The sequence below is a fragment of the Doryrhamphus excisus genome, chromosome 14, assembly GCF_030265055.1.
Source record: "Doryrhamphus excisus isolate RoL2022-K1 chromosome 14, RoL_Dexc_1.0, whole genome shotgun sequence".
Classification (NCBI taxonomy): Eukaryota; Metazoa; Chordata; class Actinopteri; order Syngnathiformes; family Syngnathidae; genus Doryrhamphus; species Doryrhamphus excisus.
Window position 1 is genome coordinate 17,722,227 of NC_080479.1, and position 115,274 is coordinate 17,837,500.

A 115,274-nucleotide genomic window follows, 5' to 3' on the forward strand; every position below is an offset into this window, starting at 1 on the left:
GGAAACCGGAGTACCCGGAAAAGAAAACCCACGCATGCACGGAGAGAACATACAAAATCCATAAAGGAAGATTTAGAAAACTTTCTGTGCTGGTTATTGTGTGTTGCTGCTCTATAGGAGTCCACAAGTCAATACAAAGGGCTTAAAAAGTGAGAATAATAATCATGTGAGACTGAAAAAAATTGCAAAAAAAATTAATCCGAATTGAAAAAAATGCCCACATTATAAAAAACATTTTTGGCATATTTTAATAATATTTTTATAATAATAATAATATTTTAAAAATATTGGTATTTAAAAAAAATAATAAAACACCGGAGGCTTTTGTGGGCCAGCCATCCATCTCTGGAGATGTGCCCCCCCACCACCCCCCCCGGAAAGGAGTGACTGTCAGACTCTTGGCTTTTGTGTTGTCTCATGGGTCCTTTCTGGGGGGGGGGGGGGGCGGGGGTCTGGACAGGCCGAGCCCACCTCCAGAATCCATCTGTCCTTCCTGCCTCGTATGCATGTCAAGCTTTCCCCCGATTCCCTTAGAGGGATTTCATTGTCTTTTGACTACCCCCCCCCAAACCCCCCCCAATCAAATCAGACACCTTCAATGCAACGCTGATCAAGCAACCATAATCAACCGGCCTTTTGTTTTAGCAGCCATTTTGAATGGGAGGAAATCAGCGTATGGAAATGAAGCCTTATCGTTTAGTTCAGATGACGGGTGGGTTGTGATTTGCCTTCCAGTCGTGTGTCATCGTCCCCAACTGGGCCCCGGCCCCCCCCCCACCCCCCCGCTGTGAGGCCTGCAGCCAGCTGACTGCGCTCCAGCGCATTCTTACGCTTAAGCGCTACCGCGGCGCCGCCTTACGCTTTTCCACCTGCTGACAACGAGAACACCGTCACAGACGACGGCGTCTGGTGAGGTGAGGAGGTTCCATTCGTCCCACTCAAATAGGGCGGCACGGTGGACGAGTGGTTAGCGCGCAGATCTCGCAGCTAGGAGACCAGGGTTCAATTCCACCCTCGGAGTTTGCATGTTCTTCTCACATTCCAAAAACATGCTAGGTTAATTAGCATGAATGAATGAAATATGAAGCATAGTGATGCTTTGGTTAATGTCATTAATGTCAGAAGGTCCGACTCAAACCAGAACAGACTCTTAACCAAAGCATGTTCCAATCTGTTCCAGACAACACAAAACACATTATATAGACAATAATTATAATTTTGCATGCCCTAAATGACACGAAAATAATTAACCAGGACTGTTGTGGCTCTACGGCGGTCAAGTGGTTAGCGCGCAGACCTCACAGCTAGGAGGACCAGGGTTCGATTCCACATTTGGCCATCTCTGTGTGGAGTTTGCATGTTCCTCCCACATTCCAAAAACATGCTAGGTTAATTGGCCACTCCAAATTCTCCATAGGTATGAATGTGAGTGTGAATGGTTGTTTGTCTTTGAGTTTTAAGTCACAGTGTGATGAATCGAGTGCTGGAGTGGCCAATTAACCTAGCATGTTTTTGGAATGTGGAAATGAGGAAACCGGAGTACCCGGAGAAAATCCACGCATGCACGGGGAGAACATGCAAACTCCACACAGAGATGGCAGAGGATGGAATTGAACCCTGGTCTCCTAGCTGTGAGGTCTGTGCGCTAACCACACGACCGCCGTGCAACCCAGAGCCACAATTTAATAATTAATTTTGTGTCATTTAGGCATGCAAAACTATTATTATTGTCTATATAATGTGTTTTGTGTTGTCTGGAACAGATTGAAACATGCTTTGGTTAAGAGTCTGTTCTGGTTTGAGACGGACCTTCTGGAACGGATTAATGACATTAACCAAAGCATCACTATGCTTAATATTTCATTCATTCATTCATTTATTTTCTCCGCTTTTTCCTCACGAGGGTCGCGGGGGGTGCTGGAGCCTATCCCAGCTGTCTTAGGGGCGAGAGGCGGGGTACACCCTGGACTGGTGGCCAGCCAATCACAGGGCACATATAGGCAAACAACCATTCACACTCACATTTATACCTATGGACAATTTGGAGTGGCCAATTAACCTAGCATGTTTTTGGGAAAGAACATGCAAACTCCACAATGAGAATCGAACCCACGTCTTCCCGATCTCCTAACTGTGTGGCCTACATGCTAACCATTCGGCATGTTTGGGGCATGTTTGTGTATTTGTTTATACACCTTTTGAGTTTTAAGTCGCAGTGTGATGAATCGAGTGCTGTTAGCAAAGTGTTTGTTCTCAGTAAGACATTCACACTCACATTCATACCTATGGACAATTTGGAGTGGCTAATTAACCTAGCATGTTTTTGGAATGTGGGAGGAAACCGGAGTACCCGGAAAAGAAAACCCACGCATGCACGGGGGGGGGGGGGGGGGGGGGGGGGGGTGAACATGTAAACTCCACACAGAGATAGCCGGGGGTGGAATTGAACTCGGGTTTTCCTAGCTGTGAGAAAAAAAACAAACTTTTCGTAGTTGTGCTGCTCTACTGCCGACTAGATACTCGACAGCTGATGAGCCACTGAGCAAGGCACGACCCCCCCCACCCCCCACCCTCTCCAACTGCTGAGAGTTTCCACAAGGAATGACTTGTATTCATATTTCCTTGTAATACAAAGTCATTATGCATTAGAGAAAGTTGCCTACTGTGTAATATCTGTGTGCAGGAAATGAAAAGAGCAATAAGTCAAAAGCGCGAACCGCAATGAGGCCTGTCAGCCTGATGCAGAATCCCGTCTCCTCGGGAGCCAATCAGGAGGAGGTCTATTTCCAGAGGTTGTGAGCACAGCACATTTGGGGGGGGCGGGGGAGGGGGGGGGGCAGCAGATGGTATTTGAGAAGGAGTGGTGTGCAATTTACAGTAAACAGATTTTTTATTCATGGCAGGTCATGGAGACAAGAGTATAGCCATTTTAATAACGGCGCTCCCAACAAAGTGGCAGCGCACCACTAAAGTGAGACGGAGGAACCTCGGTGCGCCTCGCTTAACAAGCCTGGAAGACATCCACTTGTTTACTTTGGCGAAAAAAAAAAAGGGCGGCTCCCGGGCGCCGTGAAATCAAATAATATAAAAAAACCAGCAAAGTCGTTCAGTCAACAAAAAAAACCAAAAGTAGCTGTACTCACGGTTCCATTAGCTTGGAAAGATTTCTTCTAAATGTGGATTTGGTTAGAGGACGTTTCAGTTAGAGTCCGATGAATGATGCTAACCAAGGTTCCATTGTAACTTGTGATACCATTAGCTTGGAAAGATTTCTTCTAAATGTGGATTTGGTTAGAGGACGTTTCAGTTAGAGTCCGATGAATGATGCTAACCAAGGTTCCATTGTAACTTGTGATACCATTAGCTTGGAAAGATTTCTTCTAAATGTGGATTTGGTTAGAGGACGTTTCAGTTAGAGTCCGATGAATGATGCTAACCAAGGTTCCATTGTAACTTGTGATACCATTAGCTTGGAAAGATTTCTTCTAAATGTGGATTTGGTTAGAGGACGTTTCAGTTAGAGTCCGATGAATGATGCTAACCAAGGTTCCATTGTAACTTGTGATACCATTAGCTTGGAAAGATTTCTTCTAAATGTGGATTTGGTTAGAGGACGTTTCAGTTAGAGTCCGATGAATGATGCTAACCAAGGTTCCACTGTAACTCACATCGTTCTATTGTGATACCATTAGCTTGGAAAGATTTCTTCTTCCGGGAAATGTGGATTTGGTTAGAGGACGTTTCAGTTAAGAGTCCGATGAATGATGCTAACCAAGGTTCCATTGTAATTTGTGATACCATCAGCTTGGAAAGATTTCTTCTTCCGAGAAATGTGGATTTGGTTAATGGACGTTTCAGTTAGAGTCCGATGTATGATGCTAACCAAGGTTCCATTGTAACTTGTGATACCATTAGCTTGGAAAGATTTCTTCTTCCGGGAAATGTGGATTTGGTTAGAGGACGTTACAGTTAAGAGTCCGATGAATGATGCTAACCAAGGTTCCATTGTAACTTGTGATACCATTAGCTTGGAAAGATTTCTTCTTTCGGGAAATGTGGATTTGGTTAGAGGACGTTTCAGTTAGAGTCCGATGAATGATGCTAACCAAGGTTCCATTGTAATTTGTGATACCATTAGCTTGGAAAGATTTCTTCTTCCGAGAAATGTGGATTTGGTTAATGGACGTTTCAGTTAGAGTCCGATGAATGATGCTAACCAAGGTTCCATTGTAACTTGTGATACCATTAGCTTGGAAAGATTTCTTCTTCCGGGAAATGTGGATTTGGTTAGAGGACGTTTCAGTTAGAGTCCGATGAATGATGCTAATCAAGGTTCCATTGTAACTTGTAATACCATTAGCTTGGAAAGATTTCCTCTTTCGGGGAAATGTGGATTTGGTTAGAGGACGTTTCAGTTAGAGTCCGATGAATGATGCTAACCAAGGTTCCACTGTAACTCCCATCGTTCTATTGTGATACCATTAGCTTGGAAAGATTTCCTCTTTCGGGGAAATGTGGATTTGGTTAGAGGATGTTTCAGTTAGAGGACGTTTCAGTTAGAGCCCGATGAATGATGCTAACCAAGGTTCCACTGTAACTCACATCGTTCTATTGTGATACCATTAGCTTGGAAAGATTTCTTCTTCCGGGAAATGTGGATTTGGTTAGAGGATGTTTCAGTTAGAGGACGTTTCAGTTAGAGCCCGATGAATGATGCTAACCAAGGTTCCACCGTAACTCACATCGTTCTATTGTGATACCATTAGCTTGGAAAGATTTCTTCTTCCGGGGAAATGTGGATTTGGTTCAAGGACGTTTCAGTTAGAGTCCGATGAATGATGCTAACCAAGGTTCCATTGTAATTTGTGATACCATTAGCTTGGAAAGATTTCTTCTTCCGGGAAATGTGGATTTGGTTAGAGGACGTTTCAGTTAGAGTCGGATGAATGATGCTAACCGAGGTTCCGCTGTAACGCACAGCATCACGGTAGTAAATATTAGGGCGGTCAGTTGCTTAAAATACTTAATTGTGATTAGTGTCATGTTTTCTGGAGTTAACTCATATTTAATCACAATTAATCACAGATAGAAAGACGTCTACAATAAGTAGAGCTGTCAAAAAGTAGGTATCACTATCAAAATTACAATTCCTAATATATACATTTATATATATAACAAAACAAAGTGGCAAAAGATTACTGTAATTGGATTTAGATGATTTCTTCCGGGAAATGTGGATTCGGTTAGAGGACGTTTCAGTTAGAGTCCGATGAATGATGCTAACCGAGGTTCCACTGTAAATCACAGCATCACGGTAGTAAATATTAGGGCGGTCAGTTGATCAAAATATTTGTGATTAGTTTCCAGAGTTAACTCATATTTCATCGCAATTAATCGCAGATAGGAAGACGTCTATAATAAGTAGAGCTGTCAAAGAGTAAGTATCACTGTATATATTACAATAAAAAAAAATACCCGCAGTACATTTGAGTCCATGAAGTGTGCCAGTAAGTCCTCCTAACTGGACTTGGGGGGGGGGGGGGGGGGGGGGGGGGGGCGCTTTACCAATAACAGAGAAACCATTGAGGGAAAAAGGTGGTAGGTGTCCTTGGTGGAGGTTGCCATGTTGTCTTTTGCGGATGTTTTACGAGCGACGGGGTTGTGCGTTGTCAACAAGATGGAAGTTGCGTCACCAAAAAAACTGCCCACCCAGCAACAGATAACAGGAACTGCATTCTCCCGTGATTCCGCGTCATCATATCCACTCCTGGAAGAGCTCTTTTACCGCTTGGAATATTTCAGAGGTCCCGATTAGGGTCCAATAGTAGGTGATGTTCGTATGAATGACATTTTCCATAAAGTCGTAATAGAAGGGCCAATCAGCAGCTTGTATCTGTAAAGCCGTGCAGGGTACTTACCTTTTTTATGGGGGTGGAATTTTGACATCTGTCAAGGACAAGCTTTTTTTTTCCACGGATATCTTTTCCTTTTGGTACCAGCTCCGAGAAGCACTCAACGAGTGACGAGGGATACAGGGAATCAAACCCGGCAATGTTTACGCCACCGAATACATTGTAGTTATTACTATGGAAATATTAGGCTAATCTCTCATTTGTTGTGGTTAATTGGTTTTAGTCCCGACTGTGATAAATGAATTCCTTATTTATAAATGGAATATTTTCATAGCATGGAAAACCAGTTTATCAAATACACATTTGAATTCTATTAGAGTCATTGAAACATGAAATAACACCCCTATAGTCAACTTTTTTCACATAATACAGACTCATAAGTATTGATTTATTCATACCGTAAATATTGATGTATTTATTTTCTATGATCATGACTACTATATTGGATAAACCAAATGTTAAGTTGACTGTAGGGGTGTTATGTCACATCTTGAGGTCTCTAATAATATTTAAAAAAACGTACACAGAATATCATAAACAGGTTTTTTTATACTGATCATGACTACTATATTGGGTAAACCAAATGTCAAAGTGACTATAGGGGTGCTATGTCACATTTTGAGGGCTCTAATAATGTTAAAAACCGTACATAGGGTTGTAGGGTTGTTATTTCAGATTTTGAAGGCTCTAATAATATTAAAAACTGTATATAGTAGATCATAAACAGGTTTTTTATGCTGATCATGACTACTATATTGGGTAAACCGATTGTTAAGTTGACTGTAGGGGTGTTATGTCACCTCTTGAGGGCTCTAATAATATTAAAACCATACATAGAAGATCATAAACAGGTTTTCTATGCTGATCATGACTACTATATTGGGTAAACCAAATGTCAAAGTGACTATAGGGGTGTTATGTCACCTCTTGAGGGCTCTAATAATATTAAAACCATACATAGAAGATCATAAACAGGTTTTCTATGCTGATCATGACTACTATATTGGGTAAACCAAATGTCAAAGTGACTATAGGGGTGTTATGTCACCTCTTGAGGGCTCTAATAATATTAAAAACCGTACATAGAAGATCTTTAACAGGTTTTCTATGCTGATCATGACTACTATATTGGGTAAACCAAATGTTAAGGTGACTGTAGGGGTGTTATGTCATATCTTGAGGTCTCTAATAATATTAAAAACCATACATAGAAGATCATAAACACGTTTTTTATGCTGATCATGACTACTATATTGGGTAAACCAAATGTTAAGTTGACTATAGGGGTGTTATTTCACATTTTGAGGGCTCTTAATAATGTTAAAAAACGTACATAGGGTTGTAGGGTTGTTATTTCAGATTTTGAAGGCTCTAATAATATTGAAAACTGTATATAGAAGATCATAAACAGGTTTTTTATGCTGATCATGACTACTATATTGGGTAAACCAAATGTCAAGGTGACTATAGGGGTGTTATTTCAGTCTTGAGGGCTCTAATAATATTAAAAATCGTATATACAAGATCCTAAAGAGGTTTTTTATACTGATCATGACTACTATATTGGGTAAACCAAATGTCAAGGTGACTATAGGGGTGTTATTTCACATTTTGAGGGCTCTAATAATGTTAAAAAACCATACATCGAGTTGTAGGGTTGTTATTTCAGATTTTGAAGGCTCTAATAATATTAAAAAATGTACATAGAATATCATAAACAGGTTTTTATGCTGATTGTGACTACGATATTGGGTAAACAAAATGTCAAGGTGACTGTAGGGGTGTTATGTCATATCTTGAGGTCTCTAATAATATTAAAACCCGTACATAGAAGTTCATAAACACGTTTTTTATGCTGATCATGACTACTATATTGGGTAAACCAAATGTCAAGGTGACTATAGGGGTGTTATGTTACATTTTGAGGGCTCTAGTCATGTTAAAAACCATACATAGAAGATCATATAGAGAATTCTACGCTCTAGCTAAGAAATAATCGATTTCTTCATATGGAATCCTACTTTTGGTTTCCCGGGAGAGAGTCTGACACCAGTTAACTGTTCTAAACGAAGGACTGTGTTCGGATCCCGAACAGGGCCGAGGAAGAAAGAAGCCCTCGATATAGTTTTTCCCAGTTCCAGCGTACGCTGATGATCATAGAGTTGTGCCTTCAAGTGCGTTAGTCACATCTTCCTGTTTTCCATCAGCAGTCAGACCCAGGACGTCAACGCTCCCGCATTGTGACATTAAGGCATGGAGGGGTGTAATGACGATTTGTTTCAGAGGAACTATTAATTTGCCCATTTCAGGGCCAGGCAGGAGGGGAAGCCCTGTAAGATTGTTGGACCATGAAAGACATTATCTCCACGCGTGTGTTTTTTTTTGGCTGAGAAGACATGAAGGATTGATGGCGGGAGGGAGGCGTCTTCTTCCGCCTTGGTTGGAGGCTCCCTACAGTCGAGCTCCGAGCGTGCCATCTGAGAGCGATGTCATTAGGCGCGTGATAACAGCGACGGGCACGTTAATGACAAAGTGCCCCCGCTCTTCCACCCGGTGCCCCACCGGTCTCCCGCTCACACCAGCGGAATATTAAAAAGCTCCCCAACTGATGATTCCGTGCGGCGCGGGAAGCAAGAACAATACCGCCGTATAAGTATTTGATCCCCCGCCGAGTTTGCGGCTTACGACCGTCCGTCATTTTTATCATACTTTTATTTGAACAGACGCACTCGGTGTAAGTAATAACGGGAAATAAAGACGACCGATTCGTTACAATTAGACCAAAAGTGTCAAAAGTGTCTAAAAATAGAATTTAACAAGAAAACAAAAAAATAAAAAATTCTATAAGAATAAAGTCAAAATATAAAAAAATATTTATTATATATTTTTATTACAAAATGTGACATAACACCCCTATAGTCATCTTGATATTTGGTTTTTGTCATGATCAGCATAGAAAACCTGTTAAGGATCTTCAATGTATGGTTTTCAACATTATTAGAGCCCTCAAAATGTGACATAACACCCCTATAGTCACCTTGACATTTGGTTTACCTAATATAGCAGTCATGATCAGTATAAAAAACCTGTTTATGATCTTCTATGTATGGTTTTTAGCATCATTAGAGCCCTCAAAATGTGACATAACACCCCTATAGTCAACTTAACATTTGGTTTACATCATATAGTAGTCATGATCAGCATAAAAAACCTGTTTATGATCTTCTATGTACGGTTTTTAACATTATTAGAGCCCTCAAGATCTGAAATAACACCCCTATAGTCACCTCGACATTTGGTTTAGATAATATAGTAGTCATGATCAGTATAAAAAACCTGTTTATGATCTTCTATGTACGGTTTTTAGCATCATTAGAGCCCTCAAAATGTGACATAACACCCCTATAGTCACCTCGACATTTGGTTTACATAATATAGTAGTCATGATCAGCATAGAAAACCTGTTTATGATCTATGTACGTTTTTTAATATTATTAGAGCCCTCAAAATGTGACATAACACCCCTATAGTCAACTTAACATTCGGTTTACATAATATAGTAGTCATGATCAGCATAAAAAACCTGTTTATGATCATCAATGTACAGTTTTTAACATTATTATATTATATTTTCATTACAAATAAAAATATCATTAAAAATTATATTTACAAAAATATTTACAATATAGTGTTTCATTATATTTTAATTTTTACTTATAAAATATCATATTTTATAATAATAATAATAATATATAATATAATAATAATATATATTATTATTATATAATATATATATATATATATATTATATAATATAAATATATATATATTATATAATATATATAATATATCATTTTTTTATATATATATATATAAATATATATATATATATATATATATATAGTCCTAATTTTTCCATAATATGACAATAATAATCTGACAGCCAGAATACTTTATTAATCCCTTTGGGATTCCCTCAAGGAAAATGGGATATGTCACGTTATTATAAGGAAATTTTACGGATATAAAAGTTTGTAATATTGTGAGACACAAAGCAAATAAAGCTGGAAAATTTGGTTGGGGAAAAAGTTGCAATATTCCGTAAATAAAGTTCCTAATAAGGAACTGATGAGTCCAGTAGTTACTGAGCTAAGGTACACATTTGAAGTCGTTGCTGGGAAACTACGGCATCGAACTGAGGGAGAAAAAACACAGGGAAACAAGCAAAAAGTTTGGAAGAAACAGGCGTGTGACATGCGTCAACTCCTGCTGCCACAGGTGGGCTTAAATGGGGGAGACGGTGATGGAAAACACCTGTGGCCACCCGGGTGGCTCCTCCCATCAGGGCGGAGCCAAGGTCAGAGAGAGAGAGAGAGAGAGAGAGAGAGAGAGAGAGCAAGAGCAGGGATGAAGGATCATTCATTCATTCATTTTCTACCGCTTTTCCTCACGAGGGTCGCGGGGGGTGCTGGAGCCTATCCCAGCTGTCTTCGGGCGTAAGGCGGGGTACACCCTGGACTGGTCGCCAGCCAATCACAGGGCACATATAGACAAACAACCATTCACACTCACATTCATACCTATGGACAATTTGGAGTGGCCAATTAACCTAGCATGTTTTTGGAATGTGGGAGGAAACCGGAGTACCCGGAGAAAACCCACGCATGCACGGGGAGAACATGCAAACTCCACACAGAGATGGCCGAGGGTGGGATTGAACCCTGGTCTGATGAAGGATCAATCAGAGAGAAAGTAGTATCATGGTAGGACGGGATAGAACTAAGGCATATACACTATACACTATACGTATATTCATTTACTGTGCTTACTGATGACCTCATGGGAGGATGATGAGTAGTTACTGGGGGAACTAAGGCATGTAGTAACCATAGAGTGGTTACTGATTACCTACTTATAGAGCACAGTACTCATAGAGTAGTGTAGAGTAGTAGTAGAGTAGTAGTAAAGTAGTGCAGAGTAGAAGTAGTGTAGAGTAGCAGTAGAGTTGTGTAGAGTAGTAGTAGTATAGAGTAGCAGTAGAGTAGTGTAGAGTAGTAGTAGTAGTAGTAGTAGTAGTAGTAGTAGTAGTAGTAGTAGTAGTAGTAGAGTAGTGTAGAGTAGTAGTAGTAGTAGTAGTAGTAGAGTAGTAGTAGTGTAGAGTAGTAGTAGTAGTAGTAGTAGTAGTAGTAGTAGTAGTAGTAGTAGTAGAGTAGTGTAGAGTAGTAGTAGTAGTAGTAGAGTAGTGTAGAGTAGTAGTAGTAGTAGTAGAGTAGTAGTAGTGTAGAGTAGTAGTAGTAGTAGTAGTAGTAGTAGTAGTAGTAGTAGAGTAGTGTAGAGTAGTAGTAGTGTAGAGTAGAGTAGTGTAGAGTAGTAGTAGAGTAGTGTAGAGTAGTAGTAGTGTAGAGTAGTAGTACAGTAGTAGTAGAGTAGAGTAGTGTAGAGTAGTAGAAGTGTAGAGTAGAGTATAGTAGTAGTAGTAGTAGTAGTAGAGTAGTAGTAGTGTAGAGTAGAGCAGAGTAGAGTAGTAGTAGTAGTAGTAGTAGTAGTAGTAGAGTAGTAGTAGTGTAGAGTAGTAGTACAGTAGTAATAGAGTAGAGTAGTAGTAGTAGTAGTAGTAGTAGTAGAGTAGTAGTCGAGTACTGTTGACTAGTAGTAGTAGAGTAGTAGTAGAGTAGTGTAGAATAGTAGTAGAGTAGAGTACTAGTAGAGTAGAGTAGTAGTAAGTAGTAGTAGAGTAGTAGTAGAGTAGAGTAGAGTAGAGTAGTAGTAGTAGAGTAGTGTAGAGTAGTAGTAGAGTAGAGTAGAGTCGTAGTAGAGTAGTAGTAGTAGAGTAGAGTAGTGTAGTGTAGAGTGGTGTAGAGTAAAGTAGTAGTAGTGTAGAGTAGTGGTAGAGTAGAGTAGAGTAGTAGTAGTAGTAGAAGTAGAGTAGTGTAGAGTAGTAGTAGTGTAGAGTAGTAGTAGAGTCGTAGTAGAGTCATAGTAGAGTAGTGTTGAGTAGCAGTACAGTAAAGTAGTGTAGAGTAGTAGTAGAGTAGTGTAAAGTAGTAGAGTAGAGTAGTAGTAGGGTAGAGTAGTAGTAGAGTAGAGTAGAGTAGTGTAGAGTGGTGTAGAGTAAAGTAGTAGTAGTGTAGAGTAGTGGTAGAGTAGAGTAGAGTAGTAGTAGTAGTAGAAGTAGAGTAGTGTAGAGTAGTAGTAGAGTCGTAGTAGAGTCGTAGTAGAGTAGTGTTGAGTAGCAGTAGAGTAAAGTAGTGTAGAGTAGTAGTAGAGTAGTGTAAAGTAGTAGTAGGGTAGAGTAGTAGTAGGGTAGAGTAGAGTAGTAGTAGAGTAGTAGTGTACAGAAGTAGTAGAGTAGAGGAGAGTAGAGTAGTATATGCCGGGTACACACTGTACCCACTAACACATTTACAACTCATCATTTAACAGTAGTTCAAAAGTAGTAGTAGGATGAATTGTGTTATTTCCTACATTCCCTGAAGGCACCACCATAGCCTTCCTCCAGGATCCAAAGTGGATGCCCGTCCAAGAAAGCTTTAACCATCCAAGTTTTCCGTTGTGTTTATTTGGTTGGTTGGCCTATCATCTGACTAGTAACATAAAGTCCCGCAAGCAGTAATCCTACACAAGGTAAGTACTGCAAATATAATCTTTAGTGGAACATGGTGTACTTCCTGGCGTATTCACAGAAAAAAATATACTATGTAATTAAAGATACATACAATCAAAAGAAGTCGAGTATATATATATATATATATATATGTATATATATATAGATATATATGGAATCATAAGATGACCTAATATGAGCATCACTGATAGCCGAGATGACAAGCCCCGCCTCTCAGTGGCGCCCTTTTTCAATTTAGAAAAATAATAATAATAATAATAATAACAATAATTTTGCCGCCATTTTGGAAAAAGGATCAAAGTTTCTTTTTTGCGTAATAATTAATATCACTGATACTCGACAGATGGGCGATGATATATTGGGATCGAAAATCGTTTTTTTTTTTTTTTTCGATTTTCGCCTAGGCCGTTAGGATGTGGGCGGGGCATAGCGACAAACTTTGAGCAGTCAGTCAGCCAATTGTATCCGTACACGATCATCGCCATCTTCACCCTGAAACTACGTGAAAAAGGTCACTTCCTGATTTCTTCACAGCATCGTGGAGCGGGTCGAGAGTAAATCCATACGTACGTTATTCCACTTTTTCGTACTAGCACGTACGCGTCAATCATTCTCGGAATACGACATTACATTAGCGTGGTTAGAATAGGAAAATATTTCTCACGGAAAAAAAAAAAACGCGTGCCGCAATCTACGCCGTGTGTGTCGTTGATGTTAAGAAATCTGAAATACTGCAATCGATACTGCATACACCAGATGTGGTGTGAAAGCTACTGTCCTGGTTCCGTGAATGCAACCTTTGGGAAGCTAGTAAAATGTGCTTTTTTTTTTTGTTTTTTTTGTTATTTTCATTTGGGAATTTCCTTATCTGTTATTTCCTCTTGAACCGATTCCTCGCCGTCCAGTTGCTCCTCCTCTTCCTGGAAACACATGAAGGCATCATTGAAAATCATTGAAATAAACACATTAGCAACAAAGAGAGGGGGGGGTCCTGTTTTATCCTCCAGTGACACATTCTAATAATACAACTTAACAATAAAAAACAACAAAAGAGTCAAAATATTAAAATAAAAAAGTTGCAATGTAACAAAAAAATATTGTTGAGGCTGGTATACAATAAAAAATGCAGTTAGTATTAGTACAAGAATGTGTGGTACTTCATTCCGTGCTTCAGTACGGACAAAATTTGGGTCAACATTTTCGTTAAATTCAAAATCATACAAAAACGTATGTGTATGGAAACTACGTTTGACTATATCATAGGCAAATTTACATACATTCAAAGTTGGGATGTCTGACGATTATCGGTACCGATAAGTATCGGCATAAAATATAGTCATGATGTGCTATATATATCACTATATTGACACTTACTATGGTACCCATTATGTCATTGGATGCTCATATCACCTCCTACTTTGGTACGTGGCAAAAAAAATAATAATAATAAAATAAACAACAAATTAAAAAAAACTTAAAATTATATTAGGAAAGCAGGAAGTGAACAAATGTAACAGTTACTGATGTAAAAAAGGCATTGTTTTATTATTATGGTATTATTATGGTATTACTATGGTACCCATTATGTCACTGTATGGTCATATCACCTCGTACTTCGGTACATGACAAAAAAAAAAAAATTAAAAAATTAAAAAAAAAACAACGTAATTTTTTTAGGATAAAAATTAAAAACTAAAAAAAAAAAACTGTTCAAATGAAATTAAAGCATTACCATTACCAATTAACATAACATGTTTTTGGATTGTGGGAGGAAACCGGAGTACAAATTAAAATAAATAAAAATAAAAAATTAATACAATTAAAAAATTAAAAAATAAAACAAAATAAACCAATAAGCAAAAAAAAAATAAATTAAAAACAAAAAACAAAAAAAAACCAAACAAAAAACAACTTAAACTATATTAGGAAAGCAGGAAGTGAACAAATGTAACAGTTAAACCAGGGTACAAATGAAAATAAATAAAAATAAAAATAGTAGTAAAAATAGAAATAAAATGTAAAAATTTAAACATTTAAAAATAAAAAAACAAACAAACAAAACACACAACTTACACTATCTTATGAAAGCAGGAAGTGAACAAATGTAACAGTTACTGATTGTAAAAGTACCAGATGGAGGGGTAGGATTTAATAAGCTTTGCTTCTTCCTACTCCTTTTGGACATGTGGAACTGGGAACTGATTATGGGATGCATTCAATTGTAATCTGATGCATGTTCAAATGAAATTAAACCATTACCATTACCATAACTTGTAAATTAAAATTAAAATTAAAATTAAAATTAAAATTAAAATTAAAATTAAAATTAAAATTAAAATTAAAATTAAAATTAAAATTAAAATTAAAATTAAAAAATAGACATTACACCTCATTTTACTTCACACTTCGTACACGTGACAAAATTAAAATTAAAATTAAAATTAAAATTAAAATTAAAATTAAAATTAAAATTAAAATTAAAATTAAAATTAAAATTAAAATTTTTTAGGATTAAAAATTCAAATTAAAAAAAATTTAAAACAAAAAATACTTTTATTTTAGGAAAGCAGGAAGTGAACAAATGTAACAGTTACTGATTGTAAAAGTACCAGATGGAGGAGTAGGATTTAATAGGCTTTGCTTCTTGAACTGTGAACTGATTATGGGATGCATTCAATTGTAATCTGATGAATGTTCAAATGAAATTAAACCATTACCAAAATTTTGATATCATATATGCGATGTTAGATATAGCGGCATCGGCTGATATCGGTATCAGACATTAATATCGACATATTGGACATCGCGAATGAGACCAAAAAGTATCCTAACAGGAAGCCTGGAAATAAATCCCAGGCTTATTTAGTCTGAAGCCGCAGCTCCCCTTGAAATGTGTGCAGCGGCGTAAATGAAGGTTGGGAATAATGCAAAGGACGTAACATACATCATCTTTACTAACAGGATCCTTGAACGAGGGCTTGGCTGGATACGCAGGGAAAAAAAAAAAAAACATCCTCTACTTTCCTGATACTTTCCAACACTGTCCCTTATGGTGGCGATAAATCTATATAATATGGAGTGACACCTCCTGAACTTTGTCCTCGCATACAGAAGTGCTATCCACCAAATCTCTCTGACAAGTCTGCCAATTTTCCAATTACCTGCGCTGCCATTTGTTATCAGAGGGCCAGGCAGCTCTTAAATGGGAAACAGGAAGAAGGGAAGAGCCAGTGAATGCAAACTATGTCATAAAGCCAGAGATGTGCTACACCATGCCCACCTCAACCCCTCCCCGGCCCGCTCACTGATTTAGTGTCTGTCCCTGGGGACTGGGGGGACGCCAGACCTGGTGGACTTGGGTTTTGGCGCCGCAACACGATCAGTCTGCGTTGTCCTGCTGTCTGTGTGGCACGGAAACAACATCTATTTTAATCTTACGACGAATTTCGATCAGACGTTGAATTTGTTCACTTCCTGCTTTCCTAATATAATTTAAGTTGTTTTTTTTTTGTTTTTTAATTTAATTTAATTTAATTTAATTTAATTTAATTTAATTTAATTTAATTTAATTTAATTTAATTTAATTTAATTTAATTTAATTTAATTTAATTTAATTTAATTTAATTTTTACGACTATTTTTATTTTTATTTATTTTAATTTGTACTCCGGTTTCCTCCCACATTCCAAAAACATGCTATGTTAATTGGTAATGGTAATGGTTTAATTTCATTTGAACATGCATCAGATTACAATTGAATGCATCCCATAATCAGTTCACAGTTCCACATGTCCAAAAGGAGTAGGAAGAAGCAAAGCTTATTAAATCCTACCCCTCCATCTGGTACTTTTAAAATCAGTAACTGTTACATTTGTTCACTTCCTGCTTTCATAATATAATTTAATTTTTTTTGTGTTTTTTTAACTTTATTTTCTAAATTTTTATTTTTTAATCAATCTTTATTTTTTTTAATTTTATTTAAGATTTTTTTAATTTTGTAAAAAAAAAAATATATATATATTTTTTAGCACTGTCTCCCAGGAAGTGTTTCTTCGGTGTAAGGGAAAAGCTACATTTGTTTACAATTCCAAACAAGGAAAACGTCAGAACGTCAGGCAGAAGTGGTTGGAGTTGCTGATTCCCTACCAGCAAAACAGCATTTTACAGTACACTATATTAGAAATAAGTCATTATTCATCTGTTATTGGGGATGCATATTGTCATCTAAATAAGGTATCGGTGTCCAGAGTTTATGCGAGTGTGATTCCCAAAAAGGCTGCATCCACAGTTTTCTGCGAGAGGCTTATTAGACATAAGCTAGGACCAAAGAAATGGACCCCGAGAGGCAGCGGGGGACACCAACAGTAATCACAGACTCCTGTTTGCTCCACAAATTGGCTCCTGAGAGGCGAATGGTTGTCTGAGGCGCCTAGTTAAAGTGATTGAAGGGACTCCCGCCCATTGATTTTCCCTTCATCGTCAGCGTTGCGCCCGGCCGCACTTGACCATGTTCCGCAGTCCCAGCGTGCTCGTTTAAGCTGCCCTGGCCGGCCGTTAAATCACATTAAACTGTGTTTAAACTTGGTCTAAAAGACAACCATCATTGATGAGGTCATCATGCTTAAAAGGGGCTCGCGGGGCTCCGTTAAAAGCCGCACTGTTGGGATTATCCATCAAAAATCCCTCATGGCATTGAAACGTAGATAACGGAATTCCAAACATAATTCCATATTAGACACTAACGTAGAAAGACTGTTAAGGTAAAGGTAAGGTAAGGTAAAGGTAAGGTAAACATTCATTCATTTTCTACCGCTTATCCTCACAAGGATAACAGATGTTTTGGTTAAGAGTCTGTTCTCTGGAACAGATGTTTTGGTTAAGAGTCTGTTCTGGTTTGAGTCCGACCTTCTGGAACAGATGTTTTGGTTAAGAGTCTGTTCTCTGGAACAGATGTTTTGGTTAAGAGTCTGTTCTGGTTTGAGTCGGACTTTCTGGGACAGATGTTTTGGTTAAGAGTCTGCTCTGGTTTGAGTCGGACCTTCTGGAACAGATGTTTTGGTTAAGAGTCTGTTCTGGTTTGAGTCGGACCGTCTGGAACAGATGTTTTGGTCAAGAGTCTGTGTTCTGGAACAGATGTTTTGGTCAAGAGTCTGTTCTGGTTTGAGTCGGACCTTCTGGAACAGATGTTTTGGTTAAGAGTCTGTTCTGGTTTGAGTCCGACCTTCTGGAACAGATGTTTTGGTTAAGAGTCTGTTCTCTGGAACAGATGTTTTGGTTAAGAGTCTGTTCTGGTTTGAGTCGGACTTTCTGGGACAGATGTTTTGGTTAAGAGTCTGCTCTGGTTTGAGTCGGACCTTCTGGAACAGATGTTTTGGTTAAGAGTCTGTTCTGGTTTGAGTCGGACCGTCTGGAACAGATGTTTTGGTCAAGAGTCTGTGTTCTGGAACAGATGTTTTGGTCAAGAGTCTGTTCTGGTTTGAGTCGGACCTTCTGGAACAGATGTTTTGGTTAAGAGTCTGTTCTGGTTTGAGTCGGACCGTCTGGAACAGATGTTTTGGTCAAGAGTCTGTGTTCTGGAACAGATGTTTTGGTCAAGAGTCTGTTCTGGTTTGAGTCGGACCTTCTGGAACAGATGTTTTGGTTAAGAGTCTGTTCTGGTTTGAGTCGGACCTTCTGGAACAGATGTTTTGGTTAAGAGTCTGTTCTCTGGAACAGATGTTTTGGTTAAGAGTCTGTTCTGGTTTGAGTCCGACCTTCTGGAACAGATGTTTTGGTTAAGAGTCTGTTCGGGTTTGAGTCCGACCTTCTGAAACAGATGTTTTGGTAAAGAGTCTGTTCTGGTTTGAGTCGGACCTTCTGGAACAGATGTTTTGGTTAAGAGTCTGTTCTCTGGAACAGATGTTTTGGTTAAGAGTCTGTTCTGGTTTGAGTCTGACCTTCTGGAACAGATGTTTTGGTTAAGAGTCTGTTCTGGTTTGAGTCGGACCGTCTGGAACAGATGTTTTGGTTAAGAGTCTGTTCTGGTTTGAGTCGGACCTTCTGGAACAGATGTTTTGGTTAAGAGTCTGTTCTCTGGAACAGATGTTTTGGTTAAGAGTCTGTTCTGGTTTGAGTCTGACCTTGTGGAACAGATGTTTTGGTTAAGAGTCTGTTCTGGTTTGAGTCGGACCGTCTGGAACAGATGTTTTGGTTAAGAGTCTGTTCCGGTTTGAGTCGGACCTTCTGGAACAGATGTTTTGGTTAAGAGTCTGTTCTGGTTTGAGTCGGACCTTCTGGAACAGATGTTTTGGTTAAGAGTCTGTTCTGGTTTGAGTCGGACCTTCTGGAATAGATGTTTTGGTTAAGAGTCTGGTCTGGTTTGAGTCTGACTTTCTGGAACAGATGTTTTGGTTAAGAGTCTGTTCTGGTTTGAGTCGGACCTTCTGGAACAGATGTTTTGGTTAAGAGTCTGTTCTCTGGAACAGATGTTTTGGTTAAGAGTCTGTTCTGGTTTGAGTCTGACCTTCTGGAACAGATGTTTTGGTTAAGAGTCTGTTCTGGTTTGAGTCGGACCGTCTGGAACAGATGTTTTGGTTAAGAGTCTGTTCCGGTTTGAGTCGGACCTTCTGGAACAGATGTTTTGGTTAAGAGTCTGTTCTGGTTTAAGTCGGACCTTCTGGAACAGATGTTTTGGTTAAGAGTCTGTTCTGGTTTGAGTCGGACCTTCTGGAACAGATGTTTTGGTTAAGAGTCTGTTCTGGTTTGAGTCGGACCTTGTGGAACAGATGTTTTGGTTAAGAGTCGGTTATGGTTTGAGTCGGACCTTGTGGAACAGATGTTTTGGTCAAGAGTCTGTTATGGTTCGAGTCGGACCTTGTGGAACACATGTTTTGGTTGAGAGTGTGTTCTGGTTTGAGTCGGACCTTCTGTTTTTCCACTGGTCTTAATATTTTAATCAGGTTTGTACCCGATTAACATAACAAGCCAGCGACTTCACCGAGCTCCCGATCTCATTTCACATCACTTTATCAACAGAATCAGTCTATAGCGCTGTCAATGCGTCATATTCACAAGTTAGTTTCGGAATCTACCGCCATCTTAGCACTGCGCTCTAAAACTAACAAACAAAATAAACAAATGCGCCTTGAGTTTGAAGTTTAGCAGTAAAGTACCCAACTCCCAAGTGTTTACTCAGTAGAAGAGAGCCTATGGCTGTGAAGGAACGGATGTTGTTTTTTTTTTCCAGGACCGGCATTCCAACAGCAATCCTTTTCATGATAACAAGCAGCGCATCCCACACAAGAAGTTCACAGACGAACACTTTAAACATCGCCTGAACGACATTAAGAGCTTTTGGCAAATTCAAACCTTTTATCCACGTCCTGTGGTGGTCGTGGTGGTGGTGTGATTCACCATGGCGCCCGGCCCGCCAGGCAGTGCAGCAAGAGTGTAAATAAAGCCTTAAAACAAGCGCACCCTTGGCACTGTAACAGTCGCAAATTAAAGGCCACCCGTATATTCCGGCAAGATTGTCACTTTATTACTGAAATCAATTCAGCAGAGGGCCCCCCCCCCCCCGGGGGCGACGTAGAGGGGATGTAGACTTGGACAGAGCAAGGTTTATCTTAGCGACGCAGGCACAGAGAGAAACACTGTCTCTGTAATGAACTCAAGCATTTCCGATTAAAGCTTTTATTACCCCGTATGCACGCTAACAAACTCCTCCACGGTATGCAAAGTAACCGCTTCTTGTGTACCAGCAAAGGCAGTACGACGCCTTAACGATACGAGAAAGAGGCGCAGATTATCATCAAAAGTCTATTTTGTTATCAATCACGAGCTGGTAGACAATTCAATTTACTGTGACCTTTTTTGCAAAAGAGAAATACCAACGGCTGCAAAAAAAAAAGAGGCTCATCGTCTCTGACTCGTGTACAGTGTAGTAAAGTCGTAAACCATTACCATTACAATATATTACATATGTTGTTATCTGGCACTATGTAGAAATGCAATTTAATTAATTACTTGCTGGTAAAACACGGGAATTGGTGCTGTAGCAATAAAATAGCAAAAAATTAAAATTAAAATTAAAATTAAAATTAAAATTAAAATTAAAATTAAAATTAAAATTAAAATTAAAATTAAAAAATATAAAAATAAAAATAAAATATATTAAGATAAAAATATGTTTTTTATTTTTTATTTTTCCAAATAATTCAAGTATCTTCTTGCAAAACTTCTTCTTGTAATTTTTTTAAAATGACAACTTTGTTTTTTCTCATGAAATTACAACCTAAAAAATAAAATAAAATTAATAAAAATAAAATTAAAATATTTTTCTATTTTTCTATTATGACATTTTTCCCATAAAATTCCATCTTTTTGGTCATAATATTTTTCAAATTAAAATTAAAATTAAAATTAAAATTAAAATTAAAATTAAAATTAAAATTAAAATTAAAATTAAAATTAAAATTAAAATTAAAATTAAAATTAAAATTAAAATTAAAATTAAAATTAAAAGTCGTTATACTTCAGTACTGCAGTATGCGTTCTTTGATATGGAACCATTCGGTTTTTCAGTTTTCCCAAATTGGTATACACACCGAGTTATTACAGTGTCGATATTCGCTCCCATAGACGTATTCGTGTCGTATTCGAGAGGCATGAAGAGGAACATGTTTGATGCAGTTTTAAGCCGAGAAATCGAACACAGGGTGACAGAAGTGTATTTTATACGAACCCGGTCAACCAGGAGGTGGAAAAAGTATCTCACTGTGATGAGTGAAGGAGGCTACGTAGTTTTTACGAAATTGTACGCGTGTTACACCTGCAAACGTAATGGATTGAGTAAGGACCTTAAAATTAAAATTAAAATTAAAATTAAAATTAAAATTAAAATTAAAATTAAAATTAAAATTAAAATTAAAATTAAAATTAAAATTAAAATTAAAATTAAAATTAAAATTAAAATTAAAATTAAAATTAAAATTAAAATTAAAATTAAAATTAAAAATATTAAGATAAAAATATGTTTTTTTTATTTTATTTTTTTATTTTTCCAAATAATTCAAGTATCTTCTTGCAAATCTTCTTCTTGTAATTTTTTTTAAAATGACAACTTAATTTTGTTTGTTTTTTCTCATGAAATTACAACCTAAAAAATAAAATAAAATTAATAAAAATAAAATAAAAATATTTTTCTATTTTTCTATTATGACATTTTTCTCATAAAATACCATTTTTTTGCTCATAATATTTTTCAAATTAAAATTAAAATTAAAATTAAAAAATATATAAAAAATAAATATTAAAATAAAAATAAAATATATTATTAAGATAAAAATAAAAAAATCAAAATTTAAAAAAACAAACAAAAAAAACCAAAAATTATGTTAGGAAAGCAGGAAGTGAACAAATGTAACAGTTACTGATTGTAAAAGTACCAGGGTAGGATTTAATAAGCTTTGCTTCTTCCTACTCCTTTTGGACATGTGGAACTGTGAACTGATTATGGGATGCATTCAATTGTCCAAATGAAATTAAACCATTACCATTACAATATATTACGTATGTTGTTATCTGGCACTATATAGAAATACAATTAAATGACCTGCTGGTAAAACATTGGAATTGGTGCCGTAGCAATAAAATAGCAACATGTAAAATTAAAATTAAAATTAAAATTAAAATTAAAATTAAAATTAAAATTAAAATTAAAATTAAAATTAAAATTAAAATTAAAATTAAAATTAAAATTAAAATTAAAATTAAAATTAAAATTAAAATTAAAAAAAACTTAAATTATTTTAGGAAAGCAGGAAGTGAAGAAATATAACAGTTAATGATTGTAAAAGTACCAGATGGAGGTGTAGGATTTAATAAGCTTTGCTTCTTCCTACTCCTTTTGGACATGTGGAACTGGGAACTGATTATTGGATGCATTCAATTGTAATCTGATGCATGTTCAAATGAAATAAATCCATTACCATTACAATATATTACATATGTTGTTAACTGGCACTATGTAGAAATGCAATTTAATTAATTACTTGCTGGTAAAACACGGGAATTGGTGCCGTAGCAATAAAATAGCAAAAAATTAAAATTAAAATTAAAATTAAAATTAAAATTAAAATTAAAATTAAAATTAAAATTAAAATTAAAATTAAAATTAAAATTAAAATTAAAATTAAAATTAAAATTAAAATTAAAATTAAAATTAAAATTAAAATTAAAATTAAAATTAAAAAAAAACTTAAATTATATTAGGAAAGCAGGACGTGAACAAATGTAACAGTTAAATTAAAATTAAAATTAAAAAATCAAACTTAAATTATATTAGGAAAAAAAACAGAAATAAAAAAATAAAAAAACAAACTTAAATTATATTTGGAAAAAAATAGAAATTAAAAAATATTTTTTTTAAAATTATATTAGGAAAGCAGGAAGTGAACAAATGTAACAGTTCCTGATTGTAAAAGTACCAGATGGAGGGGTAGAATTTAATAAGCTTTGCTTCTTCCTACTCCTTTCGGACATGAACTGATTATGGGATGCATTCAATTGTAATCTGATGCATGTTCAAATGAAATGAAACCATTACCATTACAATATATTACATATGTAATGCAATTAAATGACCTGCTGGTAAAACACTGGAATTGGTGCGGTAGCAATAAAATATCAACATGTTATACATCATCATATTGTGTAAGATCACCCATGCCGATTATTGCATAGCTCTCCCCCCCCCCCCTTGATGCCAGTCATCCTTCTTCCCAGATAAGAGAGGTTGGGGCGCTGTGACAAATGGCTTCCTATACAATTATTTGCAAGCGACTGTCAGGTGGAGCGTTTCACTGGCTGCTATCTTGGCCGGCAGCCGCATCTCTTTTCCCAATGATCAGGCAATATTGTGCACTTAACGTGTGGCATTTAAGAAATCAGTCTCCCCTTGGCAGGTAAAGGTGGCATATGGCTTGCCATTTAAGATGGATAATAAAAGTTTTTCTTAAATACAGCTCTCGTCTCAGAGTGCTTTTTAGACACCCTTAGTGGAGTCCATTATCTCCCTCCGCTCGCTATTATGGAGACACTCGGAACACACATTGTGTCTCGGAAAAGGTCTTTTACATCACGTGTTCTCAAAAATGTCAAATTCTCAACACGAGCGTCGATGTCTTCCTTACCGTGTACATGTACACAAACAACTTGTAGAGTACTGAGTTGTTGAAGTAGGCTTAGTTGCTAAGATTTATTATTCAATGAGTTTTATTTAAAAATTGTCCCAAAACAGTTCCTAGGAAAGAATCCGACCATAATACTACGTACTTTTATAAAGGGAAGAATGTGGTCATGGTGCGGTCAAAAACCTACACCCTAGTTTTACCTTGTTTTTTGTTTTTTTTTACCTCGTACAACATAGTCCCTCGTTTATCACTGTTAATCATTTCCACACCCGACCGCAATAAGTGAATTTCCCCAAAGTAGGATTTATAAATGGAATATTTTTATAGTTCAAGCACTGGTTTACTATATTCTAAGTACAGGTTTTAACATCCAGACATGAAATGATTAATAAAACACTTATATGCTATGCTAGGACTATGTTAAAAAGCCATAGCATTTCAGTATGTGGAATCAAACTATGGAATGGATTGAGTAAGGAAATCAAACAATGCACAACGATGAGCCAATTCAAGAAACAATACAAGCAGTTGATGTTTGCTAAATACAAGGATGAAGAGTCTTGAACCAGTCATGATGTGCTATATATATCACTATATTGACACTTACTATGGTACCCATTATGGCATTGGATGATCATATCACTTTGTACTTTGGTACGTGGGAAAAAAAATAATTTTTTTTTTTTTTACAAAATTAAAAAATATTAAATAAAATTAGAAAAAATAAAAAATAATTAAAAAAAATTAAAAAAAATAAAAATAAATAAAATAAAGTAAAAAAAAAAAACTTAAATTATATTAGGAAAGCAGGAAGTGAACAAATGTAACAGTTACTGATTGTAAAAGTACCAGATAGAGGGGTAGGATTTAATAAGCCTTGCTTCTTCCTACTCCTTTTGGACATGTGGAACTGGGAACTGATTATGGGATGCATTCAATTGTAATCTGATGCATATTCAAATGAAATTAAAACATTACCAATTAACATAGCATGTTTTTAGAATGTGGGAGGAAACCGGAGTACAAATAAAAAAAATAAAAATAGTAGTAAAAATATATATATATTTTTTTTAATTAAAAAAAATAAAAATTTAAAACAAAAACAAAAAAACAAACAAAAAACAACTAAACTATATTAGGAAAGCAGGAAGTGATGCATTCAATTGTAATCTGATGAAATGAAATTAAACCATTACCATTACCATAAGAAAGTCATATGCAGTAAGTTGTTTGTCTATATGTGCCCTGTGATTGGCTGGCCACCAGTCCAGGGTGTACCCCGCCTCTTGCCCAAAGACAGCTGGGATAGGCTCCAGCACCCCCCGCGACCCTCGTGAGGAAAAAGCGGTAGAAAATGAATGAATGAATGAACATAAATAAGACATCCTGTTCTGTGCAGTACTTTGTGCAGTGGCTATTGTTTCATTAATGTAACATTACTGACACCTAGTGACCAGTGTAGAATACTACAGACCCAAGACAACGTCTTTGAATGCACGTTTTAAATGGATTGTATTTGTATTTTAGTATATTTAGCCCTTTTATCAATAGAAATGCTTAATTTTTGCAAATAAATTGCATATTATTGACTGATAGCAACAGAATTTAATTCAAGCCCGCATCAATTATCTTTTTTTTTTTTCCATTTCCTGCAAGTCAAACTATAAAATGTACTTTTTGGACATATTTTTGTATGTCTGGAACGGTATTAGGTTGCCTTGGATTTCATATGTTTCGAATTTTGTATGACCTTTTGGAACTAATTAATGACAAAAACTCAGGTTCCACTGTAAGGCTGAATGAGAAAAGTTCCCGTGCCCGGGAAAAAAAAGAGAAATTTAGAGTACAAGTTGTCTTTACTGTTAAAAAGGTCATATGAAGGTCATATGATGTTATATGACAATTTCAACCTGGAACCTGGACTCGCTTGATGATCAAAGACGTGGTAGAAACTGACTTAGTCTGAACCCAATTAACAGTGATAAACGAGGGATTACTCGATTACAGGGGGGGGGGGGGGGGGGGGGGGGCAAGGAATCTGAGTCCTGAGAGCTCTACACATAGCGTATGAAAGACCGGGAGCAGGTCCAAGTCTGGACAAAGAAGCATGCGACGTATTGTTCTACTGTCACGCACCTTGGAAGAGGAGCTGTCACATTCCTGGCAGATCCATCCGTATCCCGTCTGTTTGGGAGATTTCTTCAGCGGAGGGTCGAGGCAACCCAAGTGGTAGCAAAGCTGACACTCGTCACACCTGAGACGCACACAGAGAGAGAGAGAATGGCATTGTTTTCAATCATGGCCGCAGTGATGATGGATGATGACAAGAGTGGCAGCTGTCAGTCATATATGACAATGTGCCTGCCGTGAATCGTTGACATCGACTCACCGACTGATGCTTTGTCCGGTTTGGATATTTGAATAAATACATTTAGAAATAAAAGTTGTTTATTATGCTAAAATGGTTCCAAACAAAAACAGTGATAAGTGAATTTCAGCAAAGTAGGATTCAATATTGACTCATTCAAGATCCCTATTTGGGGCGGCACGGCGGTCGTGTGGCTTAGCGCGCAGACCTCACAGCTAGGAGACCAGGGTTCAATTCCATTTGTTTTGTTTTTTTAATTTTTAATTTTTATCTTAAAAATATTTTATTTTTTTAATTTTAATTTTAATGATTGACCATCCATCCGGGTACTCCCGTTTCCTCCCACATTCCAAAAACATGCTAGCTTAATTAGCAACTCCAAATTGTCCATAGGTATGAATGTGAGTGTGAATGGTTGTTTGTGTATATGTGCCCTGTGATTGGCTGGCCACCAGTCAGACAGCTGGGATAGGCTCCAGCACCCCCGCGACCCTTGTGAGGAAAAAGCGGTAGAAAATGAATGAATGAATGAATAATTAACCTAGCATATTTTTGGGGAGAACATGCAAACTCCACAATGAGAATCGAACCCACGTCTTCCCGATCTCCTAACTATGTGGCCTACATGCTAACCATTCGGCATGTTTGGTGCATGTTTGTGTATTTGTTTATACACTTTTTGAGTTTTAAGTTGCAGTGTGATGAATCGAGTGCTGTTAGGAAAGTCACATTCACATTCATACCTATGGACAATTTGGAGTGGCTAACTAACCTAGCATGTTTTTGGGAAGAACATGCAAACTCAACAATGAGAATCGAACCCACGTCTTCCTGATCTCCTAACTGTGTGGCCTACATGCTAACCATTCTGCATGTTTGGGGCATGTTTGTGTATTTGTTTATAGACTTTTTGAATTTTAAGTTGCAGTGTGATGAATCGAGTGCTGTTAGCAAAGTCACATTCACATTCATACCTATGGACAATTTGGAGTGGCTAATTAACCTAGCATGTTAGCACGGGGAGAACATGCAAACTCCACACAGAGATAGCCCGAGGGTGGACTCGAACTCGGGTTTCCTAGCTGCGAGGCCTATGCGCTAACCACTAATTCATATTTGCTGGAACAAAGATAGAACAAAATATTCTGTGTGCCTTGAAAAATAAGTCAAAAATAAGTCAAAATTGTGTAAAATGACCAGAATTTTGAAAAACCGAGTGAGTTATTAAAGGAATATTTTCATAGTTACAGTTTTTAAGACCTCATAGATATGGGGGAAGTGGTCCAAATCTGTTTAATTATCAGGTGTGGTAGACTCCATACAAGACAATATACGTATAAACAATAATGAATAAAGTTAGCTAAGAATGCCTTTAAAAACAGGAAACAAAAACAAGCTATTGTCAAATTTAATTAGCACAAATACAAATTAGCATCTAAGTCCATAAACTGTCATATTAGCATGAATATGCAAATGATTGTGTCATTTTTTTTAATCACACAATCCTCACACACAAAAGAATCGTCAATCTTGTGTTTGGGTGGAGAAGACATAACCGCCTAAGAAACTCGAGGACTAGAAATTGCCCTGCGGCCACCCGGGGGAACGCATGACAAATGAGCAATATGTACGTGTTCCACTAATGAACACTCTCCCACGGTGGCCCACAGACCGCCGATTGATTTCACTTGAATCTCCGACTCAGGGAAAAATGAAAGAGAAATGATTCAAGTTAGCTGCTTGAGGATACCCAGCAATCATATCAAGGCATGTTTGCAGTATTTTGCAGTATGTTTCCGCTAAGCCAGGGGTCTCAAATACGCGGCCCGCGGGCCAAATGTGGCCCGCAGGACACTAGTTTGAGGCCCCCGCCTTGATATGAAAGTTTAATGTTAAAGTTTGATATGGATGCTGTATGGTATCATGTACCCAGAAAAAATAATTACGTTTGATTAATGTTCATGTTAAAGGTTAAATAACTGTTAATAGTTATCCTCCCTATCCGTGTGGAAGTGGTAAGTTTTTGGCTATTTAGCTACAAAATGAAAGGATGCAAGGTTTTATTTCTCATAATATTCTTCATAACATTTTTTTAATACATTTTTTTCTATAATATTTCTACTCAATGCTACTGAATTTTCATTATTTTTCCTCCTAATATTAAGAGGTTAGTCTTGAAAAATTGTGACATTTTTCTCAACTTTTTGTCTCTGAATATTTTGACTTTATTCTTATAATAAAATGTAAAATAACGTTAATTTATCCAAATAATTCAACTATCTTCTTCTTGCAAATCTTCTTGTAATAGTGTGTTTTTCTGCACACTATTTTTTTTAAATGACAACTTAATTTTGTTCGTTTTTTTTCTCATGAAATTACAACATAAAAAAAGAAAATTCAATTAATAAAAATTAAATATTTTTCTTCATAACATCACATTATTCTCAAAAAATTCCATCTTTTTGCTCGTAATATTTTGACTTTATTCTTGTAAAATAACAATAATTTTTCAAAAATAATTCAAATATCTTCTTGCAAATCTTCTTTTTGTAATAGTATGATTTTTTCTGCTCACAATTTTTTTTTAAAATGACAACTTAATTTTGTTTGTTTTTTTCTCATGAAATTACAACCTAAAAACAATTACAATAAAATTTTAATATTTTTCTTCATAATATTACAAAATTATTCTCATAAAATTTCATCTTTTTGCTCGTAATATTTTGACTTTATTCTTGTAAGATAACGATTTTTTTTCTTTTTCTTCTTTTTATGCACACTATTTTTTCAAAAATGACAACTTCATTTTGTTTGTTTTTTCCCCTTCATGAAATTATAACCTAAAAACAATAACATTACAATTTAAATATTTTCCTTCATAATATTACAACATTATTCTCATAAAATTACATCTTTTTGCTCGTAATATTTTGACTTTATTCTTGTAAAGTTACTGCCAATTTGCCAAGTTGTTGTACGTTTTTTTTTATTTTAATCCTAATATAATAAAAAAATAAAATAATACATTAATCATTAATAATAATTACAAATAAATATTTAATTTTATTTTTTTTTCACTTCCTGCTTTCCTAATATAATTTAAGTTTTTTGTTTTTTTAATTTTAGTCCTAATATAATAAAAAATAAAATAATAAATTAATAATTAATAATAATTAAAAATAAATATTTAATTTTATTTTTTTCACTTCCTGCTTTCCTAATATAATTTAAGTTTTTTTTGTTTTTTTAATTTTAGTCCTAATATAATAAAAAATAAAATAATAAATTAATAATTAATAATAATTAAAAATAAATATTTAATTTTATTTTTTTCACTTCCTGCTTTCCTAATATAATTTAAGTTTTTTTTTTTAATCCTAATGTAATAAAAAAAAAATAATAAATAAATAATTAATAATAATTAAAAATAAATATCTTCTTTTTTAATTTTAATTTTTGTCGCGTACCGAAGTATGAGATGATATGATCATCCAATGCCATAATGGGTACCATAGTAAGTGTCAATATAGTGATTATATATAGCACATCATGACTGGTTCAAGACTCTTCATCCTTGTATTTAAGCAAACATCAACTGCTTGTATCGGAACAAATTGAGAAAAAATAAGTCAGCTACCAAGCGTGGGATGGGATGGACATCTTTATAATACCTTATAACGCCTTTTGGAGTTTGTGTTTTTTTTTGTGTTTTGTTTGGCAACACGGCTTCATTCACCTGCTAGTGCCAACCTCTATCTGCTCCAAACACTGCCCTTCCACACCGAGGCACGGCAAGGTCCTTGATGCTATCTAAGCAATTTGGCTTGCTTTAATCATTGGGAAAATTGAGTACCCCCACAACCCCCCCCACACACACACACGTCCCTTGTATACTGGAAGCAGACCAAATCCAATCACTCATAAGAGCGGTTATTGATTGATGTAATCTTATTAGAGTTAAGGTGGTTGAGGGGACATGATTGACTGCCTTTGTCGGCTACATGTGTTGCTCTTGGCTGATGATTCGTGTCTACTTTCATCTGCTGTTTAATCTCTCCGTGAAGTTCTCACATCACCCCCCCCCCCCCCCCCCCCCCCCACACACACACATACACACACACCCCCACCCCGGAATCACCAGGGAGATATATCCACTCAGCTGGAGGTTTATTGACTCGCATCCAGCGCTTAAAAAAAATGCTGTCACATTGCTGACCCCGTTGTCTACTCCACCTAGCGTACAGTCAATCCTTTGTTTTTTTTTAATACACATTTCGTTATTTTGTAGTGTGACTTATATATATTTTTTCTACCTAATTATGTATTTTTGGCCTTGTGCGACTTATACTCCAGTGTGACTTATGTATGTTTTTTTTAACCTAATTATGCATTTTTGGTCTTGTGCGACTTATACTCCAGTGTGACTTATGTATGTTTTTTTTCTACCTCATTCTCTCGCCTGGCATCGGGGAGAAGGCTCTGCAGCATCCGCTGTAGGACGACCAGGTTCAGAGACAGCTACTTCCCCCTGGCCATCAGACTGCTGAATGCCAAATAAGCCCCTCTATCTTACTTACATTATTATTATTTATTTTAATTATTTAAATTATTTGGGCAATTTACTGTTCACGCTGCACTTTACATTATGTTGTTCATATTTGGTGTCTATTTATTCTCCACATTATTATTATTGTTATTATTTATTATTACTTATCTTCTTTTGTGTCTGTTATATGGGAGCCAGGCAACGACATTTCGTTGGCAATTTCACTACTGTGTTTTTGTGCAATGACAATAAAGGAAGTCTATCTATCTATCTATCTATTTTTGGCCTTGTGCTACTTATACTTCAGTGTGACTTATGTATGGTTTTTTAAACCTAATTATGCATATTTGGCCTTGTGCTACTTATACTCCAGTGTGACTTATGTATGTTTTTTTTTTACCTAATTATGCATTTTTTTTGCCTTGTGCGACTTATACTCCAGTGTGACTTATGTATGTTATTTTTCTATCTAATTATGCATTTTTGGCATTGTACTTACACTCCAGTGCGACTTATGTTTTTTTTTTTTTACCTAATTATGCATTTTTGGCCTTGTGTTACTTACATTCCAGTGCGACTTAGGTATGTTTTTTTTTAACCTAATTATGCATTTTTGGCCTTGTGCTACTTATACTCCAGTGCGACTTATGTATGTTTTTTTCCTACCCAATTATGCATTTTTGGCCTTGTGCTACTTATACTCCAGTGTGACTTATGTATGTTTTTTTTCTACCTAATTATACATTTTTGGCCTTGTGCGACTTATACTCCAGTGCGACTTATGTATGTTTTTTTTTACCTAATTATGCATTTTTGGCCTTGTGTTACTTATACTTCAGTGTGACTTATGTATGTTTTTTTTAACAAATTATGCATTTTTGGCCTTGTGCGACTTACACTCCAGTGTGACTTATGTATGTTTTTTCATACCTAATTATGCATTTTTGGCCATGTGCGACTTATACTCCAGTGTGACTTATGTATGTTTTTTTCTACCTAATTATGCATTTTTGGCCTTGTGCGACTAATACTCTAGTGTGACTTATGTATGTTTTTTTTTCTACCTAATTATACATTTTTGGCCTTGTGCGACTTATACTCCAGTGTGACTTATGTATGTTTTTTTCTACCTATTTATGCATTTTTGGCCTTGTGCGACTTATACTCCAGTGTGACTTATGTATGTTTTTTTTTACCTAATTATGCATTTTTGGCCTTGTGTTACTTATACTTCAGTGTGACTTATGTATGTTTTTTTTAACTAATTATGCATTTTTGGCCTTGTGCGACTTATACTCCAGTGTGACTTATGTATGTTTTTTTTGTCCCTAATTAGGCATTTTTGGCCTTGTGCTACTTATACTCCAGTGTGACTTATGTATGTTTATTTTGACCTAATTATGCATTTTTGGCCTTGTACTACTTATACTCCAGTGTGACTTATGTATGTTTTTTTTCTACCTAATTATACATTTTTGGCCTTGTGCGACTTGTACTCCAGTGTGACTTATGTATGTTTTGTTAAACCTAATTATGCATTTTTGGCCTTGTGCCACTTATACTCCAGTGTGACTTATGTATGTTGTTTTTTTACCTAATTATGCATTTTTGGCCTTGTGCGACTAATACTCCAGTGTGACTTATGTATGTTTTGTTAAACCTAATTATGCATTTTTGGCCATGTGCGACTTATACTCCAGTGTGACTTATGTATGTTTTTTTCTACCTAATTATGCATTTTTGGCCTTGTGCGACTAATACTCTAGTGTGACTTATGTATGTTTTTTTTTCTACCTAATTATACATTTTTGGCCTTGTGCGACTTATACTCCAGTGTGACTTATGTATGTTTTTTTCTACCTATTTATGCATTTTTGGCCTTGTGCGACTTATACTCCAGTGTGACTTATGTATGTTTTTTTTTACCTAATTATGCATTTTTGGCCTTGTGTTACTTATACTTCAGTGTGACTTATGTATGTTTTTTTTTAACTAATTATGCATTTTTGGCCTTGTGCGACTTATACTCCAGTGTGACTTATGTATGTTTTTTTTGTCCCTAATTAGGCATTTTTGGCCTTGTGCTACTTATACTCCAGTGTGACTTATGTATGTTTATTTTGACCTAATTATGCATTTTTGGCCTTGTACTACTTATACTCCAGTGTGACTTATGTATGTTTTTTTTCTACCTAATTATACATTTTTGGCCTTGTGCGACTTGTACTCCAGTGTGACTTATGTATGTTTTGTTAAACCTAATTATGCATTTTTGGCCTTGTGCCACTTATACTCCAGTGTGACTTATGTATGTTGTTTTTTTACCTAATTATGCATTTTTGGCCTTGTGCGACTTATACTCCAGTGTGACTTATGTATGTGGTTTTCTTTTTTTACCTAATTATGAGTTTTTGGCCTTGTGGGACTTATACTCTAGTGTTACTTATGTATGTTATTTTGTTTACCTAATTATGCATTTTTGGCCTTGTGCGACTTATACTCTAGTGCGACTTATGTATGTTTTTTTCTACCTAATTATACATTTTTGGCCTTGTGCGACTTATACTCCAGTGTGACTTATGTATGTTTTTTTTTGTTTTTTTACATAATTAGGCATTTTTGACCTTGTGCGACTTATACTCCAGTGTGACTTATGTATGTTTTTTCTACCTAATTATGCATTTTTGGCCGTGTACTACTGTTGTAGTACTGTTGTACTACTTGTTCCTTTTTTTAAACTTCCTGTTTCTGTTCAAAACTACTTGCGATGGCTAGTACATATCACCATTATGTCTTTCAATGTGTCTTCTGAATGCCTTACATTTGTATATATGAATATGAATATATATAAAACACTTTCTTTACTTTTAAGGTACCCCCCCCCCCCCCCCCCCCGCGCCTTAATAAACAAAGTGCAGCGGTCTGTGAGGTCTCCAATCCGCTGCTTTGCTCATGAATCCATGTATTGACAGTGGGACTGGTGGTCTAAAAAAACCTCTATCCTCTCCTTCAGTCCCGGTTTCTAAACCCAAAAGGCTGAAACAAGGCAGTGGATTTATCACAAGTGGGCAATGCAATTACCTGGGGAGTACCCGCATGACAGAAATCAATATGACACAAAGCGCTCAGCCGCTCATTGGCGTCGGTGACAAAGTGCACTGGTGTCTTTTCATTGTGAGAAGATCCTATTGAAGTTTGCAAAGCAGCTACTTTTTTGATTTAGTGTGGAATCGCGGGGCCTGCAAAGGAGCCATTGTTTTACAAGGGAAGGATGGAATGAATGGACTTTTCAAGCCACACCTAAAGAGAAAGAAGCCCAGTCAGAATCTTTATGAGCTCGTCTGAATAAAATTCATTCATTGCTGCCACAGGAAGAACTCAACAAGTGAAGGTGTGGAAGTACTCCAATGCTGTGCTTGCGATCTATCGGTCTGGATAAGGTTATAAAGCCATTCCTAATCCGTTGAGGACTCCAGCAAACCACATAGAGAGACACTATCCACAAACGGTTTTGAACCTGAACGACGATTCATCCAAGAGGTCACAAAAGACCCCACAACAACATCTAAAACACTGCAGGCCTCATTTGCCTCAGTTAAGGTCAATGTTCATGACTTCATCGTAAGAAAGACACTAAGTAAAAACGGCCTGCATGACAGAGTTCCAAGACCAAAATAATTGCAATTTTGCCAGAAAACATCTTGATGATCCCCAAGACTTTTGGGGAAAATATTCTGTGTTCTGACGAGACATCGGTGTAAAAGAACATCATAGTAACAGTAAAATATGGTGGTGGTAGTGTAACGTCTCGGGCTGTTTTGCTGTTTCAGGACCTGGAAGACTTGCTGTGATAAATAGAGCCATGAATTCTGCTGTCTACCAAAAATATCCCACAACATCATAGTAACAGTAAAATATGGCGGTGGTAGTGTGATGGTTTGGGGATATTTTTGCTGATTCAGGACCTGGAAGACTTGCTGTGATAAATAGAACAATGAATTCTGCTGTCTACCAAAAATATCCTACAAGCAACAGTAAAATATGGTGGTGGTAGTGTGATGGTCTGGGTATGTTTTGCTGTTTCAGGACCTGGAAGACGTGCTAGTGATAAATAGAACCATTGATTCTCCTGTCTACCAAAAACATCCCACAGCATCATAGTAACAGTAAAATATGGTGGTGGTAGTGTGATGGTCTGGGGATTTTTTTTTTTTGCTGATTCAGGACCTGGAAGACTTGCTGTGATAAATGGAACCATGAATTCTGCTGTCTACCAAAAATATCCTACAAGCAACAGTAAAATATGGTGGTGGTAGTGTGATGGTCTGGGGATTTATTTTTGATGATTCAGGACCTGGAAGACTTGTTAGTGATAAATAGAACCATGAATTCTGCTGTCTACCAAAAATATCCCACAACATCATAGCAACAGTAAAATATGGTGGTGGTAGTGTGATGGTCTGGGGATTTTTTTTTGCTGATTCAGGACCTGGAAAACTTGCTAGTGATAAATGGAACCATTAATTCTTCATCTACCAAAAATATCCCACAACAGCGTAGCAACAGTAAAATATGGCGGTGGTAGTGTGATGGTCTGGGGATGTTTTACTGATTCAGGACCTGGAAGATTTGCTAGTGATAAATAGAACCATGAATTCTGCTGTCTACCAAAAACATCCCACAACATCATAGTAACAGTAAAATATGGCGGTGGTAGTGTGATGGTCTGGGGCTGTTTTTTCTGATTGATGTGATAAATTGAACCATTAATTCTGCTGTCTACCAAAAACATCCCACAACATCATAGTAACAGTAAAATATGGCGGTGGTAGTGTGATGGTCTGGGCTTGTTTTGCTGATTCAGGATGTGGAAAACTTGCTAGTGATACATGGAACCATGAATTTTGCTGTCTACCAAAAATATCCCACAACATCATAGCAACAGTAAAATATGGCGGTGGTAGTGTGACGGTCTGGGGCTGTTTTTTCTAATTGCTGTGATAAATTGAACCATGAATTCTGCCATGGGAACTAAAAGAGTCGAGACAGAAGTTCATACTAATAGTCAATAGCTCAGACCGCACAAAGTTCACCAGCAATATTGATGATAATTCATAAGCGTGAGCATAAATCATACCGCAATGCTGCAGACTTGCAAAACCTATAGAACGACCCCCCCCCGGATGCTGTTGGCGTGACCTTCTTAGATCTGAAAAGATGTGTACTTTACACGCTGATGGCGATCACGGATAAGACCACCCGGCAGATGGTTCTAAGATGCACGGTCTCTCGGGGCAACAGCTTGTCTCAGCCGCTAGACACCCCCCCCACACACACACCCCCTACCCCCCCAACAATGCCACTTCCCAGGTGATAAATCACAGATGACAGAGGGCATTACACGCACAAACGGACCGCCGCCGCTGCACCTTAAGAGCTATTAATTAGCTGGCTGACACTCATTTATCACCGCACCAATAAGATGAAAAAAAAAGTCAGGAGTTTATTAAAAGGTCCGCTTCATTTTCCACAGCTATAAGCCGACACACACACACACACACACACACACACATTGTGTGACATTCTTACTAGAAACCCTACCGTACAAATACAGTAATGAGTACACAAGAAATGCTAAATACTACCATATCCATTGATACAACCAAATCAATTGTATATGTGCACAAATTATGCTATTATGATGCTCATTTTTCGGCCCTTTGTATTGAGTAGTGAACTCAGCAGCTACACCGCCACAGAAAGCTTTCTGGCTCTTCCAGAATCTGCACCTATTCAGCTGTATTTCTATGTATTTCTTGCTTGCATTTTTGCTCGCTTCCTGGCTTCTTTTAAAATAATTAAAAACAATTAAATAATATAAAATAATACAATGATATAATAATAATTTTATATAATATAATAATGAAAATTTAAATTAATTAAATAATATAACATTATACAATGATATAATAATAATATAATATAATAATAAAAATGTAAATAATACAATGATATAATAATAATAATAATAATAATAATAATAATAATAATAATCAGGACATCAGGAAGTAAAAATGAAAAGACTGAATGTGTTCTCCTGGCTTCTTTTAAAATAATTAAAAATGATTTAATAATATAAAATAATACAATGATATAATAATAATAAAAATAATTAAATAATATAAAATAATACAATGATATAATAATAATAATTAAAATAATTAAATAATATAAAATAATACAATGATATAATGATAATAATTAAAATAATTAAATAATATAATAATAATACAATGATATAATAATAATAATTAAAATAATTACGGTGGTCTAGGGGTTAGCGCACAGACCTCACAGCTAGGAGACCAGGGTTCAAATCCACCCTCGGGCATCTCTGTGTGGAGTTTGCATGTTCTCCCCGTGCATGCGTGGGTTTTCTCCGGGTACTCCGGTTTCCTCCCACATTCCAAAAACATGCTAGGTTAATTGGCGACTCCAAATTGTCCATAGGTATGAATGTGAGTGTGAATGGTTGTTTGTCTATATGTGCCCTGTGATTGGCTGGCCACCAGTCCAGGGTGTACCCCGCCTTTCGCCCGAAGACAGCTGGGATAGGCTCCAGCACCCCCGCGACCCTCGTGAGGAAAAAGCGGTAGAAAATGAATGAATGAAATAATATAAAATAATACAATGATATAATAATAATTTAATACAATATAATAATAATTAAAATAATTAAATAATATAAAATAATAAAATGATATCATAATAATAATATAATATAATATCATATAATAATTAGATTAAAATAATGTATGCAGTGTAGCTGGGTTCATCGATATGGCCATGCATGAAAACCCAATCCTGCAAGAACAACGACAAAGCGTTGTTCATGGTTCAACAAACTGCTGAGATCCAATATTCCATCTCCAAAGACCAATAGAGTTCGTTGTTGGCAACACAGTGAAGACCAAAGGTCTCGCTCCCCTCCAACCCCCCCCAAAAGCTTCCATCCGAGGCCCGACATAGGTCACGTGGTGACATTCCGGGTCACAATTTGACACGTGTCATGAGACCCCCCCGGCACAGCAAAAGCAGCTGTTTTGACAGCCATGACTGAGGACCACAAGGGACGTGGAAGCGAGACAAAGGGAGTCAAATGTCAACTTGTGGACATCGCGACGGACGAGAGGAAGACCGGTTAATACTGTAAGACATCCACGTTTGTCTAAAAGTGCAATTAATACTCAATTCCTATACACAGAATAATGGAATAAACTAAATATGTCATGGCAAAATATATTCATCATTGTGACTGACACGGTTCCAATGGTCATACCTGATCTGAGTGGGATTCAAACATGCCGAGCTGATACCGACAAAAGAAACGATGAAAAACACACAGGCAGTGTCCACTCAGCCAATATGCACATGCTAAAAATGATACCCAATACCGTCCAGCTAGCATTGTCAACACCCCCAGAACGTTTTTGCGTCTATGAAAAAACACAAAGGTTTCACACAAGGGTGTCCAAAGTGCATCCCGGGGACCATTTGTGGCCCGCGGGTGTTGACTTTTGGCACATTCTAAAATTTTAACTTAAAAACAATTTTTTTTTTACAAGAATAAAGTCATAATATTAAGAGAAAATACTTTTAAAATCAGGATTTTATGAGGTTTATGCTGTACATTGTTCATATTTGTTGTCATCTTATTATTATTTATTATTATACGGGAGCCAGGCAATGACATTTCGTTGGCAATTTCACTGCTGTATTATTGTGCAATGACAGTAAAAAAAGTCTATCTATCTATCTATTAATATAAAATTATAAAAAACCATAAACAATTTTTTTTCTACATAAAATTAAAATATAGCCAAAAAAAGGAACGACAAACACAACAACGAATAAAGTTGACATTTTTGAAAAATTAGGTTGCTTTTTTTTTTTTTTACAAAATATTTTTGTGAAAAAAATTCATAATCACGTACAAAACCATAATGTTTAAAAGTTTTATGGCTTGAATATTAGTAAATAATTATGTAAAAAGGTAAAAAAAAAATTAATAAACTTTTAATATTATGACGAAAAATAATTTTAGTTGGATGGATTTGAAATGTTAAATTTTTTTTAAAATTATATATATTATGAGAAACAATCAAAATTAAATTATATTGTTACATTGCATTATATTATAAACAATATATTATATACATTATATGGATTTATATTCCTACTGTATATACCCCTGTGACCGTAATGAGGATAAGCGGCATAGAAAATGTGACACCACTAACACACTTTATTTGTATGTGACTTATAGACTTAAAGATAATAATATTTTCCTAATATTACTTCATGGAAATATTTGGAAAATTAACAAAATTATACTACAAACATGAACATCCACTTTATTTATTTTTATTTAATTTAGCCAAATTATTTCACATCCGATCCGATCCCAATACTTGAATTTGGACATCTGCCTACACCGATACCGGCGGAAATTTACGTTAATATTAACATTATTGTAGCGTATGGCGCTATAAGAATGATGAGAAGCTAATCGATCAACAATCGCTTTATTGAACAAAATATGAGCCAACGTACAGTAGCTGTGTCCACACATGATGTCCTACTGTTTTTTTTGAGTGGCCCTGAATGCGTCAGACGGAGTGCTTGGGCGAGTTAGGAAGACGGCTGAAACGCATTGTGTGGTGACAAGATGGCTGATATCCTTTTAGCTACGTTTGCTGACAAACAAGCTGACACCAATCAAGCACAGACGTGGCTCATGGATGGTGGTATCGTGGTATCGACACTATCGTCGGTATCGGAAATGTCCCATATGTAAATGGCAGGGATTGGTCCCTTCCCAAGTGCATAATCACTAAATAGGAAGGAAGGAAGGAAGGTCGGCAAGGAAGGAAGAAAGGTAGGTAAGGAAGGAAGGAAGGGCGTAAGGAAGGAGGTAAGTAAGGAAGCAAGTAAGGAAGGAAGTAAGGAAGGAAGGAAAGGAAGAAAGGTAGGAAGTAAGGAAGGAAGGAAGGTAGGTAAGGTAGGAAGTAAGGAAGGTAAGGTAGGAAGTAAGGAAGGAGGTAAGGAAGGAAGGAAGGAAGGAAGGAAGGGAAGGAAGGGAAGGAAAGGTAGGAAGTAAGGTAGGAGGTAAGTAAGGAAGGAAGTAAGGAAGGAAGGAAGGAAAGGAAGGAAGGTAGGTAGGTAGGTAGGTAGGGAAGTAAGGAAGGAAGGAAAGGTAGGTAGGAAGTAAGTTAGGAAGGTAAGTAAGGAAGGTAAGGAAGGAAGGAAAGGAAGGAAGGTAGGAATGCAGGAAGGAGGGAAGGAAGGAAGGAAGGGTAGGTCGGAAGTAAGTTAGGAGTAAGGAAGTCAGGAAGGTAAGGACGGAAGGTAGGAATGCAGGAAGGAGGGAAGGAAGGAAGGGTAGGTAGGAAGTAAGTTAGGAGTAAGGAAGTAAGGAAGGTAAGGAAAGAAGGAAAGGAAGGTAGGTAAAGAAGGAAGGTAGGTAAGGAAGGAAGGTAGGTAAGGAAGGAAAGAAGGTAAAGAAGGTAGGAAGGTAAGGAAGGAAGGTGGGTGAGGTAGGTAAGGTAGGTAGGAAGTAAGTAAGGAAGGTAAGTAAAGAAGGAAGGAAGGTAGGTAAGGAAGGAAGAAGGGTAAGGAAGGAAGGTAGGGAAGGTAAGTCAGGAAGGTAAGGAAGGTAGGTAAGGATGGAAGGTAAGGAAGGAAGGAAGGACAAGTGTGTGATGACAAGATGGCTGATATCCTTTTAGCTACGTTTGCTGACAAACAAGCTGACACCAATCAAGCACAGACGTGGCTCATGGATGGTGGTATCGTGGTATCGACAGTATCGTTGGTATCATTGGTATCGGAAATGTCCCATATGTGAATGTCAGGAATTGGCCCCTTCCCAAGTGCATAATAAGTAAATAGTATAAAACATCATGAAGAACGTTCCAATTGACGTGTTGCCCCGAGGCCCCACCCCCAAAGAGAACCATGACATTTGGCTAATCACCATACAAACTAACATCTCATAGACACCAAAGTATTTACCAGTCAGTCCCAGTCTCAGTAGTTCTACTTAGTGGTATTGACAACATGCAAACCAAGAAAAAAAACATATCAGAGCCACAATAAAAAAAAGGAGTAAACTCTGAACCAGGATGGAGTTCCATGTCAACAAACGACAAATGTGACACTTCCACAGTTTGGACCGACATCGGCTGTTGGTCCAGTTTTGGATGAGACATGGTTGCTGGGCAGCAGGTGGTGTTCTTCATCCTGACTCAACAGCCGGTCCTCAAATGTCTCAATTTGTGTCTCTCGCTCTCTCTCGCTAAGCCAACGGTCATCGGTCCCCACATCGGTTTTTATGCCAGGTGAGGGTGGCTGCCCCCGGCTCTCACAACCTGTGCAATGCAAAGATAGAAAGAGTCAGGGGCAGCACACCTCAAAGCCCGACCCGTACGCCTCTCCACTTCACGCCCACGAAAAACCACTCTAGAACCGCTAAACATATTTCATAAGTGTATACAGGTAAGAGGCATGCCCAGACAAGAACGGTTTCTCTCTTTCGTTAAAGGTAGACAATAGTATGGGGGGGGGGGGGGCTCTGCCTGCCAACGACAGTCATTTGGGTGGACTCCCCCTGGTCGTGGGGTGGTCATGGATACGCCCAAAGAACGACTGTGGTCGGCTGGGAGATGCCCCCCCCCCCCACCCCACTGTATTTTAACGACTGTCGTTTTGGACCACAACAGTGTGAAACCTAGACCTGTCCTATCTAGTCTAGTCTAGTCTTAGTCCTAAACCCTAAAGTTGGACTGATTAAAGGCCCTGAGAATTCAAGGACCTGGATGGCTGGCAATAGTCATAGTCTGCACTTTTTTTTTGTTAACATTATAAGAGTCTTCCACACATGAAATAGCACCCCTATAGTCACCTTTACACTCCTGTTACCCGATATAGTACACACAATAAGAGCAAATAAGACATAAAGATGAAAAATATACAATATAGACTCACACATGTTAGCATTGGGAGAGTTCCTGGTTGTGGTTCCGTTTTAATGTGTACATTAGTGTGTACAATACTTGCTTTGTCTCATCAATGTAATATTACTGACACCTAGTGACCAGTGGAGAATACAACGTATCAAAAACATATTTGAACGTGTCATCTGAATGACTTAGATTTGCTTGTATGCTTAAAAATGCTTAATTTGGGACAAAATACAGAACTCAGAATTTTGTTAACTCATTCAATGACAGACATTTTTAAAAATGTTTTGTTCGGGATTATAAAAATATATAAATATGTCTTTGGTACTGAATGAGGTGAGGTAAGGTAAGGTAAGGTAGGTAAGGTAAGGTAAGGTAAGGTAAGGTAAGGTAAGGTAAGGTAAGGTAAGGTAGGTAAGGAAGGAAGGAAGAAAGGTAAGGAAGGAAGGAAGAAAGAAAGGTAAGAAAGGTAGGTAAGTAAGTAAGGAAGGTAAGTAAGGAAGGAAAGGAAGGTAGATAAGGAAGGAAGGAAAGGAAGGTAGGTAAGGAAGGAAGGAGGGTAAGGAAGGAACGAAGGTATGGAAGGAAGGAAGGAAGGAAGGAAGGAAGGAAGGTAAGGAACGAAGGAAGGTAGGAAGATAAGTAAGGAAGGAAGAAAGATAGGTAAGGTAAGTAAGTTAGGTCGGAAGTAAGGAAGGTAAGTAAGGAAGGAAGGTAGGTAAGGAAGGAAGAAAAAGAAGGTAGGTAGGTAAGGAAGGAAGGAAAGGAAGGTAGGTAAGGAAGGAAGGTAGGTAAGGAAGGAAGGAAGGAAGGTAGGTAAGGAAGGAAGGAAAGGAAGGAAGGAAGAAAAGGAAGGAAGGTAGGTTAGGAAGGTAGGAAAGGAAGGATGGAAAGGAAGGAAGGTAGGAAAGGAAGGAAAAAAGGAAAGGAAAGGAAAGGAAGGAAGGTAGGTAGGTAGGTAGGCAAGGAAGGAAGGTAGGCAAGGAAGGAAGGTAGGCAAGGAAGGTAAGTAGGCAAGGAAGGTAGGTCGGAAAGGTTGGTAGGAAGTAAGGTAGGTAGGAAAGGTAGGTAGGAAGGAAGGAAGGAAAGGAAGGATAGATTGATGGATGGATGGATGGATGATGGATGGATGATGGATGGATGGGTGGATAGATGGATGGATGATTGGTGGATGGATGGGTGGGTGGATGGATGGATAGATGGATGGATGGATGGATGGAAGGAGGGATGGATGGATGGAAGGAGGGATGGATGGATGGTTGGATGGGTGGAAGGATGGATGGAAGGATGGGTGGAGGGATGGATGGATGGGTGGAAGTATGGTAGGATGTATGGATGGATAGATACTTTATTCCTCTCCAAGAGAAATCCCTAACAGACCGCATTCAAGCAGGAAACAGCAATGCTTTATTAATGAATATAGTTTACAAAACCGTGGTTATGAGTAAAGCCGTGAAATTTGGAAGCGCTGCTCATTCCTGATGAATACTGACATTTCCCAAATACCACAAGAGAGAACTTTTTCTCTGTCTGGTCTGAATGATTCATCAACACAAAAAGGGTAGACAAGGAGACGAGAAGGAACGACATGAACGATGCCATTGTTATCCATTCCTTCCTACGGCCATATTACATTCTTAACGCATGCATACGTTTGATGACAATGACGACCATGTGATGTCAAATGTGTGAAAATGTGCTGACAAGGTATTTTGTCCAGTTGCCCTGCTTGTTAATTCCACACCCCCCCAACTCCTCCAAAGCCCCGAGCGTAAAATTGCAATATCAAAGTACAATCGGCTTTATTATGTCTTGCACCTGGAATCCCCAGAAAGCAGCAGACTAAATTGTGCTATTCATTCTCCCTTAATGAAGTGTGCAAATGTATGTGGCAGGTCAATACAGAGGACCTGGAGAAGAGATAGGGGCCAGACGCATATTTCTGTTGAGCCCAGGCGCTAGAAACCTAATGAAGATTGAACTTTAATCATCAAGACGATATGCCTGTGACGCGCACGCGCACACACGCACACGCGTGTCGAAGAAAAAAAAAAACACACACACACACATGTCCAGGCGTACGCCCATCTTTGACCCACATACACTCACCTCACAAGATTCTCATTGTCACCCGATCCTTTACAGGTTGTGCACTCGGTCCTGGTGTCGTCTGCTTTGGGTTTTTTCAGCACGGCCGACTGCCGCTGCCTTCGCTCCCTTGGCACTGGTTCCTATGGAAACACAGCTGATGAGAATCAAGTCCTGGCTGCTTCTAATTGGAAATGGAAAAGAAGTACTCCGTAGGTACTGAGTACTCCATAGTCATGGGTTCTGTATGTACCTCGGTTTTAAAGTGACAGTTTGGTTCATTTTGGCTATAGTAGGGGAACATTGCTTAGCTATGGCAATATTTAAAATGGAACCCTTTTAGTGGGTAATACTTGCATAAACATTATTATTATTATTATGTAAAAAAAATTGTTGGTATGGAAACTTTACAATCTTAATATAAATGTATACCTGACCGAAAAACAGGCTGCACAGCGTCCGAGTAGTTAGCAAGCAGGCCACACAGCAAGGAGACCAGGGTTCAATTCCACCCTCGGTCATCTCTGTGTTGAATTTGCATGTTCTCCCCGTGCATGTGTGGGTTTTCTCCGGGTACTGCGGTTTTCTCCCACATTCCAAAAACATGCTAGGTTAATTGGCCACTCCCAAATTGTCCATAGGTATGAATGTGAGTGTGAGTGTCTTACTGAGAACAAACACTTTGCTAACAGCACTCGATTCATCACACTGCAACTTAATATTCAAAAGGTGTATAAACAAATACACAAACATGGCCCAAACATGCCGAATGGTTACCATGTAGGCCACACAGTTAGGACATCGGGAAGATGCGGGTTCGATTCTCATTGTGGAGTTTGCATGTTCTCCTCGTGCATGCGTGGGTTTTCTCCGGATATTCCGGTTTCCTCCCTTATTCCAAAAATATGCTAGGTTAATTGGTGACTTCCAAATTGTCCATTGGTATTAATGTGAATGTCTTACTGAGAACAAACACTTTGCTAACAGCACTCGATTCATCACACTGCAACTTAATATTCAAAAGGTGTATAAACAAATACACAAACATGCCCCAAACATGCTGAATGGTTAGCATGTAGGCCACACAGTTCGGATCGGGATCAGGAAGACGTGGGTTCGATTCTCATTGTGGAGTTTGCATGTTCTTCCCAAAAATATGCGTGCTAGGTTAATTAGTGACTCCAAATTGTCCATAGGTATGAATGTGAGTGTGAATGGTTGTTTGTCTATATGTGCCCTGTGATTGGCTGGCCACCAGTCTAGGGTGTACCCGGCCCCTTGCCTGAAGACAGCTGGGATAGGCTCCAGCTAGAAAATGAATGAATGAATGGACCAAGGTGACGCAGGCTTTGTTTTCATCATATTTATGGTTTTCACATGACCGTTTTTTGCTTGAATCTCCAAAATATTAGCCACAAATACTAAGTACAAAGTGTGTATGCGTCCTCTGACAGACCTCCCGCATCCCAAGGGAGGCGCGGGATATGCAGCCCACACACTCACCCACAATTAATCACAATTTAGATTGATGCAAGACTGTCAAGGCTGACAACACTTTTCAACATTACATAAAAGTCAGGGAAGGAAGACTGGGTGGATTGGTCAATCAGTCCCCGGTTGGGGCAATTTGCATTGTTGGGGAGGAAGTCAAACCCGTTCATGGTAAACAATGGCCTCCGCCGAGCTGCTTTGTCTGTTCATTACATTCATGGACAGAATTTGTAGGTGCAGCCAATAGATAAAGAGTACAGGGATTTTTTTTTTTCCTTGCCCTGCCTTCAGACTACTTTGGAGAGATAAATAAATTCCAGAGCTTATGACATATCAATAAGTCATCCTATTTTCTATGCATCGTTTGGTTGAATGTCTATATATGTTTGTGTGTGTGTGTGTGAGAGACAAACCTCAATTTTGTCGTCTCCGTCTTCACTGATAGGGATTATCTTTCTTTTCTGCCCTCTGGTTCTCTGTGAAACACAACAATTTTAACATTTAAATGCCGCATGTAGAAGGAAATTATCAGCCCAGATTGTGTTGGGTAATCTTCATCAGCAAGAATGCGCGGTTCTCCACGGTTCGACTTCTTGCTATTGTTCTGCTACTGTCTTCAGGAATTGAAAGATGGACTTTGTTAATTATTTTTTGAGAAATTAAATGTGGGTGATTTTTACACTGATTATTCGACAAGACCCCCCCCCCCCCCACACGCACATACACACATACACAAGCGCTAATAAACGTATAGAACACATTGTCAAAACAATTCCATCTGTCGCCTTTGGCTCACTGTCATGTGGCAGATGGCAGGATACTTAACATCAAGATTGCTATCCCTAAACATCCTCCATGCTTGCAAACACTTGTGGTTTTATTTCATAGTGGGTCACTTATGCAATGTGGGGGTGGGGTATGGGGGGGTACGCTTCATTAGACACTAAGTAACTATTCATTCATTCATTCATTCATTTTCTACCGCTTATCCTCACGAGGGTCGCAGGGGATGCTGGAGCCTGTCCCTGCTGTCTTTGGGGGAGAGGCGGGGTACACCCTGGACTGGTGGCCAGCCAATCGCAGGGCACATATAGACAAACAACCATTCACACTCACATTCATACCTATGGACAATTTGGAGATGCCAGAGGGTGGAATCAAACCACTAGGTTTGCCGTGCAGCGCCTGCCTATGAAAATGGCAAAAATGCTACAATGCTAACATGCTAATGTTAACATGTTAACACCTACCATGATAGTGCTAAGTGTTCATATCAAGTGTCTGCCCATGAAAACAGATAAAAATGCTACAGGTACTTCCTGGACTGGTGGCCAGCCAATCACAGGGCACATATAGACAAACAACCATTCACACTCACATTCATACCTATGGACAATTTGGAGATGCCAGAAGGTGGAATCAAACTCAGTTCTCCTAGCTGTGAGGTCTGCGTGCTAACCACTAGATTGCCGTGCAGCGCCTGCCTATGAAAATGGCAAAAATGCTACAATGCTACATGCTAATGTTAACATGTTAGTGCTACCATGATAGTTTTAAGTGTTCATATCAAGTGTCTACCCATAAAAACAGATAAAAATGCTACAGGTACTTCCTGGACTGGTGGCCAGCCAATCACAGGGCACATATAGACAAACAACCATTTACACTCACATTCATACCTATGGACAATAGGGAGTCGCCAATTAACCTAGCGGGCTGCATGGTGGTCGAGTAGTTAGCGCTCAGACCTCACAGCTAGGAGACCAGGATTCAATTCCACCATCGGCTATCTCTGTGTGGCGTTTGCATGTTCTCCCCATGCATGCGTGGGTTTTCTCCGGGTACTCCGGTTTCCTCCCACATTCCAAAAACATGCTAGGTTAATTAGCCACTCCAAATTGTCCAAAGGTATGAATGTGAGTGTGAATGTCTTACTGAGAACAAACACTTTGCTAACAGCACTCGATTCATCACACTGCAACTTAATACTCAAAAGGTGTATAAACAAATACACAAACACGTCGCAAACATGCCGAATGGTTAGCATGTAGGCCACACAGTTAGGAGATCGGGAAGATGACAAAAACATGCTAGGCTAATTGGCCACAGGTATGAATGTGAGTGTGAATGGTTGTTTGTCTGTATGTGCCCTGTGATTGGCTGGCCACCAGTCCAGGGTGTACCCCGCCTCTCGCCCTGAAGACAGCTGGGATAGGCTCCAGCTCCCCTTGCGACCCTCGTGAGGATATGTGGTAGAAAATGAATGAATTAATGAATATTTTTTATTTTGGAGTCATATCGGGACACGTTCGTATATTTGTATATACACCTTTAGAGTGTTAAGCTGCTGTGTGAGGAATTTAGCGCTGCCAGTGAAGTGCTCTGACTTCATTGGCGCCTCCAAATAGTCCATAGGTATGAATGTGAGTGTGAATGGTTGTTTGTCTATATGTGCCCTGTGATTGGCTGGCCACCAGTCCAGGGTGTACCCCGCCTCTCACCCGATATAGGCTCCAGCACCCTTGCGACCCTTGTGAGGAAAAGCGGCAGAAAATGAACGAATGAATGAACAATTAACCTAGCATGTTTTTGGAATGTGGGAGGAAACCGGAGTACCCGGAGAAAACCCACGCATGCACGGGGAGAACATGCAAACTCCATACAGAGATGGCCGAGGGTGGAATTGAACTTGTGATGATGATGATGATCGGATGATAGCGCCATCTTAAATACGGATAAATGCCATTTGATGACATGTTTTTCAACTGATGCCCACACGTTTTTAAGGACGCGATGGAAGGTTTACAGGAGCAGAGCCGTAATTGCAGAGGTTGCGTCGGTAAAAAACTGCACCCAATTCAACCGTTGACTTAACTTTATTGCTGCAGGACAATCGACGACGGCGGACGGTGTTAACCGTAAAAAGAAGTCAGCGCCGCTTAGATTACAGATGCTTCCTGACTAAATTCACCTCGGCTTTTTACACCGCTACTTGTACGCGTCCCACTGACAAGAATACACGCCGTTGTAACATTTAACAGTAGAAAAGTTTCCTCTCGTCCCAGAGGAGTGGGAGAAGGTCAAATATTGACAGTCGTGGAAAAAAAACAAAAAAAAAAAAACAAAAGGAAGGTGAAAGATTACCCTGCCACTGCCACCAAAGCTGTCAGATAGCAATCTGGAGTGTCTCTTGAGGAAGTGGGAGGGAAGCTCTATATCACTGAATCAAAGCATGGTAGGCTACGATAAGTAGGATCCAGGGAGGGGGTGGGTAAGGGGTTTTCTACTTTGCAGTAAACACAAAGTATAGCGGCGTGGGCCAGACACGGTACAGAAATATAGTAGTCTTTGGACACAACTTGACTGAAAATCACACCATCATGGCTTATAAGCGATGCATCACATGACTTTGTTCACATAATTCTTTTATGAAACAAACTACTTCATAAACGGTCATTTATCGTATTTGCGTAACAGAATATTATTTCTCAATAGCTCACTGAAACGAGCAGGCTGGTGACTTAACCTTCCTTTACGATTATTACAGTTTTCTCATTAAGAGGCTAACAAGGAAACAAAAACACCCATGTTAAAAAGATTGTTTTAAAATACGTTTCAGTCCACTGTATTACTTTATTATTAACTTACCCTTTATTTGAATATGGAGTACTTGCACCCTAGCATTCTCCTAAAAGTTCTGATACTTTGTTGTAAAAGTTTGATCACCGCCCGGTGAGCTTGGATGTTATGTAATCGGCCATCTTGGCAGTCAAATTCATTCATTCATTAATCAGAGTGTAAAAATAAAAAATATCTTGAATGCATTCTCTAACATATTTGAAGGCAGCACGGTGGACGAGTGGTTAGCGCGCAGACCTCACAGCTAGGAGATCCGAGTTCAATTCCACCCTCGGCCATCTCTGTGTAGGAGTTTTCATGTTCTCACGGTGCATGCGTGGGTTTTCTCCGGGTACTCCCACATTCCAAAAACATGCTAGGTTAATTAGCGACTCCAAATTGATTGTCCATAGGTATGAATGCTAACAGCACTCGATTCATCACACTGCAACTTAATACTCAAAAGGTGTATAAATAAATACACAAACATGCCGAATGCTTAGCATGTAGGCCACACAGTTAGGAGTTCGGGAAGACGCGGGTTCGATTCTCATTGTGGAGTTTGCATGTTCTCCCCCAAAACATGCACGTTAGGTTAATTAGTGACTCCAAATTGATTGTCCATAGGTATGAATGTTAGTGTGAATGTCTTACTGAGAACAAACACTTTGCTAACAGCACTCGATTCATCACACTGCAACTTAATACTCAAACGGTGTATAAACAAATACACGGACATGCCCCAAACATGCCAAATGCTTAGCATGTAGGCCACACAGTTAGGAGATCGGGAAGACGCGGGTTCGATTCTCATTGTGGAGTTTGCATGTTCTCCTCAAAAACATGCATGTTAGGTTAATTAGCCACTCCAAATTGTCCATAGGTATGAATGTGATTGTGAATGTCTTACTGAGAACAAACACTCGATTCATCACACTGCAACTTAATACTCAAAAGGTGTATAAAGAAATACACAAACATGCCCAAACAAATACACAAACATGCCCCAAACATGGAGAATGGTTAGCATGTAGGCCACACGGTTAGGACATCGGGAAGACGTGGGTTCGATTCTCATTGTGGAGTTTGCATGTTCTCCCCAAAAACATGCATGTTTGGTTAATTAGTGACTCCAAATTGTCCATAGGTATGAATGTGAGTGTGAATGGTTGTTTGTCTATATGTGGCCTGTGATTGGCTGGCCACCAGTCCAGGGTGTACCCCGCCTCTCGCCCCAAAAGACAGCTGGGATAGGCTCCAGCACCCCCGTGACCCTCGTGAGGAAAAAGCGGTCGGAAATGAATAAATGAATGTGAGTGTGAATGTCTTACTGAGAACAAACACTTTGCTAACAGCACTCGATTCATCACACTGCAACTTAATACTCAAAAGATATTAAGTCCAGGGTGACGAAGACAGCTGGGATAGGATCCAGCACCCCCTACGACCCTTGTGAGGATAAGCGGTAGAAAACGAATGAATAAATGAACATATTTGAAGTTCACATAAGATAAGTACGTACTGAGCCTCTCACTTGAGACTTCTTGGGCTCTGGCGACATCTCTTGCGGGATGAATTTGATGGGCCCTTTAATCTGCCTCCTGGACCTCTTGGTACCATCGGGTAATGTCTCCATAGCAATGTCAGCCTCATCGCTGCTGGCCTGGTCACACTCTGAGCATTGCCTGATGACATAGAACGGATGTTAATATCAGTCAAACGGTCAAATATCGCAGAACCACTCGAGGATACGTCATTCCTGTGATTAAATGACATTTTTTTTCCTGAATGAAACTATGAATATGAGAAAATTCCAGCCTCAGTCATGATCTATTGGGGTGTTCGAACATTTTCCAGCCAGGGCCACATAGTGAAAAATGAAAGGATGCACAGTCATTGAGAATAACTCTCAATTTGTAAGCACATATCCATCCATTCACTCCACAATTAGCCAAATGTTTTCACATCTTCTAAGTCGTTGGCAACCATCTTATATTAATGAGTGAAAGCAAAAAGCCAAATTAGTATTTTTTTTTTTCCTCCAGACATCAAATAGCAGCAACCACAAATCACCCAGCAACAATTTGTCCAAACAAGAGGCTCTTCCTGACATTTGCGGCGTCCATCAACTGTTATTCCTACTCCCACTAAATGTCAGAGCTATTATTGAAAAACAAACCGCGGCTATAATCATACTTTTTCTTTGTGTTATTACAACGACTGAAATCCACAGAACAAGAAGTAGTATAAATTATTCTAGCATACATTACCCAAGTAGCGGCTTTTTAAACTACTGTAACTATGTAAAATTTGGCCTGTTGGGCATTGTTTGAATTTGAAAGATTTAATAATAATAATAATAAATAATTTAATATTTAATATATAATTTAATATTTAATAAATAATTTAATATTTAATAAATAATTTAATATTTAATAAATAATTTATTATTTAATATATAATTTAATTTAATAATTTAAATCACACTTTACATTAAATGAATGATTTCAAAGTGCAATTTTTAGGATTTAAGATTTAGGTTCCGATTCCTTCTTTCGACTCCGGTTCCTAACAATTCTCCATTTCGGTGTTTTTAAGAGGTTGGTCATAAAAGTTTACAGACTTAAACTTTGAATTTTATACAAGAGCTATTTTTAGTATTTAAGTATATAAATATCAAACCATTAAATGTGATGACGTTTCTTTTCACATGAGTACACTTTCACAATAGATGTTTAGTACTTTTGAAAAGTAGTATACCATAATACCATAATTCCAGATGTAGAAGCCGCTACATTTTTCTTAAATTTTAAATTCTGCGGCTAAATTCGTGAACTTTCCTTTAATTCACGACTACGGTCTGCGTAGCTAAGCTTATCGACCCACTGGAAATCGTAGGAACTAATTATTCAATATAACAGTCTTAGTGTCATCTTACAAAGAACGCAAAACTCACACCCCAAAGCTAGCTAAGATATATACAAAACAAATACCAACACAAGTTTAAAAGAAAACAACAAAATAACAAAAAAATTTGGTCCCAGTAAAGCATTTTTTGGTTATGGCTGCCTCCCACCAGAGCCAGCCAGAGAAGACCAGAGAGAGGCTGACGTCATTGCAGCACCCCGACACCCTTATTTTGTTAACTTAACTAAACAGGATATAGGCCAAATCACTTTTATTGTGAAGGCTAGCATCCTGAAGATCGTAACGTGCACATTAGATGAGTGAATTTACTCCCGTCACAATTGTTAGATCATGCGTCAAAACTGGGAGAAAAAAAACTCTAGCACCTAAAGCAGGGGTCTCAAACTCAATTTACTTGGGGGGCCACTGGAGCTAGGGTCTGGGGCGAGACTGGGCCGCATCAGGTTTCCCCCCCCCCCCCCCAAAAAAACAAAAAAAAAACGCATTTATTAAAAACAGAAAAATTAATAAACTTTGCTTTGGTTTCGATTTTCTACAAGAAAAGCTCTGATAAAACATTCCACTTTTTATTTTTCTACACAAAATAAGATGAAAAATAAATAACAAAATCAAGAATAAAGAAAATCAATCAATCAGTAATAAATAAACAAATATAATAATAATAATAACAAAACGGCAAATAATAAAAACTTAAGAAACGACATATAGTTGGTGGGTAGACACATTATTTTTTCTGATTAAAATAAACAAAGCATTATTAGTCACATTAGTCACATTTATACTCTTTTTTTTATTTACAACATATTGTGCAACTGCAGGGTCTTGAGACACATGCTAACTCGCAAACTAGAGAGCTAGCGACCTAAACGGTAAGCCCTCAAGTTATTTCCCTTCAACTTAAATAGCCAAAAACTTACCACTTCCACACGGATAGGGAGGATAACTATTAACAGTTATTTAACCTTTAACATGAACATTAATCAAACGTAATAATTTTTTCTGGGTACATGATACCATACAGCATCCATATCAAACTTTAACATTAAACTTTCATATCAAGGCGGGGGGGGGCCTCAAACTAGTGTCCTGCGGGCCACATTCGGCCCGCGGGCCGCGTGTTTGAGACCCCTGACCTAAAAGGTTAAGAGGTTATCGTTTGGCACCATGCTATTTTTATGATCGAGATCTCACCAGTAGCTGTTCTTGGTCTTCTTGGGCATGCGTGTCAGTGGAGGTTCCAGGCAACCTAAATGATAGTAGAGTTTGCAGGTATCACACAGCACCAGTAGATGTTGGTCTTGGTTCTTTTTACAGATGCCGCAGCTGCCAAAACATAATGTGTGTGAGCAACATCATTCAATTTTATTGGCAAAGTTTGGAAGGTATATCCACATGGAGGGAAATGGACTATAAAACATATCAGACATTAGCCCCTTTTCCACCAACGTTTCATCACTACATGCAGTTGCATGATTCCTTATCATTTGTGTGGTTTGCATTTCAACCATGCGTCATCTTTTTGGGTGTGAATTTGGAAAAATAATAAAGATAAGGATAAAGATAAAAAATACAAATTTCATTCATTCATTCATTTTCTACCGCTTATCCTCACGAGGGTCGCGGGGGTGCTGGAGCCTATCCCAGCTGTCTTCGGGCGAGAGGCGGGGTACACCCTGGACTGGTGGCCAGCCAATCACAGGGCACATATAGACAAACAACCATTCACACTCACATTCATACCTATGGACAATATGGAGTCGCCAATTAAGTCAGAGCACTTCACTGGCAGCGCTAAATTCCTCACACAGCAGCTTAATACTCCAAAGGTGTATATACAAATATACGAACATGTCCCGATACGACTCCAAAATAAAAAAATAAAACAAAAAAAAAACCACACAGAGATGGCCGAGGGTGGAATTGAACCCTGGTCTCCTAGCTGTGAGGTCTGCGTGCTAACCACTCGACCACCGTGCCGCCCAATACAAATGTAATAGTTAAGAGTACCAGGGCCTGACAAAATTAAAAACCGTAGCACTGAACGAAATTGTCCAAGACTCGTCTGGTGCCTGACTGGACGACCAAAGGAACCACGTTTGTAATCTCCCCCAAAAATTTCTTCCAAATAACATGCTAGGTTAATTAGCCACTCCAAATTGTCCATAGGTATGAATGTGAGTGTGAATGTCTTACTGAGAACAAACACTTTGCCAACAGCACTCGATTCATCACACTGCAACTTAATACTCAAAAGGTGTATAAACAATACTAATACTAATTTATACTGATACTAAAATACTAATACTAAAATACTAATTTCCCAAGGGGGCGGCACAGCTAGGAGCCCAGGGTTCAATTCCACCCTCGGCCGTCTCTGTGTGGAGTTTGCATGTTCTCCCCGTGCATGCGTGGGTTTTTTTTTTTCCGGGTACTCCGGTTTCCTCCCACATTCCAAAAACATGCTAGGTTAATTGGCATCTCCAAATTGTCCATAGGTATGAATGTGAGTGTGAATGGTTGTTTGTCTATATGTGCCCTGTGATTGGCTGGCCACCAGTCCAGGGTGTACCCCGCCTCTCGCCCGAAGACAGCTGGGATAGGCTCCAGCACCCCCGCGACCCCCGTGAGGAAAAAGCGGCAGAAAACGAATGAATGAATGAATATTTTTGCTGTCAGCGCAAGAGGGCACACAGCTAGGAGACCCGAGTTTGATTCCACCCTCTGTGTGTATTTTACATGTTCTCCGGGTACTCCGGTTTCCTCCCACATTCCAAAAAAACATGCTAGGTTAATTGGCGACTCCCAAATTGTCCATAGGTATGAATGTGAGTGTGAATGTCTTACTGAGAACAAACACTTAGCTAACAGCGCTCGATTCATCACACTGCAACTTAATACTCAATGAATGTGAGTGTGAATGGTTGTTTGTCTATATGTGCCCTGTGATTGGCTGGCCACCAGTCCAGGGTGTACCCTGCCTCTCGACTGAAGACAGCTGGGATAGGCTCCAGCATCCCCGTACGACCCTTGTGAGGATAAGTGGTAGAAAATGAATGAATGTACGGAATACATACTAAGAATATCGCCTCCATCATGTTTAAGAGAAGACTGATGCGGCTAAGTCACATGACCACCTACCAAAATGACTATTATATATTGAACTGACCACTTGAGGCACAAGATAAGATACAAGGACATCTCCAAAAGAGATCAGACAGACTGCAATCGGGACCGGCTGACAAAAGACAGAACAAGATGAGAATCAACGGTAGGAACAGAACACGTGTGTCGCAGTTCCAGGAAGTCAATGCAAAAAAAAAAAAAAAAGGAAAGGAACGCCGCATTGTCATATCACCAATCAACAGTGACCAACGTATGCTAATTTCGGAACAGGATATGGAAATCAAACATCATCAGAATCAGAAAGACGCTCCAAGACTAAATGTTGCCGGACCGTTTGTCCAGACGATAGGAGATACGGTGCTATTATTAGTCTGGTATCTGGTGTGACCACCATTTGCCATTTGGATTCCTCCTCCTCCTCCGAACAAGACTGCACTTTTACAATTGAAGGGGTTGAAGGTGAGATGCTGTGTGAATCCACGTCAGGCGGTAACGTGATGTTACGGTTACAATTATCAGTAAAACAGTAAAGAAAAATAGCATAATGGAGGATTAGTGACTGGGAGGTAGGTCTTTAGCTCCACAGAAAAAACAAAACATTTCCTATTTTTGCCTTATTTTAGTGTAAATACACGATTTTTACATCCAAAAAACACTTTCTTGAGTGGAACGCATCATATTTAAAAAAAAATCCCATGTATATGTGGTGGAAAAGGGGCTAGTTATCCTAATTTCACCAACAAACAAATCAAATTCAGCGTGTAAAATACATATGACATACGCACTTTAAAGGAATAGTTCATATTTTCTTTCCATTCATTTGTAAATTCCCCATCAGCAGTGTAGTGCATCAGCAGTGATGACCCCCCCCCCACCACAACCACTTTGTTCCGTGAGCAGACTTCTGGTTGTTTTATGGTGTTGAAGAAAGTGGTTCCACTTTTTTTTTGACAAAAAACGTAAGGGGTTAGTATGTCGTTTTTTTCAGTTTTTTTCAACTTCTAATGCACTTTTTTGGTAAAAAAAAAAAACAAGGTAAAACTCACACTTACTCAACAGGAGCCCCAGAAGCACCCAAAAACGTCATAAAATGGTGATGTTAGAGGACGCTGATTTTTGACAAAAAATCATAAGGGTATGACGTTTTTTTCATTTTTTTTCAATTTGCTTCTAATGCACTTTTTTGGTAAAAAAACAAAAACAAAACAAGGCAAACCTCACACTTACTCAACAGGGGGTCCAGAAGCACCCAAAAACGTAATAAAATGGCGACGTTAGAGGATGTTGATTTTTGACAAAAATCATAAGGTATGTCGTTTTTTTCATTTTTTTTCAATTTGCTTCTAATGCACTTTTTTGGTCAAAAAAAAAAAAAACGGAAACCTCACACTTACTCAACAGGGGCCCCAGAAGCACCCAAAAATGGCATGAAATGGCGGTGTTATCATCAAATCATGTCGTTTTTTCAGTTTTTTTTTCAACTTGCTTCTAATGCATTTTTTTGGTAAAAAAAAAAAAAAAAACAAGGGAAAACTCACACACGCTCAACAGGGCTCCAGTAGTACCCAAAAACGGCATAAAATGGCGGTGTTTTAGGACGCTGATTTTTGACAAAAATCACAAGTCGTATGTCGTTTTTTCAGTTTTTTTCAACTTGCTTCTAATGCAGTTTTTTGGTAAAACAAAAACAAAAAAACAAGGGAAACCTCACACTTACTCAACAGGGGCCCCAGAAGCACCCAAAAACGTCATAAAATGGCGACGTTAGAGGATGCTGATTTTTGACAAAAATCATAAGGTATGTCGTCTTTTTCATTTTTTTTCAACTTGCTTCTAATGCACTTTTTTGGTCAAAAAAAAAAAAAAAGGAAACCTCACACTTACTCAACAGGGGCCCCAGAAGCACCCAAAAATGGCATAAAATGGCGGTGTTGGACGACGGCGATTTTTGACCAAAATCATAAGTTTTTTTTTCAATTTGCTTCTAATGCAGTTTTTTGGTAAAAAAAAAAAAAAAACGGAAACCTCACACTTACTCAACAGGGGCCCCAGAAGCACCCAAAAACGGCATAAAATGGTGGTGTTGGATGGCGCCGATTTTTGACAAAAATCATAAGTATGTATGTTGTTTTTTTCAGATTTTTTCAACTTGCTTCTAATGCACTTTTTTGGTTAAAAAAAAAAAAGGCAAATCTCACACTTACTCAACAGGGGGCCCAGAAGTACCCAAAAACGGCATAAAATGGTGATGTTGGACGGCGCCAATTTTTGACAAAAATCATAAGGGATGCAGTTGCAGTATGCAGTTTTTTAAAAAATTTTTCCAAATTTTTTTTCAGTTTTTTTTCTACTTGCTTCTAATGCATTTTTTTGGAAAAAAAAAAAAACAAGGGAAAACTCACACACGCTCAACAGGGCTCCAGTAGTACCCAAAAATGGCATAAAATGGCAGTGTTTTAGGACGCTGATTTTTGACAAAAATCACAAGTCGTATGTTGTTTTTTTCTGTTTTTTTTCCAGTTTTTTTGAATAAATAAACTGAATAAAATGGCGGTGTTGCTGGGGACATTTAAGTACGCCAAAAAAGTCAGAAGAACTCCGGTCATGTGACGAAGTCGGGGGGAAAAATCAACGGTGATGCACTACACTACTGACAGTCTAACTTGCATGAGCAAACGATGCTTTCTTTACAGTTGGTGTACATCAAATTAGCATTCACAGAAATAAAATGGCAGGACCTCCTGCTGTTTGTGCCCCCGGTGTTTGATATTTACAAAGTCAGATTTCATGGTGTGCCGTTTCCCAATGAGTGGAATCTACCTGTAGAGAATTGCCGGCAGGCTGGATGGCTTCCCTTGAGTCCCCCCCTCTTTCTTGCTGGACTTCCTCTCTTTGGGGGCTTTTAAAACAGCTGGTGTGTTCAGTTTCTAGGAAAACGATGGAGGAAATCACGCTTTATGGTCATGTTACATATGCTATGGAATTGCTGTATTTTCCGGACTATAAGTCACACTTTTTTTCATAGGTTGGCTGTTCCTGCGACTTATACTCCAGAGCGACTTATAAATGAAAAAAATGAAATTTTGGTGATGGATGGAGGATAGAAGTGGTCCACTTTGATGGGAGTTTGGAAAAAAATTGGCATTTTTGGCATTGTGCGACTTATACTCCAGTGTGACTTATGTATGTTTTTTTAACATAATTATGCATTTTTGGCCTTGTGCTACTTATATTATACTCCAGTGTGACTTATGTATGTTTTTTTTTTTAACATAATTATGCATTTTTGGCCTTGTGCGACTTATACTGCAGTGCGACTTATGTATGTTTTTTTCTACCTAATTATGCATTTTTGGCTTTGTGCGACTTATACTACAGTGCGACTTATGTATGTTTTTTTCGACCCAATTATGCATTTTTTGCATTTTGCGACTTACACTCCAATGTGACTTATGTATGTTTTTTTTGTACCTAATTATGCATCTTTGGCCTTGTGCGACTTATACTCCAATGCGACTTATGTATGTTTTTTTCGACCTAATTATGCATTTTTTGCATTGTGCGACTTATACTCCAGTGTGACTTATGTATGTTTTTTTTAACATAATTATGCATTTTTGGCCCTGTGTTACTTATACTCCAGTATGACTTATGTATGTTTTTTTTAACATAATTATGCATTTTTGGCCTTGTGCTACTTATACTCCAATGTGACTTATGTATTTTTTAAACATAATTATGCATTTTTGGCCTTGTGCGACTTATACTCCAGTGTGACTTATGTATGTTTTTTTAACATAATTATGCATTTTTGGCCTTGTGCTACTTATACTACAGTGCGACTTATGTATGTTTTTTTCGACCCAATTATGCATTTTTTGCATTTTGCGACTTACACTCCAATGTGACTTATGTATGTTTTTTTTGTACCTAATTATGCATCTTTGGCCTTGTGCGACTTATACTCCAATGCGACTTATGTATGTTTTTTTCGACCTAATTATGCTTTTTTTGCATTGTGCGACTTATACTCCAGTGTGACTTATGTATGTTTTTTTTAACATAATTATGCATTTTTGGCCCTGTGCTACTTATACTCCAGTGTGACTTATGTATGTTTTTGTCTACCTAATTATGCATTTTTGGCCTTGTGCTACTTATACTCCAGTGTGACTTATGTATGTTTTTTTCTACCTGATGATGTATTTTTGGCATTTTGCGACTTATACTCCAACGTGACTTATGTATGTTTTTTTTTTTTAACCTAATTATGCATTTTTGGCCTTGTGCTACTTATACTCCAGTGCGACTTATGTATGTTTTTTTTAACATAATTATGCATTTTTGGCCTTGTGCGACTTATACTCCGGAGCAACTTATAGTCCAGAAAATACGGTATTCGGAAAACCCAAATAAATCAGGACATAGTTTCGCGCCTCGTTTTGGGAAGGTTCAAGTTTATCGTCTTTGTTGGCTGTCAAGTTAATTGATGACATGCAGGTTAATTAGAAAACTTCAGTCCGGAGTTGTTCTACTAAAAAATGTCATTTCACTGTTGTGCTGTCTGCGGATCATCGGAGGTTCCCCCAAAGGGAGACCTGATAGGAGTGGGTGGTATCTCCACTGAGAGGCTGGTCATGGTGGTCACATTTATTTATTTATTTTCTCTGATTATATCTATATTGGTACCTATTATGCCGTTTCACAGTTTAAGAAGTCAATTATTACAAAAATTAATTTCGTGTCTCAATTAAGTATTTTCAATCAAAAAAATAGCTACATAAACTACAATACAAATATAAGGTATTACATGCATTGTAGTATTGATTGATGATGATATGTAGTTGTCAGTATTGGTACACAGGGGAGACTAGCTACCGCAGGAAGTACTGTACAGAAAAGGAAGAAAAAAACAACAACAAATGAAACTACCTGATGCTAACATGTAATGCTAACATGTCTAGATGGCTCTTAATAATGTTAAAAAGTGTATTTGTCCATGCCATAACTACTAAAATATTCAATTTATATATAAGGAATACTACTTTGTGAAAATTCCCTAATCATGGTAAGGTCTTGGACCAATTAACCACCATAAACGAGAATTACTTAATATGATAAATAGCACAGAAAATGGTATAAACAGTGGAAAATGGCGTTCCCTATGGGGGGGGGGGGGGTGCATGAAGTTTTTTTTGGGGCGGATGAATGTTTTGAGGTACTTTTTGGCATCTGGATGACACTGAACGTATGATTATTATTCTATAATTCTATTTATTTGGTAGCTAGCATAGTTGTATTTACACTAGCATCGTTCCTGTGCTTTCTCTGCTACAGGATGTAAGATGGCGTGGATGAAAACGACAACGTAAGAAAAGGTGGTAGCGGTACCTGGCCCAAGATGTCCCCAAGCAGACTCCACATGGCCTGGCCTTCACCGCGTAGATCACCGTTGACATTTAGCAGGTCTTCCAGAGACTCGCACAGCTACAGTATGACACAGGACAAAAATATTACACGATACAGCTCATTGTAACACATACAGTTGTTGGCCTCCATTGTACTGATCAACAGGAAATGGAAGCCACAATGAATGTTTGCAAATTATTATTCAGCTTTGGTATATTAGAAGTCATCTGATCTATTTCATCAATGATTAATATTATTTCTTTCAATTTTAATATGGCAGGGTGAAAAAGCATATTTTTTTTTCCTTCCAATTTTAGATTTTTTTTTAATTTTCCAAATATTTTAATTTTCTTCTTAAATAATATTTGTAAATGTTCTTGTCTGTAAATTTCACATTATGACTTTATTCCCATAATATATGGACTTAATTCCCTTTTGTATTAGTTTTTCCCCGAACCTAATTTTCCAAAAATTCCAACTTTATTTGTTTTGTTTCTCATATTACAGCTTTAAAAAATGTGTTAATATATCAATTCAATGCTACAAAACCTACATTATTTTTCCTCAATATTTTTTATATTATTATTTTATACTATTTTATATAAATTGTGACTTTTTCCTCTCAATATTTTGAATTTAGTCTTGGAAAATTACTGTTTTTATTTTCCAGCTATTTCAACTTTTTTCTTGTAAATGTTCTTCTCGTATTTATGATTTTATTCCAATAATATTTTGACTTTATTCTTGTAACATAAATATTTTTAAATCACATCTTTATTTTGATTTTAAATTTTTTTTAATTCCCTTTTATATTTGTTTTTCCCTGAACCTAATTTTCCAAAAATTCCCAACTTCATTTGGTTTGTTTCTCATAATATCAATTCAATGCTACTAAACATACATTATTTTCCCTCAATATTTTATATTATTATTTTATATTATTTTATATAAATTGTGACTTTTTCCTCTTAATATTTAGAATTTAGTCTTCTAAATCACACCTTTATTTAGATTTTTTATTTTTTGGCTATTACGTTTGTGCTTTGTTGGTTGTTAAATATATTATATTATAAATATAAAAAAATTAAATATAATATATTATATTTTATATTATATAAAATATATTTATATTATATATTTTATATTATATTTTACATATATATTCTGATATTATTTCTTATATTTTCTCTCTATGTGGGCCAATAAAGAAATCGTCATGGACCACAGTTTTGACCCACCGTGTTGTACTCCACGTGCAGCTTGTCTTGCTCGTTCTCCAGCTTGTCTTTTAAACACTTCTGCTCGGAGATGTTGTCCTGGATTTGGATCATGCGCATGTTCCGCTCTGCATATCAATGGGACAAAAATCAATAGCGCCATCCCGATCAATAGGAAAGAAACTCACACATGAGCGTACTGATGGCAGATAGGCCGTCTGATGCGGGCCCGGCGATGGGACGCCTTCAAGGTCGCCCGTGTCTTATCGTCAACGTTCACGCAATCGGAAATACTTTCATTCAAGCAGTCAAAGTAGCTCGGCATTTCAAAATAAAAGCACGTGGTTTCCTTACCTAAGTAGTAGTTGACAAAGTCTGCTGTCAGGGCGGGCTGCTTGTGTTTCCGACGTCCATCCATGGTGGCGCTGGTGTCGGACGGGTCCACGGGGAAAATATCCGTGCTGATGCCCATTAGCTCCGCTTTTCTCATCAACTTCCTGATGGCTGAGGCACTAGAGGTGAGAGGTCGCGGCAGCTTCTCCCGCGGCACCCACGCTTGGGGGCGGGTGTTCCTGGACAGTTCTGCCTTTGTGCGGTATTGTTGCAGGCGGGTCGTGATGCGGGCCTAGAGGTAGAAAAATAGATTTCATACGCATATAATAAAATAATAAAATAATAAAATAATAAAATAATAAAATAATAAAATAATAAAATAAAATAATAAAATAATAAAATAATAAAATAATAAAATAATAAAATAATAAAATAATAAAATAATAAAATAAAATAAAGTGTCTGAGTATTTTGAAAAGCGCTATACAATTAAATGTATTATTATTATATTATTAATAATGCTTAAAGAATAATGAGTACTGGATCAGGTTAGAGGAGGAGTGTCCAAAGTGTGGTCGGGGGCCCATTTGTGGCCCCGGCTGTTTTTTTTTTTTTTTTTTTTTTTTTTTTTTTTTTTTAAATTGGACCAAGGTATATTCTAAAAATATTAATTAAGATATAATAACTAAAAAATAAAATAAAATACAATTAAAAGGTAAAAAAATATATAATGATAATAAAATATAATGATAATATAATATATAATATAATATATAAATATAATAAACAAAAACTTTTAGTAGCATAAATATGCAATAGTAAAAAAAATGTGTTTTTTTTAGGCAAACAAAAATAAAGTTGTTATTTCAGAAATTAATTTCTACATTTCTACACAAAAAAAAACCTTAATCCCTCACCACATTGCGTTTCAAATTTAATGGTGGTCACTAGACACACAAGCACCAGACTTGCTCACATGAACAACATGTTTTTATTATATAATTATCATATGAACACATACAGCTGTGCCGTGAGGCACTAAAAAAAAAAACTAAAAAAAAAAACTAAAAAAAAAATTCCAATTAAAAAATTGAAATATTGTCCTAAATTTGCAATCGTAAAAAAAAAAGATGTGATTTTTTAAGCAAACAAACAAAACAAATAAAGTTGTCATTTTAGAAATTAATTTCTACATTTACTCACAATTTTTCTCTGACAAAAAAAAACCTTAATCCCTCACCACATTGCGTTTCAAATTTAAATGCTTGACACACAAGCACCAGACTTGCTCACATGAACAACATTTTTTTAGTGCATGTTTGAATTATCTCACAAAAAGGCGCTGTAATCCCGAATAAAAAGACATAATGTTGTTAAAATTCAACTCTGAACCCCAGATGTCACAACCTGACCACTACCCACTCTGCTCCACGAGGGAACACATTTATTGCAACACGCATGAGAAAGTCAAGTTGTCTTAAACGGCTTATTCACTCTATCTATATCAACTATATTTAGTAATTCGAGTGTAAATGTGACTATAGGGGTGTTATACAATGTCTAGAGGTCTCTAATGATGTTGAAAAATGAATTTAGAAGGTCATAAAAAGGTTTTCTATACTCAGACTATTATGTTGTAACGATGTACGCTAACAAAATACATACAATTTATACTTATAAAAGGTTAATTACACTATAGTCTCACTTCATAAATCAATATACATAATAATGTAGCGCACCATCATCGTAACAACCAACATTTTGCATCTCTCACCTGAGCTTCAGGAGTGAGTTGTTTCTCTCTCTCCTGCAGCGAGACCTTACAGTACGACTGTAAAGCCAAGTAGTTTTTTCGTTTCCACTTCCTGTCAAAGCGGTCGGCGTGCTGCTTGCAGTAGGCAAAAAACGGATCGGCAATGTCCTGCAGAATGATCAAATATTCATACGTGGATTTCAGTCTTGTGATACGGACGTGATGTTGCATACTGAAACGTCCGCTAGTAAAGCATCCATCAAGCGCTATGTTGCGGGAGAATAATTTAAAATAAAATAAACGTGTACAAATGCAAGTTGAACTGCACAAATGTCATCAATCGTTTGTGTACTATACATTCTTCTCACATCGAGTTGCACTCATATAAATAAGAGACAATGTTGTTTGTTTTGGGGGTTTAGGGACCCCCCATAAGGAGTGCCCTAATACAAAAGTTTCACCTCTAATCCGATACCAATATTGCACACTTGAATATCAGCTGATACATATATTGATCTGATATCAGCACAAATAGTCAACACAATATTACTCGCCATCGACAATGGCAGGCTATTTTATGCTATTGCTAATTACTTTTTGCCATCCTGTTCAAGTCTCCTTCATGAAAAAATGTAAAAAAAAAAAAAAAATGACATATTGCAAGCGGCGGTCGAGGGGTTAGCATGCAGACCTCACAGCTAGAAGACTAGAGTTCAATTCCACCCTCGGCCATCTCTGTGTGGAGTTTGCATGTTCTCCCCGTGCATGCGTGGGTTTTCTTTTCCGGGTACTCCGGTTTTTCCTCCCACATTCCAAAAACATGCTAGGTTAATTAGCCACTCCAAATTGTCCATAGGTATGAATGTGAGTGTGAATGGTTGTTTGTCTATATGTGCCCTGTGATTGGCTGGCGACCAGTCCAGGGTGTGCCCCGCCTCTCGCCCGAAGTCGGCTGGGATAGGCTCCAGCATATCCCGGTGAGACTAGTCATTTTGCAACAAAAACTAAATATATAATATAAATAAAATATATAATATATAAAATATATAAAAATATATTATTATTATATATTATTATTATTTAAAAAATATAAAAAATATAATATAAATTTAAAAAATCCCATAAAATAGTCATTTTAGTAGAATAAAGTTGAAATATTAAAGTCAAGTCAAGTCTTTTGAAGTCAACATTTACATTTTTGGAACGTTAGGTTGCAGAAAACAATGCTATGAGAATATAATAAAAAATATTAAGTCATAATTATGGTAAAAGGCTGCACAGTGGACCAGTGGTTAGCGCGCAGAGTGCTAACCATGCTAGATTGGCCACTCCAAATTCATCCATAGGTATGAATGTGAGTGTGAATAGTTGTTTGTCTATATGTGCCCTGTGATTGGCTGGCCACCAGTCCAGGGTGTGTCCCGCCTCTCGCCCGAAGTCGGCTGGGATAGGCTCCAGCATATCCCGGTGAGACTAGTCATTTTGCAACAAAAACTAAATATATAACATAAATAAAATATATAATATAAAATATAATATATAAAATAATATATAAAAAATATTAAATATTATTATATATTATTATTAAAAATATATAATATAAATAAAAGAAGAAATGCCATAAAATAGTCATTTTAGTCGAATAAAGTTGAAATATTAAAGTCAAGTCAAGTCTTTCGAAGTCAACATTTACATTTTTGGAACGTTAGGTTGCGGAAAACAACGCTATGAGAATATAATAAAAAATATTAAGTCATAATTATGGTAAAAGGCCGCACAGCGGACCAGTGGTTAGCGCGCAGAGTGCTAACCATGCTAGATTGGCCACTCCAAATTCATGTGAGTGTGAATGGTTGTTTGTCTATATGTGCCCTGTGATTGGCTCGCCCGAAGACAGCTGGGATAGGCTCCAGCATCCCTCGTGAAGATAAGCGGTAGAAAATGAATGAATGAATGCTGTTTGAACCCCACCTCCTCTGCAGCAGCTTCAGACAGGAGCCCCTCTCTCTGTGCACACGTGACATGGAAGTAGGATCGGCACATCCCTGCATCACAGCTGATGCACACACCAGTCCTGGCAAAGCGGTTATCCTCGCAGAAACTGCACTCCTATCAACAAATGAATACATTAAAAAAAAAAAAAAAAAGTCCAGCCGACTTTACTGTGTTGTGTGAATTAACAAGAAACTCAGATTCTACATTTAACATTTTGTTTTACTTTATTTGCCTTTTATTTAACCTACAAATGTGTCATCATCATTTTGATCATTCTACATACATATGAGACGTATGTAGAGTTATGTTTATGTAATAAAAATAAATAAAACTAAAAAAAAAAAGAAAGAAACAAAATATTCATTCATTCATTCATTTTCTACCACTTTTCCTCACAAGGGTTGCGAAGGTGCTGGAGCCTATCCCAGCTGTCTTCGGAGCGAGAGGCGGGGTACACCCTGGACTGGTGGCCAGCCAATTCACAGGGCACATATAGACAAACAACCATTCACACTCACATTCATACCTATGGACAATTTGGAGTCGCTAATTAACCTAGCATGTTTTTGGAATGTGGGAGGAAACCGGAGTACCCGGAGAAAAAAAACCCACGCATGCACGGGGAGAACATGCAAACTCCACGCAGAGATTGCCGATTGAAGAATCAAACTTGGGTCATATAGCTGTGAGGTCTGCGTGCTAACCACTCGACCGCCGTGCCGCCTTGAAACAAAATATAATAAAAATAAATAAAACTAAAAAAAAAAAAAAATAAAGAAAACAGGGTTGCACGGCGGGCGTGTGGTTAGCGCGCAGACCTCACAGTTAGGAGAGCCAAGTTCAATTCCACCCTCGGCCATCTCTGTGTGGAGTTTGCATGTTCTCCCCGTGCATGCGTGGGTTTTCTCCGGGTACTCCGGTTTCCTCCCACATTCCAAAAACATGCTAGGTTAATTAGCGACTCCAAATTGTCCATAGGTATGAATGTGAGTGTGAATGGTTGTTTGTCTATATGTGCCCTGTGATTGGCTGGCAACCAATCTCGCCCAAAGACAGCTGGGATAGGCTCCAGCACCCCCCGCGACCCTCGTGAGGATAAGCGGTAGAAAATGAATGTATATATATATGTATGAATGTATATAAAGTACATGACAAAGACAAACCGAGTACTTGCCTTGGCCCCGTATTTGGAATAATTCATCTCGGTGAGCGTCACTGGTCGTAGTTTATCGATATCTCCAAAGGCCACCCCGGGAACGTAAAGGGCGCACACCACATGGACCCATCTGAAAATATGGAAGAATTAACAAAATTAAAATGGCAGAATGTAGCCATAATAAGGTTATTTATTCACAAATATTTATTCAACTTTTATCTTAAATAATCTACGGAAATTTTGTTCTGGTAATATTATGAATTTATTCACATAATAGTCTGACTTTATTCTGACAATATTATAACTTTTTCCCCTCAACATAATTTCTAAAAATAAGGTTAATTCATAATATTACAACTTCTAAAAAAAATTCAATTTTTCTCTTTAATATTTTAAATTACATATTTTTTTTAAATATAGCATAATAAGGTTATTTATTCACAAATATGTCAACTTTTATCTTAAATAATCGACGGAAATTTTGTTCTGGTAATGTTATGAATTTATTCACATAATAGTCTGACTTTATTCTGACAATATTATAACTTTTTTTCCCTCAACATAATTTCCAAAAATAAGGTTAATTCATAATATTACAACTTCTAAAAAAAATGCATTATTCTCTTTAATATTTTAAATTATATATATATTTTAAAATATATCATAATAAGGTTATTTATTCACAAATATGTCAACTTTTTTTCTTAAATAAATCGACGGAAATTTGGTTCAGGTAATATTATGAATTTATTCACATAATAGTCTGACTTTATTCTGTCAATATTATAACTTTTTTCCCTCAACATAATTTCCAAAAATAAGGTTAATTCATAATATTACAACTTCCAAAAATTTTTATTATTCTCTTTAATATTTTAAATTATATATTTATATTTATATATTTATTCACAAATATGTCAACTTTTTTCTTAAATGAACTACGGAAATTTTGTTCTGGTAATATTATGAATTTATTCACATCATAGTCTGACTTTATTCTGACAATATTATAACTTTTTTTCCCTCAATATAATTTCCAAAAATAAGGTTAATTCATAATATTACAACTTCTAAAAACAAATTGCATTATTCTCTTTAATATTTTAAAATATAGCATAACAACGTTATTTATTCACAAATATGTCAACTTTTTTCTTAAATGATCTATGGAAATTTTGTTCTGGTAATGTTATGAATTTATTCACATAATAGTCTGACTTTATTCTGACAATATTATAATTTCCAAAATTGTAATTTCCAAAAATACGGTAAATTCATAATATTACAACTTCTAAAAAAATTGCATTATTCTCTTTAATATTTTAAATTATATGTATATATTTTAAAAAATATACTCTTCCTACAAAAATGTCAACATTTTTCCTTATAATTTTATTTGTTTGTTCTTGTAAAAAAATTTTTTTTTTTTTTTTTAGATTTTTGCTGTTTTTTTTTTTCCCTATTATCATCATCATAAAAATCCTTGTACATTTTCTTGTCATAATTATGACCTCTAATAATTATCATGGGTGAAACAAAATGTTGAGGACCAGTGGGCGAGAAAGTATGCTGAACTTATACGATAAAACTTGCAGCACCGACTTCTTAAAACATACAAAAAAAAAAAAAAAGATTGCTAGATTTCGGTTGGCCCAGACAGACGGGCGGCGGCGGCGGCGGTTTGGTGCGCCACAATTTGAAATGCAAGCTGCAAGGGAAGAGAATCCAAAGTCCAATATAAAGATATCCATCTCCGGCAAGCAAGCGCTTCACTGTTTAATTTGCTGTGTTTTTCATGCTCTAGTGAAGTAGTAAATTCGGGTGCAGCCCGGCTAAGGAGCATTATCGGCGATAACGTGGTTCAAGTCTCCACGCTTCACATAACGCACTCTTTTTCTCCGACTATCTCTCCTCTCTTCCTTCTCTCTCTCTCTCTCTCTCCGTCGTCCACCGGATTTGCTCTCTTTTTTTACGACGTCCACGTTCTCTCCCTACCGACTACTCGACTCGGAAACGCAATTCAGAAGATAAACCGTTTTTGGGGCGGACTGTACCATTTTGTGGTTCCATTACCTCCCCGCGTCCGTCTCTTTAAAGATGCCGTCCTGGTTGGGGCAAAGCTCGCAGTTTGGCATCACTCCGTTCTTACAGGCGTCACAAAACCAAGGCTCGGTTGAGTTCTCCGATGCGGAGCTCATGATGGAGTCGCTCTCTCCATCGACGCCGTAACACCCTGAAAACAACATATTTATATTAGTTTCCCTACCATATTACCCAATATTATCAACATAATAAGATAATAATATACACTCACGTTATCATTATTTTATTCCCTTTTTTATAGTACTTCCTGGTGTTACACATCAATGTAACATTACTGACACCTAGTGGACAATCAAGAATACTACATACCATTGCTACATCTTTGAGTGTGTCTTTTGAATGCCTTATATTTGTATTTTACCTCATTTAGCAATTTTTATGCTTGAAATGTTTTATAAAAATATGTACAATTTGATTTTTTTGACTAATAAGTTGTATTCAACCACGTTTTATACAGTTGTGGCTACAAAAATGGCAAAAAAAATGGAGATTAAAAATGGTCAGACTTAAAAATTTAACCTTTGACTGGTCGTACTGAGAAAGCCTATTATTAGTGATAGTTTTTTTTTTTTTTTTACATTTTCCAAATATGTCAACTTTTTTCTTAAGTAATCTACAGAAATTTTTGTATGGTAATATTATGAATATATTCACATAATAGTATGACTTTATTCTGACAATATTATAACTTTTTCCCCCCAACATTATTTTCCAAAAATAAGGTTCATTCATAATATTACAACTTCTAAAAAAAATTGCATTATTCTCTCTAATATTTTAACACTTCCTACTAAAATGTCAACATTTTTCCTCATAATTTTACTAGTTTTGTCTCGTAAAATTACAGCTTTTTTTTTAGATTTCTGCTGGTTTTTTTCCTATTATCATCATAAAATCCTTGTACATTTTCTTGTCATAATTATGGCCTCTAATAATTATGACTGATATTTTTATTAACATTGTAACTCTGTTGCCAACCACTTTTTTTTAAAAATGCCAACTTTATGAACCACATTTATTTTTTGTACATTTTTCAAATATGTAAACTTTTTTCTTAAATAATCTACGGAAATTTTGTTCTGTTAATATTATAAATTTATTCACATAATAGTCTGACTTTATTCTGACAATATTATAACTTTTTCCCCCCAACATAATTTTCCAAAAATAAGGTTAATTCATAATATTACAACTTCTAAAAAAATTGCATTATTCTCTTTAATATTTTAACTTTTCCTACTAAAATGTCAACATTTTTCCTCATAATTTTACTTTAATTTTTTGTTTTCGTAAAATTACAGCTTTTTTTTTAGATTTCTGCTGTTGTTTTTTCCTATTATCATCATAAAATCCTTGTACATTTTGTTGTCATAATTATGACTTTGATATTTTTTCACAACATTGTTGCCAACCACTTTTTCTAAAAATGCCAACTTTATTTGTTGTTTTATTTGGTTTTCATAATATTACAGTTATGTATTTATATGACATATGTATTTCTGCTAAGATACACATTAATGTCACACTCTTGTCTCAAATCCTCCACAGGTTTATAACCTGACTCAAATACTTTTGGGTGTCTGGGCATGCAAGTCTGCCCTCCGTCGTCTCCTAGCATACAATATGTGGTTTCCAGGCATTTTTTCCATATGCTATATATACAAACCTGCTGCATGAGCTGCTATAAGGTACGTAAAAGAGAACATACTTCATGTTATTTTCCTCTCTAGTTGGTGTCGTATTTGATCCCATTTTCATATTTCAGTGTAGCAACCAGGCGGAATGAACTGCAGCATACCTTCATGCACAGTAACGCCGCAGTTGTCGCACTGAATGATCTCATCAGCATCCCCGCTGCTGTCTCCCAGGCAAACGCAGCAGATGAGAATGTGCCGAGCGCTCCAGGTCTGGGATCGATCCAGCAAGGCTTCCTGAGAAATAAAAAAAAAAGACAAGAGGGGGGGGGGGGGGGGTCTATGGAGTCAGGGTGTCATTTTCATCTACGGGCCAGTTACAGGCGGCGGGCGTCGACCCAGTACAAACGGGTGTGTGCAAAAGGACAATTGAAAAAGCCACTGGGTAAATGGAATGATTAATGGGCGCCTCAACAATGGGAATATGTGCTTCATCACTCAAAAAATATTATTATCGGCGAATATTGGCATAAAAGTGAAATATGTCTGTGTCATTTTTTTCTGCCAATAGTAAGGCATCCTCCTTTAATACTCATATTTGCATATTACCCGCTCTCGCCCCCCAGTTTGTTCTCTCTGGTGATGGGGGTCTGGCTTTGTGGGGCGGGGTTTACTGAGTGGTCGGAGGCAGTCCATCTCCTTTCATCCATTCTCAGTGACAATTACACTTTTTTTTCTTCTTTTCTATCCCCTCCTGCTCCGGTCCGGCAACTCAAAATTTGCATGACAACAAAACTAATAAATAAAAACAAATAATACTAATAAGAAAATGGATGGATAGAAGTTGGAGATGCTAACATGTTAGCTTGCTAGATTCCACGTTAAACAGTACTTTTCATTTTTATTGGCCCACTTCAAGTTTCTATTAGCAAATCCGTGAAATCATAGAGTTGCATATTGCCGTGCTCGTCGTTCTCTCTGGTGACGGGGGTTCGGCCTTCGGCCTGTGTGGGGCGGGGTTTACTGGGTGGTCGGAGGCAGTCCCTCTCCTTTCATCCATTCTCAGTGACAATTACACATTTTTCTTCTTTTCTATCCCCTCCTGCTCCGCTCCGGCAACTCAAAATTTGCATGACAACAAAACTAATAAATAAAAACAAATAATACTAATAAGAAAAAGGATGGATAGAAGTTGGAGATGCTAACGTGTTAGCTCGCTAGATTCCACGTTAAACAGCACATTTCGTTTTATCGGCCCACTTCAAGATTCTATTAGCAAATCCGTGAAATCATAGGGTTGCATATTGCCGTGCTCGTCGTTCTCTCTGGTGATGGGGGTTCGGCCTGGCTGTGTGGGGCGGGGTTTACTGAGTGGTCGGAGGCAGTCCATCTCCTTTCATCCATTCTCAGTGACAATTACACTTTTTTTCTTCTTTTCTATCCCCTCCTGCTCCGGTCCCGCAACTCAAAATTTGCATGACAACAAAACAAATAAATAAAAACAAATAATACTAATAAGAAATTGGATGGATAGAAATTGGAGATGCTAACATGTTAGCTTGCTAGATTCCACGTTAAACAGTACTTTTCATTTTTATTGGCCCACTTCAAGTTTCTATTAGCAAATCCGTGAAATCATAGGGTTGCATATTGCCGTGCTCGTCGTTCTCTCTGGTGATGGGGGTTCGGCCTGTGTGGGGCGGGGTTTACTGGGTGGTCGGAGGCAGTCCCTCTCCTTTCATCCATTCTCAGTGACAATTACACTTTTTTCTTCTTTTCTATCCCCTCCTGCTCTGGTCCGGCAACTCAAAATTTGCATGACAACAAAACTAATAAATAAAAACAAATAATACTAATAAGAAAAAGGATGGATAGAAGTTGGAGATGCTAACGTGTTAGCTCGCTAGATTCCACGTTAAACAGCACATTTCGTTTTATCGGCCCACTTCAAGATTCTATTAGCAAATCCGTGAAATCATAGGGTTGCATATTGCCGTGCTCGTCGTTCTCTCTGGTGATGGGGGTTCGGCCTGGCTGTGTGGGGCGGGGTTTACTGAGTGGTCGGAGGCAGTCCATCTCCTTTCATCCATTCTCAGTGACAATTACACTTTTTTTCTTCTTTTCTATCCCCTCCTGCTCCGGTCCCGCAACTCAAAATTTGCATGACAACAAAACAAATAAATAAAAACAAATAATACTAATAAGAAATTGGATGGATAGAAATTGGAGATGCTAACATGTTAGCTTGCTAGATTCCACGTTAAACAGTACTTTTCATTTTTATTGGCCCACTTCAAGTTTCTATTAGCAAATCCGTGAAATCATAGGGTTGCATATTGCCGTGCTCGTCGTTCTCTCTGGTGATGGGGGTTCGGCCTGTGTGAGGCGGGGTTTACTGAGTGGTCGGAGGCAGTCCATCTCCTTTCATCCATTCTCAGTGACAATTACACTTTTTTTCTTCTTTTCTATCCCCTCCTGCTCCGGTCCCGCAACTCAAAATTTGCATGACAACAAAACTAATAAATATAACCAAATAATACTAATAAGAAAATGGATGGATAGAAGTTGGAGATGCTAACATGTTAGCTTGCTAGATTCCACGTTAAACAGTACTTTTTATTTTTATTGGCCCACTTCAAGTTTCTATTAGCAAATCCGTGAAATCATAGGGTTGCATATTGCCGTGCTCGTCGTTCTCTCTGGTGATGGGGGTTCGGCCTTCGGCCTGTGTGGGGCGGGGTTTACTGGGTGGTCGGAGGCAGTCCCTCTCCTTTCATCCATTCTCAGTGACAATTACACTTTTTTCTTCTTTTCTATCCCCTCCTGCTCTGGTCCGGCAACTCAAAATTTGCATGACAACAAAACTAATAAATAAAAACAAATAATACTAATAAGAAAATGGATGGATAGAAGTTGGAGATGCTAACGTGTTAGCTCGCTAGATTCCACGTTAAGCAGTACATTTCGTTTTTATCGGCCCACTCCATGATTCTATTAGCAAATCCGTGGAATCATATGTTTCTTTAAGTGATCTGTACAACTATTTGATATTTTGTTGCTACAATGTGCCGTTCAAAAGCCTACAAAAATGTGGTCCAAAAACGGCCCTCAAGCCGCACTTTGGACAACCCAATTTACATATTTCACAAGGAGCGAAGGGAGTGTTAAATGAGTGTGACCATGCTGTGTTTTCGTAGCACTATCCCTCAACGACCCCCACTAAAAGCAATTAAATGCACTAAATGCAAGCTTCCACAGTGGTGCGCACAAACTGAATTGAGGAGGTGAGATCTGGTGATTGTCTTTCCTGTTAGCAAGTTAGCGAAGTCAGTTAGCAGTTAGCAAAAAAATGTTGTATGACAAAATGAATATGACCGGTGAATGTGCGGGTTATTTACGCAATGTCTGTGAATGCACCTCGGGTTCTTGTCCTAGCAAAAACCGACTTACCTCGTGTCCTTTCCCCTGGGACATGCTGTCATTCGTTAGTTCTTCGTCAAAAGCGTGGGTGCTCTTCGCTTTTTTCCCGGCCTTCTTCGCCTCCTTGTCGCTCTCGCTGCTGCTGTTGTTTTCATCCTCGCCATCTTCCTTGTCGTCGTCGTCTTCATCATCGTCGTCATCGTCCTCCTCATCATTATCGTCATCATCATCATCGTCGTCGTCATCGTCGTCACTTGCGCTACCCCCGCCCTCGTCCTCCGTGCCCGCTTTCTGGACACCCGCCTTGCCTTTCTTCTTGCCCGCCGTCGGTCTCCAGTCGTTGTCATCCTCGCTGTCGTAGTCGTCCATCTCGTTCAGCTCTTCCATGCTCGTAAAGTCAAGCATGGGACGGTTCCGGCGAAAGTTCCATTTCTTGGGCTCCGCCTGTAATTCCTCCGCGTTATCGCTGCCGGGCCCAGACGCCGAGGCGCCGCTGCCGCCAAGCTCTGAATTGGACTCGGGCTCCGAGGCCTTCTTGCTCTTTCGTCTGCTTTTAGGTGGACTGGCGGCGGGAGCGTCTTTGGTGGAGCCGTCTGAGGAGTTCTGCTGTTTGGACTTCTCCTCGTCTTCAGTGAAGTTGTCCTCAGCGGCCAAGTCTTTGGACTCGTCTTCATCAACGCCGTCATCCGCAGAGCCCGCCTGGTCGGAGTCGCTTTCAGAAGCCGCGTCGCTGGCTTTGGAACCTTCTTCGTCACTGCCGTTTCCTGTGCCGTCTGATCCTAGCAGAACACAAAAGAATGGGAATAACAGATTTTTTATTTCATGGAAAATCATTTAACAAGACATTTAAATAAAAAATCAACAGAAGAAAAAAAAGAAAAAAATCTGAAGTAATTTTGAAAAATAAAGTAAAAATATTTAAAGAAAAAAGTTGCAATTTAATAAGAAAAAGTCACAATTTTACCAGATTAGCAACATAATATTAGGAGGATAAATTACATTTTAGTAGTATGGAGTTGAAATATCTAAACCATTGTTTTTCCAAAGTCATAATCCATTATTATGCATTTTTTTTATTTTTAAATTGAAAAAATTTGGGTGGGGAAATATTTGAATTTTTTTTAGAAAGCAGCTTTAACTTTACAAGAATACATTCAAAATATTAAGAGAAAAAAAATCATATTCTAAGGAGGAAAAAAGTCACAATGTTATGAGAATAAACTCATAATATTGAAAGAAAAAAATAATGTCATTTAAGTAGCATAGAGTTGAAATATTAAAGAATACATTTGTTGAAAAAAGTGTTTAAAAATAGCAATATTATTAGAAACAAGCTAAACAAAATAAAGTTATCATTTTAGGGTGGGGAAATATTGGAAAATTTTTAATTCATAATATTGAAAGAAAAAAATAATATCATTTTAGTAGCATAGAGTTGAAATTTTAAAGAATACATTTGTTGAAAAAAATGTTTAAAAATAGCAATATTATTAGAAACAAGCTAAACAAAATAAAGTTGTCATTTTAGGGTGGGGAAATATTTGAAAATTTTTAAAAGCCAGCTTTAACTTTACAAGAATACATTCAAAATAGTAAGAAAAAAAACATATTCTAAGGAGGAAAAAAGTCACAATGTTATGAGAATAAACTCATAATATTGAAAGAAAAAAATAATGCCATTTAAGTAGCAGAGAGTTCAAATATTAAAGACTACATTTGTTGAAAAAATTGTTTAAAAATAGCAATATTATGAGAAACAAGCTAACCAAAATAAAGTTGTCATTTTTGCTAAATTAGGTTGGTGGAAAGATATAATACTATGAGATTGTGAATACAACAAGAATAGAGTTTATGATGTTCATATCATTTGAAAAGTTTAAAAAGAAAACAGCAGCAAAAATGGGGAAAAAAGACCAAAAAGAGCCTTCATCATAGAAACCAAGAAAAAGACTCAAAAATAGGGTGACCCCCAAAATGATAGCGAGGAACCACCGTGTATAGAACCCACCATACCTGAGGCATCTCCAACTTCAAAGTCGCTGTCGTCGGAGCTGTCGTAATCCAAGGCGTCCAGGAGAGAAGCAGCAAGAGGCTTCACCTGCCTGCGTTTTAACCCACGGTCCACTGGACGCACAAAAACACAACACAAGCTATAAACTGAGTTAAGAACTTATATATATTTCAAAAAAGAAAAAACACTATTAGTTATTATTAGTACTATTATCAAGGTGGGTGTTTGTTCCGGTTTTCACCATTTTTTTAAATAATCTTTGATTTACTGCAATAATAGTTTCCACAAAATATTTTTTCCTAAAGTTACAATTGAAATTACATATTTTTTCTTTACTATTTCAACTGTATGCTTCAAAAAATACATTATTTTTCATTTTTATTTTCTTCCTATATTACACAAAAAAAAAGCCATGGACTACAAATGGCCCCTAGGCTGCACTTTGGACACCCCTGCCACACGTATTTCTTACTGTCGGTAGTCACGTGATACATTCAGTGAGAACCATGTAAACATACGTTGTTATTTAAGTATTTAGGTAGCCATAATGCGTGATAAATGCGTCATAAACTACAGCGTACAACCAGTAGCATAATGCCATTGAGCTCAGCTAGCACATTGTGTCTTTTATTATCTAAATTTACACAGAATTAACACCCTTAGTCCTTCAATGCTGCTAGCTACTAGCATGTGGTTAGCAAGCTAACCGCATCGTAGCTAGCGTTAGCAACGCTCGTTCGTTCCAACTACGTACTCGTACAAATGTCCACCTTTATGTACTGGTTGTAATGTACACGTATATGTGTATATATAATGTATGTGATTTACACAATAAGTAACAACATATTAAACCGCAAATGATGCTAAATGCTAATCAAAGTTGATAGCCGTGCTGCGTTAGCCTGCTAGCTGCTAACTGAACCCGATGGTGTTCGGGGCTGGTAATGACGTCATTAAACGACGCGTTGCAGCGCTGAACTCAAGACCAAGATTAATAAGTACTGGTAATAACAATGGAGGAATAAAGGACTCACTTTGTAGCAGGTATTTCTACAAGGTAGCTCTCCGGGTAGCAGCAAGAGGCATGGGGACAATGGCGAGCACGGCGGTGGTGACGTACTAGCAACGTGATGTTGTTGCCATGGAGATGGAGAACCGGCATCCTTCCATGTTAGAAGGCGCTAGTATAAATAAAGGATGACACAAAATATAATTTCACAAAATGAAAAAAAATCATAATGGAGCCATTTACTCCAATATTGCTCCCAAGAGAAAAATAAAGGTCACATTAATCACAATTAATTAATCGCATTCATCAAAGCTAACACACATATACACAGTATCCCATTAAAACATGTATGTGATGTTCAGAAATACACACAATGACTTCATATATCAATTAATACTAATAAAACAACATTTACAAATAATCAATATTTACTAATACAGCAAAATTGACTAATAATTCAATACTTACAAATAAATCAACAACAAAAGTAGCTATTCGCCATCTTCCTCTACGCCGACATCACATTCCAGGAAGAAAACCCAAATTTCCCTCTCCTCGGATACTTTATCCAACTCCTCCAGGGCGGATCCCGAGGCATTCCCAGGCTAGTTTAAGAGAACGCCTCCAACATGTCTTGAGATTCCCCTCTGGCCTCTTCGGATATGCACTGCATTTGAACATGCATCAGATTACAATTGAATGCATCATAATCAGTTCCCAGTTCCACATGTCCAAAAGGAGTAGGAAGAAGCAAAGCTTATTAAATCCTACCCCCTCCATCTGGTACTTTTTACAATCAGTAACTGTTACATTTGTTCACTTCCTGCTTTCATAATATAATTTAGTTTTTTGTTTGTTTTTTTTATTTGATTTTTATCCTAATATAATTTCAGTTTGTTTTTTTAAATTAAAAAATAAAAAAAATAAAAAAATAAAAAAATAAAAAAATAAAAAATAAAAAATAAAAAATAAAAAATAAAAAAATAAAAAAATAAAAAATTAAAATTAAAATTAAAATTAAAATTAAAATTAAAATTAAAATTAAAATTAAAATTAAAATTAAAATTAAAATTAAAATTAAAATTAAAATTAAAATTAAAATTAAAATTAAAATTAAAATTCATCCTTCATGTTTTTATTCTAGACCCCTCATTTAAGAATGAATGTCTAAATTGAGAAGAAAAAGCGATAATATGAGGGGAAAAGAGACTTATGGATCAGAAAAGGTTGCAATTTAGAACATTTAAATGGTATTTAAATTTACATTTTAGCCTTTTTTCAAGCCTTATGCATTATTTTCGCTACTATATCAGCAAGTTTAAGTATTTGTGATTTTAGTGGTTTTTGTTGTTGTTTTTTTTAAATATTTTTATCCTAATATAATTTAAGTTTTTTAAATTTAAATTTAATTAAAATTTTATAGTAAATTAAAATTAAAATTAAATTAAAATTAAAATTAAAATTAAAATTAAAATTAAAATTAAAATTAAAATTAAAATTAAAATTAAAATTAAAATTAAAATTAAAATTAAAATTAAAATTAAAATTAAAATTAAAATTAAAATTTAGAATGTGTAATTATTATTATTATTTTCGCTTCTATATCAGCAAGTTTAAGTATTTGTGATTTTAGTGTTTTTTTTTGTTGGTGTTTTTTAAATATTTTTATCCTAATGTAATTTAAGTTTTTTTTTAATTTAAATGTAATTTAAATTTTATAGTAAATTAAAATAAAAAAATTATAGTAAATAAAAATAAAAATAAAAATAAAAATAAAAATAAAAATAAAAATAAAAATAAAAATAAAAATAAAAATAAAAATAAAAATAAAAATAAACATTAACTATACTATTTAATCATGCTGGCTAAGAGAAGGTATACTACAGGCAAGGGTTGCTAAGTGATAATCCCAGACACCAACAGTATCTATAACTGCCAGAATTGAAACGCCAGTAGGACACGGCTTTGAGGTGTTAAGTGTTTAGGTGTTACTCTGCTAGACCCTTGTGAACCTACCCCCTTTCCAACTATGAAACCGCAGTCAAAAAGCTGTGTTTTCATGGCTAAACACACCCCAAGGGACTAAAATCCTCCCTATCTTCCCAATCCTGGTGATGTCCCTGCTTTATTCCCGTATCACCGATTGTCATCTCTTCTTTTCAGTGTGCTGGTATATGTGAGAACGAAGGCAGAATTCATACTCACACACATATGTCTTCATTCGGAAACAGACAGAAAGAGAAATAGCCACTGCGTGCGGGAGGCTGTGATTGGTCGAACGCATCCCGCCATACGTATCAGTCAGGGGTCTAGAATAAAATAAAAACATTAAGGATGAACCATAGCGTGTGTGCTTTAAAAGCTCAGGTGTAATTGAATTCCATGTTATTTATGAGTCCTCGCCGAAAATATACTGAAATATTTCTGTTGACATATGGACCCCCCCACCCCCCCCTAAACACGTCTGGATTTAGCATTTAAATTGGAATATTTATCAGTTTATACGGTGTTATTCATGTGGCAATGTGTTCTGTATTAATCTTTCGCAAGACTGCTTCGACTTTATGTTTCATTTTTTTCAGAAGTGCAAAAAAAAATGATGGACTTTGCCGGTAGGGGCGGGACATGTCTTCATGGAATGTCGATGATATTAAAGGTATTGCTACAAAAATCCGAGATGACATGATGTTTATTTTTTTGTTTTGGTAAGATCATTTATTGTGCTTATTTTCCAAAATGGAAGGACAATACAGGAAGTCCTCAGTCTATAGTATATGGATTTGATGCTAACATGTTAACTGTTAGCATGGTAAGTGTCTATGTAAGTTAGTATATGGATTTGATGCTAAAATGTTAACTGTTAGCATGGTAAGTGTCTATGTAAGTTAGTATATGGATTTGATGCTAACATGTTAACTGTTAGCATGCTAAGTGTCTATGTAAGTTAGTATATGGATTTGATGCTAACATGTTAACTGTTAGCATGGTAAGTGTCTATGTAAGTTAGTATATGGATTTGATGCTAACATGTTAACTGTTAGCATGGTAAGCGTCTATGTAAGTTAGTATATGGATTTGATGCTAACATGTTAACTGTTAGCATGGTAAGTGTCTATGTAAGTTAGTATATGGATTTGATGCTAACATGTTAACTGTTAGCATGCTAAGTGTCTATGTAAGTTAGTATATGGATTTGATGCTAACATGTTAACTGTTAGCATGGTAAGTGTCTATGTAAGTTAGGATATGGATTTGATGCTAACATGTTAACTGTTAGCATGGTAAGTGTCTATGTAAGTTAGTATACAGTATGGATTTGATGCTAACATGTTAACTGTTAGCATGGTAAGTGTCTATGTAAGTTAGTATACGGATTTGATGCTAACATGTTAACTGTTAGCATGGTAAGTGTCTATGTAAGTTAGTATATGGATTTGATGATAACATGTTAACTGTTAGCATGGTAAGTGTCTATGTAAGTTTATACTAATGTTTAAAAATGCTAACAACGTTGGCATGCTGGCGATGTCAACGTACTCATGTTAGCAGGATTAGCATTGCAACAACACATCATCAGTAGGATAAAACTAACCTGTCTCACGAAGGGCTAACCTAGCATGATAGCGCTAAGTGTCTATATAAGCTTAAACCTGAGGAAATGGCTAAAATGCAAACATGTTGACATTCGGCTGCTAACAAGACTAGCAATTCTAGCATGCTAACTGTTAAGGTACTAACACCTAACATATAGCGCTAAGTATTTATATATGTTAGAGTTGCAAAAATCGCTAAAATGCTAACATTCTAATTTTAGCATTAGGCACCTAACATGAGAACGATAAGTTTCCATGTACTAATATGCTGATGTTAGCATGCTAACACCTAGCATGATGATGCCCAGTGTTGATGTACTGTAAGTTTATACCTATCAAAATGGCTAAACAGTGAACAAGTTAATTTTACCATAGTAACAGTGATAATATGCTGATGTTAGCATGCTAAAACCTAGCATGATAATGCTAAGTGTCTATGTACTGTAAGTTTATACCTATCAAAATGGCTAAACAGGTTATTGTCAGCATCGTAACAGTGATAACACGCTGATGTTAGCATGCTAACACCTAGCATGATAATGCTAAGTGTCTATGTACCGTAAGTTTATACCTATCAAAATGGCTAAACAGGTTAATGTCAGCATCGTAACAGTGATAACACACTGATGTTAGCATGCTAACACTTAGCATGATAATGCTAAGTATGTGTGCTATGTACAGTATGTGTTTACTCTTAAAAAATAGCTTTGCTTTTATATTGGCCCGCGGCACATTATAAAAATATAATTTATCAAGAAAACTGGGAATTTTTTATTTTATAATAATAAAGCCAAAATTTTAATAATACATTTTAAAATAGAAAACTAGAAAAAGGAATAATTTTAGAATAATAGAATAATAATATCCTCATGGTACCATAAAGTTTAATTATAAAAATAAAAAAAATATTTTAAATATATTATTAAATATATAATAATATAATAAATAATATATAAATATTCAAATATTTAAAATATTAAATATAATATTTAATATTATTATTTAATATTAGTTTTTATAGGTGCATTGCATTTATTCATATGTTATTATTATATTATTTATATATACATATTTATATATATTTATAAATAAACCAAGCAAATACACCACAATACATTTTAAAATAGAAAACTAGAAAAATGAATAATTTTAGAAAAATAATATCCTCATGGTACCATAAAGTTTAATTATAAAAATAAAAAAATATTGTAAATATATTATTAAATATATAATATAATAAATAAATAATACATAAATATTTAAAATATTAAATATAATATTAAACATTATTATTTAATATTAGTTTTTATAGGTGAATTGCATTTATTCATATATTATTATTATATTATTTATATATACATATTTATATGTATTTATAAATAAACCAAGCAAATAAACCATAATACATTTTAAAATAGAAAACTAGAAAAAGGAATAATTTTAGAATAATAGAATAATAATATCCTCATGGTACCATAAAGTTTAATTATAAAAATAAAATAATATTTTAAATATATTAAACATATAATAATATAATAAATAAATAATATATAAATATTTAAAATATTAAATATAATATTTAATATTATGAGGAACAAATGTTTTGACAGCATCGCACTCGACTATTGCACTATTGATTCCATATTATTTTTTATTGGTGAATTGCATTTATTTATATATTATTATTATTATTATTATTATTATAGATATATAATAATATAATAAATAAATAATATATACATATTTAAAATATTAAATATAATACTTAACATTATTATTTAATATTAGTTTTTATAGGTGAATTGCATTTATTCATATATTATTATTATTATTATTATTTATATATACATATTTATATGTATTTATGAATAAACCAAGCAAATAAACCATAATACATTTTAAAATAGAAAACTAGAAAAAGGAATAATTTTAGAAAAATAATATCCTCATGGTACCATAAAGTTTAATTATAAAATAAAAAAATATTTTAAATATATTATAAAATATATAATAATAAATAAATAATATATAAATATTCAAATATTCAAATATAATATTTAATATTATGGAACAAATGTTTTGACAGCATCACACTCGACTATTGCACTATTGATTCCATATTATTTTTTATTGGTGAATTGCATTTATTTATATATTATTATTATATTATTTATATATACATATTTATATGTATTTATAATAAATAAACCAAGCAAGATGATGGTGTATGGTTTGGTTATGATCATGTGAGCCAAATCTAAGTTGCTCGTTCGAGTGTACACTCCATCATCTTATCTTCTTCTCATGTGAACCCGACCCTACTTGAAAGCTAATTGAAAATAATTTAATGATTCCCTGGCAGGCCTTTTATTGTTTGGCGTTCCCTTGCAAGCGTGACATCATTAAGTCTTACGATGGCGACGGAGGTCGGCTGTCAATCATTCACTCCTTAAACAGCCTTTTCCTCCCCAAGCACGTATTCCAAGGCAGGTGTGCCATATTTGTATCAAACACCTTTTCCACACAAATGTCCAATGGCGATGCACAGATTCATTTCCTGGTGATTATGTCTTTGTGGTGTCTGTGATTACGCCAAGACGACGTCCCCCCCCCCCACGCCGCTCGTTTTCACAAGACATCAACAATTTACACGCCATTAGTTTTGTTTGGCTCGTATTTGTTTGAAATGTCTCCCGGCGTTGGTGAGAAGCCACGGGCGTACCAGGAAGTAGCGTTGTGTTTGCGTCGTGTGTGCAGTAAAACATCACAACTATAAAGTCGAAGTATATGTAGAAGTACTAAGTATAAGTAATCCCGCTTTATCACGGTTAAGTCGTTTCAGACCTGACCACAAAGTATGATTCCTTATTTAGAAATGTAATATTTTCATATTTAGAGAACTTCCAAGTACGGGTTTTAACATTATTAGAGCCCTCCAGAAATGAAATAACACCCCTATAGTCACTTTTACACTCTGCTCAACTTTGGGGCGAGGTGGGCTGCCTGGCACCACTTGCCTCGGTTGGGGGAACGGCTGTGCCTGTTGGTTACTCTCTGGGAAGGGGGGTACTGTTGTGATCCCTCCGTCCATTTTCCATCATCCATTAAGTAAAAATAATAAATAATAAATAATAAATAATAAATAATAAATAATAAATAATAAATAATAAATAATAAATAATAAATAATAAATAATAAATAATAAATAAAATAAACAATAAAAAAAATAATAAAAAAATAAAAAATTAAAAACAAAAAAAATAAAATAAATAATAAAATAAATAATAAATAAAATATATAAATAAATAAATAATAAATAAAATAAATACATTGTTAATACATACTAACAATAAATAAATAATAATATAAATAAATAATAAATACTAACTAAATACCAAATAAATACTAAATTAATACTAAATAAATACTAAATAAATAAAATAATAAACAATAAATAAATACTAAATAACTTATATAAATAATAAATAAATAATAAAAGAAATAAATAATAAATAAATAATAATATAAATAAATAATAAATACTAACTAAATACCAAATAAATACTAAATTAATACTAAATAAATACTAAATAAATAAAATAATAAACAATAAATACTAAATAACTTATATAAATAATAAATAAATAATAAAAGAAAGAAATAATAAATAAATAAATAAAAGAAATAAATAATAAATAAAAGAGATAAAAATTAAATAATGATAATAAAAATAATTATAATAAAATAATAAAGAATAATATAAAGAAAATGGATGGATGCATGTGGAGAAAAAAATGTAAAAACTCAAAGTAGAATAGGATTGTGGTATCACAGCATTTTGACTTTAGCAGTTACTCCTTTAATCCCGAGAGCATTTCCTCACACAATCTCAGACTTGCTGAGTGTAAGCAGGACCTGTGCACTGTTTACACTCATAAAATCCCAGATTTATCTACGGGGGGGGTCAGACGGATCTAATAGAGGCCGCGTGTTGACATGGTATCCAGCATGTCCTGTGCTTATGCTCGCTAAATGCCAGCCTCGCACTGTCCCTTTTTTTGCTGAAATAAGCAGCACCGTGGCTCCTCCGGGTGGGACAGCCATCAGCGCATTGTGTCGGGATCATCCATAACCGCAGCACCGTGGTGCTGATAAACGTTCCCGGTGTCATGCAGGAAACATTCATTCAATCAGCCTTGTCACGAGCGCTGCCGCTACAGGATGGGCGGCCATTTGATTTGTCGACGTGAAAGGGGAACGGCGCCGCTGAGATTTCAAAACAAGTCATGCAATGGTTGCACCGATCGCCATTTTATCCTATACCTCATGTCAGGGGTGTCCTGACATGCTAGATATGCTAAGAACTTAAATATATATTTCAACTGCATATTTCAACTGCATTGCCTTTTCAAGGTTTCCAAATATTTCAACTTTTTAAATAGTTTTTGTAACTTTTATGAATTTGTAATATTGTGACTGCATTACCATAATAGTTGGACTTTATTCCGATAATATTAGAATTAATATTATCATTATTTTTATGAAACAATAGTTATTTATTTATTGTTATTTTAATACTATTATATCTTTTTATATAATTTTAAAAAACTTAAAATATATATAACATAAAATAACTATATATGATATATTTATACTTTTTATTATTTATTATTTTAGATTGAAAAACATGTATTTTTATATATTCATTTTTTTACACTTATTTGAATACATTTATATTATATTAAGTAAAAATGATTACAAAATAACTAAATTAAACTAATTTCATTTTTAAAAACTTAAAATATATATAATATAAAATAACTATAGATAATATATTTATACTTTTTATTATTATTTTTTTAAAAACATGTATTTTTATATGTTTGAAACAATAGTTATTTATTTATTGTTATTTTAATACTATTATATCTTTTTTATATAATTTTAAAAAACTTAAAATATATATAACATAAAATAACTATATATGATATATTTATACTTTTTATTATTTATTATTTTAGATTGAAAAACATGTATTTTTATATATTCATTTTTTTACACTTATTTGAATACATTTATGTTATATACTGTAAAAATGATTACAAAATAACTAAATTAAACTAATTTTATTTTTAAAAACTTAAAATATATATAATATAAAATAACTATATATAATATATTCATACTTTTTATTAATTATTTTTAATATTGAAAAACATGTATTTTTTTATATTCACTTTTATACTTCTTTGAATACATTTCTATTATATTAAGTAAAAATGATTACAAAATAACTAAATTAAACAAATTTCATTTTTAAAAACTTAAAATATATATAATATAAAATAACTACATATAATATATTTAGACTTTTTATTATTATTTTTATATTAAAACATGTATTTTTATATATTTGAATATTTTATTTGAATACATTTCTATTATATTAAGTAAAAATGATTACAAAATAACTAAATAATTTTTTTTTTCCAACTATCTTCATAATGTGGTTGCTATCAAATCCAATAAAAAATGATCATGAATAACCAACATAATAATTACTGATTATTTATTATGAATACATTTTCATAATATAGTATAATAAATAATAATTATACTATGGATGTATACACCAAGGCTGCATGGTGGGAGAGATAGTTAGCGTGTAGGCCACATAGCTAGGAGACACGGGTTCGATTCCCCTGCTGGGGCATCTGTGTGTGGAGTTTGTGGAGACCCACAGTGAAAACGAGTTTGACGCCCCTGCGTAAAGGCAACACACTAGCTTAGCTAATGTCATTATTCATTGAGATGCATTTAGCCTTTGACATAATTAAAGCATTTGTGTTGATAGCAAACTAGCTATTCATAATCTTAGCCCCCCCAAGCCCCCCCCAAGTCTTCCCTCACGTATCACATTTCCAAATCAATGAAAAGCATAGAATTCTTATTATCATTATTTTTTTAATTTAACAATAGTTATTTATTTATTGTTATTTTAATACTATTATATATTATTATTTAAATTAATGAAACTAATTTAATTTTAAAAAACGTAATATATAATATAAAATAACTATATATGATATATTTAGACTTTTTATTATTTTTATATTGAAAAACATGTATTTTTATATATTCATTTTTATACTTATTTGAATACATTAATATTATATTAAGTAAAAATGATTACAAAATAACTAAATTAAACTAATTTCATTTTTAAAAACTTAAAATATATATAATATAAAATAACTATATATAATATGACTTTTTATTATTTTTTTATATTAAAAACATGTATTTTTATATATTTGAATATTTTATTTGAATACATTTATATGATATTAAGTAAAAATGATTACAAAATAACTGAATTTCAATTGGACAGAGCAGTTGCTATCAAATCCAATAATATTTATTATTAATACATTTTCATAATATAGTATAATAAATAAGAGAAAACGAGTTTGACACCCCTGCGTAAAGGCAACACACTAGCTTAGCTAATTTCATTATTCATTGAGATGCATTTAGCCTTTGACATAATTAAAGCATTTGTGTTGATAGCAAACTAGCTATTCATAATCTTAGCCCCCCCCCCCCCCCCCCCCCCCAAGTCTTCCCTCACGTATCACATTTCCCAATCAATAAAAAGCATTGACAAATTTCTCAGGTGTGAAGCGAAGACATGTTCCAATTTAGCCGGCAGGGAATCGTGCGTGCAACTTGTCAAGAGGCCATTTTTAATTAAGATTCATCCCGGTTAGAAAGCGGGACGCAAAGCGTAACAATGCTAACGCTGATAGCTTTGCAGGATGGACCAGATCGGAGCGGGAGATTGTCCTGCAGCAGCAGCGGCGGCGGCGGCCCAAACGGAAAGGCAAGAGGAAGTTATCATCACGGCGTCGTCGCCATATCTACAAAGCTCTCTCTCTCTCCCTGCACACCACAGATTTCCCTCTTTAATCTGACACACAGCAGCCTCGTGCTCGCTAAAAGCCTGCGAGGCGGCGTGGAGCTCAGCATCCTGAACAGAACACGGCAGCCAAGAGGCGAGTGGCACAGGGATAGACAGACGAGAGGAGAGGAAAAAAAAAAAAAAAGGCGAATAACCGCCGCGTGAGAGAGAGAGAGAGAGAGAGCACGGCAGAGGAAGAAAGTGGGGGGAAAAAAATTCCGATTTTATTTGTTCCTTATGAAGGCATCTTCATTTGTGGAGGTTAATTGAAAAACGGCGGAAACAAAGCAAAGATGTGAGCTGGCGGGCCACGCCGTGTAACCATGATAAAAAAAAAATAAAAACGCTCTTATTGTCTGTCATTTTTTTTTTTTTACTACAACGAGATAACGACGCAAGGAAGTTGTATTGACATACTGTCAATCTGCGGAAACACGCCTGAAACGCGCTCTGATTTGGATTGTCATTTTTTTTTTTTTTTTTTTTTACATCAGGGGTCTCAAACACGCGGCCCGCGGGCCAAATGTGGCCCGCAGGACACTACTTTGAGGCCCCCGCCTTGATATGAAAGTTTAATGTTATGTTGTTTTGATATGGATGCTGTATGTAAAAAATATTACGTTTAATTAATGTTCATGTTAAAGGTTAAATAACTGTTAATAGTTATCCTCCCTATACGTGTGGAAGTGGTAAGTTTTTGGCTATTTAAGGAAATAACTTGGAGGCTGCCATTTAAGTCGCAAGCTGTCTAGTTTGCGAGTTAGCATGTGTCTCAAGACCCTGCAGTTGCGCAATATGTTAAATATTGTAAATATTGTTATATATGTAAATAAAAAGAGTATGTTTTTATTTGTATTATTTTTTTATTATTATTATTGTAGCACATTATGTCATCACTTTTTCATGCTAAAATTGCATTGTAAATGTTTGCAGTACGTTTCCACTAAGTCAGGGGTCTCAAACACGCGGCCCGCGGGCCAAATGTGGCCCGCAGGACACTACTTTGAGGCCCCCGCCTTGATATGAAAGTTTAATGTTTGATATGGATGCTGTATGGTATCATGTACCCAGAAAAAAATATTCGTTTGATTAATGTTCATGATAAAAGGTTAAATAACTGTTCATAGTTATCCTCCCTGTACGTGTGGAAGTGGTAAGTTTTTGGCTATTTAAGTTTAAAGGAAATAAATTGAAGGCTTACCGTTTAGGTCGCTAGCGCTCTAGTTTGCGAGTTAGCATGTGTCTCAAGACCCTGCAGTTGCGCAATATGTTAAATATTGTAAATATTGTTATATATGTAAATAAAAAGAGTATATTTTTATTTGTATTATTTTTTATTATTATTATAGCACATTATGTCATCACTTTTTCACGCTAAAATTGCATTGTAAAAGTTTGCAGTATTTTGCAGTACGTTTCCACTAAGCCAGGGGTCTCAAACACGCGGCCCACGGGCCAAATGTGGCCCGCAGGACACTACTTTGAGGCCCCCGCCTTGATATGAAAGTTTAATGTTTGATATGGATGCTGTATGATATCATGTACCCAGAAAAAAATATTACGTTTGATTCATGTTCATGATAAAAGTTTAAATAACTGTTTATAGTTATCCCCCCTGTACGTGTGGAAGTGGTAAGTTTTTGGCTATTTAAGTTTAAAGGAAATAAATTGAAGGCTTACCGTTTAGGTCGCTAGCGCTCTAGTTTGCGAGTTAGCATGTGTCTCAAGACCCTGCAGTTGCGCAATATGTTAAATATTGTAAATATTGTTATATATGTAAATAAAAAGAGTATATTTTTATTTGTATTATTTTTTATTATTATTATAGCACATTATGTCATCACTTTTTCACGCTAAAATTGCATTGTAAAAGTTTGCAGTATTTTGCAGTACGTTTCCGCAAAGCCAGGGGCCTCAAACACGCAGCCCGCGGGCCAAATGTGGCCCGCAGGACACTACTTTGAGGCCCCCGCCTTGATATGAAAGTTTAATGTTATGTTGTTTTGATATGGATGCTGTATGTAAAAATTATTACGTTTAATTAATGTTCATGATAAAAGGTTAAATAACTGTTAATAGTTATCCTCCCTATACGTGTGGAAGTGGTAAGTTTTTGGCTATTTAAGGAAATAACTTGGAGGCTACCATTTAAGTCGCAAGCTGTCTAGTTTGCGAGTTAGCATGTGTCTCAAGACCCTGCAGTTGCGCAATTTGTTAAATATTGTATATTGTAAATATTGTTATATATGTAAATAGAGTATATTTTTATTTTTATTATTATTATTGAAGTACATTATGTCATCACTTTTTCACGCTAAAATTGCATTGTAAAAGTTTGCAGTATTTTGCAGTACGTTTCCGCTAAGTCAGGGGTCTCAAACACGCGGCCCGCGGGCCAAATGTGGCCCGCAGGACACTACTTTGAGGCCCCCGCCTTGATATGAAAGTTTAATGTTATGTTGTTTTGATATGGATGCTGTATGTAAAAAATATTACGTTTAATTAATGTTCATGATAAAAGGTTAAATAACTGTTAATAGTTATCCTCCCTATACGTGTGGAAGTGGTAAGTTTTTGGCTATTTAAGGAAATAACTTGGAGGCTGCCATTTAAGTCGCAAGCTGTCTAGTTTGCGAGTTAGCATGTGTCTCAAGACCCTGCAGTTGCGCAATATGTTAAATATTGTAAATATTGTTATATATGTAAATAAAAAGAGTATATTTTTATTTGTATTATTTTTTATTATTATTATTGTAGCACATTATGTCATCACTTTTTCACGCTAAAATTGCATTGTAAATGTTTGCAGTACGTTTCCACTAAGCCAGGGGTCTCAAACACGCGGCCCGCGGGCCAAATGTGGCCCGCAGGACACTACTTTGAGGCCCCCGCCTTGATATGAAAGTTTAATGTTTGATATGGATGCTGTATGGTATCCTGTACCCAGAAAAAAATATTACGTTTGATTAATGTTCATGATAAAAGGTTAAATAACTGTTTTTAGTTATCCTCCCTGTACGTGTGGAAGTGGTAAGTTTTTGGCTATTTAAGTTTAAAGGAAATAAATTGAAGGCTTACCGTTTAGGTCGCTAGCGCTCTAGTTTGCGAGTTAGCATGTGTCTCAAGACCCTGCAGTTGCGCAATATGTTAAATATTGTAAATATTGTTATATATGTAAATAAAAAGAGTATATTTTTATTTGTATTATTTTTTATTATTATTATTGTAGCACATTATGTCATCACTTTTTCACGCTAAAATTGCATTGTAAAAGTTTGCAGTATTTTGCAGTACGTTTCCGCTAAGCCAGGGGTCTCAAACACGCGGCCCGCGGGCCAAATGTGGCCCGCAGGACACTACTTTGAGGCCCCCGCCTTGATATGAAAGTTTAATGTTTGATATGGATGCTGTATGATATCATGTACCCAGAAAAAAATTAATTACGTTTGATTAATGTTCATGTTAAAGGTTAAATAACTGTTAATAGTTATCCTCCCTATATGTGTGGAAGTGGTAAGTTTTTGGCTATTTAAGTTTAAAGGAAATAACTTGGAGGCTGCCATTTAAGTCGCTAGCTGTCTAGTTTGCGAGTTAGCATGTGTCTCAAGACCCTGCAGTTGCGCAATATGTTATAAATAAAAAGAGTATAAATTATTATTATTATTATTATTATATTTATTTATTACTGATTGATTGATTTTCTTTATTCTTGATTTGTTTATTTATTTTTCATCTTATTTTGTGTAGAAAAATAAAAATTAAGATATTTGAGAACAGTGGAATGTTTTATCAGAGCTTTCCTCTAATCGGAACCAAAGCAAAGTTTATTCATTTTTCTGTTTTTAATAAATGCGTTTTTTTTTTTCGCTTTTTTTGGAAACCCTGATGCGGCCCAGTCTCACCCAGATCCTAGCTCCAGTGGCCCCCAGGTAAATTGAGTTTGAGACCCCTGTTTTACATTGTCAAAAAGACAAAGCTGGTTTTAGCTAGCTAACGCGCTAACAATCTTTGGTTAGATCAAGGATTTTTTTTAGAGGTAAACATTTCGGGGGAATGATTTGGGTGCATACCTGGAGACTTGAGTAAGGGCGTAACCAGGGGTCCTGTTGGTTACTCTCTAGAAAGGGGGGGTGGGGGGGTACTGTTGTGATCCATCAATTTTCTTACATTTATCCGGGTCCAGGTTGCAGGTCCAGGTTGTAGACTGGAATCGGGGCGTAATCAGGGGTCAAAAAGCGTGCCTGTTGGTCACTCTCTTGGAAGGGGGGTGCTGTTGTGATCCATCCATCCATTTTCTGACATTTATCCGGGTCCAGGTTGCAGGGGCAGCAGTCTCAGGAGGGACGTCCTAGTCTCCAGCCACCTCTTCCAGGTCAACCGGAAGGACACCAGCATGTCTGCCCTGGGGTCTCATACTTGAGGTGGGGATAATGGGGGCAACTGCTGTTTTTTGTGGTCTGGTGGTGTCTTCTTGTTATTGGTTCGGCTCGGCGTCCCATCGTTTTGGGGGCAAGTGCGGGGTGTGGCAGTCTTCTGTCCTGGATGGGTCTTTTTTTGGGTTTCCATTATTTCTTATTTCTGAGATTGGAATCAGGGCGTAATCATGTCTGTTGGTCACTCTCTAGAAAGGGGGGGGGGGGGTACTGTTGTGATCCATCCATCCATTTTCTGACATTTATCCGGGTCCAAGTTGCAGGTCCAGGTTGTAGACTGGAATTGGGGCATACTCAGGGGTCAAAAAGCGTGCCTGTTGGTCACTCTCTTGGAAGGGGGGTACTGTTGTGATCCATCTATCCATTTTCTGACATTTATCCGGGTCCAGGTTGCAGGTCCAGGTTGTAGACTGGAATCGGGGCGTAATCAGGGTCAAAAAGAATGCCTGTTGGTCACTCTCTACAAAGAGGGGGTACTGTTGTGATCCATCCATTTTCTTACACTTGTGGCAGTCTTTGGTTTTGCATTATTTCTTATTTTTTAGACTGGAATCGGGGCATAACCAGGGGTCAAAAAGCGTGCCTGTTGTGCCTGTTGGTCACTCTTCAGAAAGAGGGGGGTACTGTTGTGATCTGTCAATTTTCTGACATCTATCCGGGTCCAGGTTGCAGGTCCAGGTTGTAGACTGGAATCGGGGCGTAATCAGGAGTCAAAAAGCGTGCCTGTTGGTCACTCTCCAGAAAGAGGGGGGTACTGTTGTGACCCATCCATTTTCTTACACTTGTGGCAGTCTTTGGTTTCCCATTATTTCTTATTTTTTAGACTGGAGTCGGGGCATAATAAGGGGTCAAAAAGTGTGCCTGTTGGTCACTCTCTAAGAAGGGGGGGGGGGTACTGTTGTGATCCATCAATTTTCTTACACTTATCCGGGGGTCCAGGGGCAGCAGTCTCAGTAGGGACGTCCTAGTCTCCAGCCACCTCTTCCAGGTCAACCGGAAGGACACCAGCATGTCTGCCCTGGGGTCTCATCCCGGCTGGGTGTGGCATTCCAACCTTTTCCAGTTTTCCATTTCCTGTTTTGTCCATTTCTGCTGTTGTTGCTTAAAATATTTTCCTTAGTTTTTCCCATTTTCTCAGTATGGATAATGTTGGATTTCAGAAGGAAAATATGTATGAGTTTCAACTCCTTTAGTGATTGATAATTTCCTCCGGAATAAAAAAAAAAGGCTCCGGCATGGCAGCGACAACGTTCTTACATCCATCTTTACGGTAGAACATGGAAAATGAAGCCGTCCTTTGGCTCAAAAGACCTCTTTTGGAGATAAGGAGCAAATTGAAATGTCAAAGCACTTTAAGATAAGTGAATATGACCTGGGAGATCACGCTAAGGAATTTTCTGCATGGATTATCAGTAAGCAAATCTGTCTATGGCATTTCAATCCTCGGAATGTTTCATTTCAATTCATAAACAATCATTCTGATGTGCCGAGAAATGCGTACCGGTTGGCTGGTTTTCAGTCATCCTTCCACAGCTCCATAGTTCTATAATAGAAAGCAATAAAAGGAAATACAGATATTAATATTTGTTATTATTGAACCTTAACCTAACCAAACTTGTTTTACGGCCATCTAAATAAAGTTTTTAACATGATAAGAGTCATCAAGACATGAAATAACACCCCTATAGTCACTTTTACACTCCTAGTCCCCAATATAAAACACATAATAACATTTTTTTAAATAAATAGATAAAAATAAAAATAAAAATTTGACAGCGAACTTCCTGTGTGGAACCAGTGTGGATTATTACACACAGAGATGACTGAGGGTGGAATTGAACCCTTGTCTCCTCGCTGTGAGGTCTGTGCGCTAACCACTCGACCACCGTGCAGTCCACATACTAATATATTAGCTTTTTTTTTTTGACAGCGAACTTCCTGCGGTGGCTATTGTCTCATCAACATAATATTACTTACATATGTGACCAGTGTGGAATATTACATATAATCACAATGTCTTTGAATGCATCTCCTCAATGCCTTATATTTGTATAAATGAGCAAATTCTGAAATATTTACCATAATAATAATAATGTGAAAACGCATTTAGAATACAGTTCAATGGACACATATTAATATTTATTTATTATACAGATATTAATATTTGTTATTATTGAACCTTAACCTAACCAAACTTGTTTACGGCCATCTAAATACAGTTTTTAACATTATTAGAGTCATCAAGACATGAAATAACACCCCTATAGTCACCTTTACACTCCTAGACCCCGATATAAAACACATAATAACATATTAATATTTGTTTTTTGTACAATATGTCACTTTACACATTTTCCCATTTTTGAACCTTAACCCTCCAAACTTAACCAAACTTGTTTACGGCCATCTAAATAAAGTTTTTAACATTATAAGAGTCATCAAGACATGAAATAACACCCCTATAGTCACTTTTACACTCGTAGACCCCAATATAAAACACATAATAACATTTTTTTTAAATAAATAAATAAAAATAAATAAAAATTTTGACAGCGAACTTCCTGTGTGGAACCAGTGTGGAATATTACACACAGAGATGACTGAGGGTGGAATTGAACCCTTGTCTCCTCGCTGTGAGGTCTGTGCGCTAACCACTCGACTACTGTGCCGCCCACATAATAACATATTAGCATTTTTTTTTGACAGCGAACTTCCTGCGGTGGCTATTGTCTCATCAACATAATATTACTGACATATGTGACCAGTGTGGAATATTACACACAGAGATGGCCGAGCGTGGAATTGAACCCCGGTCTCATCGCTGTGAGGTCTGCGTACTAACCACTTGCTCACCGTGCCGCCCACATAATAACATATTAGCATTTTTTTTGACAGCGAACTTCCTGCGGTGGCTATTGTCTCATCAATATAATATTACTGACACATGTCACCAGTGTGGAATATTACATATAATCACAATGTCTTTGAATGCATCTCCTCCATGCTTTATATTTGTATAAATTAGCAAATTCTGAAATATTTACCATAATAATAATAATGTGAAAACGCATTTAGAATACAGTTCAATGGACACATATTAATATTTATTTATTATACAGATATTAATATTTGTTATTATTGAACCTTAACCTAACCAAACTTGTTTACGGCCATCTAAATACAGTTTTTAACATTATAAGAGTCATCAAGACATGAAATAACACCCCTATAGTCACCTTTACACTCCTAGACCCCAATATAAAACACATAATAACATATTAATATTTGTTTTTTGTACAATATGTCACTTTACACATTTTCCCATTATTGAACCTTAACCCTCCAAACCTAACCAGACTTGTTTACGGCCATCAAAATACAGTTTTTAACATTATAAGAGTCATCAAGACATGAAATAACACCCCTATAGTCACTTTTACACTCCTGGACCCCAATATAAAACACATAATAACATTTTTTAAAAAATAAATAAATAAAAATAAATAAAAAATTTGACAGCGAACTTCCTGTGTGGAACCAGTGTGGATTATTACACACAGAGATGGCCGAGGGTGGAATTGAACCCTGTTCTCCTAGTTGTGAGGTCTGCGTGCTAACCACTTGACCACCGTGCAGCCCACATAATAATATAGTAGCATTTTTTTGTTTGACAGCGAACTTCCTGCGGTGGCTATTGTCTCATCAACATAATATTACTTACATATGTGACCAGTGTGGAATATTACACACAGAGATGGCAGAGTGTGGAATTGAACCCCGGTCTCATCGCTGTGAGGTCTGCGTACTAACCACTTGCTCACCGTGCCGCCCACATAATAACATATTAGCATTTTTTTTGACAGCGAACTTCCTGCGGTGGCTATTGTCTCATCAATATAATATTACTGACACATGTCACCAGTGTGGAATATTACACACAGAGATGACCGAGGGTGGAATTGAACCCCGGTCTCCTCGCTGTGAGGTCTGCGCGCTAACCACTCGACCACCGTGACGCCCACATAATAACATATTAGCTTTTTTTTGTTTGACAGCGAACTTCCTGCGGTGGCAGTCATCAAGACATGAAAGTCATCAAGACATGAAATAACACCCCTATAGTCACCTTTACACTCCTAGCCCCCAATATAAAACACATAATAACATATTAGCATTTTTTTTTTTGACAGCGAACTTCCTGCGGTGGCTATTGTCTCATCAATATAATATTGTGACCAGTGTGTCTTTGAATACATCTCAATGCCTTATATTTGTATAAATTAGCAAATTCTGAAACATTTACCATAATAATAATAATAATAATAATGTGTAAACACATTTAGAATACAGTTCAATGGACACATATTAATATTTATTTTATGTTATCGTTATTCCAGAGCCCGACTGCACGTCACTGATTACACTCATTTGCTTTGTCAGCTTTACCACAAAGCTAAGTTATGGATGTTTTGTTTTGGTATAGAAGAATAAAATATCTTTATTATTTATGGTACTTGTGGCTGACTTTGAAGAGGAAAAAGTGTCTCGGACACCGAGACGTGATTAGCATATGTTTCCAGCGTAGCGAATGAATGAGGTTGGGGAGGGGGATGGGGGGGGGGGTATACATACATTAGCAGAAGTCCCATTAGTGGGACCGACAGAATGGCTGATTTATGTTTTCTCTTGGCGTCAAGCGACAGGGACATTAGTGTTACAGATGGGGACAGGTGACGTTGTCGGGACCATCAGTCTCCAGGTGATGCAGTGCCAAAAGCATCTGAGAGGAGCAGGCGTGAAGATTAGGAGGAAGAGGAGAGAGCTTCACTTCCCTTCTTGGAGATTACCTCCACGGCGACGTGACAGCCAAAGCGGCACAAATTACAACTTCGAAATAATCAGTCGGCAATTTTTGTACGAAAAAAAAAATTATGAATAAAAATAGTGTTTGAATGCTAACGTCAAAATGTAGAATTGTAGAATTACAGTAAAAGTCAAAATATTTGGGATGTAGGAAATTATTATCCTGAATGTTTTGATGCCGGAATGGAAAAATGATACTGGTTTCAATGGGAATGTTTGGGTCAAATCATGAGAAATTCCATGAAAATGAGAAAAACAAACAAAATATTCTGAATGAACTGAATGTTTTGGATTTGGGTTGAAACATTTGGATGTACAGCGGAACCTTGGTTAGCATGTTTTTTGGTTAAGGTCCAAATTTCACATCAAAATTTTACTTCGGTTTAAGTACAATTTGACAATTCATTCATTCATTGGGGTTGCAGGGGTGCTGGAGCCTATCCCAGCTGTCTTGGGGCGAGAGGCGGGGTACACCCTGGACTGTTGGCCAGCCAATCACAGGGCACATATAGACAAACAACCATTCACACTCACATTCATACCTATGGACAACTTGGAGTGGCTAATTAACCTAGCATGTTTTTGGGGAGAACATGCAAACTCCACAATGAGAATCAAACCCACGTCTTCCCGATCTCCTAACTGTGTGGCCTACATGCTAACCATTTGGCATGTTTGTGTATTTGGTTATACGCCTTTTGAGTATTAGGTTGCAGTGTGATGAATCGAGTGCTGTTAGCAAAGTGTTTGTTCTCAGTAAGACATTCACACTCACATTCATACCTATGGACAATTTGGAGTGGCGAATTAACCTAGCATGTTTTTTGGAATGTGGGAGGAAACCGGATTACCCGGAAAAGAAAACCCACGCATGCACAGGGGGAACATGCAAACTCCACACAGACGGCGGAATTGAACTCGGGTCTCCTAGCTGTGAGGCCTGCGCACTAACCACTTTCTATGCCGCATGTCCTCCAATGAACTGCTTTGCTCAGACACAATGCAGAATGGGAAACTTCAAAACTCATATTGGTACTTCTTTGTATATTTTTGGACAATTTGGAATGGCTAATTAACCTAGCATGTTTTTGGGTAGAACATGCAAACTCCACAATGAGAATCGAACCCACGTCTTCCCGATCTTCTAACTGTGTGGCCTACATGCTAACCATTCGGCATGTTTGGGGCATGTTTGTGTATTTGATTATACACCTTTTGAGTATTAAGTTGCAGTGTGATGAATCGAGTGCTGTTTGTTCTCAGTAGGACATTCACACTCACATTCATACCTATGGACAATTTGGAGTCGCTAATTAACCTAGCATGTTTTTTGGAATGTGGGAGGAAACCGGAGTACCCGGAAAAGAAAACCCACGATGCACGGGGAGAACATGCAAACTGAGGGTGGAATTTGAACTCTGGTCTCTTAGCTGTGAGACCTGCGTACTAACCACTTTCTATGCCGCATGTCCTGCAACGGACTGCTTTGCTCAGACACAGTGCAGAATGGGAAACTCATATTGGTACTTCTTTGTATATTTTTAGGTACACCTCTGGAGTGTTAAGTTACTGTGTGATGAGTTTAGTGTGTTTTTTTTAAAACTCGGGTCTCCTAGCTGTGAGGCTAATTACTTGCCAGCCGTGCAACCGCATTTACATTTAGACTTAAGTAAAATAGTTAAAATGATAGCATGCTAACAGTTAGCATGCTATAGTAATTCCGGTATGATCTTCCAACATTCACACATGAATAAAAACGCAAGCAAAAAAAAAAAAAAAAATTTGACAGCGGAGCAAAGAAAGACGCGGACAATAAAGGCTTTGAGCGAATCCACGAGGAGTTGTTTGTTTTGTCCGCTCATACATGTAAGAGCAAAGAGAATGAGGTGTGTGTGTGTGCGGACAATGTGTGCGAGTGAAGGGTGTGTGTGGAGGGGGGGGGGGGGGGGGGGGGTGGAGACAGAAAGGGAGAATCAAACGGCTCAATTGGGTCCAAATATCCAAGGTTAATTTTGTGAGAAAGCTGCAGTGGCCAGATAAGAGCATCCCTGCAAATGAGTTCTGCCTGCCTGGATTACAGCTAAATTTATGCAGCTTTCCTTATCCTTTCACAAGCTCCTCTGAAGTGGCATAATTAACTTGCACACATAAAATGTGCATATTTTCTGCTTGCTGGTAACATTTCTTATTTTTACTGCTTTGATTTTTTTTTTTTTTTTTTGCCTTGTTCATTATAATACTTTTTTAGCGAAAAAGATTTTCCATTGTAACATCCGAGGATGAGTTGAGTCCGCTAACTGTTTCATCATTCCAATTATGCAATTTGTAGTTTTTTTTTTCATAGATATGGCGAATAAATAAACACGTTTTACAATTTTACTACCGGCAATGCAAACCGGAGTCCTGACCCGTTTGTTACAAAGAACGGATAGCACGTAGTAGCGTGCAACCGATCCGGTACTACCGGAGCACCCCCCCCCCCAAAGGACGAACGAATGCCTCTTACTGGTTGGGTAAACTCCCATGAACCCTCAGGCACCTTCATGAGGGTCTAGAGGTGGTCCAGTGTTCCACGACCAGAACGAAAACCACATTGGAACTCTTGTAGCAAAGGTTCGACCAACCTTCTCTCCAGCACCCTGGAGAGAGTCAGTTGAGGTGGCTCGGGCATCTAGTCCGGATGCCTTCCGGACGCCAGCGATCCAGTTCATATCACTTATGATACAAAATGTGATTAATCGTGATCAATATTTTAATCAATGGACAGCTCTAAAAATATATATATTTTGTATATATTTAAAGATATATCTATGTGTTTATTAGTTATTATTATATTTATCTTATATATATTATATTATATATATTCTGCACTTATGATACAAAATGTGATTAATCGTAATTAATATTTTAATCAATGGACAGCTCTAAAAAAAATATATATATTGTATATAGTTAAAGACATACCTTTTGTTTATTACTTATTATTATATTTATCTAATATTATTATATATATTATTATGTTGTATATATTCTGCACTTATGATACAAAATGTGATTAATCGTGATTAATATTTTAATCAATGGACAGCTCTAAAAATATATATATTTTGTATATATTTAAAGATATATCTATGTGTTTATTAGTTATTATTATATTTATCTTATATATATTATATTATATATATTCTGCACTTATGATACAAAATGTGATTAATCGTAATTAATATTTTAATCAATGGACAGCTCTAAAAAAATATATATATATTGTATATAGTTAAAGACATACCTTTTGTTTATTACTTATTATTATATTTATCTAATATTATTATATATATTATTATGTTGTATATATTCTGCACTTATGATACAAAATGTGATTAATCGTGATTAATATTTTAATCAATGGACAGATCTAAAAATATATATATTTTGTATATATTTAAAGATATATCTATGTGTTTATTAGTTATTATTATATTTATCTTATATATATTATATTATATATATTCTGCACTTATGATACAAAATGTGATTAATCGTAATTAATATTTTAATCAATGGACAGCTCTAAAAAAAAATATATATATTGTATATAGTTAAAGACATACCTTTTGTTTATTACTTATTATTATATTTATCTAATATTATTATATATATTATTATGTTGTATATATTCTGCACTTATGATACAAAATGTGATTAATCGTGATTAATATTTTAATCAGCTAAAAATATATATATTTTGTATATATTTAAAGACATATTTATATTTATCTTATATTATTATATATATTATATGTATTATTATATTATATATATTCTGCACTTATGATACAAAATGTGATTAATCATGATTAATATTTTAATCAATGACAGCTCTAAAAAGTATATATATTTTGTATATATTTAAAGACAAATCTATGTGTTTATTAGTTATTATTATATTTATCTTATATATATTATATTATATATATTCTGCACTTATGATACAAAATGTGATTAATCGTGATCAATATTTTAATCAATGGACAGCTCTAAAAATATATATATTTTGTATATATTTAAAGATATATCTATGTGTTTATTAGTTATTATTATATTTATCTTATATTATTATATTATATATATTCTGCACTTATGATACAAAATGTGATTAATCATAATTAATATTTTAATCAATGGACAGCTCTAAAAATATATATATTTTGTATATATCTAAAGACATATCTGTGTGTTTATTACTTATTATTATATTTATTTTATATTATTATATACATTATTATATTATATATATTCTGCACTTATGATACAACATGTGATTAATCGTAATTCATATTTTAATCAATGGACAGCTCTAAAAATATATATATATTTTGTATATATTTAAAGACATATCTATGTGTTTATTACTTATTATTATATTTATCTTATATTATATATATAATATATATTATATATATTCTGCACTTATGATACAAAATGTGATTAATCGTGATTAATATTTTAAACAATGGACAGCTCAAAAAATATATATTTTTTGTATATATTTAAAGACAAATCTATGTGTTTATTAATTATTAGTTATTATTATATTTATCTTATATTATTATATATATTCTAATATATATTATTATATATTAGAATAATAATATATATATTAGATATATAATTATATATTATATATTTTATAAAAACAGGCAACACTGATGATTTATGAATGAATGTATGTATTATTTAATGTATTTATCTTCTATGTGCCATATGTAATTAATTGGCTTGAAATGGAATTGATCCTTATAGGTTTACATGGTACAAATGAATACTTCCATACAACATCAGACATCAATGGCGAATAGAAAAAAAAACCATCATATGTACCATGAAGCTTGGTCCGTGATGATCTCCATGGCAACAAAGTCATCAGTAAATGTCTCCCGTCACCGACAGGAAGATCGGACAGAAATTAATTTCCCAAAATGAGTTGATGAGGCTGCGACGGAATGAATGAGTTTGGTTTTTTCGTAGATAAAAGAAGCCCTGATAACGGATGATTTGGCTTCCATGCTTGGCGATACGGCAAGAATGGCCAACGTGTCTCGTAAGCAGAACTCCGTGTTGTTCACGTGGAAACACCAGGCAGATTTCATCAAAACGTTCCATTGTAAATCGTTTCAATCACGCTAACCTTGGAAATTGGATGGAGTTTTTTTACACAAGCTCGTACAATGGAATCATTGAAAATTCCCAAAGCCTGATTTACATGTGCCATATCTGATTAGATGATCCGTCGGTGCTTTGTTCCGGTTGTTGGGATTTTCGCAATCATTCCCACATTTGGGTGATCGTCTCTTTGTATGAACACAAAGGTCAAATTTCATTTAGGAATAATCACTTTGCCAACACAAAGAATAAGTCATAAGTACAAACTTATTTAAACAGGACTGTTATGCTACAGGTGTTAGCATCTTAGCATGCTAATTTTAGCATAGTAGCCTTGTTTGCTTTTTGTAAGTACAGACTTACAGAAACACTTAGTGCTATCATGCCAAGTGGTAGGATGTAATGTTAGCATCACTAGCATGCTAATATAAACACTGTGGTTTTTTTAGTTATTTTTTATCAATTTTAACGTAGGCAGACACTTAGCGCTATCATGTGAAGTATAACATGTTATACTTGCTACTATTACTACTATTAGCATGTAGCATTTTAACTGTTTACATCAGTCGATGTTTTTGGAATGTGGGTGGCCCCTTAGTTAGCATGTGGCCAATAATACAATGTTGCGAAACCAATGAAAGTGCCACCATTTGGTGGTTAGGATTAGAGATTTTAGCATTGCTAGCATGCTATCATTAGCACAGTCGCCATTTCCATAAGTAAAAACTAATATAAACAGGACCGTAGCATCTTAGCATGCTAATTTTAGCATAGTAGCCATTTTCGTAGCCAAGTACATATTTGCAGAAACACTTAGTGCTATCATGCTAAGTGGTAGGATGTAATGTTAGCATCACTAGCATGCTAATATCAACATAGCGATTTTCATTACTTTTAACTTTGGCAGACACTTTGCGCTATCATGCAAGGTATAGCATGTTAATGTTAGCATTGTGAGCATGCTAACATTAGCATGTAGCATTTTAACTGTTTACATCAGTAGATGTTTTTGGAATGGGAGGAAACCGGAGCACCCGGAGCAAAACTCCACGCAGATATGCGCAACAGAGATTTGAACCCAGATCTTATGCTGCAGGTGTTAGCATCTTAGCATGCTAATTTTAGCATAGTAGCCTTGTTCACTGTTTTGTAAGTGCAGACTTACAGAAACACTTAGTGTTATCATGCTAAGTGGTAGGATGTAATGTTAGCATCACTAGCATGCTAATATTAACATCATAGTTTTTTTAGTTATTTTCATTAATTTTAACTTAGGCAGACACTTAGTGCTATCATGCTAAGTGTAGCGTGTTAATGTTAGCATCACTAGCATGCTAATATTAACATAGCAGAATTTTTAACTATTTTCATTAAGTTTAACTTAGACAGACACTTGGCGCTATCATGTTAACTGTAGCGTGTTAATGTTAGCATTGTTAACAGTAGCACTAAGGGTAGCACTTCGCCAACCCGATCTTCCCGATCTCCTGACTGTGTGGCCAACATGCTAACCACTTGTCCACCGTGCAGCTGATAAGTAACACATAGTAAATATTAATATTTGTCCATTGGTCTGGAGTGTAATTGTATTTTACGAGAGTTGTAGTGGTTTAAAAAATGGAATGTACTCACCGGTAGTTGATCAGACTTTTACAACAAAGTATCAGTTTTCCTGGAGAAGGATAGTGTGCATGTACTTCATATACAGCTAAAAAGGTAAGAACACAAATGTTTTTAGTAGATATACTGTATAGAAAATATAGTTTGACTTTCTTAGTGAAATATGAAAACGGACATAGACAAGTTTTTTGACTACTCACATGGAAGAACATCGGTACAAATCTCTGGTCCAGGTAATCCCAAAAGGGTTTGATTTTGGCAACTCCATCCCTAATTGGAACAAATTAGTTGAATGATACAGGTGTTAGCATCTTGGCGTGCTAATTTTAGCATAGTAGCTTTGTTCGCTGTTTTGTAAGTACACTTACAGAAACACTTAGTGCATTTTTATAAGTAGAAAGTTTAGAAAGTTATATAAACAGAACTGTTATGCTACAGGTGTTAGCATCTTAGCATGTTAATTTTAGCATAGTAGCCTTGTTCGCTGTTTTGTAAGTACTGACTTACAGAGACACTTAGTGCATTTTTGTAAGTAGAAAGTTATATAAACAGGACTGTTATGCTACAGGTGTTAGCATCTTAGCATGCTAATTTTAGCATAGTAGCCTTGTTTGCTTTTTGTCAGTACAGACTTACAGAAACGCTTAGTGCATTTTTGTAAGTAGAAAGTTTAGAAAGTTATATAAACAGGACTGTTATGATACAGGTGTTAGCATCTTAGCATGCTAATTTTAGCATAGTAGCCTTGTTCGCTGTTTTGTAAGTACACTTACAGAAACAGTGCATTTTTATAAGTAGAAAGTTTAGAAAGTTATATAAACAGGACTGTTATGCTACAGGTGTTAGCATCTTAGCATGCTAATTTTAGCATAGTAGCCTTGTTCGCTGTTTTGTAAGTACAGGCTTACAGAAGCACTTAGTGCATTTTTGTAAGTAGAAAGTTTAGAGTTATATAAACAGGACTGTTATGCTACAGGTGTTAGCATCTTAGCATGCTAATTTTAGCATAGTAGCCTTGTTCGCTGTTTTGTAAGTACACTTACAGAAACACTATGCTACAGGTGTTAGCATCTTAGCATGATAATTTTGCAATAGTAGCTTTGTTTGCTATTTGTAAGTACAGACTTACAGAAACACAGTGTGATCATGCTAAGTGGTAGGATGTAATGTTAGCATCACTAGCATGCTAATATTAACGTAGTAGGATTTTTAGCTATTTTCATTAAGTTTAACTTAGGCAGACACTTAGTGCTATCATGCTAAGTGTAGCGTGTTAATGTTAGCACCACTAGCATGCTAATATTAACATAGTAGGATTTTTAGCTATTTTCATTAAGTTTAACTTGGGCAGACACTTAGCGCTATCATGTTAAGTGTAGCATGTTAATGTTAGCATTGCTAACATGCTAACAGTAGCACTTTGCCAACCCAAAAAATAAGTCAACATATGGAAAGATGTTAATATCTCCTGACTGTGTGGCCAACATGCTAGCCACTTAACCACCGTGCAGCTGATAAGTAACACAATTATTAATATTTGTCCGTTACGAGAGTTTTAGTGGTTTAAAAAATGGAATGTACTCACCGGTAGTTGATCAGACTTTTACAACAAAGTATCAGAACTTTTCCTGGAGAAGGATAGTGTGCATGTACTTCATATACAGCTAAAAAGGTAAGAACACAAATGTTTTTAGTTAATAAAAATATATATCAGTAGATATAGTTTGACTTATATGTAAACGGATATAGACAAGTTTTTTGACTACTCACATGGAAGAACATCGGTACAAATCTCTGGTCCAGGTAATCCCAAAGGGGTTTGATGGCGGCAACTCCATCCCTAATTGGAACAAATTAGTTGAATCTCGGTCTTTTTCCGACGCAGTACCTCATACCCCCGACCCTCACTTGACAGTTCAGCAAGTACGCGTTCGCAAATATCCTTACAGCGTTAGCATTGCAACGTGTTAGCGACCGTGATCATCAAGAGATTACAGCCTTGGCGATTGCAAGGTTTCAAGATCCCCCTTGATGAATAGTGCTTCATTATCAAAGCCCTGGGCTGCAATCAAGGCATTGATTGGAGGGCAATTGATGTGTTTCAGACATAATCAAACTTTGCTTTGTCATTTGCCTTCAAAGGGAAATCAGCACATCTGTGAAATTGTTGTCCAAGACAAGTTTTCAAAGAGTACAAACCTTGGATTAAGTTTTTTTTCATTACCCTGCTATTGTTCACTCCTGGATGTATAAGCATTATGATAAGTATTATTTTTCACCTTTCTTATTCATTCACCTGCCTTTATACGCATATGAACTCAGGTGGCATCCCATTCATAATCAATAGGGTTTAATACTAAAGATCGACCGATACATCGGCTGGTTCGGAGTGGAGGTGGTGGGGTGTGTGTGTGTGTGTGTGGGGGGGGGGGGGGGGTAGTCATCACATCGATGCTAGATAAACTTAAACTATGACAGAAATGTTTTACACAAGGTTGAATATTGGGGCGGCACGGCGGTCGAGTGGTTAGCGCGCAGACCTCACAGCTAGGAGACCAGGGTTCAATTCCACTTTCGGCCATCTCTGTGTGTAATATTCCACACTGGTGACATGTGTCAGTAATATTATATTGATGAGACAATAGCCACCGCAGGAAGTTCGCTGTCAAACAAAAAAATGCTAGTATATTATTATGTGGGCGGCACGGCGGATGAGTGGTTAGCATGCAGACCTCACAGCTAGGAGACCAGGGTTCAATTCCACTCTCGGCCATCTCTGTGTGTAATATTCCACACTGGTGACATGTGTCAGTAATATTATATTGATGAGACAATAGCCACCGCAGGAAGTTCGCTGTCAAACAAAAAAATGCTAGTATATTATTATGTGGGCGGCACGGCGGTCGAGTGGTTAGCGTGCAGACCTCACAGTGAGGACACCAGGGTTCAATTCCACCCTTGGCCATCTCTGAGTGGAGTTTGCAAGTGTGGGTTTTCTCCGGGTACTCCGGTTTCCTCCCACGTTCCAAAAACATGTCTATGTCTAGTAGTTTATTTCGCCATGTTTATGCTTGCAAAAAAACACTAAACTCATCACACAGTAACTTAGCACTCCAAATGTGTACCTAAAAATATACAAAGAACTACCAATATTAGTTTTGAAGTTTCCCATTCTGCATTGTGTCTGAGCAAAGCAGTTCATTGCAGGACATGCGGCATAGAAAGTGGTTAGTGCGCAGGCCTCACAGCTAAGAGACCCCAGTTCAATTCCACCCTCGACCACTCCAAATTGTCCATAGGTATGAATGTGAGTGTGAATGTCTTACTGAGAACAAACACTTTGTGAACAGCACTCGATTCATCACACTGCAACTTAATACTCAAAAGGTGTATAAACAAATACACAAACATGCCGAATGGTTAGCATGTAGGCCACACAGTTAGGAGATCGGGACGACGTGGGTTCGATTCTCATTGTGGAGTTAGCATGTTCTCCCCCAAAACATGCTAGGTTATTTAGCCACTCCAAATTGTCCATAGGTATGAATGTGAGTGTGAATGTCTTACTGAGAACAAACACTTTGCTAACAGCACTCGATTCATCACACTGCAACTTAATGCTCAAAAGGTGTATAAACAAATACACAAACATGCCCCAAACATGCCGAATGGTTAGCATGTTGGCCACACAGTTAGGAGATCGGGAAGACGTGGGTTCGATTCTCATTGTGGAGTTAGCATGTTCTTTCCAAAAACATGCTAGGTTAATTAGCCACTCCCAAATTGTCCATAGGTATGAATGTGAGTGTGAATGGTTGTTTGTCTATATGTGTCCTGTGATTGGCTGGCCACCAGTCCAGGGTGTACCCTGCCTCTCGCCCAAAGTGGGCTGGGATAGGCTCCAGCACCCCCCGCAACCCTCGTGAGGATAAGCTGTAGTATCTGATGAGGGAAGGTCACATTGCAGGTATTGTGTTTCGGCACGAGAAGACTCCCTACGGACTTTTCTATCACTGCCCCCCCCCAAGCGCTCTCTCGGACCACCAAAATCCAGCAACGGCTTGTAGGTAATTGATCAGGCAAGTCAAGTGTAAAATATTCATTTCTACTTGAAGATAAATCTCCAGGGAGGGTTTGAGGAGGATGTCGGTGGAAAATATTGCTTATGCACCAGCAGGTCGCTGCCCCACCACGTGATGCTGGAAGATAAGAAGAGGTCGCGGCAGCCACTCGTGCAATTCCCTGCTTGGCTTTAGACCAACAAGCCAAATCCGTCTCTGCAGCCCTGGATTTTATTGTACTTGGCCGAGGGGGGGGGGGGCTTGGAACCTCCATGGCTGGCAGGCTAAACAGCTGATCCTGCCTTAGCATGCTTTGTTTTGTGTATTGTAGCATCAAACACATGTAAATAAGAAATATTAAAAAAATAAAATAAATTTATATATAGGTTTATTCTGATATATAGGTTTATTCTGATTTTTATAACACCCCTATAGTCACCTCTACGCTTCTATTACGCAATATAGTACACATAATAAGAGAAAATAAGACATAAAAAGAGAGAGTGTACATCACAGTAACATTACTGACACCTAGTGACCAATGTACAATACTACATCGTCACTTTGAATGTGTCTTCCGAATGCCTTATATTTGTATTTTACTCAAATTAGACATTTGTATGCTTGATAATACTTCATTTAGGGAAAGAATACATCAAATCTGCATAAATTAAGACTAAATTTGAACTAAATAATGAACGAAATAATAGTCCATATTCAAAATAAGACATAAAAAGAGAGAGTGTACATCACAGTAACATTACTGACACCTAGTGACCAATGTACAATACTACATCGTCACTTTGAATGTGTCTTCCGAATGCTTTATATTTGTATTTTACTCAAATTAGACATTTGTATATCAAATCTGCATAAATTAAGACTAAATTTGAACTAAATAATAGCCCATATTCAACCACAAAACAGTGATAATTTGTTAATATATTTTTGAATTTTTTGTTTTAAAAAAAAAAAGGGATTCCTTTATGGATTTTTTAAATGTTCTAGATGCAATTTTTGACTGATGAAAGTTATACTCCGGAGCAACCTGTCGTGCAAAAAATATATGTTTTTTTTAATTTATGTTCTTTCAGCCGACGTGGGGGAGAACATGCAAACTCCACACAGAGATGGCCGAGGGTGGAATTGAACACTGGTCTCCTAGCTGAGCCGCCCCCTTGCGAAATTAGTATTTTAGTATTAGTATTTTAGTGTCAGAATAAATTAGTATTAGTATTGTTTATACACCTTTTGAGTATTAAGTTGCAGTGTGATGAATCGAGTGCTGTTAGCAAAGTGTTTGTTCTCAGTAAGACATTCACATTCACATTCATACCTATGGACAATTTGGAGTGGCTAATTAACCTAGCATGTTTTTGGGGAGAACATGCAAAACTCCACAATGAGAATCAAACCCACGTCTTCCCGATCTTCTAACTGTATGGCCTACATGCTAACCATTCAACATGTTCGGGGCATGTTTGTGTATTTATTTATACACCTTTTGAGTTTTAAGTTGCAGTGTGATGAATCGAGTGCTGTTAGCAAAGACATTCACACTCACATTCATACCTATGGACAATTTGGAGTCGCTAATTAACCTAGCGTGTTTTTGGAATGTGGGAGGAAAAACCGGAGTACCCGGAGAAAACCCACGCATGCACGGGGAGAACATGCAAACTCCACACAGAGATGGCCGAGGGTGGAATTGAACCCTGGTCTCCTAGCTGAGCCGCCTCCTTGCGAAATTTGTATTTTAGTATTAGTATTTTAGTATCAGTATAAATTAGTATTAAAATTGTTTATAAACCTTTTGAGTATTAAGTTGCAGTGTGATGAATCGAGTGCTGTTAGCAAAGTGTTTGTTCTCAGTAAGACATTCACACTCACATTCATACCTATGGACAATTTGGAGTGGCTAATTAACCTAGCATGGTTTTGGAATGTGGGAGGAAACCGGAGTACCCGGAAAAAAAAACTACGCATGCACGGGTAGAACATGTAAACTCCACACAGAGATGGCCGAGGGTGGAATTGAACCCTGGTCTCCTAGCTGTGCCGCCCCCTTGCGAAATTAGTATTTTAGTATTAGTATTTTAGTATCAGTAGAAATTAGTATTAGTATTGTTTATACACCTTTTGAGTATTAAGTTGCAGTGTGATGAATCGAGAAATGCTGTTAGCAAAGTGTTTGTTCTCAGTAAGACATTCACACCCGGAGAAAAACCACGCATGCACGGACGGGGATTTGAACTCTGGTCTCCTAGCTGTGAGGTCTGCGTGCTAACCACTTGACCACCGTGCAGCTCTGTTTTCTTGATTTTTTAGTTGTATTTATTTTTATTATATTTTGTTTCTTTATTTAGACTATTTATTCTCAAAACTATGAATGAATAGAAAAATATTGGGAATACAGTGGAACATCAGGTAGCTGCCCCCCCCCCCCCCCACATCCTTTCAATATTCAATATGAGCACTCGCTTGAAAAAGTTAGGACACCCCTGAATTCCTGCATACACAGTTGGGAATATTCCCTATTGTTTTCCCGTTAATGGGTAATGGAATTAATGAATGTTAACATTTACGCCACATAGGAATACATAGGAATACATATAGGAATACATATTACATGTGTACTCGGCATGTACCGCATGCGTGTGCTGTGCTTTAGTGGTCTGCATAATTTCAAATATAATAATCCGCAATCATTTTGCGCTTGTCTCATCCGAGCACAGCACAGCAAACAATGACAAGATTATATTCCCGATATAATCCCGGGATTAATAAAGTTTACATGACGGACTACAAAATAACTAGGAATGTACTTTCAGAGTTTATGAGTATTTTATTCGTGTGGCATAATCGATTCTAAAAGTGCTCCTGAGAATATTAAAGACAATATAAATAAATATATATATATATTTTTTTGCGACGCTTAATTATGTGTCTAAATGCTTCAGTGAGGTTTTCAAGAGCAGCAATCTAATGTGTAATATTTCATATTTATGAAGCATCTGCATTGAAAAGATAAGCTTTTCAATTAAATGGCCTATAAAAAAAAAGTCCCTAGTATGAAATATTAATCATTCAGCATATTGCTTAGAATTGAGCAAGTATATTTCAAAGACTCTTACTACTGTGTGTGTGTGTGTGTGTGTGTGTGTGTGTGTGTGGTTTCTTGTTTTGGATGAGTGGGAAGCACGGCACCCACTCATACATGTGGATGGCATCAAGTGGACTTCTTTTATTATCGGGGATTCTAACCCGGGACATGAAGTCTTGACCCACTTCTGTTGAAGTCAGTCACTTTTGTAAGTTTTTTTATGATCAAAGTTGTATTTTTTTTTAAACACGAATACACATATTTACACATCTAAGGTGTATTTTAGAGGAAATTGGTCATGCATATTGTGAAGAAAATGAAAAGTTTGTACACACACAATACAATCCAAGTCCAACCTGGACCAAATCCAGGTTCAGGCAAAATGATGTGAGACATTTGTAGGTTAAATAAAAGTCAAATAAAGTAAAAATACAAAAAAAAAGTGTTTATATTTTTGTACATTCATTTATTCATTCATTCATTTTCTACCGCTTTTCCTCACGAGGGTCGCGGGGGTGCCAGAGCCTATCCCAGCTGTCTTCGGGCGAGAGGCGGGGTCCACCCTGGACTGGTGGCCAGCCAATCACAGGGCACATATAGACAAACAACCATTCACACTCACATTCATACCTATGGACAATTTGGAGTGGCTAATTAACCTAGCATGTTTTTTGGAATGTGGGAGGAAAAACCGGAGTACCCGGAGAAAACAATGCAAACTCCACACAGAGATGGCCGAGGGTGGGATTGAACCGGGTTTCCTAGCTGTGAGGTCTGAGCGCTAACCACACGATCGCCGTGCAGCCCTGTTTTCTTTATTTTGTTTTTTTTTTGTTTTATTTTTTTTTATTATTATATTTTGTTTCTTTATTTTTATTTAGACTATTTATTCTCAAAACTATGAATGAATAGATGCGGAATTATGTACTTGGTACTTTGTACTGTGACATAACTCTACATACGTCTTATACATGGTATAACACATTTGTAGATTAAATAAAAGGCAAATAAAGTAAAAATACAAAAAAAAAGTGTTTGTATTTTTGTACATATTCTGTTTCATTATGTTTTAAAAAATTTTTCAATTCAGATCCAGTAGCTCTGAAGTTGGTAACCCGAAACAAGACGGTGTTTGGAGCTGGTACGGGATCTCGGTCTACCGAGATTGAATTACAAACAAAACGGCCGTTGTGTTGCAGTTATGGATTTGTTTTGATAAAACGTTTCCACAATGAAATCACCAAAACCAAAAATAATGACATTATAAAGAAACAAAGCAATATGGCAAAAAAAATTGTATTTTATGTACTTTTTGAAAATTTAGGCCACACAGCTAGGAGACCCGAGTTCAATTCCACCCTCGGCCATCTCTGTGTGGAGTTTGCATGTTCTCTGGTACTCCGGTTTCCTCCCACATTCCAAAAACATGCTAGGTTAATTAGCCACTCCAAATTGTCCATAGGTATGAATGTGAGTGTGAATGGTTGTTTGTCTATATGTGCCCTGTGATTGGCTGGCCACCAGTCCAGGGTGTACTCCGCCTCTCACCTGAAGAAGACAGCTGGGATAGGCTCCAGCACCCCCGCGACCCTCGTGAGGATAAGCGGTAGAAAATGAATGAATGAATAAATAATAAAATAATAATATAATATATATATAATATATAATAATTATAATTGTTATTATATAATAATAAAAAACAATTAAAAAATTATTTTAAAATTATTTTAAAATTATTTAAAAAATAAATAAATAAATAAATAAAAATAAAAAAATTAAATGACAAAGTGTGTCTGACATTTTGGCCTCTACTATATATATTCATATAAAATCTCAAAATAGCATTACAAAATACCACAAAATGGTATTTTGGGTACTACATATTACATACTACAACGTTACATTTCACTAGCCATCTGCAACCCACCCAGAATGCAACTGCGACCCACTTTTGGGTACTCACCGACCGGTTGGAACCCCAATTTTATATATTATATTATTTTGTTAGATGTAAAAGTATTGCATGAAACTTAATGCTAATCGCTAAAGAATGGAAAAAGGTAGAAACAAAAAAAATTCTTTTGGTAGATTCCAAGATGGCTGAACATGCAAACTAGCTGTGAGGCCTGCGTGCTAACCACTTTAACACCGTGCAGCCGTTATTAATCACATTTGGGATTTTTTTTTTTTTTTTTAGCGCTACACAACAATAGCCGTGATACCGGTCTGCTACCAGTTTTCTCTTGATAATAAATTCAAAAAAACCCTCCCGTCAAGTTCCACCATGACCTCTGTGCAAGAGGAAGTGACAGACAGCCATTTTTATTTTCTTCTTCTTCCCCCATAAAGTGGCGAGTGGCGTTCCCTGGAGAGCTGTGTTATAATGTGACATGATGGTCGACATTAACCTGGAATTAAATCTTCAAAAAAAAGACGGAAAACGGGGATTTGCAGCTGTCAGAAATGTTTTTTTTTCCTTCTTATTTATTTTGCAATAAGGGAGGGGGGAAGGGGGGGGGGGGAGAAAAAGAATGTAATTAACCTCCTCGCGGAGAGAAATTCTATTACAAGCTCCTATTCTGCCATGCAAAGTGCGGTTCAGAAAGATGTCACAGGCCGTCAAGCAGAAAGCCTGGGCTGTCTGCATTTTAAACCAAACTTCCAATTTTCTCTCCCCCCCCCCCCCCCCCCCCCCCCCTCCCTATCTTTCTTCATTCTCACTGAAGCTGGAAATTGAGTATGGTGCACTTATGTGAAGAGGGAGGGGAATAAAAGGGCTCACCTCTGAGGTTTTAGCTCATTATTTATTCAATCAACATTTCCTTTTGATGCGATACAGCAGGGGGGGTCGTCAATTAAAAAGTTGAAGTTCGGGACATTTTCCTGCATCGATATCGTGATGGAAAAATAATCAGTGCTAAGAGTTTACTGTTTCAGATGGGGTCAGTCAGGGGAGGTAAATAAAAACAATAACATAAAATAAATATTCATATTTGTGTAAATTAAAAAAAGTTTGGGATGGCTCAAAACGCTCGGTTTCAGAAGGCGTGGTTAAATTGTTCCTTTGTGATGTCACAGATGGGCCGACTTCCTTAAAGAGTTTCATCTGTCAACACGCATTTTCTACAATGGATGGATGGAAGGATGGATGGATGGATGAATGGAAGGAAAGAAGGATGGATTGAAGGAAGGAAGGATGGTAGGATGGATGGAAGGAAGGATGGAAGGATGGATGGATGGAGGGATGGATTGAACGAAGGAAGGAAGGAAGGATGGTAGGATGGATGGAAGGAGGGGTGGATTGATGGAAGGAGGGATGGATTGAAGGAAGGAAGGAAGGAAGGAAGGAAGGAATGAAGGAAGGATGGAAGGAAGGAAGGAAGGATGGAAGGATGGAAGGATGGAAGGAAGGATGGAAGGATGGTTGGATGGATGGATGAATGGAAGGAAGGAAGGATGAATTGAAGGAAGGAAGGAAGGATGGTAGGAAGGATGGAAGGATGGATGGATTTCTCTACGATTCCAATCGTTTTTTACTGTCTTTTTTCCACTTTTCTGACCTATAAATGTAGTTAGAATGTAGTATTCTCGTGTTAAACACTATGCCAAACTTTCAGATAACGAGGTATTCGCATTTGGAAGTGAGTCCTGAAAAAAGTTTGGGATGGCTCAAAACGCTCGGTTCCAGAAGGCGTGGTTAAATTGTTCCTTTGTGATGTCACAGATGGGCCGACTTCCTTATATCAAAGTCAAAGATTTTCATCTGTCAACACGCATTTTCTACGATGGATGGATGGATGAATGGAAGGAAGGAAGGAAGGAAGGAAGGAAGGAAGGAAGGAAGGAAGGAAGGAAGGAAGGAAGGAAGGAAGGAAGGAAGGAAAGAAGGAAGGAAAGAATCAAGAATGGATAGATTTCTTTATGATTCCAATCGTTCTCCCCGTGCATGCGTGGGTTTTCTTCGATGGATGGATGGATGGAAGGAAGGAAGGAAGGAAGGATGGTTGGATGGATGGATGGATGGATGAATGGAAGGAAGGAAGGAAGGAAGGATGGATGGTTGGATGGATGGAAGGATGGTTGGATGGAAGAATAATGGGTGGATGGAAGGAAGGAAGGAAGCATGGATGGATTGAAGGAAGGAAGGAAGGAAGGAAGGAAGGAAGGAAGGAAGGAAGGAAGGAAGGAAGGAAGGAAGGAAGGAAGGAAGGAAGGATGGATGGATGGATGGAAGGGTGGGTGGAAGGATGGATGCAAGGAAGGAAGGAAGGAAGGATGGATGAATGGAAGGATGGTTGGATAAAAGGAAGGAAGGAAGGATAGTTGGAAGAAAGGAAGGATGGATGGGTGGAAGGATGGATGGAAGGAAGGAAGGATGGATGAATGGTAGGAGGGAAGGATGGTTGGATAAAAGGAAGGAAGGAAGGAAGGATGGTTGGAAGAAAGGAAGGATGGTTGGATGGAAGGATGGATGGAAGGAAGGAAGGATGAATGGAAGGATGGAAGGATGGTTGGATAAAAGGAAGGAAGGAAGGATGGTTGGAAGAAAG

General features: G+C 36.5%; 1 protein-coding gene across 3 annotated transcripts; it reads right to left on the reverse strand.

Annotated features, from left to right (window-relative positions):
• Positions 1 to 11,884: 11,884 nt before the first annotated feature.
• Positions 11,885 to 92,704, reverse strand: phf14 (PHD finger protein 14). 3 transcript variants are annotated; one of them, XM_058047703.1, is made up of 21 exons: positions 91,555 to 92,704; positions 79,136 to 79,239; positions 77,399 to 77,597; positions 76,956 to 77,102; positions 75,924 to 76,034; positions 73,941 to 74,689; positions 70,655 to 70,787; positions 68,827 to 68,986; positions 66,772 to 66,883; positions 65,574 to 65,711; positions 63,624 to 63,770; positions 61,871 to 62,141; positions 61,538 to 61,644; positions 60,282 to 60,377; positions 57,711 to 57,817; positions 52,959 to 53,090; positions 50,374 to 50,524; positions 45,635 to 45,697; positions 43,752 to 43,873; positions 25,844 to 25,961; positions 11,885 to 13,457 (listed from the first exon to the last, which is right to left on the reverse strand). In XM_058047703.1, coding segments are annotated over exons 4-21 (2,790 nt in total). In that variant the 5' UTR covers positions 76,957 to 77,102; positions 77,399 to 77,597; positions 79,136 to 79,239; positions 91,555 to 92,704; the 3' UTR covers positions 11,885 to 13,385. The 3 variants fall into 3 exon arrangements, with proteins under 3 accessions (XP_057903686.1, XP_057903685.1, XP_057903687.1); XM_058047702.1 differs by having other exon boundaries at positions 50,362 to 50,524; positions 91,555 to 92,698; XM_058047704.1 differs by lacking the exons at positions 11,885 to 13,457; positions 25,844 to 25,961 and adding an exon at positions 38,961 to 41,051 and having other exon boundaries at positions 50,362 to 50,524; positions 91,555 to 92,142.
• Between the last annotated feature and the right edge of the window lie 22,570 nt (positions 92,705 to 115,274).

Bases quoted from the DNA above. Each gene is read 5' to 3' on its own strand.
- phf14 (XM_058047702.1), bottom strand. The intron at 68,987-70,654 runs GTATGCTGCAGT...TGTTGTTTTCAG, and splicing joins CGGCGTTACTGTGCATGAAG to GGTGTTACGGCGTCGATGGA. The intron at 63,771-65,573 runs GTGGGGTTCAAA...ATCATTCTGCAG, and splicing joins CTGAAGCTGCTGCAGAGGAG to GACATTGCCGATCCGTTTTT.